We start from the raw sequence: 144,179 nt of genomic DNA on the forward strand, positions 1-144,179 counted from the left end.
CTGCCCTGTTAAGCAGCCATTTTTTCAGGGGAACTGATATTGATCACCTGGAGATTAGTTGTAATTTCAGGAGATCTCTGGACCCTACCTGGAGGCTGGCAGCTCTTGTGGGCCACACACTATGGCCTCCTTGAGCAGCCCTGTGCCTTTTCTGGTAGAGGCTCCAGGGGTTCCTTGAGAGGCTGGCTGATCCTCCAAATGCCCACCCAAAACAATCAAAATTGCCACTTTCAAGATTTGCAGCCTGTTGACTTCTTGCCCAGTTTTGAGCAGCCTTTATGGGGAGGTTCCCCTTCATACTTTACTTGAGGAATTCTAGGGGATGGTTCACTGTCAGAGGGTCAGAAGACTGAATCACAAAGTATGCTGATGAGTCAGGACTAGTTCATCAAGATCTGAAAGAGTTTCAAGTCCAGAGCTGAAGAAAGGCAGGTGGTTAAATCAGCCCATAGATAAAATGGTTGCAGAAAAGAGTGGACCAAAGATAAAAAGTAGAAATATGGGCATATCTAAAGTACTCATAGAACAAGAATGCCAGTATGAGAGCCAGCATAGTGCAGTGGTTAAAGAGAAGAAGAAAACTGGGTTTGATTCCCCATTCCTCCACATGCAGCCAGCCCTGGGCTAGTCACAGTTCTCTCAGAACTGTTCACTTAGGGATCTCTCAGCTTCACCTACCTCACAGGGTGTCTATACTGGGTAGAGGAAGAGAAGGCAATTGTCAGCCACTTTGAGACTCCTGTGGGAAGTGAAAAGCAGATTATAAAAACCAGCTTTGGACTCACTTTTCTTCAGGGGGATTTGTGTTTTACAAAGCACACTGTGGCTTGACAATTCTGGCAAGGATATAGAATGTTCACGCTTCACTGTTTTTCCTCTGTCCAGGTGGTGGACAGAGGAAAACCAGGGCACACTTTATGGAAGAGAGGGAAAACACCAAACATAGTTTGGGTGAACACACCATTTTACGAACTGCCTAGCCAGGAAAAAAAAAAGCCCTAAATTAAATAACGAGGAGTGTCAGACGCAACTGCATTGAGGAAGGCTCCTGGTTTCCCTGTGGGAGTTCAGGAGGTTGCTGTGCCTTGGATGGTCAGGAAGGAAGCAAATGGGCCACTTTGATCCAAGGGCTTGTGCTCACTTTGGAGCATATCGATTGATATTTCGGAGGAATTCAGCCTCCCTTTGGCAAGCTAACTGTAATTTATTTCCCTGCCTCTGAAGTGCCATAAAACCTGCTGCAGCACTCTGAAATTTTCTGCAGCAGCTACTAGAATTGCAATATTTAGTCAGGCTACTAAATGCTGATCAAAAAGCCCTCCCTTTTGATCAGTTAAAATGGGCCCCTGGTTCCATGGCCAGGAGAGTCCCCCCCATTTAAATAATTTAAATGCAAATTCCAAAAGAGAAAAAAAAAAGTGAGTGGCACAGACAAGAGGGAATATCTATTTCAAAGTGGTGTTTACTGTGAGCTGCATGTATATCAACAACAACAATAGCAAACCCATATGCTTATTTGATTGATTAATTCCATAAGGGCCAGTGGGGTATAGTGGTTAGAATCCTACACCCCTTTTGAAACTGACACAGCTAGTTTGAAACTAACAACATTGTTTCCAGGGCTGGAAAATTCTACTCCCTCCATTGCTTTGATGTTTGGTAAACATTTTGTTTGAGTGGAGACAATCTGTCTGGAAATGTATCCATTCATCAACTGGCAAGAATATCCATGAACTGCTTGAAAATTTGTGGAAAGTTTGTTCCAGTTTGACCTGCCACAAACTTCAGTTCATGAACCATGAACCAGTGAAACCAAGACCTTTAACTCGCGAGCAGATTAATGGCCATCCCTGTTTGGAACATCTACAAATATCTGGGAAATCAAAGGGGGTTTTGAATTAATCTTGTTGATTTGGATATTTAAAGATGTTCTAATTTTGGTTTTCTTGGAAGGGGGATGGTATAATCTAAGCATGAAATTGGGGTCACTGTGGGTGGGTAGGTAGTTGTGAGTGTCCATCATTGTGCAGGGGGTTGGACTAGATGACCCTGGGGACCTCTTCCATGATTCTATGATTCTATAAGCTTAAGATGACTTGGAAGGCATCTAGGCTGGTTGGGGAGAATCACTGAAGTTAACTACCTGGACACTACTGGTGATATCCTGATAGACACTGATGGTTCTGTCAGCGGCTTATGTCAGCTTGTCAGTCAAAAGGCAACTAACCACAAGAACAAGTAGACGGCTCATCCCGTTTCACTCTGTCCTTTCCTGTAGCCCGCAGTGGTGCAAAAGAATCTCTCGCCAGCCAGAAACAATTTCGGTGTAGAAACAGCTATAGAGGCAGCTGTCTTTCTCAGTTCCTTGACTGGGGAGATTCACAGGATGTAAAGCCAGGAATACAATGTGCAAAATCCAGCCACTGCAGAGTGCCTGGCAGCTGTGAAAAGGTTAATTTGGAACCTAAAGATGTTGCTTGAAACGATAATGTGCCCTTGGCATCCGTTGACGATATTTTGTTCCAATGAAATTTGATGATGCTTGTAGATTCAGAGATTGAACATGTTGCTTAATAAACCTCTGGCTCATTGAATCTTAATAAACCATAGCCAAGCTTTGGGGGTGGAGTTGTGTGAGTCCTTAAAGTACTTTCTCTCCCCCACATGGTGACATTTCTCTAAATCCATATTAATCTGTACTACTGCTTCACTAACTCTCCTCTCAACCCTCCCTAACTTGTTTGACTCTTTGAAATGCAGGTCATTCACTGCCTTTTTAGAAAGCATGATTTTTGGCATTTCTATGGCACAGTAAAACATGGCTTGATTACACTGAGTTTTAGGGTGATGTCTGAATGGAGGCTGTCCAACAAAATTTGGTTGGTTGCTCAATTAGCTTGCATTTCGACTTCAGTCTTAAACTGGAGTTTAATCACAAATGCAAACTCTGGTTTGTTGGAAGGGGCTAAACTGGGATTCTAAACTACGGATTGTACCTGGCTAACTCTGAGGGGCATTTCCCACGGCTTAAAAATAGCACAATGGTTGCCGATTGAAAACGCTACTAATTTGCCATAACGCACGACGTCGTCAACAATCTGCAACAATCCTGAAACCGATCAGCAATAAGCGCTTCGTTGTGGCGCTTTCAGGGGAATCCAGAAAACTGGATTCACCCTCTGGATAGCGATACACTCCTGCAACCAATCTGCAACACTAGCGCTAAAGACCTGTGCGTTACCATTGTAGCTGGTTCTTCAAAGTCCCTCCCCCTGGATCTCTCCTCCAAACTTCCGGCGAAGCGATCGCCATTTTTTTTTCTCGGAGCGAGCGGGGATAAACGCACCGGCGAGCCTCTTTCTGTTTAGAGGCTTCCCTGGCTTCAGTCCTTCACCTTTAGTCACTAAGCACAAACCACTTAAAAGCCCGTTTGCTGAAATAAAGTCCCTTTATTTTTTACACATAAATTCAGCCGAAAATCGAGCCCGTGAGAAGGGGGGGGGGGGAATTTTTTTTTATCACTCGAGGCAGCGTGCAAACGATCATACAATCAAACGATAGCTCACAATAGGCAGCTGGATGGGTCTCTCCGTAGCAACGAATCTACACAGATTCGTTGCTATGGGTCTGTTTTTTTTTTTTAAAAACCTTCCTTAAAGGGAAAGCGGCTGTTTGGGAGCATGCTAACGGCTGCCCATTGGCTGCTTGACGGCCAGGGGCGGGACGAGCTTGGCAATAGCGCTTCCTTTCTAGCGATTTCTGCCGAGACCGGAAGCCTGTGGGAAACGCTAAAAAACGCAACTGATTCCACTACAAAGCCAGGTGTGCAAAACGACGAATTCCACTATTTTAAATGGCGATTTTTCATTCCGCAAACAATTTGCAACAAAGATCCCCGTGCGAAATGGCCCTGATTGTAGGGATGTTTGACAACTCACTGGGTCAACTCATGTTCTGTTTGCCCATCTTGTGGGTTGGTCCATGCTCTGGTTGATGGTGGGGTGAAATTGTCGAAGCCCTGGAGGATTTCTCTGGGCCCTAAACTGGATAGCTCAGGCTACCCTGGTCTCATCAGATCTTGGAAGTTAATAAGGGTGGTTCTGGCCCTTATTTGGATGGGAGATCACCAAGGAAGTTCTGGGCTGCTATGCAGGGGCAGGCAATGGCAACCCCCACTGAGCATCTCTTGCCTTGGAAGCCCCATGGATTGCCATGTCAGATTTAGTGGAAAAAACCTGGGGAAGTATTGCTGCTAGAGCCAAAACACATTACTTTGGGGGAAAAGTTGCATCTGGAGAACCTCGAACCAGCCTAGTTTCCCCTCAGTTGTATAACCAATATGTTGAAATGCACGTGAGGTGCTGCACTGTCACCCGGATCAGATTTGGGTTCCTGCGGGTATTAGAAATGCCTTTTCTCCTCAGTTGCTGGGTGGCTGTGAGCTGGATCTAAGGACCCAGGCCATCAAAAATGAAGAATGACCCTAAACATACCATGGCAATGTTTACATGCGGTGGTTGTTATCGGTGCCTGTAGCTGAAATCACTGTGAATGGAATGATGTATCTTTGATTGGCCACTCTTTCAAGCTGGCCCCTCTTTGTAACATCTTCCTGTTCTGTCTTCCTGTTGCTTGTAATTTCACCAGAATGCAGCTGATGAAGAAGGGCTGCCAACCTCCAGGTGGAGCCTGGAGATTGCCATGAATCCAGACAACAGAGATTCTCTGGAGAAAATGGCTGCTTTGGAGGGTGGACCTTATTTAATTACACCCCAATGTAATTCCTATCCTTTCCAAATGCCACCCCCCCCCCAGAAATCTCCAGGGATTCTCCCAGGAATCTTCAGGGATTTCTCAACCCAGAGCTTGCAATCCTATGATGAAGCGAGATCTGAGTCACTAAGACTTATGCTGGCATTAATTTTGTTAGTTTTTAGAGTGCTGCTAGACTTCAAATTGTGCAACAAAACTTGAGTCCAATGGCACCTTTAAGGCCAACAAAAATTTATTCAAGGCCTGAGCTTCCATGTGCCGGCACACTTCCTCAGACAAAGCACATGCACACAAAAGCTCAGGCCTTGAATAAATCTTTGTTGGTCTTAAAAATGCCATTGGACTCAAGTTTTGTTGTACTACTTCAGACCAATACAGCCATCCACATGAATCTACTGTAATTTTGCAGAAACATATGGATACAGAAGAAGAAGAAGAAGAAGAAGAAGAAGAAGAAGAAGAAGAAGAAGAAGAAGAAGAGTTGGTTCTTATATGCCACTTTTCTCTACCCGAAGGAGTCAAAGTGGCTTACAGTTGCCTTCCCTTTCCTCTCCCCACAACAGACACCCTGTAAGGTGGATGAGGCTGAGAGAGCCCTGATATCACTGCCCGGTCAGAACAGCTTCATCATTGTCATTGCGAGCCCAAGGTCAGCTGACTGCGTGTGGGGGGGTGCAGAATTGAACCCGGCATGCCAGATTAGAAGTCTGCACTCCTAACCACTACACCAAACTGGCTCTGGATCCATACTTTAAAAGGACAACGCAAGAGGAGGAACAAGGTATTCATGCTCACTGCCCTCCCTCATTGTTTTCTGCAACACAATCTGTTTTAGTTCAAGGAAGACTGTCTACCCCCATGTTTGTACTGCAGGGTGTGGAAGTGCATTTCCTCACACCCCAAAACATCTTCAAGATCTCACTGTGCCAACAAATCTTACGGATGATGCCCCCATTCAGCAAAGCCATTGAGCAGACAGACTTTCCAGGACCTTAACACTTTAGATTCCAAAGGAACGGGGAGAAAGCGCATTTTGAAAACCTCCCTGCATGAAGAAAGCTAGGAAAGCAGGGAAAGGGCCAGAATACAATCTTTTCCTCTCATGCTCTAATTTCTACATGCAGGGTGTTTATGCCAGAGGGTATTCAGACATATGCAGTCCAAGCCAATCAGTTCAGTCCAGGAATGACTCTAACTCCTAACTGTCGTCAATCATGTTGCTCAGTTCCTAGCATCAGGAAGGGCAGTCGAAGTTACAGATGTGGGTCCAGCAGTGTTTGTACTGAAAAGAAAGGGAAATGACATGTATTCTCCCTGTTGCATTTTGCCATTTAACCCTTGGGGATCAGGGAGCTGCTGCTGGTGGACTTACCCTTCTGAATGCATCTCTAGCTCTGTCACTGTGGCTGGCTGGCTGGCTGGCTGGCTAGCTGCAGGTGTTCTGCTGTTGTTTCACAATGCATAATCAGTTTGCAAAAAGTGGGTCAGGAGGGAAATGCTGAAGCCAGTTCACGGAATTATTCCTGGGGAGTTTTGGAAGCCTCAGCCTCATTCCGATGCAGAACAGAGCCTGTCAAACCATATTCGGCGAATACATTATCAGACGAGTGAGGCTCAGATTTGTCAAATAATTTATCTGAGGAGGAGAGGAGGTAGGGAAATGTTTGCAGCGTTTGAGCTGCTTGTAAAACTGATCAAACTCTATTCATCTGGCATGTTCCTTGAGACATAATGACAACGCTTCATTGAATTATTTATTGGCGAGATTTCCGCCCCTCCCCAAGTATTCAACAGGATTGAACGTGTAATGAAACCCAGGTTTAAATGAAGTCTCTGGAATGCCAAATATCTCGAGGACTAGCAGCGTGGGGAGTGTGTTAAAGTTTATAGTTTACATTTTGAAATCAAGTACTTTGGCCCAGTCTGAATACCTCTCTAAGGAGACAGAGCCATGTGCAATTGAAGACAGGAGACGCTCCATGCACCGAAAGCGTTGAGGTTTTATTCCCAAGAGTTTTCTGGGAGAGAAACCTAATTCCTTGCGGGATATGCCCAGATGGGAAATATTGCAACCTGGACAGAAGGGCAAAGGGCGAGATTGACACAGGGGAGGTGGGAATGAGCAGACGCAGTTATCTCCATGGTCCACACACGTTGCCACACGTTAATCCATTGTAATATTGGATGAACCCTACCTTGCGGGGATTACCTGCATCGCTTCATTTAAAGCAGGCTTAACAGAACGCGACGGTAACTTTAAATTGCATTGGAAAAGCAGTGCCCAAAGGTGAGTGCTGCAGATGGTCTCCCCTGAATCTTTTGAAAAGTTGGTGGAGAGAAACAGACACACTTATTTTGCAGCTCCCCTGCATGGAGATGTGATTAACGCCGAACTTAAAAAAAACACAACAACCCCTGGGAAGAGGGCATCCCTGTTGGGTTGCCAACTAACCAGGGGAAACATGCTTTGTTTTTGTTTTTTCCTTTAGGGCCAGCTGGTGTGTGTGTGTGTGGGGGGGAGGAATAAGAGCATCTCCTTCTCCCACTTTAGCTAGATTTTAAAATACTGTATATCTCAGGCAAATGGGCAACATTTGAAATTAGCTCCACCCCAAATTCCATCCCAGCCACTGAGATTCCTTCCTAGATAGTGAAAACCACTTAGATCCTCCCCTGAACCTGGTCTGGTCAGTTTCAGGTATCAGGTGCACCAGTTTCTTCTTTGTTCCATACAAGCCATCATATTCGGATGGGGCCTGTGACCTATGGAGAGAAGAGATTTAGGCCTTTACCACTCCTGCTGCAACTTCTTGGACCTGAAGCAGCCCCAGGGAGGTAGTCATTGATCTGCTGGAGAATTTTGAATGTACCCTTGGCTACACATAAGTTTCTCAATGGGGATTGTAGTTGGTATCAACGGCCACTTCAGGTCTCAAAAACAACGTGGCTTCTAGTCCACACAGGTTCTAGTTGACTCTCCAGACACTGCAGTCAAGATAAGTGGAAGTCCTGGGGGAACAGGAATGCTGGGGAAATCCATGTCTGTTAGTTTCTTCTGCTTGTGGTTTGTTTAAGGTGACCAGATTTTAACATTGGTAAAGCAGGACACCATTGACCGGGCGGGGGGGGGGGTTCTTGATTAAAATTTTGGTCTATATGGAGCAACAAAAAGTTTCATAGAATGCATAGAACGCAAAAATAGTATTTTAATATATATATTCTTTCATTTCAACATAAGTACAATTTTCCAGGTACCCCCAGATGTCCCTCCAAAAGTGGGACAATCTGGTCACCTTAGGTTTGTTGGATACAAGATACTATCACTTGTACTATCACCATGACATTCCTTAGCACTTTACATTACAGATCTCTGTCTGTCTGTCTGTCTGTCTGTCTGTTTGGATCACTGGCTCTCTGTTGAAATAGCTATAAATTGACCCATCTCCAAACATCCTTCAATCTGGAAATGAATACATGGAGGAAGAACAAAGACCTGCTCTGACCTCCATTCATTCAGGGGCTTCATTTTCACAAAGTCTATGTGCACACATGCCAAAGTGCTTGTTCTACTGTATGGGAGACCAGTACCCTGTCACAGATAGCGCATGTGGAAATCTACTGAGATGTGGTTCTGGGGCCCCTGAATTCTGTGCAAAAATGACTCTTGAGCTCATGGGACTATGGATGAGGTGTAGGTAGAATCCCTATTCTCTCTCCGTGCTTTCAATTCCTGAATGAACACTTGAACAGGACATCAATGAATTTGTTCCTCAAAATTCTGGTCTGGAGCAAATGACTAAAGGTCGGTACGCTAAAATCTAATATGCCGACAGACTCTGCCCATGTCCTGCAAAGAAACCCGAGTCAGTAGAACACGTTCTCCTCTTTTGTAAGCAACATAACAATTTCAGAGTATGGTTCATATTCCCTCTCGTGGAGGTGAGCAAGATTCACAGTCCTGCAACAACGGTGCACTTTCTTTTACTGGATCATAACCCTCAAGTAACCGAAGGCATTGCAAAATTCCTCCACGGGATTTTCTCCAAGTGATATGAATCACTTTGCCTTTAAATAGATGTTTTGTTATGATTATGCCAATAAAGGTATTTGATTGATTGATTGACTGATTGATTGAAGTTCTGGTCCGGAGCTAGTTAAGGCCAGATTCTTCCTACCGTTCCAATGTTTCCCTCTAGGTGGCAGCAAGAATCAAACCAACACAGACCATCCTCCCTTCCTGCCTATTCAAGTACAGCAACAGTGATCCCGTTAGCAGTTTGCAGTGCTGAAAGAAAAGTCATGTGGTGGTGCCAGGTATGTGGACAGTGTAAGAGTTGAATACCGTACCGCGACCTGTCTAAAGAAAGTGAATAGGGCCTTTCTGGCCACTCAGCATGTGGTTGGGAGTCAGCAAAGGTTTTTGACATCTTGGTGCAAATGACCAGATTTGCTTTATGATCATGACATTTGATGGAATGTTTTTTATTATATGTGCAAGTGATACCCAAAAGTACTGTGGCAAACCAACAATTATAACACATCAAAATTATGATATTCATGATTGAGTTCTATCCTATTTGGAGAACATCTCTATGTGTTGTGGGTGCGTGGGGGTACACCCTGATTCCCCAAACATGGCCGGACTGCTTTAATTGACTCTGGGCCAAATGACATTGGGATTCTCTGGCTGGAACTTCAAATATATAATTGGACCTTTAAAATGCAGCTGTGGGGTTAGGGTTGCTCTTTGAAGGTATCTTGGGCCAAGTTTGGGGAGGGAGTCCAGTGGGGATGGGATGCTATATTATTTATCATTTTTATTTACAAAATTTGTATCCTACCTTTCTACCCTTCCTGCAACACAAGGCGGCTAATGATTTAAAACATTCATGATGAAATTGCATTATTCGGCAATTAAAACACCTCTCTCCCAGATGTAACTGATTAAAAAAAACTGTACAAAGAGTTTAAAAAGCCGATTTATAATGTACATAAAACAGTTTAAATACATACAAAATATAAAACATTTGTAAGGAAAGAGGATTGTTGATTGAATGCCAAACAGAATACTAAAGTCTTCACCTGATGGGGGAAGATGGTGGAAGAGGGGGCAGACACATCTTCCTGGGGAGGGAATTCCAGAGCGTTGGTGCCGTGACTGAGAAGACCCTCTCCTGAGCTGCCACTCTCCTAATCACAGGACGTGAGAGCACCCAAAGCAGAGCCTCTGAGAACGTCCATAACAGTTGGCCAGGTTCATAAGGGAATAGGTGCTACCTTAGTGGAGAAAAGGACATTTAAGGCTGCAGCCCACTACAGACGTTTGTGGAAAGGAGTGCGATTGGCTTTGGGACTTACTTTTAAGTAAATCCCTTGCGCATGGTTGGGCTCCGCAGCAACCAAGAACAGGTGCAGGGAGTCACAAAGAGCTCATCTGTTGTCCCAAATCACCCCCTCGAAGCGTGAAGCAAATAGACAGAGGGAATTAAAACTGAGTGAACCATTCCCACTGAATAATTTACTCTGCTGTTTATGAATTAGCTGGTCACAGGTATTCTGCGATCTTTCGCAGCTGAGTTTTACATCAAAATAATCACTGAACACATTAAAAAAACCAGATTGTATGAATTCCTTTGCACAGCTTCCCCAGAAGTCACATACACTATTTGTCTTGTGGTCCGCAGGGCAATTTTAGAACCCCATTAATTAGGGAAGCCAACCTCCAGTGGAACCTGGGGGCCCCCTGGAACTAGACTGCATCTCCAGACTACAGGGGTCAGTTCCCCTGGGGAGAATGGCTGTTTTGGACGATGGACTTCATGCCCTGTATCCCCCTGAGGTCCCTCCCCTCCCCAGGCTCCATCCCTGAATCTCTGGGAATCTCCCAACCTGGATCTGGCACCCCTCATATCCCACCCTTTAGACAGGCATCCTTAAGAAAAAATGAAAATACTCTTAGTATACTATGATCAGCCATTAGTATTACAGAGAGGGCAGATATGAGTTTCCATCTCCCATCATTTGTGGAGCTGCTCTCAACTTAGAGTGTGTTACTTTGTTGGGCAGAACTCAATAGCCAAAAGGAGAAGCAAACCATGGCCCATTTATCTGCATGCAATCGATTCAATTCATTGGTCACTGCAGAGTGTGACAAACAGAAGGAACCCGGGAACTGGCATTATAGTATTATCTTGCCATTTGTCCCAGGGGGGAGTCAAACAGGGATTCCACATTAAACAACACAATTGATTCACTTTTGGAACGGTGCTCTCTCTATAGGTTTGCTATCTTGTCAGTGATGTACATAGTCTATTGGGCACCTGGAGAGGGCGGTGGGTGGGGCTTGGTGATGCAAGGGTGGGGGGCGGGCAGGGGGTATGCCACAGGTCCAGCTGCATGGTGCCGTGGTCATCACCATAATCACTGGCTTGGAGCCCCTGATGATGGGAGTTGAATGGATTAACTGAGCACACTCCGATACTGACTGCTAGCCTTGCATACATGAGCGAAACACTGGCGTCTGCAGGGATTAAGATATGGCAATAGCTCTGGTCAGTGTGTACTTTTCCGGGCAAACACAGAGGTCAGAGTCTGGCTCTGACAAGAGTGTGGAATGAAGGCTAATGTGTAAACAAAATGTACCGAATAAAGCCTGGGGTCTGGAGAAGCACCAGAAAGAGAAAGAAGAGAGAGACAGGCAGAAGATTCCTTTTCCTCCAGATACTTGTGTTGTGTGTGTCCTTTCATCCCTACACCTGAGCTGACCCCAGAGAATTCATGTGAGTGCTGTAAGTGCTGCTCCTGCAGGTGAACAGGACAGGTGACTTTGCTCTGGGCTCCATTGGAGGGTGGACGCCACAGGGGCACATGGCAGCTGCAGAATGCTATGGCAGTAGCTACTCAGGGCCTCCTCCAGGTTGGTGGGGTTTACACACAGAGGCATGGCGCAGCTGGTCCCCCTCCCCCTTCCTCCCTGGTGAGGGTCCATGGCTGGGTGACCAAATGAGCCATCATGTCCTCCTCCCACAGATTGGCTATGACCAGACCACTGCAGGACAGGAGTCATGCTGAGCCAATTGCTGCTGTACCTGGGAACCCAAGCTTTACTCTAAGCCAGAGAGGGGCCCAGAACAAAGCTCTCAGCCATGTGTCATGGTTGCATCTTGATGACTTGAATGGCACTTCCTTTTAAGTATGTCTAGGGCTGCAGCCTCCATCCACTTTGTTCTGTCTGTTGTCTTTGAGGATGGCAAGAAGAAAAAAGAGCTAAACTATTTTTTTTCCATGCAGGCATTGAACTGTAATTTGAAACAAGACCATTCTGAGTGTGGTTTCAAAGAACCACAGTAATTTTTTAGACCTCTAGGTTTGCTGATGCTTACCAAACATCCAACCCTGTATATGTTTAGGAGGGATTTAGCATGATAGAAGCCCCAGCTTATGCTTCAGGTTATGCTAGACACATAAAATATATATCTATGTTCTTGGTTAACGTGCAATGAACCTGGTAGAGCACCCATTGCCTCCAGTAAATGCCACCATTTCTGAAGCTTTCGATCAGAATGCACACCTTGTCTTCCCCCAAACAGCGTGTCTTCATTTACCTCTCCAGGCTTTGATGCACCTTGGCCTCGACATTGCATGGAAGCATTTCCTACTCGTACCGCTCAGCCGCAGCTCCCATTAGTGTTTCCAGGGAGCAGTAAAACCCCACTGCTTGCAAGAAAATTGCTGGTTTGAAGAATTAAATGAAAGAAGACCATGTCTTTGCTTTACTCCCCCCTCCCTTTCATCCCAGCAAGGAGATTCATGAGGCAGGCAGGTGAGTAGATGGGTGCTCGCAGACTTTTTATCACATTGATGGCTTGAATGGATTTTGTTTCTTGGAGTATCTTTTAAGACTTTAATTAAATCAGGAGAAGCTTACTCCACCCAGCTGCCTGCTGCTTATCTGCCTCTTAAGGCCTTGATTCACAGCATGGTACTTAAAAAAAAATCCAGCATGATCTTTGGAGTTCGGAGATGGAAAAGGCTAAATATTTACAGAACCAGGAAATAAGTGGGTGCAATTTACTTCTTGCAGAGATGTTGCCAGCTGTGATGTTGTGCAAATATGTATTGCAGTTGCTGGCTCTTTTCTCAATCCATGTTAAGAGGCTTCTTCACTTTGGCCACAAGGATCAAGGTCTCCAGGTCACAAGGTCACAAGGATCAAGACCTCTTTCCACACAAACTATTTCGTGGTACAACCTGATAATGGAGGATGTTACTTCGATTCTCCACGTGCTGTCCTATACAGAGTGACATGCTTCTGAAGTCATTGACTTCACTGGGCTTAGAAAGGGCAACTCTTCTTAAGAGGCCATTATGGAAGTCTAAAGTAGCCCAATAGGCAGGACGGACTGTTGTGTGCTCTCTGCAGGGTGAAAATAAGTGCTTGGAATAGCTTTCCTGCCTTGTAAAATGAAATCACTGTTGTTGGGAATTTCTTAACTGTGTGGTAAGCGAGAGGGCGATTCGGGTCTGCACCTGGAAGGGTGGGTTTTAATGCGGAAACAGGTGGAAAAACTGGTCCTTTAAAAATGCAAATCTGAGCGATAATGCTAGTGCGGAAATGGTCCTTGATAGATCGAAATTCTGATTCAGTGTAAGGCAGCATCAAGTGATCATGTGATAGATCAATAGCCCTATAGGAAAGGGCGGCATTTAACTAACAAATAAATAAATACAAAAATATATTTAGTGTAAGGCAGTTTCCTTTATGTGTTCAGGAAGCTGTGCAAGTCAATGGGCTGCACTGAGGAGGGACAAGAGGCAGAATCGTTCCCTCCTTCCTCTTCTGTCTGCTGCCTCATTCCACTGCTGAAAGAGGTAGAGATGATGATTCCCCCCTCCCTTTCCTCCCTCCTCATTGTAACCCACCACCTTGAATAGCTACCGTTCCTCATGGATCTGGCCAGTTGGGAAACAACTTTTCTGGGGTCAGAAATGGCTGCTGGGACTAAGGGAACATTGTGAAGATCCATGACAAAATTATTTTGCTGACAGATTTCTGGATCTAACCTTGTGTTTTCTAGGGAGAGGAACTTCCTATAGAAAAATAGATGCAGAATTTGAAAAAAATATATATAGGTTAAAATGTTGAGGTAGGACCTACCATTAAGGAGCAGAAATATGTCCCTGTGGTCTATCCTCTGGTCTAGGCCATAGCCTGTGCCCTGGGTGCAATTCTGTTTCCCCTTCTTTATAGGAATGGGCACCTGCAAGCATATTCTTCATTCTTTTCCTTCTAACAAGCAGTTCTGTTTTTTGCATGGCAAGTTATGGGTGGTGGTTTTGGGGGGAGAAGATAAAAGGAAACAAGAAAAGATATAAAGAACCAATGCAACTACTGCATTGATCAAACTAACCATTCATCTCTGGTGGCCTCTTCATGGTGGCCTGTCTTCATGGTGGCCTGCATGTTTAGATGACAATAAATACATGTTGGGATGCCACTGGACTTAGTGGCAACGAATGCTCACTCCAAACCTTCAGGTTAAAAATTATTTCTCCAAACATAGGAAGAAACTGAGACTATTCTTTCCTCCCGTCCACAGCCGAAGGGAAGAGGGTGCCTCCCCCACACCGTGTCTGTATGCAGACAAGAACTGTTATGCTGATTAAAGTAGAGTTATACCAAGTTGATCAATTAAATAACTTAGTTGATAAAACCTAAGCAAAAGAAAAGAAAAAGGAAACAATTCATTTTATCCTGCACCCTCGCCTTAAGTTTCCTGGGTAACTCACAACAATACAGAAGAACATAATCTAAACTACATTAAAAACATTTAAAACACAACTCTCCCTCATACCCTGGCAGGATAACACACAAAGGAAACTAGATATCAAAGGCCTGGGTTAAGGAGTGGTTTTATTTTTACTAGGCACTGAAAGCCATGCAACCAAGACACATGTAGAATCACTAGAGGGAGGCTGTTCTACAGTCTGGGGGTCACCGCAGAAAAGGCCCACTGTTCCCTGTGGCTCTGAGAGAGGCAGAAGTTCAAGAAAGCTCCTTCCTTGAGATCTCAGTGCTCAGGCAGGTCTGTATGGGAGAAGGTGCTTGCTCAAATATCTGTATTCAAATACACGTATTCATTCCAGATGAGAGGAGACACTCAGCTGGTGATCATAAAGAATCCGCTAAGTTCAGGCTAATTCAGGGGATGACTCAGAAACAAGTGAAGCGGAACAGCCCTGATGATGTTCCTAGCCAGCACTGCAGGGTTCATTGAGGTAAAACCCTGTCAGCAACACCAGCAATAGGCTCCTCCTAAAACATGAAAGGAAGCAACTGGTAAGCAGGTGCTGCTCATTGCTGCCAGGGTTCAAACCATGAGGCTGATAGAGCTGCTGGTGCTTGGTCCTGCTGGCCGCCAGCAGACTCCCAGGAAGAAAATTTCCCCAGTAAGCTAAATGGCAAGTCCACCCCTGTACTTGGTACTGCACAATGGAATTTAAGTACAAACTAGCTGGTGAGTGCTCCAAGGTGAGGCGGGGGGGGGGAATGGCCTGGTCAAGGCACAGGTTACAGAGCATCGGCATCTCATCAGAGAGGTGGTGCAGTGTGGAGTAGTGAGGACAGATCTCCTCTAAGATGCCTCTGCCTCAGACACGTGATGGAATTGTACATTAGACAAGCAGAATTGTGCCTGGTCCTTTTGCGTGGTGCATCTTCTTATCCTCCCTCCCCGCCTGTCTTCCCTCTCCCCCCCCAAGGTATTCAGTCCACCTTCTCTGTATTTAAGTCTCTTTCTCGGTTCTCTATTCACTTATTTATAGGCAGTAGATTTGTGATCTATAAATTGTAAGTACATCCCTAAGCCATCCGATCATGCTTCATCACTGAAGAGAAATCTCTGGCTGCTTGCTGGGGCATTGCCGAGCCCTGGAGAGTTCCATTCCACAAACAAAAAAAGGAAAAGAAAGAAGAAGTGCTAAACAGGAATGACCTTTTGTTTTCCTGCCTCTATCCCCCTCTGTGTCCCTCTAGCTTGCCACCCCATAAATTCCTAGCAGGGGAAAGGAAGGAGTATCCAATCTTTCTGTTCGCTAGATTTAGTTAAGCCATTAGCTGGATCCTTCGCATAAAACTAATTTTATAATTTGTAAATGTAGTCCAGTGGTTTTTATAGAGGACTGTTGGGAAATGATAAAATACCACCAACAGATTTATGAAATTTCAGAGCTGGCAGACACCCCCCCGCCCCACCGCCGCCGCCGCCCTGTTCCCCACCAGCTACATAGTGAGTTGTACACAGCTGAAAACATGTCCAGAGGAAGAGTTTCATAGCTGGCACTTGGGCCTTTAATTTTGCTTTTACAAGACAGCTTTACAATGGCAAGAAAAATGTGCGAGAGATGCAAGTTCCATCCGCTCCACTCAGGCCCCTGTTCTTCTGGGGAACGTTGGAACGCACCCAAATGACAACTGGTGGCGAAGAATGATGAAGGCCCTTTAAAAAAAAGTCTCCCACAGACAGACCATCCTTTAAATTTAGGACTTGTGTAGAACAGTTGTCTGTAAAAACTCTGGATACAGCAGTTCTAGGCCAGCACCATAATTCCATCCTGGATAATGAGAATAGTTTTACAGGAAGTTCATGAAGATCGATCAGGCTCTACAGTTACATTAATGAATACAAACTCTCCATCTCTGTAATTAAACAAAGTCCGAGGGCTTCACAATGGCAGGACTCTCCTCTCTAGGAAACAATTTCCTTTGAGCAGCATGGGACGGTCAATTCCAAATGATATCTGGAGCAACCAGGCTTCTTCCACCCAGGGCAGGACACGGATAAGCTGGTCTCCCTAACACAAGCGGTGAACATCTTTATGCCATCCAGTATTTTAACAATAATGCCCTTCACCTCCCTATCTTTCCTACCGAAGAGAAGATGGTGAGTTTCCCTGATTATTTTTTTAATGTAAATCAAATTGTTTTAACAATATAAAATGTTTTAAATTATTATTTTATTTGTGATATGCTGTAAGCCTTCCTGAGCCCTCAGGGAAAGCTAGCATACACATTTGAAAATAAATTTAAAAAACACTGAAAATGGCCTCTTCAGGTTGACTCCTCCCACCACCTTGTAATAGTTTGGAAGATTTATCCTGTGGAGCAGTGTCATCAAGGCCCTCTCTTTTACCACTGGCTGGTAGTAAAACCAGTATCCACCCAAATGGGAAGTTCTTTTTGACCCTCAATAAGTGTTATGACAAAGAGAGAGAAAGAACTAAAGACAGGAATGTTATTTTGAATGGTTTTCTTCCAGGAATGCAGTAAATCATTGAATACCAGTGTTAAGAAGTAACACTGGGTGAAGGCCTTGATTTCTATGCCCTGTTTCTTGGCCCTACAGCTTCATTGATATAGGATACTGGACTGGGTAGACACTGATCTGGTTCCACATGGCACCTGTAAAGTATTGGGGTCTGACATTGGTCAGACTCCACCTGGAGTACTGTGTGAAGTTCTGGAGGCCTCACTTCAAAAAGGATGTGGACAGAATTGAGAGGGTGCAGAAGAAAGTGATGAGGATGATCTGGGGCTTGGGGACCAACCCGTATGAGGAAAGGATGAAGAACTTGGGAATGTTCAGCCTGGAAAAGAGGGGGTTGAGAGGGGACATGATGGGTCTTTTTAAATATCTGAAAAGTTGTCACTTGTGGCCAGGGAGCAGTTCCTGTTGGCAGCGGAAGATAGAACCTGCAGTAATGGGTTTAAACTATGTGTGGAATAGTACTGGCTAGATATCAAGAATTTTCTTTTTTTTTCCAGTCAGAGTAGTTCAAGCAGTGGAATTGGCTGCTAATAGCGAGCTCCCCCTCACTAACGGTCTTCAAACAGCAGCTGGGCAGACACTTTTCCTGGATGCTTTGGGCTGATCCTACATTGAGCAGGGGGTTGGATTAGATGGCTTGCATGGACTCTTCCAACTCTATGATTTTATGATTCTCAGGTCTTATACTTTTCTTATACTATTTCTTTCATTATCTAACAGAGGTAAAATTTTTCCAAATGGCACGCTAAGCGAATGGAAATGACCAGAGCCTTTGTTAATAACCTCTACATGTACCTGTTTAATAGCCATCATTTCTGTTCTCTCACTCTGCATGCACTGAAATAATGGTAACCAATACTAGCATTGACTTCCTAACTCTGCCTCCTAGGATTGGCTCATCTATCTGCCTTGGGAGAAGAAGCATCAAGTGAAGCGCAATCAATAGTGACTGGCGCAGATGCATTTAAATGTTTAACTTTCCCCTCAATAAACATGGCAGCAGCTCTCAAGAAAGGGCTGGACCTAGACTTCCTGGTTTATTGAGAAACCAGCTACATCTATCATTATTATTGTTATTATTATTGTTGTTGTTAATCATATGATATAATTACACACAAGAAACATATAATAACTATTATTTTGAAAATGATCTTGTTACAATGCAAATGTGTAATAACAATAGTGTCTGCTTTCTGGGAACACTCCAGAAAGTTAACCTTGAGCCAAAAAACTAGGACTCCACATTCCTTCCCCTGCTTCCCCATCTCCCCTTTACCTACCTGAAGGCTTTCAATCACTTACTTTTCTTCTCCCCACAACAGAAACCTTGTGAGGTAGGTGAAGCAGAGAGGGCTCTGTGGTCACATGGCTGCATGTGGAGGAAGAGCGGGGAATCAAACCTGGTTCTCCAGTTTAGAGTCTGCTGCTCTTAATCACTACACCAAACTGGTCCTCAAGAGGAAGGCCTGACAGCGCTGAAAGTCCACAATGGCCATTGCCCTGTCTTTTGGACCCAGGTGAAGCTGTAGTCCAGCTGACACAGACAGTTCCAGGGTCATTGAAGCCAGGTTGATCTCCTCACGATTACCGCCGGGTGTTCACCATTCCACCCAAATTGTTCTCTTGGATCTGCCGCTTATTAATGGGGAAAAGTCACTGTCTCAGGAATGAGCTTCCAAAAGAATTCTCCAGAGCAATGGCTGCACAACTTTAAGAAAACCTTTCTTGTCGGGGATTTGCTTAATAATTGGCCAGTTTCTAAAGCAACACCTGTAGAAGCTGTGCCCTCAAAGCCACACAAGTGGTAAACCCAGAGAGGAAGGGCAAGACGTTTATTGACTGCTTTTATTGTGTGAACAGCATTTGTTCCTGGGCCCTAAAAAAGCTGGTGTTGACCTACATACACACCCAATTACAAACACGAATCACTTTACAGGCTGGAGACCAGTGGACTGGGGTAATATGCCAAGATGAAAAATAGCCAGCCGAGTGTTTTTCCATGAGAATGTCAGACCCTGGAGGCTTCCAGCAGATGTGGAGAAGGCTAGCTGGAGGTTCGCAGGAGAACTGCTGTCATATTAAGTCAAGTGCCTATTTATTCACCATCAAAGTGAAGAATGTTACTGATCTGGCGGCAAAGCAAATGCAACCGGTTCTATATATTGAAGAGACCCAACTTCGATATATTGCAAGACTCCAAGGCTTTTACAAGCTGTTTAAAACTCTCTGCCAAGGAGGGAAGTGGGGTTATTGGCTATAGGATTTCGAAAGCGTTCTCGTTTAAACTTGGTATCTGTTCTGCCCCGTCCCAAGTCTCTACTGGTAGATGCTGCTACAGAGATTATTCCTTAAAAAATAATTAGGAGTTTTCTGGATAACACAAAGACCAAAAATGAAGACATATGAACAAACACGATGAGATGTCTTCAGAGGAAAGTGCCCCTCTCAGTCTTCCTAGGTCAAGTAAGAGCAGAGCTGATGTCATTCCTGTGATAGCCAGGCTCTTCTTTCAACAAAGCATATCCTGTCATTGCTCCTGATGTCCACCTCTAGATCCTTCATGTCTAACTGGCAAACTTTGTTTTATTTATTTCAAACATTTATATCCCATGTCTCTCCTGCACTGTGGAGTTGAAAGAATCATACCCCATCAAAAACATTTAGATTGAAACAACAGATAAAAGATATATAAAAAGCAGCCTAATTACCTGCTAACCGACTCTCGATCAAAGACAATTGAATGCGCGATTGAACAACTCAGATACATTAGAATGTCTGTAACTTTTGCAAGTGCATGCTTTTCTCACTCCTGGAGGTGAGGGGCTGTTCCAACAATGCTCAAGCCTCAGCTAAAGTGGTCAATGGAGCAAGCATGGTGTAGTGGTTAAGGCTTCTAATCTGGTGAGCTGGATTTGATTCCCCGTTCCTCCAAATGGAGCCATCTGGGTGACCAGGCAGACTGACTGGGCAGTAATATCAGGGCTTTCTCAGCCCCACCTACCTCACAGGGTGTCTGTGGTAGGGAGAGGAGAGGGAAGGTGATTGTAAGCCACTGAGACTCCTTTTGGTGGAGAAAAGTGGCATATAAAAACAATTCTCCTTCTTCTCCTTCTCCTTCTCGGTGTTGGGGGCAAGTAACAGACCCTGGGATCAAGGCTAGAGCTGTCTCTCAGATAGGAAGTACCTGGGTCATTAAGAGTTTTAATACCAGGATCTTGTATTTAATGTTGAAGTAAATTGACAGCTAATGTAAAAAAATATTAGCGTTGGGGGCAATATAAGCCAAGGCTGTTTGTCGCTTCACACACAAGGTGAAACTGCACTAAGCTACCTCTGGTAGCCTTGCTCATTTCAACTAACCCCCCCCCCTCCACTTTCTCCCTGCCCCTCCCCCTACTTTCACTCTGCAGCCCACTTAAGCACTCATGCTAATTAGCTAAATCAATCACCCAGAAAACCATCCCTCCCACTCCCTCTCCCACTCCAGGCAGGTCATCCATCTTGGCTCCCCTCATCAGTGGAGCTTTACAGAGCCAGCGGGAGGCTCTGATTGAATTTAGGCTATACCTCCTTAGAGATCATGGAGATGCAGGTGCTAGAAGGAACCTTGTTGAGCAGATACTGCATGCTTACATCAGTCAATTCAACCAGGGCATTTATGGGTCAATCCCTTTCCTCTTGGCCTGCAGTACAGGGATATTTCCTTGCCTGGTGGAAGTGAATGAAATAGAACAGGCAGGAGAAGAAGAGGATCCCCTGCCCAAGTGAAATGCTAGACATCCCTCAAAAAACTGCAGCCTCATTGCTCTCTGTGCCTACTGATGTATGAGCTTTTTTAGCGATGACGTCCCTCTCCCCGAATCATCTTCCTTTTCAACTCCAGGAGGAAGCCCATCATGTCCACGTTTTTATTTGTCAATTCCAAATATGATATTATCCGTTTGACACAAACTTAGGAAGTGCAAGAAAAAAAAAACTGCAAGGCATTGAAGTTCTGTTCAAATGGTCTCGTCAATCCCCCCCACCCACCCATTAATAGCCATTCTCTGTAAATGACAACTCCTCAGATGGCTTCAAAATAACAATCTCTGGCCATATTCTTTTGACAAATACATCTCGTTTGGCTGGATGTGCTTCTAACAGGTTTTGAATTTGCCCGGGGTTTTCATTTATTTTATTATATACCTAGTTGACTGGAAACTCTAGAGGAAGGGGTAAGCAGTAACTCGGCATGGGAGTCTTTCCAGCAGTCTTCGGATCTCTTGAAAACGCTGATGGGTAGGCTTGCATTCAGAGCCCAGAGTCTTCTCCCTGTGATGAATCACTCTACTGCCTACAGGTTGCTTGATTTCTTTGTCTGTCAGCTACAGCTGGAAAACCACTTATGAACTAGAGTGCCTGGAAAGATGTCCCCTCTTGGATCTGGCCACCAATGAAAGGCATGTTGAAACAGGATTACCCACCATGATAGTTTCATTGGCAGAGCTTCAATATGCAGAGGGAGCAGAGCAACCGACTGCCTAAAGAACAAAAAGTTTTTTTATTCAGAAGAGAAGTAACCATGTACAGAAAGAGGAGAGAATAGGCCTAATTAACTGCTAACTGTTGTCTTTGTTCATTTTCCTGTTCACCTGTTCTGGAGGCAAGCAGGGAGGAAGTGTGCTCAAAAAGCAGGAAGTCTCCCGTTGCGCCAATCTGGATGCTAGAGGACATAATTTGAAAATCATTGGGAAGTTCCTATCTAGGCTAAATATATATCTCCTTTGACTCCACCTGCAGGATACCCTTTACATTCTGCTCAATTAGATGCACTGCAGATCTTGCATATTCCAACAAGATTTAAGTCATTCTACCCTTTATGAGTGCTGTAGTAAACACGGCTCCTACACTGATGCTTCCTCCTGGTCAACACAGGATATGTGGTCATCAGATAGGGTGTGCACATGTCGTTTAAGTGACCAGCATACATATATCTGGGAGACTCAGCCCAGGCTTCTAACTCAATCAGGGATAGACAGAAGCTACTTGTGCAGCTATGAAAGGCTCCAGTCAATATTGGCTATACCAGATTTTTAAAAGTTTATCAATAAATCTGAAGGAACTGGAATCAGGAACAGCTGAAGGCTTGGTAGACCTCAAGATGTAGAAGTCCACTACAATTTGCATATGTAAAACTAGGTCAATCTGCTTATTTATAATTGCCTCCGCATCAATACTTGCTAGTCTGTTGCTTTACATCTGAAAGGGGTAATATTCAGATCTTCAGCACGATCTCTTAAAGAACTTAGTTAACTCATTTCCCCGTTGCTGCAACTTTAGATGAATTCTTATCACAGTGAAACAAAGTGAAAAAAAAAGGGAGCGATCTGATTGAAGGGGGTGGGTGGGCTGAGTTATAAAAAGACACGTGCAGCCCTTTCATTCCCTTGAAGCCTATCGTTTTGATTGAGCTCCAGGTAAAGTTGGGTGAATTGTTTTTATAAGAATAAGAATGAAACTCTCAACAGAATTGAAGGTTTGGGTGGAATATACTAATCTTCAGGATCTGAATGCTTTGCAAGTTTTCTTCTGCAGTGAAAGCAACCATTTGCTGACTGCCAAAGATGTTTTGATGCATCGTACAGTTACAGGCTCGCTGCTCTGTTATGCAAAGAAAATCTCTCTCCGGAGTTCTGCAGAGTTGGATGAATCATAAATGTTCCATAGTGACCCATTATTACCCTGTTACACCAGCCTTTATCTAAATTCAGCGGTGGGAGGTACTGCCTCCAGAATGAAGGCTGAAAGAATGGGTTTTGGCTGGCTGGATCTCACCAGAGACAGCCATGGGAGGAGGGTTGGAGATTGGGGTGTGTGTATCCTCAAATCTTATTGCTTTTAGAAGCTGATGATGCCTTGGAACTATAGCTGCCTGTTCATAGATTTGATAAGGCTTTTTTTAAAGTTGTATTTTTCACATGAGGACTCAGCATCTTCTAGGGATGCCAGCCTCCAGGTGGGACCTGAAGAAAAGGGATGCCTGGACTCTGTGGCATTTTACCCACTGAGGTCCTTTGTCCTCCCCAGACGTCATTTCCAAATCTCCAAGAGTTCTCCAACCTGAAGCTGACAACATGATCCCCCAATGGTGTTCAGGGGGGACCTGACAACCCTATCTTTGCCCAGCAACCTTTGGGGTCCAGGGACTATGGGAGGGCCCTCTGCCAACCTGTGACCTACCATGGCTCAACAGCCATTGCTGCCGCCGACAAACAAATTTCCCTTCCTCTTCCCATAGCAGACATCCTGTGAGGTAGGTGGGCTGGAGAGAGCCCTGAGAGAACTGCTCTGTGAGAACATCTCTAAGGTTCCAGTCTTGGAATTACTGTTCAAAATTAAGGAAGACTGGAGGACAGAGCAGGGTCACTGTCAACTCTGAGACTAGAAAAGCATGGAACTAGATTAGTCAGTTCATGCCTATACCCTGGGTGTGAAGGACTGGGAGTGGGGAAGAGCTTAATAGAAACAGCAAGATATTCTCAGAGCTAGTTTAGATATTGCAACATAAGCCTTCCACATCAGCACCATTGGGGGAAAAAACGACATGACCATTACACATGCACAAGTAGAAATTTACATATGAATGTCTGGGGGGAAATACTTGACTGTTAAACATGCACAAACAGCAATTGACAATGCCTGATTTTAAACACAGAAATGCACAAGATCCAGAAGGAATAATGACTGGCACTTGGACAGTGGTCAGAAGCCCTCTAATTTTCTGGTGCCTTGCTTCCTAGCTGCATTTTCCCTGCCAGAGGTAGATGAGAGGGACTGGAACAGGACATGGAGAGAATGCCTTGGCATCGTCGGGTGTGATGGAGACATCATCTTTTGAACGGGTTCCCAGTGGCCAGTCCTGGCTGGCGCTTTTGTCCATTGCTCCATCTCAGGGAAGGCTTTGCAGACTGAATTTGTAAAAGCTGGAATGGCCACACATGGCCCTCATAACTGTAGATTTTCCCTTGCTGGATGCTGTGTGTTCTGGATTTGGGAGCTTGCTTTGCTTAGCACAACTTCGGGTGCATCTCTGCAGTGGGAGAATGGTGGTGAGGTTTCCTTTCCCATCCACATCTCTCCACCCTGTTCTGCTAATGCTATATTATGGCATCAGAAGCCCAATGAGTTCTTCTCACAGTGACTGCGGTGTGGACATTCATGAACATATCGTCTCTGTTTCTCTCTTGTGTCTGCCATTCTCTCTTGTGTCTGCCATTGTGTCTCCACACACAACTACATTGATTTTTCAGTTCAGCCCAAGCACTCCAGCATTTGTTCTGTGCTTACCCTTTCTGAACAATGAATGAAACACAGAGGATGTACCAAATTTGAGAAGGCAACAGCCCTTCTTTCCATCTGTCTTCCAGGGTACAATCAGCAACATATCTGCACTGTCTTTCATGTTGCATTGCATTAGAGATCTCATGTGAAAGCTCTGTTCTGTTTTCTGTAGGGCTGCCTGTCTCTTCTGGGGGAAGAAGGAAAACTTTTGCCTTGTAAGTGTGGCTTGGGGTTCCAGATCTTCAGCTCTGCCATGTTGGCCAGTCTGGCACTGTCAAACCTCTCCCATATCCATTCTGCAACCGAAAATACAACCCCAGCAAGGGGCTTTCAAGCTAAGTGAGAAGCAGAGGTGGTCTGCCTTTGTCTTTCCCTGCAGAATCTTCCTTGGTGGTCTAACTACTAACCAGGGCCCATTCTGCACACATAGGATAATGCACTTGCAATGTGCTTTGGCAGCTGGATTTTCCTGTGCAGAACAGGAAAATCTACTTCTAAAGTGCAGTGAAAGTGCATTATCTATTGTGCGCAGAATAGGCCCAGGGCTGACCCTGCTTAGCTTCTGAGAACCGGTGAGTTTGAACTGTAATATGCTACCTTCCCTCCAGTTGAGAATGTGACTGTAAAATTGTGAAATAGGGGGTGTTTTTTGTTACACATTTAGAATCTGGCAGGAAGCCTAGCTTGATAGGTACAATCCCTAAGAATTTCACCCCAGTAGGAAGGGAAACAAATAAAAAGTTACAGCAGGGAACATTTTTCCTTTTGAAACCAAGTGGAATGAATTTGAAATTCAGGGAAGGGAAATCCAAATGCAGCAATAACAAAAGCAACCTATAACTCACTCCTTTTTTTACACCCCAAGCGCAAACGGGTGTTGTGCGCCTCTCTCACCAAGTTACCGAGCTGATTGCTGGAGCCAAGATGCGTTTTTCATTCTTCCCCAGTGGCACAGAGGAGACGCCAAAGCCAACCTTCTCTGTTGTTCACAATTTTTGGTCCTAGACACACTCACTCCCGTCTAAGCCCAGTGACCTCAACGGATTTAGAAGGACGTAACTCTGCTTAGGACAGCGCTGAGAGAAGCCAAGCCTTACCTCATCCTGTCATCTCCTTTATCAAGCCACTCTGCTCTGCCGTCACCTCTGCCCTTTCTATCTTCCAAGGCTTCAAATCATGGCTAAATATAAATTTGACCGTGTGAAGGGGAGACTGGCAGAGGAAAAGTCACAGTTTGGAGCCTTTTTCCTGTCAGAAAATGTTTTGTAAACTCGCCCTGGGGACTCTGAGCTGGGAATCACAGCCTTTCTGTCCCCTCCCATGGGAAAGGCACGAGAGGGAGTTTTGTCGGGAGGACGGCATATATAAATATATAAATGCTCCTGGCTCCTCCAGAAGCACACTCGCTCCTCTGAACTGTAACATTTTCAATCCAAATTAGCTCAGAACAAGGATGAATTCCTGGCCTACTGTCAGATGGAGCTGAAGGCCACTTTCCCTTGCTTTGCTCCTCAATGCCCCCTTTTCTGTTCATAGATGTAGCTCGAAGGGGGGGGGGAATGTCATGTTAATTTTTGCTGTAAACTTTGTCAAGAAGCTAACCCCTTTGGATCTCTCCTCGTTGCTTACAGCAACTAGAGATACGCTGGGCTAATTCTGGTGAAGAAGAGGCTGGTGTTTGGGTGGTCGTATTTTAGAAACAAGATGTCAATCAAATTGGAGGCTTCCAGTGGAGTGTCTGAGCACAACGCATCTCTCCTATGGAAATAACGGTGATATGGTAACATGCTGGTAAGGGTGTCATCTGGGACATATTTGCCACATACCCCTTGCCCTGGACGCTATAACTAACTCCCTAGCATACAACGCAATACTGTATCTGTGTAATAGGAATCTCCTATTCTTCAGCGGTGGAAATCGAGGCAAAGGAAGATGGATAAGAAAACAGGAATGGCTACTCCATTTGTTGATGATGTCATCCCACAGCATTGGCCAAATAAAGCAAGATTAATAATTATATTGAACATTCTTATATGTGACAGACAGGGGCACTGAGTCCTCCTTGTTGGAGGAAGAAACCAAAGGTTTTGAGGTGGAGGTAGGGGTCCCAAGTCTCCTGGTATGGTGGGAAATGCCCTGCTGGTAACCTCTGCTGCCCACTGCTGCTCCATTGGCTGGTGGGAGAAAAATGGATTAAAAAAAATCATTGATGGCATAACAGTGTGATGTCACTTCCAGGGAAAACCCGGAAGTGACATCACACCATGCTTCAGTGTTCTGCAGTAGCCGCAGCTTTTGAACACTCTCTGGCATTATACCATGCTGAGGTTCCTCCCCCTCCCTCTCCAGGCTCTACCCCCAAAAAACCTCTAGGTCAGGAGTGGCCAAGCACAGACTGGCAGGGGCTCATGGGAATTGTAGTCCATGGACCTCTGGAGAGCCACAGGTTGGCCACCCCTGCTGTAGGTACTTCCCATCCCAGAGTTGACAAGCGTAGCAAAGCTAGTTCATTAGAGATATATGCATTCTCCTCTTGCTCCCTGCTAAACTGCTTCCTTGTTTGTCCCAGAACCCAACTCTCCTCTCAGCCTTGCTCCCTGCTGCTTCTCCATCACCTTTCCCTGCCTGCCACCTAGCCAAAAGCTTAGAACTCTGCATCCAGTAAAGTCACTTCCTGATTAAATCTCACTGGCCACCCCTCCTTGCATGACTCTTCGCGAACAAAAACACACTCTGCTCACAGTTACAACATGTCTTCTCTGCATGTAACTTTTAATTTTAAATTATGTCCTAACACGAAAGCAAACTGATTACTATTTGCTCAAGCAAGGCGAGAATTAGAAATAATCACTGTTTTGTGCAGTGTGCAAAAAATTTAAAAAACACCCCACCTTTCCCTGTTAAAACTGATGCCAAGGTGTTCTATTCCAGTGAAGGTGATGTGACTGGCAGGGCAGAACTCAGAAGTGCAGAGGCTACAGAGGCAGGCATGAAGGATGGCCAACTGGAATGCTGGGTTCTGATGGGTGCCTCTTCTCCAGGTCCACCACAGAAATGATCTCAACTTCTTGTGAGGGAACTTGTCATGTTTATTGGCATGCTGCACAACCTGAGCCTACGGGCCCTCATTGGGACCACTCCAGCAGCTAGGGTTGCCAAATGTGCATTGGAAAATTCCTAGGGATTTGAGGGCAGAGCCTGGGGAGGGCAGGGTTTGGTGAAGGGAAGGATCTCGATGAGGCACAATGCCTTAGAGCTCATCCTCTAAAGCTGCCATTTCCCCCCAGGATAACTCGGCTCTGTCATGTGGAGATCAGTTGTCAATCTGGGAAATCTCCAGCTGCTACCTAAAGGGGGTGTAACCCTTTCAGCAGCCATTTTATATCATTACTAGTAATAAAACCTGTTGTACAGAAAATTCACTGGGATCTAGAAAAGGCACAACAGTAAAGGTGGGAGTGAACCCATTGGCTTGCTCTCTGCAAGCAGCCTCTAGCCTCCCCCCCCCTCCCCCAGCTGGCTCACTTGCCCATCTGAAAGGCCACCAGCCTCTCCTTCTCTCACCTCAACAGCCTGGAGACCTCACTAAGTAGCTGATCTGAGGTCTTAAACTGCTTCCCCCATGCCCGCTTCCCACGCCTCAGAGGCAGGGAAGAAAGATGCTGCCAACGATCAGCTGTTTGGCAGGCTCTCATCCATCAGACCCTAAGGTGCAAAGGGTCTGGAGGGAGACATGTAAAGGGACTGCCAAACAGCTGATCCTTTGGTGGACTCCCTCCCCCTATCCCTTCCCAGGCAGCAGATCATGATTGGCCCTGAGTGGGGGATATTCCACCAATAGGAAAAGGGCAATCCAGTTTCATCAGTGGTTGCTGGGCAGATCCCTCAGACTGCCCTTTTCCTATTGGTGGAATTTTACGGGCTTCCCAAACCGGGAATAATTATATCCAGCAATATGTTCTGCTTCTTTTCCTGCCTTTTGCTTTATCTCTGGCAATTTTCCCTTTTCCTATTGGTGGAATTTCCCTCACCCAGAGCCATTGACCTCTTTCTTTAAGAAGAGAGTTGTTGCCCCACCACAGCTTGTGCTTTTTATATATATGGAGTTATGATATTCCTGGTTCCTCCTCCCAGACTCCACCAGTAGCAAGATGGCATCCTCTTCAAGCAGTAATTCTTTATTAACTGTATAATCCTTTTATATACTCTTTACCACACTTTGGCTGGGAAACTCCAGCTTCCAAACGTTTTAACCTCTGCACTGCAGTCCTTTCCTGCTGAGAGCATTTTTTAAAATCAACATCCGTTTTTAAACCACATTACTATTAATTCCTGTAAATACACAAATCCAAATTAAAGAAGCAGCTGGTGAACATCATAGTCAGGCATTCTTCTGTTTACAATCCCCCCTAAAGTTATTTTATTGCCTTAGACATTTGTACAATTGGACCCACCTTTGTCACTCATCTATCAAGAATGAGGAGTATTATATTCTCCTTGCTTCCCTGCATCTAGTCCCCCCCCATCTTTCTCTTACCCTTCCTGCAATAATCTTAAGGCAGCACCCATATTTTCACTTCCTCCATTTTTATCCTGAAACCAGCAGCATCCAATGCCAGGAGACATAGTCAGGGGAACAATCTTGGCCTCTAATTACCTGTTTGTTGCCTCTGCAGGGCATCTGTTGCTGGACTAAATGGACCACTGGTCTGATTTAGCAGGACTCTTCTTGTTCTTAACCCTGTGGGGCATGTTGGGCTCAGAGAGAGAAACTGGTCCAAGGTGACCCAATAAATTTCATGGAAAATCCTCTAGCCTCTGCACTGCAACCATCATGATCAGCTATGGAAACATAGTACAAATTCTCCCCATCACAGTGAACGATGATTTCATGAGCCAATCTTCCTATGACAATCAATATGTCAACTAAATTTCCTGAGTATCAGATTGACAGCTGTAGGTAACCTTACTATTGAGCATTATTGAGTACTACTGGGAGCTTCTGTGGAGTAGGGCCCTGGTCCTGGACTAGGACTAGACCTAGGAGCTAGAAGACCCAGGTTCAAATCCCTACTCTGCCTTGAAGCTTACTGGGTAGGTCTTGGATTCAGGTAGGTGTTCATGATAGTCTGTATCTGACCAAGTGTGCATACACATGAAAACTTATACGGTGAATACAACTTTGTTGGTCTTAAGGGTAGTCTTGGGTTAGTCTCCCTGCTCTCCCTCCCTCTCTCTTTCTGTCAGTGAGGATAAAACAAGTAAGGGAGGCATATATGCTGATTTGTTGGAAGGGAAAAGTGAAAATATACTAGAAAGATAGCAAAGCTTCTACAGTTTGCTTCTCTGAACAAATTTCCAAGATCAATTTTTCAAAAAAGAACACTAGAGGGTGGGGATGGAGGAGAGACTCACGCAATTATTGTTTTATGGTCTTTAGCATTTGCTTATTTACATCTGCCCCAAAGTTCTTACAATAGTGTCCTTCTTTTCTTTGAAGTTAGAGGCCTCTGTGAGAGTATTGATCAGTCCTAAACCATCTTCCAGTTCCAAGTTCTCCCTTTCTTAGGAAAACAAAAACTTCTTTTCTAGCACTTTTTCTTTCTTCCGCTGTACACATTTTTCCAGGGCTTCTGCGAAGAAACAGTTTGAGTTCACCAAGAGGCCACAGTTACCATCAGGCTGTGGGAGATTGTGGTGCTAATCTCTGGCTAAATGGCTTTAAAAAAAAGGTCTTTTAGCAGTGTTTGCTAGAGGGTGCCAAAAGCTTCTGGATTTGAAGGAAGTTCAACCCCCCATTCCCCGCCAACATTATGCAAAATGAGACTTTTTTTAGAACCTCTAGTGTCTGTCTATTTCTTTTCAGTGAGAACAGCTAGGTGGGATTTATTTTACGGGCTTCCCAAACCAGAAATAATTCTATTCAGCAATATGTTCTGCTTCTCTTCCTGCCCTTTGCTTTATCTTTGGCATTCTTGAGGACAGTTAGCATTCACATAGAAAATGTAAGCTTTGACCATGGAGAGGGATTCCCTCCCCCCAGCTCCCAGTTTGGTTTGGTGGGCACGACTGAAATCACTTGGAGGGTTGCTTTTAAATTTCTCTTAGGAGGATGATGTTGTGGAAAAAGCACTCCATTCTCCCCCTCCCCAGGCCAATTTCTGCCAGCCCCTTGTCCCTCTTTGCATCCCATAATGCGTACTTTCTTCTCTTTGTGCAACACTATGGGTCTGTCTGTACTGGATTCTCTCTTAAACATTTGTCACTCTCACTCTTGATCCTGTCTGGTTTTCTCTGCACCTCTGTCCATGTATTTCTTTCACTGTGTACCAACCCTCTCTCTCTCCCTCTCCCTCTGACTTATGGTGACCCTGCTGGTTTTTCCAGACAAGGAACAGTTAGAGTTGGTTTTCCATTGCCTGCCTCTGCATCGTGACCCTGGCGTTCCTTTGTAGTCTCCCTTCCAAATACTGACCAGGACTGATCCTGCTTAGTTTTCAAGATCTAACAAGATCTGGCTAGCCTGGACTATCCAGGTAAGGACTCTTCTAATACTCCATTTTTCAGTAACTGCCTTATTTTCTTCTGAACTCTATAGCATTTTCTTTTCCCTCTCTGTGCCACCACAGATCTTTCTGTAGTCTTAATACTTACAGATTCCCTTTTCCATTTCCCATCCTGTAGGTTTCTTTTTTTGACCCCCACAAGTCTTTCTGCCACCACCTTGCTTTCATTTCCCCATCTCTTTTGAGATACTGTCTCTGGGGTTAAATTTTTTTTATCTGAACCACAACCTATGTAATTGTGCACTCTGGAATAAGAAAACTACCCTAATCATTAAAAATCAATTGGTTTATCTGTATGTAATACCCTAGTTGCCTTTTTACGGGCAGGGTGGACCTGCAAGCACTAAGCTGGGTGTATTTTAAGTAGGGGTGCCGGCTACGGGTTGGGAAATACTAGGAGATTTCAGGGGTGGAGGGACCTGAGCAGGATGCAATGCTATAGAGCCCCCAAAGCAGCCAGTTTCTCCAGGGAAGTGATCTCTATTGTCTGGAAATCAGTTGTAATAGTAGATCTTCAAGCCCCACCTGGGAGTCACAGTGTCCTCAAAGGGAAATCTGGTAGTGACACTTCTCTGTGCATCATGCCAAAATGGGCAACTGGGGAGGACTTTCACCCCCTGCCCCTGCCCCTGCCCCTGCCCCTGCCCCTGCCCCTGCCCCTGCCCCTGCCCCTGCCCCTGCCCCTGCCCCTGCCCCTGCCCCTGCCCCTGCCCCTGCCCCTGCCCCTGCCCCTGCCCCTGCCCCTGCCCCTGCCCCTGCCCCTGCCCCTGCCCCTGCCCCTGCCCCTGCCCCTGCCCCTGGAATGTTGGTACGTGGTTTAAATGCTGAGAGACTCCTCTTTGTTTTTGAAGCAACAGACTAATAGACTCCCCCGCTGGAGCAGACTGGATGTCATTATTTTTAGCAAGCGGATTAGTTATGTAAGAGTAGAAGGGAATTGCTGCAGATTTGATCAGATGACTGTCCGATGCATGTCCTTTTTGAAATGTGCCTCTGACTACTGGAATCAGAGGCACTCCCCAGGAAGCTCATTTCCAGAGGTCCCATCCCATAATTGCATATGGCTGAAATCCCTTTCCAGCTCCTTCATGCGACAGGCGTTTGCTCTTTGCAATAACTTGTCCTTCCCTGATTTAAAATCCCAGAGAGGGTTTGTTTATGTTTGTTAAGGATATGCTGGGAAAATGTAATTGGACTATAATACATACTCAGCAGCTCACCACAAGACTCCACCGCTGCAGCACATGAAAAAACAAAGCTGGACTCTTCAAAGGTCTTCTTAGGGGTGCTTATGCATGTGGAAACAAGAATAGAGCCACAGCCACTTTGAGCAGGTATCTGCTCAGCTGGAATAGGGACACCCCTGGGGAGTCCTGTGGCCTTGGCCAATATTATGTTACGCGTAAATACACACGACACTGCCTTATATTGCATCAGGGCATTGATCCATCAATGTCAGTGTTGTCTTCTCAGACTGGCAGTGGCCCTCCAGGGTCTCAGGCAGAGGTCTCTCTCATCACCGGCCACCTGAGCTTTTTAAGTGGAGGTGCTGGGGATTGAACCCTGGGGCCTTCTGCACGCCAGGCAGAGGCTCTTTCGCTAACACTCAGTCCTTCTTTTCTTAGGAAAATGGTTTGATTCAAGCCCTGCATGTTTTAAAAGGCAGAACAAACAAAAACAAGGATGGTGGTTAACTCAGGAGAGGCATCGGCAAATCAGAAATGTCATTGGGAATGGGCAGCATTGTAGTCTATGGCTTGCTAGGGTCTCAGTTTATGCACGGGTGTTCTGCTCAGACCCTGCAAGAGCAACAATGGCCTTTGTAAGCTCGCCAGCAGCTTCCTCCTGCCCTGTTGCTGGTTTTCAGGAGAAGGCAAAGAATGAGGGCAATGTCTCTTGTTGGTTAGAGGGTTGCCAACTCTGGTGGTGCTTGGAGAGGGGTTTGAGAAGGGGAAGGAGTTCAGCAGGGATGGGATGCCACAGAGCTCACCCTCTGAAGTTGCTATTTCCTCCACGGGAACTGATCTTTCTAGTCTGAAGGTCAACTGGAATTCCAGGAGAACTCCAGGCAGCACCTGGAGGTTAAGCAGACCAAAGAATCTGACAAATCGGCTATAAGAGTAGAACAAATAGAAGGAATCTTCTTTCATTGAAATGTTATTGAAAATGAAATTTGCCAGAATGCAGACTGGCTATTAAGTGTTTTTAAATGTGTTTTCTTTAGTGGCAAAACCAAACAAATATTCTACAAAGCAATATGTCAAATTTCTTTCTGGACCGGTATTAGAAACCACCTGAACACCATAGTTCAAAAGATGATTCTCGAAAACCTATTATTACAATAGAATCTTATTCAAATAGAGACTCTTATTCCAAAGAAATAAAGAATCTTATTTGGGGGGGGGGGGGAAGCTGGCATGGCCACCGCCTACTATTTGCTTATGTCTCAGTAAAAAAGTTTTCCTTCTATTTGTTTTACTCTTGTAGCTGGCTTGTCAGCCTCTTCGGTTTGTTTGCTCTCTGCAAGTCTGATGAGTCATTCTCTCTGTCGCTTCCCACCTGGAAGTTGGCAACTATAGTGGGCACTGCAGTGATGTTATGTAGCACAGCATGAACCACTCAGATAGGCTTGATCCAGGGCCATAGTCCACTTCCTGGTCCACCCCTGAATCCATATGTTACTATTACACCATGAAAACCAGGGCTACGTTATACTCCAGCAACCTTTGAGTAACGGGGCTGTGGTGTCACCAATATGCAGATGACACCAGTATGCGGTGTCACCAGCTTTTCCTTTCTTTCCCACCTAATCCCAAGGATGTGTTGATCCTCTGAACCAGAGCTTGGAGTCGGATATGGGCTGGATGAAGAACAAGTTGAAATTTATTTCTGATAAGATAGAGGTTCTCTGGGTTAGCAGGAAGGCAGACCGGGGACTGGAGACCTCTCCTGTCTTGGATGGAGTTATACTCTCCTTGGAAAGCCAGGTTTGCACCTTGGGATAACTGCTTAATGCAGTGGTCATCTTTAAAAACTAGGCGGCTGCTGTGATTTGGAAAGCTTTTGCCTGGTGCATCAGGTGTGTCCCTCCCTAGTCCAGCCAAATCTAGCCACAGTCTTCCCTGTGTTAATTACATCTAGACTGGACTGTTGCAATGCTGGGCATTTGGGGCTACCCTTAAAGAGTGTTTGGAAGTTGCAACTAGTGCAGAATGCTGGTCAGGACCAGCTATTTGGGAGCATGTGACCATCTTTGTCACTTGACCTTGCTCAGTTACTCAAATGTTCGCCATAGCTCAAATGTTCGCCATGTGGCTTTTATGTGGACTGTGCAGTGAATTATGGGTATTTATTTATTCCTTCATCATATGGCATGTGTGTTACATAGCCAGGAGATCCTAGAGATGTTCAGAGATGGCTTGCCATTGCCTGCCTCTGCGTCATGATCCTAATGTTCCTTGCAGGTCTCCCAATCAAATACTAGCCAGAGCTGAACTTGCTTCGCTTTTGAGATCTGAAAGGAACTGGCTTGCCTGGTCTATCCAGATTGGGTTGAATTATAGGTGATCATAGTCTTTCAGTGACTGAAAGGGTCTCCTCCACTCCTTGGCACCAGCAGAAAAATGGGCAGCATCCAACCAGTGTAGTAAGTAGGCTGATGTCCGGTGAGTCGTATGAAACAGGTGCAGGTTGAGAAATGAGCTAATCTTCGCCGTAAAATTTCCTCACCCTTCTTATTGGTCTTTCATTCTACGAGCACGTTCACCCTGCTTTCCTCCCGACAACTTTATCACCCAGAACAAGCACAAGACAACAGAATTCGCAGCTCATCATTTAAAAAAATAAAACACCCTTTCGGTGTCACTTATGATTGCTGAGGAAGTCCTTCAATTGAATCTTTGGTAGACAGAGATTTCCTGAACAGGCCACTGTGTATTAATGAATCGGCCCAGCCGTGTGCCGGGATACGTTCCCTACAGAGGGGCTGTCACCAAAGAAAGATGCGTTCATTATTTTCCACAGGAAAAACGCACAATCTCACCTCATGCACTAAATTAGTTTAATTAAATAGCTAGGAAGAGGGGAGGGGGGAGGGAGAACCCTGGACAATAATATCCATTTGTCTGTGCATTTGGATATGAAGTGAACAAACTGTTTCTAAGGTTGTTCAGTGCATAGCGGGTCACGGGATAGTGTGCTTTCTGCTGAGGGGACCATATTAGAAAAGCATAGCTCTGCTGCCTAGTTCGTAATTACAAATATAAGATTTATGACTCCAAATAATTTTTAAATTAATAGAATGGCCACATGTAAATAAATCGGAAAAGATTTTTTTTTTGGGGGGGGGGAGGTACGAGGGACTAACTGCTTAATAGATTATGATGCTGTGCATGCCAAAATTCCACTGGAGTTTTATGGCTTAATTCTTGGCCGCTCTGCATAAGATGCATGGTAAATAACCCTGGGAAACAGGCCCACTTTAGTCCTGTCTTTAGCAGACTTTCCCCTTCCCCACAAATGAAGTCAGAAAGATTAAATGTGTGCGTTTTTTAAATGGCACAACTTTTTGAATAGCCCTCACATATCACACAAGTGACACAAGCACCCTGTTTTTGACCCCATGTAAGTCACAATCCACCAAGAGGCTTCCGTCGCCATGCTGCAGGAAGCGATCTATTCATGAAGCAATGTCGGCCACTCCAGAAATGGTAGTCTTAAGCAGGGCAAACTATTTGGATAACGCAAGACATTGCAGCTGAGTTTTGAAAGGCGCACTACATTAACAATCCATGGTTGGGGAGTAATCAAATTCTCCCCCAGCCCTTGCTAGGGTGATGCAGGTGACAGATGGACCTCCAAGAGTGTGTAATTACATGGCGGTCAGTTGCCATTATTGATTGACTTCATCTATACGCCTCCCTTTTCTTGCCAGTGCAGATTCAAAAGTGGCTTGCAGCATTGTCCTCTCCTCCATTTTAGAAATTGGCTGTCTGTATTCACACCCTGCATAGACAATCTTCTGCCAAGGTAGGAGCAGGCATTATTTAAAAAGCCATAAGCCAGTATTTTGATTTCTGAACTATTTGTGTGATGCCCTCTGGAGTCAAAGAGCCCCATGGATACCCCCAAGCCATTCCCTACATAAACATGGTTTTCATGAAAACATAGAGCTGGAAGGGGCCATATCTAGTCCAACTCCCTGCTTAATGCAGGATCTGCATAAAGCATCCATGATAGGTATCTGTCCATCCATTGCTTAAAGACTGCCAGGGAGGGGGAGCTCACCACCTCCTTAGAAAGCCTATTCTGCTGCTGGACTACTCTGACAGTGAAATTTTTGTTCCTGATATCAATTTGGTACTGATCCACATGCAGTTTAAATCCATTACTGCAGGCCCTACCCTCTGCTGGCAACAGGAACTGCTCCCTGTCCTCCTTCAAGTGACAACCTTTCAAATACTTGAAGAGAGTCATCATATCTCTTCTCAATTTCCTCTTCTTCAGGCTGAGCACTCCCAAGTCTCTCAACCTTTCCTCATAGACCTTTGTCCCCAGGCCCCAGATCATCACTCTCCTCTGCACTCTCCCACGTTTCCTGTCCCAACCATTGTTCCTTGGGCAACATCATAAAGCTTCCCATTTTACCAGAGACAAGGGGAGGCAGTCTCAAGCATCCCCTGGAAATGACATCACAGCCTACCCAAACTCTATCCTCTCCAGGCACCACCCTGCAAATCTCTCAGCATTTGCTGAAGTGGTGTTGGGAGCCATATATGCCATAGGAGGTCATGTACAGAGGTACTTTCTCTTTTAGGTGGACCAATGGGCATTGGAAAGGAGCCCTAGTAGCTCCACTGTGAAGACAGAAATAGTTTGCAACGGCCTTTGGGGACCAACAACTGAGTCTAAATAAACTTTGAGCTGTCCTCTGCGATTTCTGAGAGCTCGCTTGTTGCCCTTTGACACATGGCCTTTTCAAGATATTGATTAAATTTAGTAATGGTATGTTTGGGGAATGCCGCTATTTCAAGTATCATAGGAGACATCATTCTAATGGGATAGTTTCCATTATGGTTGTAATAACATTATTTAACTGTGATTTCACTGTGTTACCAATAAACGGTAACCATGCAGGCCTCCTATTGTGCTACTACACACTGTAGAGGCATAATTAATAATAGTTCCCAATATGAATGGCTGCTTTGCCTTCTCTCTCTCTCTCTCTCTCTCTCATTCATTCATCCTCTTAAATTGGGTAGCATAACTGCTTTTCTTTGGAGGAAGTGGAGGAGTCTTGCTGTCACCCTCCTTTGCTATCATGAGCAGAGTCTGATAAAGATACTACCTTGAGAAACAACAAAATCAGCTCTTTTCAAATTCTCTACATTCAAGGCATACTCTGCTCACTGCATGGTTGACTGTGAAGTGTCAGGAGAATGAGCCAGATCCCCTCATGGGAGATGGGGCATAGGGCTGTCATATCCAGGTCAAGAAACTCCTGGAGATCTGGAGATGGAGCCTGGGGAGGGCAGGGACCTCAGTGGAGTAAAATGCCACAGAGTTCACCCTCCAAAGTATCCATTTTCTCAAGGGGAGCTGTTTGTACACTGGGAGATTCCTAGGTTCAATCTGGAGGTTGGCATCCTTAAGGGTCAACTATGCAAATGTTACACATTTCAGTGGATTGTAGGTCATGTTCTTAGACTCAAAGTCTATTCTCACAGAATTCTGGCCAGGAAATTGGTGGGAATGGCCTAGTGAAATTGCCCCATCCATTTTTAACTTCTCACAGAGGTTGATTTTCCCCTGCAAGAGGATGGGGTTCTCTTATGGGTGGGTATGACTGGGGCCTTCCTTATAAAAGAAGAGTTGATTGTTATACCCTGCTTTTCACGACTTGAAGGTGTCTCAAAGTGGATTACAATCACCTCTTTTTCTCCCCATAACAGGCACCCTGTGAGGTGGGGTGGGGTGGGGGGCTGAGAGACGTCTGAGAGAACTGTGGGCCATTCCGCACTGGGATCCATGTTGCAAATTGTTTGTGGAATGAAAAATCGCCATTTTAAATAATGGAATTCGTCGTTATGTATACCTGCCTTTGTAGTGGAATCCAGTTGCGTTTCTATTGTTTCCCACAGGGTTCCGGTCTCGGCAAAAATCGCTAGCCAGGAAGTGCTATTGCTGAGCTGTGTCCCGCCCCTGGCCATCAAGCAGCCAATGGGCGGCCGTTATCATGCTCCCAAACAGCCCCTTTCCCTTTAAGGAAGGTTAAAAAAAAACCCGTTGCAACGAATATGCGTTGATTCGTTGCAACGGAGAGACCCATCCAGCTAGCAGGTGGTGTTTGAGCTGCCGTTTCATCGTTGCCACGCTCCCCCCAAGTGAAAAAAAAAATCCCCCCCCCCACGGGCGCGATTTTCGGCCGAAAACAGTGTGAAAAATAAAGGGAAAACAAACCAGCAAACGGGCCTCTGTGTTGCTTGTGCTTGGTGACTTTAAACAGAGGGACTGCAGTCGGAGAAGCCTCGCTGGGTAAACGAAGGCTTGCCAGTGCGTTGATCTCCGCTCGCTCGGAGAAAAAAAAATGGCGATCGCTTCGTCGGAAGATCAGAGGAGAGAGCCAGGGGGAGGGACAGAACTTTCCCGCTAGTGTTGCAGATTGGTTGCAGGAGTGTAGCACTTTCCGGAGGGTGAATCCACTTTTGGGGATTTCCCTGAAAGCGCTACAATGAAGCACTTTTTGCGGATCGGTTTCAGGAGTGTTGCAGATTGTCAACGACGTTGTGCATAACGGCAAAACTGTAGCGATTTCAATTAGTAACCATTGTGCTATTCTGGACGAATGCGGAACGGCCCACATGTGACTGGCCCAAGGTCACCCAGCTGGCTGCATGTGGAGGAGTGGGGAAATCAAACCCAGTTATCCAGATTAGAGAGCACCACTCTTGACCACCACACCAAGCTGGGTCTCTAAATGGCTTGAGACCAGGATACTTGAGGGACTGCCTCCTCAAGATTTTCCTCACAAGCCCTATTCTCTGTACTTTTCCAGAAGAGATGAGACAGGAGGTGGCCAAAATGAAGCAGGGCTCACAGGCTATCTGATCCATTAATCAGAAATTAGAATCCTCTTTGAGCAAAGACATATAACCTGAAAATATATTAGAAAAGGAGTCCATTTGTCTGATATTTTAGACTCAGCACTATACTTTCAACAGTATGAGAGGAAAAGGCAATATTGTTGGAATATGTAAAATCAACTATGCATATATAGAAAGAAGTGACTGGAAAATCTCGCAGGGGCAGTAAAGGGCTAGAATAGCTAGAACAGCAAGGCTAGGAACCTCCCCCAATTTCAAATAGTCACTTTTCTTGCCTCTGATTTGCTCCTTCAGGTTTTTCCCTGTTCTTCTGAGAACAGTTCGTTGGTTCTTGTCCTCTCTCCAGCACTGACAGACAAGCCTCCAGCTTTCCTCTTTCCTATACAGTCTGGTTTCTCATTCAATAAATCTGTTTTTTTCTTAATCAGCATGTCCTCAGCTTCTATGCACATTTAGATGCTATGGACAAATAACAAATAACTGACTCAGATAATTCCTCCACCACTCTGGAACTCCATGGCTATGCTCACAGAGGAGGAATCAGAGAATACCTGGATTGCTGAGAATATCTAGAATTGTGGAATAAGAAGGAACCTGGACAGAGAGGGTTTACAGTGTATTCCTAGCCAATTAGAGAATTACCAGAGAGTTACCTGGGCCTCCAAATCCTACTATAACAGACATTGTTTGCATTTGTAACACTTTCCAGATAGTCATTCAGAATTATTTTAATCCAGGTGCTCACTAGTTAAAGAGCAGTTTTAAAGCATAAGTGTGCCAATAAGCTACAGTTTCTTCCTATTCACCTGGGAGCCAGTATTGTGTAGTGGTTAAAGAGCAGTGACCTCTAATCTAGAGAGCCAGATTTGATTCCCCACACCTCCATATGCAGCCAACTGGTTGACCTTGGGCCAGTCACAGTTTTCTTAGAGTTATTCTCAGAGCTGTTCTCCCAAAGCTCTTTCAACCCCACCTACCTCACAGGGTGTCTCTTGTGGAGAGAAAGGGCAAGGTTTGTGGCTGATTCCACACAGACAGAAAAGTCTGTCTGCCACCATTGTGTTTCTCGGCAGGACCAACAAAGCTCCACAGCACCGCTTGTCGCCATGCGGAATTATCCCGAAAGATGCTTTGGAAAACTCCTCCTCCTCCTTCTTAAGCAGTACTGATCTTGTGTTGCATCTCGGTTTAGATTCCAAAATGGTTCATTTTCCATCATAATACTTACACTGTAATGCTACATTTTTTGGAGAACCGCATGGAACAGAATATGGGAGGGGGGGGGGAGAAACCATGAATCTCCTGGAATGGTGGCCCAACCACTGAGACTTCTGAGGGAGGGGTGTATGTGTGTGTGCGTAAAGGTGGCTGCTTGCTCTGGCTTCATGGTTCACAGGGCCTCCTTTTCTATTTTTCAGGTTGGCGTTCTCCTTACTAATCTGACAGAAAGAAGATCAGCCCGGGCAAGGAAAACCTGGGCGCCAAGCCTGGCTTCTTCACCTGGCTGCAGGCTAATGGCCGAGAACAAGCTCCCTTTCCTCTGAAGTCTCAGGTCAGTGCTCCAGGCACAACATTTTGCCAACTCTTGACAGGAACACCAATTATTTCAGGGACACACCCTACTGTATCCCCTCCTCAGTCAGCAACAAAACAAAGAAACAAGCTGAAGAGCAGCTCCATAAAAAATAAAAACAGGGCTTGCTAAGGTGGGCTCCTCTTGTTTCGTTCTCACAGAGCAGAGCAGAAGGCAGGTGCTTAGATTTTAATTGCGCAGTTTGGTCTTAAAGTTTAACTAGCTGGGCTGTGGGCTTTATTCTTTGTTTTGGTTTGTTTGTCTGAGGTTGGAGAAAGGTACATTAACACTAATGGGTCTTGCTGAGATTGCCTCCAGTTCTCTCGCCGCTAAAACAGGTCAATACCCGAATATACTGCAAGCCTTACAAGTTTTTAGAGTTACTGAGAAGAAGGACAAGGGAGCAGGGAACCCTACTTTGTCATGGAAGCCATGCCCTCTCATTTCTGTATGTAGGGATGCCCACCTCCAGGAAGGGCCTGGGGATCCCCCAAAATGACAGCTCATCTCCAGACTGCAGAGATCAGTTCCCTTGGAGAAAATGAGTGTTTTGGGCGGTGAACTCCATAGTATTATACTTCACTTCCCTGCCCACCTCAGGCTCCATCCCCAAAACTCCAGGTGTTACCCAGTCTGGATCTAGCCCTAGTCCTGTGTCTCTACTGGTGGCCTGAGTGGACCCGGTAACCCTATCTGTATGAGTGTGAAAAGTTACTAAAAATGATAGTCCTAAATCGAATCCTGCAAGTAACCAACTATTTCCTTTTCCGGGAGAAAAAGAAATATTCTCTTCCCAGTAGCTATTCCTTCCTTGTTACCAGAATGCAGAGGGGAATATGCACCCCATATAGACCATCTATAAAAAAGGTACTTCCAGTTTCTATGCCAGTTTCTATCCTTCTTAACCACGGGCTTGCTGATGATACCATCTACCTCCCCCTAAAGAAAAGAAAGATAATCTGTGGATACATTTATATTGCCAAGTGTCATTCCAATGGAAATTTCTCCCCAAGAAAAACTTCTTGCAGGATAGCATTAGCTCTTACGCCCAGGTGTGGGCGTATTCCTCCCTCTGCCCCACCTTCTTTGAACTGATACCCTCAACATTCCATGCCTCCTGAAGGGCAATAAACACATCCGGTCCTCATCCAACTAGGGTTTCATAGCCTGTCTGAGGAATGACCAAGGTATGCAGAAACTCATATAAGTCTGTGAGTGTCCCTGTTTTACTGCCCTGCAGTAGCCAAAGGAACGTCAAGTTTGCTGTTAGAAGGAGAGATTGACACGATCACAAATACAATGCAGCCCTGGGAAGTGAAGAAATCTCATCCCATCTAATTCATTGTGCCACAAAGGGAAAAGAACTACAAAGGAGGCGTATCACAGAAAGGAACTGTCAAGGCATCCCCAGAGGTGCACAAGAGCTTTGTGGATAATGTAAGCAGGAAAAGGAATATGTGTGTGCAGAGGACTGGGGTTGCAGTGCCGAACCCGGTCCCCAACCTGCATATGTCCATGTACCTATAGGACCATAGATGGCTCTGTCTGTGTAACTGGGAAGTTGTGCCTGCATAGTTAGCATCTCTTAGAGATGCTTCATCACCCACTGCTTTGGCTCATGGCCAGCTTGCCAGCTGCAAGCAGGGAGTCAGCCACTTGACAAACTGTTTGGAGGCATCCAGGTGAATTTGGATGGGATCCTATTTACACAATTGCACCCTATTCTTGCATGATTAGGCTGTTTTCTCACAACAGCCACCTACCCCCATCACTCACCCGGCAATACCTTCTCCCATTTTAAAAGGCGCCTACTGAAAGGGAGGGGAAAGGTTGCATTTTTTTAGTGGACACTTTGACCTCTCTGTCTCTTCAGCATCGGCCCAGCTAACCTAGGGATCAGTCCTGTGATCATGATGAGGTAGTGGGATCACTTCTGAAACAGTTGCTGCTGACTGGAGCAGACCCTGGTCAACGGGATGGTTTAGTTCTTGGAAGGGGGAGGGGAGAGCAGCTACAACCTACAATAACTCAATGGCTACCATGCCAGCCCAAAGTTTCTCGGCACAGTGTTGTGCATGATACGAGCGTCACCAGGGAACAACAATGTGGTCTGACCAGGAGTCCACTTCACATGGAATTGCTTAGAACAACTTTGTAAACAATGTTGTAAAGATGAGAGGAGAGAGCACAACCTAGCTGACAACTTGTTCTGAAGGGAATCAGGGAGGAAGTGTGCTTGAAGGAGCGCCCATCAGGACACAGGAGGGAATTTCATTGCAAAATACCAGATACTCCCTGATATAAATATGCTAACCATACATCTCTTCTAATGCCCCCTGCAGGATATTCTTCAAATACTGTTGAATCATGCACACTGCAGATCTTGCATTTTCCAGTGTTTAGAACATCTGTGAAGAGCTGCAATCCTCCCTGAATCCATGATTGTTTATTTCTATCACTTATACCCCACTTTTCTCTTCCATGGGGGCCTGAAGTGGCTTACATAATCCCTTCTGTTCCATTTTGTCATTGCAACAGCCCTGTTGAGGTGCGCTAGGTAGAGATTGTATGACTGGTCCAAGGTCACCTAGTGAGCTTCCATGGCAGAGCAAGGATTTACACCTCCATTTCCCAAATCCTAGTCCAGTACTCTAACCTCAACAGCACACTGGCTCTCAAGGCAGTACCGTTAGCATTTGCGAGGTCCAGAAAGGTCTATGTGATAGGCTTTTGTCATGCATGGACTGTCATGAGAAAAGGAGGCCTGACTATTGCCTCCAATCTAAAATTGAGGGATTGGACAGAAAACGAATGGGAAATGGGCAAGCCTTTCCCACAGACCCCAAGATCAGCTTCCAAAGGAGGTTCATTAAATTCTAGTGGTAACTTAGTGGTAATTCGTCCAGGCCGAATTAATTACGAAAGGCACGATTCGGTTGCAGTAAAGCGTTGTGTTTTTCTCCTATTGTATACTGTTAAATGTGCTGAGTTTGGGATGGAGTTGTGTCCTAATTTACTAGCATGGGAGTCTGGAGGGAGCCGTGCACTAATGTTAAACTTTCTTAAAGCAATTTGTAAGTGGCAGAACTTGCCAGCTGCAGATGCTGCCAATGCCTCATTTATTTCATCCCCCTGCTCATCTGCCTTGGATGGCATGACTCAGAAAGGCTTTTACTTTTTAAAAGAAAAGGCAAAATTGATTAGTTTTTAAAGGGACTTCGATTTAAAATCAATTTCCCAATTAGAAAAACCTTAAGGTTTATAGTCAACATAGAGTTTAAACTTGGTCCATTTGTTTATTCCCTCCCCCCCCCCCCCAATCGATGCCCATTCAAAAGTGCTTTCATGGCCATTATTGCAGATCCATTTAATTTTGATGGGACTTCGTAGTTAACTTTTAAAGACCCTCTCTTTAAGTCGGCTTAAAGAAGGACGGGTCAAGGGTGTGAACCCCCCCTCGTTTCAATAGGCCATGAGAAGCCTTTTCGCAAGCACAGAGCTCTTGATCTGAGACAAGAAACAGGCTTATGAACAAATGCCACCAAGTCAGTGGTGCTTCATGTCTTGCTGTTCTTGTCATGGCTCAAAGCTAAGGACGTTGGCACACTGAGGGGCTTTACGCACCGGGATCTTTGTGGCAAATTGGTCACTGAATGAAAAATCGCCATTTAAAATTCGTCGTTATGCATACCTGCCTTTGTAGTGGAATCCAGTTGCGTTTTGTAGCGTTTCCCACAGGCTTCCGGTCTCGGCAGAAATCGCTAGAAAGGAAGCGCTATTGCCAAGCTCGTCCTGCCCCTGGCCGTCAAGCAGCCAATGGGCAGCCGTTAGCATGCTCCCAAACAGCCCCTTTCCCTTTAAGAAAGGTTTTTTAAAAAAAAAAACAGACCCATTGTAACGAATCTGTGTAGATTCGTTGCAACGGAGAGACCCATCCAGCTGCCTAATGTGTTTGAGCTGTCGTTTGATCGTTTGATCGTTGCCACGCTTCCTCCGAGTGGAAAAAAAAAATCCCCCCCCCCTCACGGGCCCGATTTTCGGCTGAATGAATGTGTAAAAATTAAAGGGAAAATACATCAGCAAACGGGCTTTTCTGTGGTTTGTGCTTAGTGACTAAAGGGGAGGGACTGAAGCCAGGGAAGCCTCTAAACTGAAAGAGGCTCGCTGGTGCGTTTATCCCCGCTCGCTCGGAGAAAAAAAAATGGCGATCGCTTCGCCGGAAGATCAGAGAAGAGAGCCAGGGGGAGGGACTTTGTAGAAACCGCAACAATGTTAACACACAGGTCTTTTTCGCTAGTGTTGCAGATTGGTTGCAGGAGTGTATCGCTTTCCGGAGGGTGAATCCACTTTTGGGGATTTCCCTGAAAGCGCTACAAGGAAGCGCTTTTTGCAGATTGGTTTCAGATGTGTGGCAGATTGTCGACGACGTTGTGCAAAACAGCAAATCAGTAGCGTTTTCAATTGGCAACCATTGTGCTATTTTGAAGGCGTGCAAAAAGCCCCTGAGTGTTTTTTACCGACAAGTGTATTCTCGCCCATTATGTGGGAACACATTCCACATGATGAGCGTGGTGGTGGCTGGCCAGGGCAGGCACAGAGCCCTGCTCAGTCTGCCGCCACCCATCTTCAGTGCCTGGCCCTGCCCACGGCCCACAGTTTACATTTCCTTGTATACCACTAGGATAGAAGGATAAACTCTGAGGCCCAGCCTTGGATTGTTTATTTCCCTGCCAATATCTTAGGAACCTTGAAGGGAGACTCACTTGAGATAGAATTAGTTTTGTGAAGATGTCAAATTCTTGTCAGAACTGAAGACCTGAGAAGGGCCAAAAACCTTCCCTACAGAGTCTATGATCTACAGTGTCAACATTACTCTTAGTCCAGTGACAAGAGTAGCTTGCTGCATTGGAACAGCATCTTCCCTAGCCGGTCATAGCACGGGGCCTGTTCAATATTCTCTCATCAATTGCAAACTTTATAAAAAGCCTTTTACCTTGGAAGGTATTCCCAAAGTTTCAAGGGTTCTTTGTGATGGTAACTCTGGGAAAAATGTGTCAGTAAGAAGGCAGAGAGTGTATTTCCGTGTATGTAAGAACTGCAGGATGTCATCTTGTCTATTTAGTGAGAAGAATTTCTGTATATAGGTGTACCTGGTCAGAAAATCAGAGGAAAACAGGGGAATACCCAAATTCTTACACACAAGGTCCTTACAAGGTCATGTCTTGGCAAGCAGTATGTTCTTATTTGGTAAGCAGTGCTATTGTCAGAAATGTGAGGGCAAGGGCTTTGGGATACATATTTCTTCAGCTCATAGTGCTTGATTATACAAACTCATCCCCATTCATTGTCTGTCTCTTTGGTGCCTGGAGCATTGGCACATTAGTATCCCAGGTGGCCAAGGACTCCCAGTTCTTCTGAGGCCATATGCTTTGGGTGTCCTGAGAAAACTACATTTCCAAGGGTCTCTATTGCCTGGAATGCTGCAACAAGTATGCCAGGCATCAAAAGACTGGAAAGAGGGATTTCAGAGACGTGTTTCCTACTGCTGATATAGTTACCATGAAAGCAGAACAGGGTGTAAACTGCACGGAGCTTTTATTCCAATCCCAGGTCGATTCAGTCCCTGCCCTCTACACAGAATGCGATTTCTGTTATGATTTTGGGCGATTTAAATTTTCCTTCTGCAGCAAGAAGGATTGATCCGGAGTGACCCTACCTTTATGGTGTGATAGCTTAGAGTGCTTTTAATGCTCAATATTTATAACATCCAGATTGAGAAAGCAGGCTGTTTTGAATCTGGGCTTTGCTGCGTGTTAGAGAACCCCTGATTGGCCAAAGCTGGTGATGTGACAAGCTTGCCTTAAAGGAGAAGGCCCTAATTTCTCTCAACTTCTGTTGGTCTTGGATTTTTTCTCACTCCTCTGCCTTCTTTGATCCTCTCCCCCCCCCTCCAAGAAAAGAAAGAGGCTCCCTGCTTGGCTCCTCTCCCTCGCTTCAAGAAAAGAAAGAAACGGGCTTGGCTCCCCCCCTTCTGAACTACCCTAACCACGTGCAGAACACTTTCCTGTTTCATTGGGGGGGGGGAAGAGGAAGACTCGAGTTCAAATCGATCTGAATTCAACAGGATTGACAATGGAATAAACAAAGTAAGTGCAGACTCTGCCCAGGTCAGCTAGCTGTGGAGGAGTTGGCAAAGCAGAGTTTTGGATGTGTCAAATTAGGGCTCATAGGGTTGTGCTTTGCAAAACACCATCATGCTCCACAAGATAAGTCATAAGTGTGATAGGGTTTCCTCATTTTGGAGGGTCTTGCCCATCATTAATGGTAAATGGCTGCTGATATTTTCTCTATGGGCACACACTCCCTGTGCAAAATACCCAGTGTTAATTGAGGTCTGTCAATTGTGATGAGAAAAATAAAGCTCCCTTTGTTATTAGAATAAACACCCAGAAGAAAGCAATTCTTTGGTACCTGTAACCTGTGAAAGTTTAATTTCCCCCCTGTAACATTGTTTTAGAATTGTGTTCTCTCTACTGAACTGACAGATAAAGTCTTCATTTAGCCCATGAGCTATGTGGTTTGTCTACAAAGAATGCCCCTTAGGCTGTTAACTTAATTCCCATAAATCTTTCAGAACCTTGAGGAAGTAATGGCTTTCATTTTCCATTGGCTTTTGGCAGTTTCAGCTAGATCTTCAAACGGGCAACAGCCTCAGAGGTTTACACTGACGGTGATAATGGGGAAGCTGATACAGTGTTGGTCACCCTGTCTCAACAAAACTATTGTAGAGGTGGAAAGGATGCAGAAAAGGCAGCCAAAAAGATAAACAGAATGTAGTATTTCTCTCTGTGGGATCTTTAATTCAGGTGAGAATAAGTAAGGGACCCGAGATTAAGCGTATAACCTTATGCATAGGATGAAGAAAGAAAGTGGTTTCCCAACTCTGGAATTCAGGGTCACCCAATCCTTCTCCTCCTCCTCCTTCTCCTTCTTCTAAGTTTCCTTGTGGGCTTCTTGGGGGACATTTGGCAGAAGGAGGTTGATGGTTGGTCTTATTCATTACTGAATAATGCAACCTCTCCAGAAAACCTGTTCAAGGGGGGACTTACAGAATGAAACACAATGCATCATTAAAGATAACAATTAAAAACCCTGGTATTAAAGAAAACCTGTCCAAGAGCAGAAAAACAGACTAGAACAGCTTGAGCAGTCTCATAAAACAGGCTAGAAGCAAATGGTAAAAACAATATGAAAGGATTAACCCTTTAACTGAAAGCCTGGGCAAAAGGAAATATTTTGTCCTGGTGCCTACAGGAAACTAGGGTAAGCCTTTAGGAGAGGTAAGAAGGCCATGCCACAGGCCAGTAATAGGGTTGCCAGCTCTGGGTTGGGAAATACCTGGAGACTTTGGGAGTGGACCTGGGAGTGGGTGGAATTTGGGGCAGGGAGGGACCTCAGTGGTGTATAAAGCTATGGAGACCACCCTCCAAAGCAGCCATTTTCTCCAGGGAAACTGGTCTCTGTTGCCTGGAGATGAGCTGTAAAATCGAGGCTTCCCAGGTGCCACTTGGGGATTGGCATCCCTAAAAAAGCAATGACTTGATATGTCCCATTATCCATTGCCTTCAGCCCTTGATTCTGATTCCTCCTAATGAGAAGAACGTATCTGTGAGCTCATGCCCATCACTGCTGCATGCCCAAAGGCCATGTCCCCTGCCTGTCCTCCTCTTGGTGGCTCCCAGCCTGCGACAAACAGATTGTCAGAACAGTTTGCCATGTTGTGGAGCGCCTTCCAAATGTGGGTTATGTGACGAGGAGGAAAATAGCAGCTTCTGCTTGTTGGGAACGCTTCATGTGCCTGTTTGCCACAAGCAGGGAGGGAGCTGCCATGAGGAGGAGAGGGGAAAGCTCCTGCCACAGGGTCTGACTGTTCATCACCCCTGAGTTCCCCCAGCCAAAAACCCACCGCTGATTTCCATGAGACAATGCTTGCCAAGCTAGAAGAACCTTAAGCTTGACAGAGTATTCAGTCACCCTCAAATTGTGAAGATGACATATCAGCTGCATAAAATTAATTTATTTAGTTAAGGGAGGTGTTAATTAAGAGATCTCATTTATTGTGCCTTTGCAGAGAGCTCTCGAGGGCCTTTGAACTGTCATCTCTTGTGACAGCAGAAGCTAATGGTGTCACAAGTTAATAATAGGATGATTCATGTTGGAGAACAAAGTGGAAGAAGAGTCTGTATAAAAGGTTGGAAGGAAACGGAGAAGGGGTGGAGAGCAGACACGGCGGAGTGATGCGGAATTGCCCTGTACTGAATATGCTGCATTAAAGAGAGCATGTCTTGGGATTCCATTAAGAAAGAGAGCTGGGTTTTTTTTTTGGGGGGGGGGTGGACCCTGCTTTTACTACCCAAAGTAGTTTCAAAGCAGCATACAATTGCCTACCTTTCCTCTCTCCACAACAGACATCCTGTGAGGTAGGTGGGCCTGAGAGAGCTCTGAAAGAACTGTGTCTGGCCCAAGGTCAGTCAGCTGGCTGCATGTGGAGGAGCAAGGGATTAAACCCTGTTCTCCAGATTGGAGGCTGCTGCTCTTAACCACTACACCCAGCTGGCTGTCAGGAAAGAGGATCCAAATGGAACGCTAGGGAACTGCTGCTTCAGATGACAAGGAACTCCCATTAAGTATATTTACAGAAGCAAAAGACGTAGGAATAGGTAAGGATAAATGGGCTAATAGTATATTCTGTCCACAGAGAACCACAGAGTGCTGGAAGTGACTGCCAAGGGCCATCTAGTCCAGCCTCCCACCTTCTCAGAGACTTAAAAATCATATCCTCCGGACGGGTGCTCATCCATCCCTCCTAAAAACTTCCAATGAGGGAGACTCCACCACCCTCCGAGGCAACATATTCCATCTACAGAGAGCCCTCAATATCAGGAAATGATTTCTGATATTTAAATGGAACCGACCTTCCAATAATTTGAATCCATTGCTCCCAGTCCTTGTCTCTAAAGCTGCTGTAAACAAGTTGCCCTCCTCTTCAACATGTCTACCTTTTACATAGTTAAACACAGCTATCAGATCACCCCTTACCCTCCTCTTCTCCAAGTAACACATACCCATCAATCTCAATCTCTCCTCACAAGGCCTGGATTCCAACCCCTCAACCATCCTAGTCGCCCTTCTCTGAACAAGTTCCAACTGGTCAATATCCTCCATCATCCAGGTCTGCCTCTGCCCAGTCAAGTCATTCTGCAGTTGCAATAGGTTCAAAATTGAGAAGAGCAAGAACAGCCCCATAGAAAGTATCCAGTATGCAGAAGTACATCGTCTCGTAAATATGTGGAAGTGTCACAGTGAATACTAGATCTACCCTGATGGCCATACCTGTGTCTTTTTGGCAGTGGATCAGATAAGACATATTTGTATGTAATGGCAAATACTGGCCCTGCAGAAGCCTCGCAGCAATTTAAAACTGTATGTATAAATTTAATGCTGAAGCCAAAAGCCATAACCATAAAAACAAAACAAAACAAATATCCCAAAAAACAGAAGAAAACATGAACCGGCCTGAAATTGTGATTCAGGTTCATTTTAGAAATTCTGAAATTATTCAAGTCCATTATTCTCTATGGGGAATGTTTCCAGGAGTTGGAGTGGCTGTTTTTTCAAGCAAATGAAGCTATATTTGCAGGAAACTTAGTTCTGCTTGTCTATTAAAGATCCACCAAGCTTCACATAGATTGGATCAAGAGGTCTATTTCTATGGTCCCCAGAACAAGATGCTACCAGCCATGGTCTGTTGTTTCTCAGGGGGCGGAGGACTCTGTGCTTTCTTCAGGGCAAAGGAGCCAATAGCCAAACACACAAGAGCAGTTAATCACTGGCCAATAGCCTCCCACAATACAAACAAAACCAATAAGCCCAACAGTTCCAGTGTGTTACCAGGGAGTCCCAGCAGAACCACAGGCCTATGTCAAGCCAAAGACAACCAATGTCAACCAAGGTAATTTAAGCCAAACCTACCTAACCAAGGAACACAAAGCCAGCAGAAGCATGTTGAATCACAGAAGCCAAGCAGAACCCAGGGTCAAGGTGGTAGCAGAAGTCCAACAGAACCAATGTCAAACCAGAGAATTCTAGCAGAATCCACCAGAGCTGCCTCCCTCAAGCCCTCTTGCTTGGAAAAGCTGCAAAAGGCAAAAACAAGCTGACATCCCACCCTGAAGTTGTGATCTTTAACAAAGTGGCCCCAAATATTCCTGAACTATTTCTAGAAATATTTGGGATTGAGATCCTGATGTAGTGAATCCTGAATGTTGATCCTAATCTATATTTAAAAAAAATTCAGATAGAAGTATTTTTTGAGTATATATGAGGGCAGCATATATTTGAGTGCACATCTCTAGTTCTTTTGGCTGGAGATGAATTCAGGCACGATGGAAGGGAGTCAGGCTGCTGCCACTCATCCAGCAATGGCAGTCAGTAGCTAAGGGGAAGGCAGGGCTCAGTAGGATCTACTCCAGGAGTCCCTGAAAGATGCCTGGGTGCCGTCTCTTTCCTTTCCGAGCTTTGCAAAGAAGGCTGCCCTTTTGTTTTGTTCGGAACCAGCCACAAATCAATTCCATTGGACAACCCTGAGTTGTAGCCTTACAAAAGATGGGGATGATGGAGGACCCCAGAGACTGCTGCTGCCCCACTCGTCTTTATCTATTCCTCTTTGGCTCTTACAGATATAACAAATGGGAGTGTTGTGTCACCTGAGGGAAACATTTCTCTCCCTCCGCACCAGTCATAATTTTACGATCCCCCTCCGTCATCTCCATTCCTCAGTGGGAAAAGCCTCAGCCTTCCCATCAGAAGGAAGGGGTTCCGACTCCTTTATCATTTTAATCACCTCATTTCCTGAGCAAGATCCAGCTCTGTGACACCCTCAATGGAGAGAGGGACTTCCTCTTCTTCCTCCTGGCTCACTGAAGAGGATTTGCCAGGAAAAAGAAGCAACTGGAGGGTGGTAAGGACGGCTGTGAATGGGAGGGAGGCAGACTAGGTGTAGGAGATGGGGTGCATGGAGAAAGGCAGAGAGATAAAGTTGAGGGCATAGTTTAGCCCTGGCCCAAGGGTCCTTGCTCAGTGTGAGTTACCTAAAAGCATGCCCGACTGGAAAACCTTTTAATTTTTGTTCTAAATTTTAGCTGCATTGAAAACAAAGTCACAGGAGACTCCTATTCATTGAAAACTGTGCGCAGAAGATTTCCTGCATCTACCGTATAGGGTTGGTCTAGATGCCTGGACCAATGCAGTAATGCTGCTCCTTCAGGGTCACCTCCAGGAACACCACCAAAGTCTCCAGGCCAGCCCTGACTGCAGACCTCTGATGTGGCAGAGTCACTTATCTTTCAAGCTTACACTAACCAGAGCATATGTCTAAACCAGAGGTAGTCAACCTGTGGTCCTCCAGATGTTCATGGACTACAATTCCCATGAGCCCCTGACAGCAAATGCTGGCAGGAGCTCATGGGAACTGTAGTCCAGGAACATCTGGAGGACAACAGGTTGACTACCCCTGGTCTAAACAACCACCGTTGGCGTCTGCTTGTACCAAGCTATTAGAAATAAGCATTAAAGTGTTCCTTTATTCTAATCCAAACATCATTCCTTATCAGATCTGGAAAGCTCTCTATAAGCCGTTTCCCCCCGAGTTCCATTGGAGGCAAAAGCAATGCCAAACAGCATTTCTTAATACAGAGAAGGAAGAGAGATCAGATCTTTGGTCTCCAGTATGGAACTAAAGCCAATTTCCAATAACTCTATGCTCAGTTAGCAGGTTGTAAGCATGCCTTTGGTCACCACTCCATCAGCATGATGCTGACCAGGACCACTCTTGTCTCCATGTCATACCATGTAGACACTTCCACATCTGTCCTGCCATAAACTCCCTAGACAGTTGCCAGGCCTTGTTAGGGAGATTATTCTGTTTCAGCAGAGCTGCAGTAAAGGTTTCAAGAGGAACAGCTTCTCACTGCCAGCATATTTCTTTGCCAGGCCCTCTGCCAATCATCGCTCTGCGGTTCCACCACAATTCTATGTGATTGAACAAGAAAGGGGGGGGGCAGCAGAACCGTAAGAATCTGAGTGGGAAAAACTAAGGCAACTTTTTTTTTGCTGCTGTGGAAAACCAAAGCCTCATCTGGATAGTTGGGAACTTTAGTCAATTATAATGTTTTAAACTTTTTGTTTGTTTTATATAATGTTGTTACCTGCTCTGAGTGGTGCGGAAGGCCAAGCTAAAAATAAATAATAATAATAATCGTTGTTGCTGTTGTTGTTATATAATGTCACAATAGAATTAGGGCTTGGATCATTGGAATCCCAGGAGACATCAGAACAGAACAGAAAGAACAGGAGAAGATCACAAAATACCAATACCTTTGAAAAGAGTTAGAACTCTTCTGGGAGAAGAAGACTGCCATTGTGCCAGTTGTCACTGGAGCTCTTGGAACTGTGCTTAGAAATCCCAGGAAAAACCTGGACATCGAACTAATAACACCAGCTCAGCTCCAAAAAACACTGCAGCTTGGAACAGCAAGAATTCTGCATTTCCCCAATACTTGGCTACATCTCAAATTGCAGAACCCCATCTACAAAATCATCTGACTGTGGCAATTCACCACCATCATCATTCTAACATCCTGGTTCATTGGAGTAGGGATAGAACAACAATATGATTATTGGTATTATTACATTTATTGTTAAAGACATATACATATGTGCCCTCCCCCCCGATTTCCTATGCAATGTGCTCCCAAATCTCCCCACTGTTCCAACATTTGCATTTTGCAGTCAAGAACAGGGATTGCAGATGAGGGGAAGCCGGCTTAAAGCTGACACAGGCCTCTGAGTGGCTCTGCCTCTGTTAGCAAGCAAGATTGATGTCCAGGGAGGAGGTGCCACCTTGGCATTGTTCCCATGCATGACAGGCCAGTCCCACCTTCACGCCCGAGGAACCCCAGTTGCAGGAGAGGGAGAAGGGCAGCATGAAAAGAGACTGTGCACAATAGACTGATAAAACTTTCGAAAAAGAGGCCAAAAGGCCATTGAGGAGGAGGGTTTGGAAAATAGGCCGGCAGCAACGCAGGAAGACACCCTGCTGCCCTGCCTGCTTGAACATGGCCATGCACTTCTCACTGTTGTCTGGTCATTTGCGTTTGTCCCTTTGTTTGATGGAGGGGGGGCTGTTCTATTTCAGTCACTGGAATTATAGAGTAGAAGCCACTACGACTTCACTCCGTCTAGGACACAGACGTGGCTGTGTGTGTGTGTGTGTGAGGTTGCAGCAAGTTCAGCAAACCCCTTTGAGAGCGAGGGATGCTTTTTAAATAAATAAAATAAAATTGCACTGGAGAGGAACACGTGATTTGGATCTGCAACGGAGGGCTCGGTGAGCAAGCAGGCGTGCTCTGCTCCCCTGCTCTCAGAAGGTCACCTCTGTGCATTCTAATCCCCCAGAGTGGCACTTGCTCCAAGAGCAGGATGAAAAGATTTTCCTTTCCCCCCCCTTCAAGCTGGTCTGTGACCAAAGTCAGCTTGTCCTTGCTTTTGATGGCACCTGCAGGTTGCCTTTCGTGGCTGTTGATCTGTGTCTGACAGAGGCTTCGTCAAAGAGGACCTGCTCTGCCTCGAAAGGGGGCGGGAGGGACGAGAGAGACAAAGGCAAGCAGGAGCAGCCCCCAAAGTAAGAACCAAAGCCCCTCGTGGTCTCCATCACAGCCATTGTAGCTGCTGACTGGAGAAAATGTTCAGCACAAAACGGGAGCTAGGAGCCCAAATAGTCCCCAGCTGACTCCTCAAAGCTTAGGGCTTTTGCGACTCTCTACCCGCTGCCTCTCTTCAGGGCCTTCACTGCCGGTTTTGGCCTTCTCCTGGGGCTCCTTTCTCTTCACACTATGGCCCCAGCCCACAGGAACATGATATCACAGAAGCAAAAAGCCCGTCAGTGATGAGGCCCCAGAGGGGAACGGGAGCCAGGTGCCCCTGGATCTTCTATCACATGGTCCTTGACGGAAAATGATTAGGGGCTGCAGACGAAGGGAAATGGGGATACCGTTGTGGCTGCTGCCTGCTGCCACCTCATGGATAAGGTGGGCAAAAAGCTGACAGCACTGCTCACAGCTCCTGCCCATTATCTGAGCTGACATGGAGGTTTCTTTTCGTTACCTGTGGACACGGCTGGGAAGTCTAGGAATCAGGCCTTGTTTAAATGTATGTCTACCAAACAAAATGGGCAGATTCTGTGATGAAACTATGGTCACAATATTAATATTCCAAGAGTGGTTCAACTTGTGGGACAGTCGACTGAATGAGGGACTTGGTCTGGGTCACAACCCTCTCCTGTGTTGGCAGAAGGCACTTCCAGCGGGGAACAAGAGGACAAATCCTCTCCCATAACAGATGCCCACTTGGTTTCCATGCTATTCTCTGGGGTCTTCTGACATGACTGGGGGAAGCACAGCCCGCTTCTGTAGGAAAGTGGCTGGGTGGGAAAGCAGGTCTCCATTAAGTGCAACTCTGCTCATGCTGCAGAAGAGCCACCCATTAGGGCAGGGGTAGTCAAACTGCGGCCTTCCAGATGTCCATGTACTACAATTCCCATGAGCCCCTGCCATGGGAATTGTAGTCCATGGACATCTGGAGGGCGGCGGTTTGACTACCCCTGCATTAGAGCCACAAGAATGGCATTGTTATCTTTGCTGATATTGAGCCATCATTTGGATGTATTTAACTGCAACCCGTTTTAGAATCAGTGTTGGAAGGGGCCATACAGGTCATCTACTCCAACCCCCCACTCAACACAGGATCTGCCTTAAGCATCCATGGTAAGTATGTCTAGCCACTGCTTGAAGTCTGCTAATTTACAAACCAGCTGTCTCCCCCTGATCAACCATGATTCTTGGATAGGGGGCTTAATGCTTTCCCCTCCTGAACCTGGCTTCCGAACTGCTACTTTGAACACAAAGCTGGGCACTTTGGCCATACTACTGTCTCTTGGCATAGCCCACCTCTCAGGGCTTTTGCAAAGAGAAAACCCAAGAAACTGCAAGACATGATAAAGTACCTCATTTCCCCTCCACCTTTCTCTCCCATGGAGCCCCAGGGCAGCTCACATTGTTCTCCTCTCCTCCATCGTATCCCCATAACAACTCAGGGAGGTGTGGCTGGCTCAAGGTCACCAGCCAAGTTAAGATGGTGGATCGGGGACTGGAACTTGGGTCTCTTAGGTCCTAGTCCAAAACTCTAGCCACTCCACCATGTCAGACGGAGCGCTAAGCCAGGAAGAAGCAATATTGCTTGAACAATAGTTTCTCCTTCCAGCACTGAAAGGAGACAAGGAGAATGAGAGAGAGAGAGAGAGAGAGAAGGAGAGAGAGCAAAATGGCAGGGATTTTTTTTTTTAAGGCTAGATGACTGATTTCATTAACATATGTAACATTCTCTGCATGTTCCTTAGTTCCAGAGTTGACATTTCTTTGGCAAATAATATTAGGTCAGACCCAGCATGTCATCAGTAGGCTCATTTGGAAGATAAATAAATTCTCAAGTGAAAGAAATGATGGATGGCGAATAGGATGAAAGGCAACCTCGAAGGCACATGTTCTGCCCCCTGAGCACCAGCAGGGGGTGCTATTGAGCAAAGAATGGGAACATCATGGAGGCAAATGGAAGGGCTCTGTAAGGGAGAGGCCCCGATCATTTGGGATTCATTTAAACTACAACGTCAGAGCCTATAAATCTGAGGATTTTGCATATTTCCATATTTATATATGAAAATCTCTTGAAGTGGCTTAAAGGCAATTGAAATAAAAACAGGGCTGCCGGAGCCTGGAAAGTGCCTTCCAATCTGTAACAGACCATTTAATAAAAATGTATGGCTCTGGAAAGGCTCTGAATGGGCAGAAGGATCCTGCATGCAGCTTCCAATGAGGCCAGTCTTTCTTGCTTTTGAAAGAATCAGCACCCTGCATTTATGTGTGTGCTTGTGGATATATGCACATGGGAAAGAAACACCAAGCTAATAGATTTCCTGAGCTGGCTTCATAGAATCATAGAGACAGGCCATCTAGTCAAACCGCTTGCTCAATGCAGTATCTGCCTAAAGCATCCACGATAAGTATCTGTCCAGCCACTGCTTGAAGGGGGAGCTCACCACCTCCTTAGGTAACTGATTCTACTGGTCAGCTACTCTGTTTGAATTTCCCCCCTGATATCTAGCTGGCACCATTCTACATGGAGCCATTACTGTGGGTCCTATCCTTTGCCCTCAACAGGTACTGCTCCCTGCCCTCCTTCAAGTGACAACCTTTCAAATATTTAAAGAGATCGATCATGGGCCCTCTCAACCTCCTCTTCTCCAGGCTGAACTTTCCTAAGTCCCTCAGCCTTTTGCCATAGGGCTTGGTCCCAGGTCATTCTCATTGTTCTCCTCTGTACTCTAATCATAGAATAATGGAAGGGGCCATACAGACCATTTAGACCAACCCCCTGCTCAATGCAGCCTGAAGCACCCATGCTAAGTATCTGTCCAGCCTCTGCTTGAAGACCGCCAGTGAGGGGGAGTTCACCACCTCTCTAGGCAGCCAATTCCATGATTGAACTACTCTGTCAAATTTTTTCCTGATAACTAGCTGATATAGTTCCCCATAAAGTTTAAACTCAGTACTGCAGATGCTATCCTCTGCTGCCAACAGGAACCTTTCCCTACCCTCCTCTGACAATCTTTGAAATACTTAAAGACAGCCATCCTGTCCCCTCTCAACCTCCTCTCCTCCAGGCTGAACATTCCAAAGTCCCTCAACCTATCTTCATAGGGCTTGGTCCCCATTCCCTGGATCATTTTTGTCGCTCTCCTCTGAACCCTCTCGGTTTTGTGGTCCAGGCGTAGTCTACGCAGTATACAGGGGGACTATGACACCTTGCAGTTTTGATGTGGTGCCTCTGTTGATGTAACCCAAGACCACATTCGCCTTCTTTAATGCCGCATCACACGGTTTGCTTCAAGCCCATGTTAAGCTCACAGGGCGGAGGAATTTATGTGCCTGACTTTTTAATGGCCATGAAGAACTTTAATTCAAAGTAATTTGACTCATTAGGGGTGGGCAGACCCTCCTGAGAAATGTTGCTAGTCTTGCGGAAACTGTTTAAAAGCTTTTATTGTTTAATCAGTCAATGGGGTAGATTAATCAATTAGAACACTTACAAAAATTAATGTTGTGTTTTATCAACTTTGTCCAATGCTTGAAGAGTCTATTCACTGGAGACAGGCTGCCAACAGGACATTTAGTGCTGGTGAGTGGCAGATGTCACTATTGTAGCATAGAGCAACGGGCTTAATCAATATTTTCTATGGGCCCCACTTGCGATTCTTGTATTATTTACGAAAGACATTTTGACCAGTGCAAGTTGCAAAACAAATGAAAAGCAAAAGTCAAGAACAATGACCAGGAAAACAAATTAATAAAACAGGACAGGAATGCAAACCAATTTGATTGAGGTTCTAAAAATTAATTTAAAAGATGCCAGGCAGGCAGAGTTGCCAACCTCCAGGAGCCTCCCAGGTGGGGTCTGAAGATCTCCCAGAATTACAGCTGATCCCCAGATTACAGAGACCTTTTCCCTGGGAGGAAATGGCTTCTCTGTGTTGGAATCTGCAAGATCTGCAGTGTGCAGGATTCAAAAGGATATGAAAAATATCCTTCAGGGGGCATCAGAGGAGATATGTAAGTAGCATATCTAAATAGGAACTTCCAGGCATTTTTCAAATAATCCCTTCCTGTGTCCTCATTGGCTCCACTGGAGACTTCCTGCTCCTTTGAGCACACTTCCTCCCTGCTTGCCTGTCCAACAAATAGACTGAATGAATGCGGAATAGAACATTTCTCTTCTAAATAAGACTGTTGTATTCCTCTAAGCGGTGTACTGCTGCGCCCTCTTTCATATTTAAACTCTGCCAACATTTTGGAGGGTGATCTCTGTGACATTGTACCCAGTTGAAGTAGTCCCCCCCCCGACCCAACCCTGCTCTTCCCAAACTTCACAAAGTACCCAGGGAGTGCATATAAGGAATTTTTTTTGACATTTTTCATTGGTTTCCCCCCAAGCCGTGTTCTCTGCCTTCACGTAAAAACTTAGGTTTGGGCAACGTCCAGCGGCAATTCCTTTTCTTTGTTTTTTTAGTCACGTTGCCTTTGTGCCTGCCCAAAGACCTCAACACAAGTCTCCAGTTGATGAAGTAGCAAAAATGAAGTGGAGTTTTGGAATTGTTCCTCTGTCAGTTGCTCATTCTGCTGCTGCGTTCGGAGGGAATTTAAGTGCTAATTTGGCCAAGGGGGCAGCCACCCAACTGCTGCTTCTTCTTCAGGGCAAATCAACTGAAACACAGTCTGGAGATGATTCCCATCTTTGCATCTACGAAAGGTTGCATGAAGAAGTGATGAAGAAGCATTGGGCTGAAAAAGAACTCTGCAAACGCCCAGCCGGTGAAGTCAATACCTCTTTTGTTCATCTTGCAAAACCCCATAATGTTCTCCTTTACAATCCTTTAGACCAGGGGTAGTCAAACTGCGGCCCTCCAGATGTCCAGCGTTTTCTGGCAGGGGCTCATGGGAATTGTAGTCCATGGACATCTGGAGGGCTGCAGTTTGACTACCCCTGTGCTGAACAAGTCCCACCAAAGTCAATGTGGCTTAATACTGAAGAATATGCATTGGATGAACAGCAGTTATGGGCTCTTTAAATATCTAGCAGAGTTTGTCCAAGAATAATAGACAGGCGAAAATGTGGGGCAAAGGACCCTCTCCAGTGTATGCCTGGTAGTTAGAAGATAGTATCAGCAATGCTAGGGGGAGGGGGAAACCCACCTCCTGCATGACATTTCCCTCTTAATTGACACCTTTGAATCTGTCTCCATTTGTCACATCAGGCAACTTATTATGAGAGGCGACACATTATAAATATTACAGAGATTCATTTTGCATCTGGGCATGCTGATAATTGAAGATATCAAAATCACTACCTTCCGAGCAATTACAGCCCAAAGGGCCTTTCTCCCTCCAGCGAGGGGGATTCAGACCGAAATGGCCCCCTGCTCCAGACTGAGCTTTTTTAGCACATGCTTGAAAATAGCACATTTAGAAGAAGGCCACGGCAAGCCAGGCTGTAGCGCTTTTTCTTTGTGCATCCTAGGAAATTGTTCTCCACCCCCTTGTTCAGATGAAGATCTGGCAAATAAACTCTTTTGCCAAAGGAGCAAATGGCCATCCTATTGCATGCAAAGTCTTATCGTGACTTTGTGTGCGTGTTTTTAAAGTCTGCCTTTTTGCAAGGAGTGGCAAGGTGCTGATAAAATGCCACGAACACGGGGGACTGGATGCTGCTGGTGCTCTTTGTCATTTTTGCATTCTATTCAGTACTTTGACTCTGAGAAGTAACAGGTCTGCCAGCTGAACATAAAGGGAGGGAGGTAAAGAAAGCAACACAGAGAAAAAGGGATTAAATAGGATTCTGAAAACTTCCCAGAAGTCCTGTGTGTACATTTTCTATACAGCAGCACAAATGCCTTCTTAATTGTTTTGAACCTTTAGGAAAACTGACTGTGAAACAATAGCAGGCCTGTTATGTGTGATTTCCCAGGGTCATTTCACACACTACTCAAGGTTTTTAATTGTATGCTTACAAAATATTAAGCGTGAACGTGTTTGCATGTGTTTGCAAACACAAGTAACTTTGAGGAAAATTTGTCTACATTTCCTTATCGAGTTCAGCAGGGCTCCCTTCTTGCCAGAGGTTATCCAATGTGCTTCTGTCATTCCTTCTGTCTTTAAAACAGATGATAAGTAGAATAAATATATAAGAGCAAAGTGCCTGTAAACATATGAATGATTTCCATGGAAAAAGTGAGATTTCTGTTTCTATCCTCTTGATTACCCTGGCAGAAATGTTTGGAGCAATTGAACATTTGGTGCAGTTTGAAAAGGCATCATGCAGCAGAACATGTTTTAATTAAAAGGCAAGTAGTTAAAATATTGCCATAAAACAACAAAAAAACAAGCAGCAAGCTAGTATAAACGAGTCAACTAAATTTGGATTTTGGCCAACTGAAGGATGGGAACGTCAAAGGGATCCTAAAAGACTAGAGAATCCCCCACCCCAAAAGAACCAGTATTTAAATTTTTTATTCCCCCCCCCCAAAAAAAACAACAAAACAAAACAAAACAAAACTAATGTAAAGAGGAAAAGGTATGAAAGGTATTGGGATATGAAATATGCACTGAATGAATTCAGCATTCCCAGGCAAATAAATTTTATGAATATTCAGACTCTAATAATGTCCCACGGATGTTTGAGGAAGATGCAGATTCTGTGTCCCCCCCCCCCCCAATTTTATTCAGTTCATTTTCTCAGTTTTATGCTGCTCACTCATCCAACTGGATGCTGAAACACTGTTTCCCTGTGCAGGGCTATAGACTCCTGCATTCTGCCGGATGGGGCCAGGAGGCCAAATCCAGGTCAGGCTCCTATTTAGTAATCTACATTAAACTGTTTTCAATATGAAATGATTTATATTTCCAAAAACCAGATGGCATCAACAATCGTGTGCCTTTAAATATATAATTCCTTTACACAGTCTGAATCTCAGTCAAAGAAAGAGGACTTTATAAGAAGAGTGGGAAAATGTCATGGGCTCCTTCTCTGAGACAATTAGAGGGAATATTTCAGTTGTGCGTGGAAGGAAATACTTACTTCCCCTGTCTTTTCCTCACAACAACCCTGTGAGGTAGGTTAGGCTGAGAGAATGTGACTGGTCCAAGGTAACAGAATTTGTTGCATGGAATTGGAACTCTGGCCTCTTCAGTCAAATAACCCCGCCATTCAAATACGGGATTCTCTGTATGAACATCCCAATGCATCTCACATACTGGCCTGAAAATAGGGGAGTTTTATTTGGTGGAAGTAGGGTCCATGATAGCAGAATCTTTCTCCATTTGGGGTTACCCCCCAATGTACAAGACGGAGCTTTTCTGCCAACCCTGGGGTTGAGGCCAGCAGAAATACAGTTGGTTCATTTGACCTATGGCTCCCACATCATTAGGTCCCCCTCCTCCTTTTCCTCTCCCATAGGGCCAGGGCTGTAAAACTGTTTTAAATGTTTGACGTTTTAATTGTGTGTTTTTGAAACTGAATATTCCTGCATTCTGATTTTATACCAATGTGCTGTGCACCACCCCAAGATGACTTTGTCATGAGGGGCGGTACAGAAACGTTAAAATACATAAATAAATAGATACATAAATAAAATAAAAATATTTAAACCAATGGATGCCCTAAACAACGCTGCCCCTCAGCCCTTCCACTGCTTAACTGACAAGATGTTAAGACTCAATAAGTGCTGAAAGTGAAGCAAGAGATTAAAAATTCAGTTTTCTTCCAGGATATCCTCCAGGCTAGATCCCACAGCTATATTAAATACAAACTTCTTTTTTTTATTTATTCTTATTTATTTAACACTAAATAGCAGTATACAATCTAAGAAAGAAACTCTCTGTGGTGCCCCCTGCCAGCTTGGTGTAGTGCTTAAAAGCAGTGGCTCCTCATCTGGTGAGCTGGGTTCGATTCCCCGCTCCCCCACATGCAGCCAGCTGGGTGACCTTGGGCTCACCACAGCACTGATAGAGCTGTTCTGACCGAGCAGTAATGTCAGGGCTCTCTCAGCCTCACCCCCCTCACAGGGTGTCTATTGTGGGGAGAGGAAAGGGAAGGCGATTGTAAGCCGCTTTGAGCCTCCTTCAGGTAGAGAAAAGCGGCATATAACAGCCACCTCCTCCTTTCCCCAAGGACCTGCTGATTTTGCTTTATGGTTAATCTGGGGCTAGATGGCTGGGTGGAGTTTTTCTCCATGTCTGGGGCAAGGCTGCCAAGGCTGTGACACATTCAGGGCAAGATCAGCTCACCTAGCTGAGTGGTAGGAACTGGATCTTACACCCAGGAAGACTTGCATATGCTGATATTACTTTAAAATACAAAATGGAGTGCACAGGGTATAACAGTTACACAGAAGAACAAAATCTACTGTGTAAAGGCAAAACAATAAGAATTTGTACAATGCAGAGAAAAGTTTTATCCAGTGCTTTGAAAGCACAGACCAAACATAGTAATAAGACACAAAGAAGCTGTAGGAGTGCCACTGGATATTCCAAATCCAAACGAGGAACCGAAAAATCCTGCATTTCTCTCATGAATGCTTCCTCAGTGGACCCCAACAAAAACTTTACTGCACAAGTGCCTAGAGACCCCTAGATAATAGTCATATCCTAAAGAGTTTCTTCCTAGTTTAATTGCAGAGGAACAACTCCTAAACACATAAAAGGTGTAAGGAAGGTTTTGTTTTGGTTTATTGTACTCTCCAAAATTTTGGTATTTCTGAATACTGGTAAGGTATATGGGATCTGGAAGCAAAAATAAAAATACCAGCCTGACCCTGGGGCTGGTTTGGCTTCTTTTAAACTCTGCCACAGGAGAAGTTGTCCCAAGGATCTTTGTGGGGTGGGGAGGTCTCTCCTCACCCCCTGAAGACCTGCTTCTGAGGCTTCTGCTGCCTGGTGGCTTTAAAGCTGCCAGAGCGGAAGTGGGAGTGGGGAAAGCAAAACAGCAAACTGATTGGTATAGCTGATATTACTAAAGAAAAGCTGGGAAAAATCAGAGTCAGCTATACTGGTAGACAAAATAGATCAGAGAATCTCTATTTGGCTTAGAAAATATTGAAAAATAGGCATATTTTTTTCAGTTTGGGTGAACTGAATGTACACACCTACTAATTAGTACAGGCTGAGGAAAGCCTTGACTTCATCTTCTCCAGTGCAAGTGCCTTGGCAGCTCTTGACATGGCTTCCCAGGCAAACATGGCTTCCCTCCAGTAGGCATTTGCCTGAGACCAACCACAGGCCCCCCTAAGACATCCCCTCCATGGCCTGAACCACTCTGACCTCTCTAAGGGCCTTAGCTGAGTTCCTGTTCCTGTTATATTGTTGTTTAAAATCACTGAAATTGTGTTATTTAGATTATTGTTGTTGTATCGGTTTATGGTACGTATTAATTCGTTCCATATATCCCCCCATGTTGTATGTAAACTGCCCTGAGCCATATGGAAGGGCAGTATAGAAATCAAATAAATAAATAAAAAATAAAAATAAATTTAGCCCAGATGGAATCAAGGCACACAGCACACATCTAGGTTGAAAGTGGGCCCTTGGTAATACCCCCTCGCATGATAGCTAAAGATGAAGTGCAGATGGGACTATTTCTTTCTCTAAGGCAGAGCCCACCAGGACACAGTAACAATGCAATTCTTAGGATTCCATCCATGATGGGAAACCGTAATTCTTTTAAACAGACCTTAACCAGTTCCAGGGGGCAGAGGTTGAGGCCGGGAAATTAACCCCGAAACAACACTGGCCTCCCTGCTCAGAAAACAATGCTCCATCCCAGAATGCTCCATCCATCACCCAACAGAAATGGCTTCCCTCTATATGGCTTTTAAGAGGGTAGTTTAACAGTATCATCATTTAATATATTTTAATTGATATACTTGAATGTTAAACATTCAAAACCTGCTTATCAATGTAAAAATTAATTGTATATATCTTGTTGTTACCACCCTGAGCCAATCGGGAAAGGTGGGCAAAACAAATAATAATTAGTATTATTACTAATCCATAATTTACCTCAGAGTTTGCCTTCCAAGCAACAGCGAAAACATTCTTCATCCCAACCACTGAGGCCTTCTGATAGACTGGTCTTTCCCTTCCTCCCTTCTAGGCATGCTCTCTCTCTCTTGTTCACTGAAAGCCCCCACAAACCAGCCAGCCTCCTAGGAAGTTGTTAAGCTACGAAGATGAAACAGGACTGAATGACCTTGAGAAGCTGAGCAGGTGTTTGTGATGCGACCTGGCCGCCTTGGGGTGCTTCAGTCCCACTGCCCTGCCTCTGACAAACAGTAGACAGATGCATAAACTAATCTATGTAGATGCTGCACATTGTCAAATCCAACTGCTGGAAACTTGTACAAAACTCCTGTAAGACAGTAATGCTTGGCTGTAATTCAGTTCTGGTGGGGGGAAAAAAGGACCAGAGTTTATAGAATTTCCGCCTTCCAAGTTGTGCCTGGAATTTGGCCAGAATTATAATTGATCTTCAGTCTACAAGGATCTATTCTTCACATCCCTATAGAGCTCCCTCCCCTCCCTGAATTCTGCCCTCCCCAGGTTCCACTCCCAAATAATGCTGCCAGGTATTGGGGAATACCTGGAGATTTTGGGCTTGGAGCCTGATGAGGGTCAGGGCTGGGACTTAAAGAGACATAAAGAGCTGGTGTTTATACGCCCCACTTTTCACTATGTGAAAAAGTCCAAAAGTGGTTTACAAACATCATTCCCTTCCTCTCCCCACAACAGACACCCTGTGTGGTTGATGGAGCTGAGAGAGCTCTAAGAAACCTGCTCTGAGAGAACATCTCTAACCCAAGGTCACACCTTCAAGTGATGAAGTCAACCCAAATTAGAGTCCACTGCTCTTAATCACTACACGATGCCAGCCATCAGTGGTGTATAATACCACAGAGTCCCTCTCCCAAAGCAGCCATTTTTTCCAGGTGAATTCATTTAGGCAACCTGGAGATCAGTTGTCATGTCAGAGCCAGCCACCACCTGGAGATTGGCCATCCTACTCCCAAATCACCAGGAATATCCCAAGGCAAAGTTGTCAACTCTAATTGTTTACTTTATTGTTTCATGGAATGGGCAAAAAAGAGTTGTCCGGGAGGAAATTCTTCGAAAGAGAACGGAACTGCAGGATATTAGATCAACTCAGGAGGTTGCTTCTATAATATATTGCAATGTTTAGGAGGAGGAAGAGAAGTGTTGATTTTTATACCCCACTTTTCACTGCCCGAAGGAGTCTCGAAGTGATCTACAATCACCTTTGCTTCCTCCCACCACAACAGACACCCTGTGAGGTAGGTGAGGCGGAGAGATCCCTGACAGGACTGCCTGGTCAGAACAGCACTATCTGTGCTGTGACTTGCCCAAGGTCACCCAGCTGGCTCCATGTGGAGGAGCAGGGAATCAAACCCGGCTTGCCAGATTAGAAGCTTCCGCTCTTAACCACGATACCACGCTGGCATTATTGCATGTATCACCTCTATTTTACTGCAGCTCTGTGTCTTTTGGAACCCTTTCTTCAAGATGGCACGTCGAACTTCAGAGTTTTATTGCCTTCAGCAATTCTTTGTTTTCTTGCATCGTTTCCCAGTTCTTCAATCCTAACTCCACAACATTGTCTTGTTTATCAGAAAATCCATCTGGAGTCTAACTGAGAAAGGCAGGCTATAAATAATAATACAAACTAAAAGATTAATACAATAGTGCTCTCTGGCTACAGGTACTTCTTACATGCTCACTATAGATGTTTCTGGATCTTGCTTCCCTTTCACGCCATCTACGCCTGCCAATAAACCTCACCACGAGTTTCCAAGCCAGTGGCAGTTCTGGCGTGTTCTCTTGCTTTAGTTGTTGATAAAATCTCTAATGTTGATTAGATTTTGGATATACATGCACTTCTCATATTAAGATGGTGCTGTAGAGACAATTCAATTAGATGAGAAAGGATCCATTACACAGAAAATCTTTAATTCTTACTGGAATGTAAATTGAAGCCAAGGCCTTCCTTACTTTCTCCAAATATTGGAGGAATTCCAGAAACTGTCTTACTTGTTGTGACAATCTATAAAGACAAAAGCACAAGCTGTGAGGAATGGGGGTGGATGCTGGGAGATTTCCTGCTCTAGTGGAAGAGCCTTTCCCTCCTAGGTGCCACCAACTCTCCCATCTCACAGTTCTAAGTCAACTCCAGAAAACCCCACCAACATTCCAAACAGGTTCCATGACCAGTTTTAGATTGTTAGCTTCTCAGGATGGTTAGCTCCTCACTTTAAGGTTCGTGTTAATAAATAAGTAATTGGGGTTGTAAAATCCAATATCTAACCTGCTTTGTTTGAAAAGGGTAACATTCCATGATCTTTGAAGAATACGTTTCCTTTATCCTGCTTTCTGTTTCATGACCTGTCTGCCTTCAAAACATGGAACATCTCCATTATCTAGGAAGGCATTTGATCAATGTAATAAGGTGTCAGATGCTGTTTTTCGTTACTGTCTTGGAATATGGCTGCAGGGAAGAGAGAAAGCCCTATAGGAATAAATGGGAAAGAGCTCTGTTTACACGTTGCCAGTGAAAGTTGGCTTACAGTTATCAGCAGCAGGGTAATTTTTGGCCCTTGAAGAAGGACCCAACAAAATTAGTACTGTCTAGTCTGTACTGTTATTTTTCCAGTTTCCATAGCAAGTCATTCCCATCTCCTGCCCCCAACAGAAAATCAGCGCTTAGTTTTGCATGCATATTTGGTGTAGTGGTTAGGAGTGCAGACTTCTAACCTGGCAAGCCAGGTTTGATTCCCTGCTCCCCCACATGCAGCCAGCTGGGTGACCTTAGGCTCGCCACGGCACTGTTCTGACTGAGCAGTAATATCAGGGCTCTCTCAGCCTCACCCACCTCACAGGGTGTCTGTTATGGGGAGAGGAAAGGGAAGGCGACTGTAAGCCGCTTTGAGCCTCCTTCGGGTAGAGAGAAGTGGCATATAAGAACCAACACTACTTCTTCTATTTCTGGTTCATTCTCTCTTTCTCTGTCTCAACAGGTGGCTTTCAAGATTAACTTAATCTAGTGATGCTTTCTTCACCCTTCTTTCTTTGGAGACAGTTACAAACGACTTCAGGAGCGGAAACAGGTGTTTCGGCATGGTCCATCCGGCAGGAGGAAAAAAGCAGTGCCCTCTCCAATGTCAGTGTCTTGTGACATATTCAATCATTGTAGCTTTCTGATGAGGAGAGCAGTCAGCCTTGTATGTTTGGGGGAGGGGAGCTGTTTGCATAAAATGGCCTTTCAGAAGACAACTTGAAATCTAGGCTTCATAAGCTTCTAGCAAGGGGGGGGGGTGAAATAGGTGCCCAAAGCCCATTGTCCCTTGGAGATTCATCAACCGGAATTCTGCCTCAAAGGTTGCATTGCATAGAAGCCACAATTCTGACAAATGCAGGGGTTGGTGGAGTACAGCATTTGGGTTTTGGGTGAAGCATCCTGAGCACCTTAATGTCCTTTTGTTTCTGTTGTTTAAAAGCAACTTTCTAGCATACAAGGTTTTAAGTACCTGTGTGACGTCTCTGTCCATTTATCCACTGGAGGTTTCATGCCAGGCTGCAGTTTTATTAATGGCAGGTTGCCCCACCTCTTCCTGCACCCACACAGGGGAGCATTTGGCCTGGTGTGCCTCATCCGCCCCCAATTTGTGCTCCTGCATGGGAGCTGGGGCAGTGAAGTTCCCACTGCATAAACGGTCCCTGGCAAGATCTCAGAAACAAGAAATGGAATCTCAATAGAATTAAGCTTCCAAGAACAGACATTTAAAGCCTACATGGCTGGGGACCAGTGGACTTTATGGACTGCTTGGGAACCTACCCAACTATTATGTCCTCTTCTGGAGCCCTGCTGCCCATGAACAGTGTTAAGTCTGTGAGTTCAGCAGACACAGAGGCAGATTTCTTCGAAAACAATCAGCTCTTTATTAAGAAACAAATCTACCTAGAAATATTGAACAAGAAACACAGCAACTCATGAACTTATATACATTTGAGGGGGCCTTCCAAGAACTCTAGCTGGCTCTTAATGGAGCTATCTGATTGGCCCATAAGAATGTCCTGATAATGTCTACATACACAACAGGCAAAAGCTAGGCCTGCCAAACTCCAGGTGGGGCCCATAGTTCTCCGAGAATTACAGCTGATCTCCAGACTACAGAAATCAGTTTTGGTGAAGAGAATGGCTGCCTTGGAAGATTGTCTCTATGGCAATATGCCCTTGTGAGTGTTGGAAAGGCAATGTCTGGCATACAAAGAAGAAGGCCCTGGAAAGGAGGCAGCCATAAGACCATTAGTTGTCCCCTTGTCTGTCTCCAGATTGTTACTCTTAAGTGCTACATGCAGTCTCTCTCCCTCCCTCCCTCCCATCTAGAGACCAGGGGTGAGTCTGCACTGGGCTTTTTACCCCTGGTGACCCCAAATTAAAAAATGTCATCTACACGTTATTCAATTTCCATTCTGATTTTTAGAGTTTTAAATGTTCCCTCTGAATGTCTTATTCTCCTCAGATTGTTCTATCAGCCTTACAAAACTGGTATACAGAGTGATGGCATTTCATACGTGGAGCCTACAGCTGCTCTGCGGAATGCTTCTAAGGAGGAGAAAACGGAGGGAAGAATTGCAGTCACCTCTGCTCAAATGGCCCGGTTGCAAGAGGAAAGGGCTCCGAATCTCCCCTGAATGTCTGTTTCAAAGTTCTTGTACATGGCTCAGCAAATATAGGGACTTTGTCAAGAAGCCCTCCGAGAGAGCAAGTAGCAGTCCAGAGCAGTCCTCTCCAATTCCAGTGCGAAATCAACTGAATTTCTTCAGTTCTGAATCTGGCATAGCACTCGAATCCTATGTGGCGTCTAAGCCAGAACAGCTGCAAACAATTTGAGGAGAATAAGAAGAGCTTTTTACTATTCAAAGGAGCACTAAGGTGGTTGACAATCATCTACCCTTCATCTTCCCACAACAGACACTCTGTGAGGTAGGTGGGGCTGGGAGCTCTGAGAGAACAGACTGGCCAAAGGTCACCCAGCAAGCTGTACATACAGGAGGAGTGGAGAATCAAACCCAGGTCTCCAGATTAGAGACTGCTGCTCTTTACTGCTACACCAAGCTGGCTCTTGAGAAGGGAGTCAGTGGGACTGTAAGCTATGCTGCAAGATTCTGTAGTTCTCGCTTCCTCCCTTTTCTTTTGATATCCTCTTCCCTCTGCTGAGAACCAGAGTGAGATCTGACAAACAAACCATCTGTGTTCATTTCGCCTCAGAGGGGCTCGAACACACCATCAGATGCCAGCGAGAGTGGCAAGGAGACACCGCTGGTGAAAAGCTTCTTGTCTTCATTAGTCACAGAGTACCACAGGGAAGTTATAACACTCCCTGTCAGCCAGTGGAGAGAGTAACATCATTGGTGTACCTGTGGTAATGATTGGTTGAAGGCATCCCGGATATTTTCACACACAACACCGCAAATATTGCTGTGCCTCTCTTGGAGTGTTTTTGCATATACAGCAAATTTAATTATTGTGGGATACAGTTCAGGTGCATTCCAGCATATTGTGAACCACCTGTTAAATCCATGCGTTCCAAGATGGACACGGCCACCAGTAGTGATGTGAGCTATTTAGTAAGACACTCGCATGGTACCAGAAATACCGGACTGAGCTGAAGAATGAACCAAGAACCCTGCAGAAAACCCCAATTCATTTACATGAGCAAACAATGGATCTTCCTTCCAGTGCATTCTATTGGTCAGGTTCAATTTAAACTGACTGGATCCAGCAGACAGGATCTAGCCACACGTTTGTCAATTGCAGAGTAAGTTTACAATCCTGCCTCAAACCTTAAGCTTGGTCCTCGGCAGAACTATAGCCACAACACCCATCCTGGTGTTTTCTGCATTCCTATGACAGAGAACTTTGAAGACACTGGAGGGTGCATAATTACTACTACACCATAACCACTACACCAAACTGGAGAGCCAGTTTGGTGTAGTGGTTAGGAGTGCAGACTTCTAATCTGGCATGCCGGGTTCAATTCTTCACTCCCCCACATGCAGCCAGCTGGGTGGCCTTGGGCTCGCCACAGCACTGATAAAGCTGTTCTGACCGAGCAGTGATATAAGGGCTCCCTCAGCCTCACCCACCTCACAGGGTGTCTGTTGTGGGGACAGGAAAGGGAAGGTGACTGTAAGCTGCTTTGAGCCTCCTTCGGGTAGGGAAAAGTGGCATATAAGAACCAACTCTTCTTCTTCTTCTTCTTCTTCTTCTACTACACTGATTCTTTCTCCCTCCCAGAAAGACAGATGTCGCTTTTCTCCCAGCAAAAACCCTTCAGAAGGAGGTAATTCTAGCCTGAAGTGGTTTTAAATTCATGGAAAGAGTCATCATTGAAGCACCCCAATTGAACTATCCAGGACTCTGAGTCATTTCAGGAGTTTAGGTAGCTTAATAACTAGATGAATTATTGCTTTGTAATTAGGGAGTGGAGGTGGCACAGTATAACTTGATCTCACCAGCTCTTGGAAGCTAAACGGGATTGTTACAAGGATAGGGGACTGCCAAGGAAGTCTCTGTAGAGGAAAGCAATGGTAAACCACCTTCCGCTTCTCACTTGCCTTGAAAACCCCTTGCCGGGGTTGCCATAAGCCACCCGTGACTTTACACATTCTCAGACACACAGAGTTAGACAAAGTCAGGGCAGTATATAAACCTCAAAATAGATGAATAAATAAGCAAATTGTTGGTCTTTAAAATGCCAATAAGGTGCCTGATTTCTACATCTATTTTTATTGATACTTGACAAATAAGGTAAAGGTAAAGGTATCCCCTGTGCAAGCACCGGGTCATGTCTGACCCTTGGGGTGACGCCCTCTAGCGTTTTCATGGCAGACTCAATACGGGGTGGTTTGCCAGTGCCTTCCCCAGTCATTACCGTTTACCCCCCAGCAAGCTGGGTACTCATTTTACCGACCTCGGAAGGATGGAAGGCTGAGTCAACCCTGAACTGGCTGCTGGGATTGAACTCCCAGCCTCAGAGCTTCAGACAGCATGTCGGTTGCCTTACCACCCTGCACCACAAGAGGCTCACAAGAGGCTCAAATTACTTGACAAATAAAACTAACTTAACATATGCCTTCAGCTGGATAGCTCAGGCTAGCCTGAACTCATCAGATCTCAGAAAATAAGCAGGATTAGCCCTGATCAGGGTTTGGGTGAGAGACTTCCAAAGAATACCAGGGTTGTGATGCACAGCCAGGCAATGGAGAACCACCTCTGAACATCTCTTGCTTTGAAGGCCCTACCGTGGGGCTCCCCAACAATGTTATCATGGTACTGCAAGAGCACTGCAGCATAGGGATTTCTAAGATGGAAACCACTAACTTCACAATAGTGATGTCATGGATGCGCACAGAGCTGGCAGTCTACAGGTTGCCATAAGTCAGCTGTGATCAGACAGCACTTTCTACCAACACTGAGATGCAAGATTGCCAGAGAGGCCTTTCCAATCTGTTCTGATTTTCATGAACACGGAGGACATTTGTGTAGGACATTTTTACATTACCTCTCCAGAGTCCTGCTTGAGGCAGCCTTCCAGGAAAGGAACCATCAAATATCACAAGTTACCAGTATAAAGATAAAACAAGCCATTAAAAAGGGTGAAAAAGAGCATAAGCCTAATAAATACACTGAAAATCAGATTTAAATGTCATACATGATCTGTTTTTCCTGGTCTTCCTTCAAAGAGTTCAGGAGTTTACGTCTAGGGTTGCCAGCTGTGGGTTGGGAAATCCCTGGAGACTTTGGGGATAGAGCTGGAAGGAGGTGAAATTTGGGACAGGGGGGGACTTCTGTGGATTATGATGCTATGGAGTCCACCCTCCAAAGCAGCCATTCGCTCCCAGGAAACTGATCTCTGTCACCTGGAGATGAGCTATAATTCCACGGGATCCCAAGGCCCCACCTGGAGACTGGCACCCTTGTTTAAATCTTATTTTCATAACGACCTAGTAAAGGCCGTTGAATAGGCCGAAGCATCCTGTAGGCCTCTAGGGTGATACGAGTGCAACCTTGCCTCTCCTTTTTTCCCTGAGTCCGAGCCGAAAAGGCCAGAGAACAAAGAGCCTAGAAGATTAATTAGTGATAAATAATGTATTTTGTTCACACCTAAGGCAGCCCGGCCTCCAAACGTGCTCATTTCTCTGGTGACAAGCAACTATACGTTAATAGCTATTTGTCACCCATTGTGGCGCTTAAACAGCATGAACAGAACAGTATTCAGCTAATATGTCTGTGCCAGAGGCGGCCTTTCCCCCCCTGTTATTATGTCTCCAGAAAGCATTTCTCTCCCGTAGTGACTGTTCACAGCAATTATAAGAAGTGAAACAATTAGCAGGCTTTAAATGTTCTCATTCCAGCAGACCCTAAAAAACACAATGCTCACAGAAAGGCTTATCCAGAATATGCTTGTACACGTACACACACACACGCACAAAGAGAGAGAAATTGTATGCTGTTTTTTGTAATGAATCTCTCAGCAATCTTGTCCCCTTCTAGGATAAGTAGAATTGCAAGAGATAGTTAAATGTCATAACTTGTAAATGGGAGTTCATCATTACAGGCCATTTGGATTTTAATATCGCCAACTGCACAGTATATGAGCAGCCATGGAAGTACCTGAGCAGCCATGGAAGTTTGTTGCTTGTCTTCTGTTGTTGCAAAGGAGTTGCATACGGATTCCATCCTGCATGTCTTTCCTGGACAAAGAGCAGCAAACTGTTTTGCCTTGTCCCAGGATGCATCTCTCTCTCTCTTTTCGCATTGGCGAGCTCTGATTTAGGCCATGTTAGACCCCGCTTCAAGAAATGAAAAACGGATTTCTAGGGATTCCTTTGCTGTAGGGCAAGTGAGGGGGCAATTTGGGTCTGCGCCCAAAAAGGCAAACTTAAGTGCGGAAATGGAAGAAAAACACAACCCTTTCAAGATGCAAATCCGAATGGTATCCCTTGTGTGGAAGGGGTCTCTGAGCTTAGCTTAGTGTAGAACTGCGTGATGCTTGACATGGGGTTGTCATGGAAAACGGTGGCCTTGTGTACTCCACCCTCACCTCATGACATTTAGGCAGACTTACCAAGCAAGCAGGCGTACTTTAAGCCAGTAGTCCCCAACAGGACACTGATCCAAACCAACTATCATTACTTGGTGATATTCACTGAGCTGGGCGTCATCATGCAGCTGCAGTAATAAAAGCATCCACATGTCCTTAGGTCTGTCCATTTGTGGCAAGTATAAACTCATTAGAAAATAAAACTAGGAATCTCAAAAATGGTCCCCAGTTTCAGGATGATTGTGTAAGTCCCAGGATCAAATATGAAAGGAACCGGAATACCTGGTCCAGGTTATTTCCAGATCCCCCCCCCCCCCGGTTCTTACAATGGAAGATCAGGGGACCGGGTATATCCAGAATGGCCCAGAACAGGCATTAAACAAACAGGAATACCGCCTGGGAGATGCTCAATCCAGATCCATGTGGTTGGACAAGAGGGAGGATGGGAGGTTATTGGAAGCAAAACAACAAGCGAAGTTTTGTCCCAGATTAAAATACAGATGCATCTGGCAGTGTCTGATGTTTCAGTTCTCTGGAACGACTGCTTCTCCAGACTGTACTAAGAATGAATGTGATGTGAAAATCTGTGTGAAGAGTGGGCTTGTATCAAAATAATTTATTGGTTGAACCTGGTTAGTCAAGAAGAAAATGCAGAACAATTGCTTTGGAAAGAGTGTGGCTGGTGCCAGGTGTATGGGCTGGGATGACAAAAAAAAAAGGATGGCGGGAAGAGGAGCAGGTTATCCTGTCCTTTCTGTTTCAAGGTCCTTTCACCTCTCTGATGCACCTCTTAATAAAAAGAAGTCTCAGGCCCAAGCACAGGCTTGCAATATACTTTGAAAAGCATATTATGCAGAAGAGACAAAATGCTAGGGCATGTAAAGAAAACCCATCAAATTCAGTCAGGCAAAAACAAACAAAAACAAAAAAGAGACTGCTTCTCCGCTGCAACAAAAAGAGAACCTACTCATTCCAACATGGAGCAGGGACACTGGCAGGCTGCATGCCTGACTTCCATGGAGACAGCCTTGAGTCTGCTGCATTCTGGGAGGCTAACACTGCTGGGGAAGATGGAGTCTCAATGCTATGGAAAGGGCTTCCTTTTCTAACACCCTCCTAAATAGGCATCAGGTGCAGGTGCTGACCTTCCTCTCCTTCACTGTCAGAAGGTTTTCTTTACAGGTGCCATCAATCAGCCTGAAAAAGCCCATCTCAATAGGGAGGGAATTTTTACACAACTTTCAGACTCCACGGTGCCCACTGCAGCTATGGTCAAGCCCCAAAGGATGCTGTCGGCTTCCTTACACCAGATCTGTAAACTTTTAATGAAAGTTGATGCCTATCACTTTAACTGTATTTATTTATGTGTTTGTTTATTTATTTCCACGCATTACTGACATTATGAGTTGTGTAATGTTCGGAATGTCATTTATTGCATTCTTTGTAAATGCCAGCTTGTATATGTACGTATTTCTACCAGACCCCAAAAATACCAGTTATGGGGGTTTGAGTTCCATTATGGATCCAACATTCTTTCTGCAAATGTTCCTTTAAGAATGATTTGGTAACTTCATGCATTTCTGCATTTAACTGCTGCTTCACTGTTGTTAATTTGGTGAACATATGGGAATAGTAGGTTGCAGTCATGTTTACTTGGTCGCTGAGTCCACTACATTTAATATTGAGGAAGATTCTATTGAATAAGTATGTTAAGACTAACAAAGATTTATTCAAGGAATGAGCTTTTGAGTGCAAGCACTCTTTGTCAGACTAAGAACTGACCATCATCCTACTGTTATGATGGTCAGTTCTTAGTCTGATGAAGAGTGCTTGCACTCAAATCTCACACCTTGAATAAATGTTTGTTGTTCTTAAAGGTGCTACTAGACTCTGATTTTATTATGTTAATAACAAAATACTTTTGCTTCTGTACTTGTTCTGATTCCTTGTAACTAGCTATCTTTATTTATTATAGATTGTATCAAATATTGGTCCACCTTGAAAATAAGGATATTTTTGTTCAAAATCTATTTTTTCTTATATTTTTATATTCAAAAAGTTGTATTATTTGTACATGTATTATTTATGTATTTTTATTATTTATATATTTGCAAAACTTACAAAACTGTTAAACACAAAATAAAAATTATAATAAAACTTACTCTCAATCTATTTCTGCAATGTAATACATATTAATATAATTTTGAAGCTGTTTCTCATTCTAGGTTTATCTCCAGCTTGCATAATAATAAACACTCCAACTCTCCTTGAATTTCAAAATCGATTTATTTTGCAAATAAGTTGTTAATTTTGATATTACTGCATACTCAGCAAGTTCCCCCCCATTCTTCTCAACATGGACAGACATCTGATTTTTTCTGCACTGATTATTATAGCCACTCTCACTAATACCATATACTTCATGGCCTCTTCATTTGCTTTCTAATTTAAAAAAATGGCTCTGCAATATTTCATTTATTATGACTAAGCAAAGAAGAAAGAGTTTCCAGGATGTAGGGGGATGACTGATCAATTGCTGACTTAATATAATGCATTTCTTCAGCCACGGTCCATTGGTGATTTGAGGGCCACTTCTGTTTTGAAACCACCAGGAAAGGATCTGGTCCCAGAATATATGTGTAAGTTTTGTTCTGAGTCCTTTTTCAGAGTTGTGATATACTTGACTATGTGTTAAAACAAGTCGGTCAAAACTATGCTTAGTGATATTTAACATTTTGATATCAATTTCAAGTCCTGGCCCCCACCTGGTGGAATGAGCTCCCCAAAGAGTTCAGGGCCCTGCCAGAACTTCCACAATTCTGCAGGGCCTGCAAAAGGGAGCTCTTCCACCAGGCATTTGCTTGAGGCCGACTGACCCATAACATCTACAAGTCCCTGCCCCTCCGCCAGACTGAGAGGTCAAACCTACCAAGGGAGTGTCAAAGTTATTGTTGTTGAAATGCAGTTCTAGTTGTTCTAGTTGGTATGTTATTGTTGTTATATTGTTAAATTGATATTGATACTGTTCTATGTAAATGTTCCAAAATGTTTTATGTGAACTGCCCAGAGCCGTAGGGAAGGGCGGTATATAAAAAAAATCTAAACAAACAAACAAATAAATACATTTATTTTTCAAAAAAAAATTGTAAGTGGAATACAGAAACAAACGATTAGAGACAATGGGAGTGAAACATAACTAATATCCTAAAAATGAAGTTAGAGCCTCCGCACACTTGTGTAATGAGACACATAAATACTGAATAATGTGAATGAAATATCTTATGTTCAGAATCCAGTATATTAGAAATTTAAATAATAAAGGCTTCCTGTATGTCTATGTGAGCATGGCTGTCGAGCAGAGTGCCTGTGGGATTTGCAACTAATGATGAAGATATCCTTTAACTATTGCAACCGTAGTGAGTTATTCATACAATGGTTTTCAAACAAATAACCGGAGGAAAACAAAAGCCATCTATATTATACTTTTTGGCTTGGTACCATACTTTAAAAAAATCTTCTGTCGAAACAACTGAAATAGTGCCAAATGTTTTTTATGTGCTTTGACGAAGCTTTGATTCAAGCAGAACATATGCAGAAACTTGGTAAACAAAACAAACATAAAGTACAGAGCTCTTTTTATGGAATGTTAATGAGTAAGCATCTGTACAGATGTATCATATGAACGCTTGGTTAAAATACTGTTTTCACATGAACATTCCCATAATGACAGAAAACACTGTAGAAGGAAGTCTATGCAGTGAAATACTCATATGTTAAAATAACTGTATGGCTTTCAGTAACCCATGGTCAAATGCAGCTTACTTGCTACTTTCCCAACATCTATCTGTCTGTCTGTCTGTCTGTCATATTGGTTTTGTCACTGCTCACCCAAAGGGTCTCATGACAACTTACAACACTGAAACCAATGAGGCAAAACCACATAAACTAATATAAAATATTAACATTAAAATATAAAATGATTAAAATATATGGCTAGCACCATACCACTATTAAAACAGCCCAGACATGTGGTTATTCCCTGCAAGGCCTGCAGAAACTAAACAAGTTCATCCAGGCACAGGTGTCATCCAAGAGTGCATTCCACAGAGTAGGGGCCACAAGTGAGAAGGCCCTTCCCCTGGTGACAGCTAACTGAGCAATCCTGTGGCCAGGCAACTGCAAGAGGGCCAAAATGACTCTAGAACATCCCTGAATGGGAATTATACGAACAAGATTACTGCAAAAATCAGGGGAATGCATTGCAGACACTCAAGGACAATATTCTAGAAATAAATAATAATAAAAAAGAAACTCCCATGCTTTTACAACACTTTACAGGGCAAAACACCCCAGAACAGGCATTAAACCAATAATAGTACTGCAAAAAATAGTGGGGCATATTAAAGGCACTTCAGAACAAAAAGCAATTTCATGTGGTACCTACAGCATTCAGGGGCCTCCAGCTAGTGATGCCAGCCTCCAGGTGGGACCTGGGGATCCCCTGGAATTATTACTCATCTCCAGGCAAAAGAGATCAGTTCCCCTGGAGAAAATGGCTGCTTTGGAAGGTGAACTCTATAGTACTGTACTCCACTGCGGTCCCACCCCATCCCAAATCCTGCCCACTCCTACTAGCTCCACCCCCATAGTCTCCAGATATTTCCCAAACCAAAGCTAACAACCCTCCCTCCAGCTGACTTGGGCCCAGGGAATTTTGCCCCCCCACCTTCCCCCCTTTTAGCAACCCTAAATAGAAGAGCTTATTCAGTTTTTGTGAGAGGGGAGACTTCTTACAACTCTACAGACAGAATGTAAATGATCCATTTTCTCTGCTATTTTGTTGGAAGGCATTTGTGTCATTCCTCTCTCCCACCTTCCTGCCGAGGCCCCAGTTTGTCATTCAAAATGGTGCCATTGTAAATGAATCAGGCAATTGCACACATGCAGCCTTCATTTAGCCTTCTAAGCTCAATTACATCCAAGGATGTCTTAGGATAATTAAGTAATATTAGAGTCTTGTCTTTTGTCATCTTCTTTTTTTCCCCATGCAGTTTTCAGTATGTTAAGCCTCCTAGGCATATCCAGTTGGACCGAACTCCTTGGAGTTTCTGAATCTCTGCAATGCACTTTTGCCATGAATAAGGACTAATTGCATTTCTGAGAGATGTCATTAGTGGCAAATTTGTGCCAGCTTTCAGGAGAGTTATCACAAGGCAAGAAATGCTCTCCTTTATGCTCCTAGCTGCTTTATTTTTATCAAAGCTTCAGGGATGGCCTGTGTGTGTGTAGAGAAGTCTGACTTTTTGCTTAATAGCCTGCGAAGGAGCTAAGAGCCTGGTGTAATTGTCAGTTAATCATCTGGGAAAGGGGAGTGCATTCATTTGACAACAGGGTAAAGAGGATGTTATGGCCTGCCTAATCTTTTCCAAGGCACTCTGTGCTTCATTTATACAACTTTCCTCTCATTTATGCAACTTTCATCATTATACTACACAGATGCTAACTTTACTAGGCCTCTAAAATCGCTAAGAGATAGATGAGGCTTACTGTGACCAGAGTGGCAGAGAAATGGCCCTTCTTCTGGCTTTTTCGGGCATTGTTCTCTTAGCTCAGTATCTTCCTCCTCCCATATTTGGGTTTTGGCTAGCAATGGCACTGCCATTGTGAAAGTGAAGCCTGACAGGTTGAGCATTTGCATGACAATCCCAAAACCTGCATATTTAGGATTTGCTGGAGAACTAGTTTAGGATTCTTCAGAACTGGTGTTGCTTTGGGACCAGAGTTGATCATGCAGAGACTTGATGCTACATCCTCAAAACATGTGTGCAGCCTGCATATTTGCAGGCTGGCTCAGGACTGCACTAATCATGATGGGGTATCCCTGATAATTTATTCACGTGTCTTTTCTATTTGCATAACAGGAGGTGGGCACCTGACTATTTTTGCACTGAACAAAGCACAGGAATTATTTGAACCCCATTCCCACCTTTCCTGCTTGCCTCCTGGCACGCTTGACTTCTGGTTACGGTAGCTAGACTGAAACAAAGGGATACAGGCTGGTGGCACTTCTGCCCCCTCTCTGTGCCCTTTTTTGATATAAAAATCAACCCACCCCCTTTTTTTATATGTAGAGATGTAGATGTGCCAGTCTTCACGTCTAGTTTGGGCCTCTTGCATCTAAATCACCATTCTGTTAACTGTTGTTAGCAGGATAACTCATTCAGACTATGGTAAATGCATTTCCATCAGGGTTGCTGGTGGAGGGTGACTGAATGCTTTCTACAATCTTTCTCTGTCCTACTTTAAATAGCAAGATAGAAGTCTTTAATCTGCCTTTCTATTCCAGTATGGAATTCCCTTACAATAAAGAACTTCCATTTCTTTTCTAAGTAACAACCCTAAGGGTGAACCTATTCCACAAGCAGCCAAACAACATAGTTTTGCAGCAGAGAATCAGCTCTGATTTAATCTTCCTCCTTTCTTCAACCTCTCTTCTACCACTAGTATTTCTCACATTTCAGGACATTTTCTTCAACCACCCTAATCCCAAGTTATCCTTCCTGGCACTCTTCCATTGCATACAGCCCCTTCTGACCTTACCAAACTCCTTCCACTATTAGTGCTTTCTTGCCTCAATTCCCCATCCTTCTTTTTTATTAAATACCTCATTGTTCACCTGGATTTCCTTACAGCTCCTCTGCCCTAATTCTTATCTGTCATAGAACTTGTTCTGATTTTAAATATCCAAATCAATGTCTAATTTTCCTGACAGGTGTTGGATAACTAACTGTTCAGTTCCCTCAGCAACAGAATGGCACTTGCTATTATACCAAGTTTAGCGATCCAGTTATCAGAAATTTCATAGCTACAATATAAATTCTCTTCGGCATTTTTATGTTTCTTCCATATCACTATTCTATAATGGTTAGTACTTGTCACCTATCACATTTTAAGGAACTATCAAGAGTTTTACATGCTCATTTTAGTTGCTTGAGCAGTGGGACAATGGACTTCCAGAACTATTTTAGGACAGAAATGGTTCATTCTAGTACTTTGCTGAATTTTCAGTAGGTTCAATTTTGATGCAAAAAACCCTCTTGGTGTTCTCAGCCTCCATATTCTGTTATTTCAGCAGCATTTTATTGGGCTGCATAAAGTGGCTTCTCAAACGCTTGGTACTTGGGGAACTAATTTAAAGAAATATGGGGCATAAATCTTTGAAATTAAATAAATGCTAAATGATCCTTAGCAGTCAGGGATCATGTAATGCATGAGAACACTGTGCCACATGGCCATGGGGTAAACTGTGCAATCCTAGAGTGATTTATATCCGTCAAATCCCATTGACTTCCCAGATGGAGAAGGGGGCAGCTTTGTTTAGGATTGCAATAAAAGTCACTGAAGGCAAACAAAGACTTCCCTTTGTCCACATTTAGAATGAAGGTGGAAGGGTTCCTCATTGGCTCAGATACGAAGTAATATTTCTTATCTTGCTATGCTAGGCAAGAGATTTCCTTGCCCACCTGTGCTGCTGCACATGAAGACTCCCCCTGTCCAGTCTTGCTTTAGTTGTACATATCTGCACATATGTACAGTTGGTGTAGTGGTTAGGAATGCGGACTTCTAATCTGGCATGCCAGGTTCGATTCTGCACTCCTCCACATGCCGCCAGCTGGGTGACCTTGGCCTCGCCCTGGCACTGATAAAACTGTTCTGACTGAGTACACTCATGTTTTGTTTCAGTTCCATAGTCTCTATCATCACTTTGGACTTAGTTCTTATACCCTCTCTGTGTTCCAGGGTGCTCTTAGACAGGTGCTAAGAATCCATTCAACTTCTCTGCAACCTTTTTCTCTTCCTTTAGCAACCCTTTAACATAATAGTTTTTCAGTGGCCCAACTACTTGGCCTGCTTCTCATATTATGAAAAAAACTTACTGTTTGGCCTAATGTATTCAGCAATATTTTCCTCTAATCTAATATGATCAGAGGTCATATAAGAGATAGTGTCATAAGAGAAGGGCCCACAGAATAGAACCCTACAGTGACTCCCCCTAAAAAGTCCCTTTCTTTTCCAGTGCAGTGCCAGACAGAATTGATTGGCTCTAGAGAAAACATGAATTCTCTCTCTTCCCCAATTCTAAAGGTGTATAACTAATATAGTTCAAAGGAGATAAATTAAAATATGTTAATTGGCTAGCATTCTCCACTGGTTCTTATTGGGTGAAAATCAGGACACATTTAGTCACACAGTAATCTTATTTATTTAATTAATTTATTAAAGTAAATGCCATCCCATCCGTCAGCATGCTCCAAGCAGCTAAGAAAATCAAATCAATATAGGGTAGGGGTTTCCAACCACGTCCAACCACGTCGAATATTTTGAGCGGGCAGCACAGCAAAATGGCTGCCATGATGGGAGGGATGAATGTAACAAAAATGGCTGCCATGATGGCAGGGTCCTATCGAATAACAGTGGGAGGTTCTACAAAATGTTATATATTTTAAAGACATGTGTGCTCCTGTGATTCCAAATGTGTGCTTCCTGTCACAAAGGTCTTAGGGTCTTCTAAAGCAGTGGTCCCCAACCTTTTTATCACCGGGGACCGGTCAACGCATGACAATTTTACTGAGGCTCAAGGGGGGGGGGTAGTCTCTTGCTGAGGGACATTGCCACCGCTGCCTGAGTCCCTGCTGCACTTGCTTTCCCGCCGGCTCCCCTGACTTCCCGCCACCCGCTGGGGGTGCTGCCAGCAGCAGCTGTGCAGTGCCCTGCCAAGGGGGAGCCCCAGCCATGGCAGCCGCTGGAGAGCACCAAAGGTGAGTCAGTGGCAGAGTGGCAGGGCAGCCCCTGAGGCAGCAGCCGGGGAGGAGGATGAGGAGGAGCTGCGGCCCGGTACCGACTGATCCACAGACCAGTCCCAGTTCCCAGACCGGGGGTTGGGGACCGCTGTTCTAAAGCATCTCTTACTTCAATGAAGTAGAAGACATTCCCTTTCTTTTACTTTGATTTGGGGAAGAAGCAAGCAGGGATCAAGCAGTATTGTGTGGCTGCAGGAGAGATGGAAATTAGAGGGTCGCCTTTCACCACACAACCTGCTGGGAGCAGGTTCCCCATCTCAGAAACAGGGAATGTCAAATGGTGAGTGGGCTCTCTAGCTAGCTATCCATCAGCTTAGCAAGTATAGAACAATCATGCTTTTTCTCTGACTTGGGATACAGCAATAGCTCTCTCTCTCTCTCTCTCTCTCTCTCTTATCCTGATTCGTATTGTCACCTGAGCACTGAAAACAGCCTAAACTGCCCAGTGTTTTTAATGACAGCTTGAGTGCAAACATTTATCAGGTAATAAACATTATCACTGCTAATACATGCAGCATTAAACTGCTGTTAAAGCCCAAGTACTGTGGCCAGTCGAGCGGTTAGCTACCCTATTCTGAAGTATTTAAAGTGCAGCATGTCCTGCCTCTCTGGGAATATGATTATACAAATGTGTCCTCATAACTTTATTTATTTTTTTGTTGTTGTATGCAAGGCAGTGCAGTGAAAGGGTTCATCTTGGAGACCCAGGTTCAGAATCCCATTTTGCTAGGGCAGCTGGCTGGGTGACCTTGGACCAGTCAATGTCTTTCAGTCTAACCTTCCTTACAGGGAAGGGATGATTAGGATAAAATGGAGGAGCAAAGAATGACATTACAAACCTTTCTGGGTCCCCATTGTGGACAAAGGCCGGAAATAAATATATGTTTGTGGTCACATGTTGTCACTGTGAGCCATTTCAGCCATTTCTCATTACTGGTACAGTTGACTCATTTATTTATTGTATATGCTATTTGACACCCTTTTTGCCCTTTGGCAAAAATCAAGTACCAATTTTAATATAAAAATTTCTATCATGTTTTGTCAATATGATACATAAATGACAGGGTATAGCTTTACCTCAAATGGGAATGAAGAAGAGGTGGTTTTTTTGTACCCTGATTTTACTATCCCAAGTAATCTCCAAGTGGCTTACAATCACCTACCCTTCTTCTCCCCATAACAAACACCCTGTGAGGTAGGTGAATCTTAGAGAGCTCTGAGAGAACTGTGACTGGCCCAACATCACCCAGCTTGTTGCACTTGAATCAAACCTGACTCTTCAGATTAGAGGCTACCACTCTTAACTACTACACCAGACTGGCTCTTGGTGTCAGAAAGTAGAATTTCCAAATCAAAGCAATATGTTCATGAAATTCAATAACATCCTTATGGCATGTATTTATAGTAGATGAAATCAAGGATTTGGAGCCAAGGGACTGCAAAGCAGATTACATTTTAAAATTATAGTGACTGTTATGGGGGAGAAGAACTGCTGTTAGACAGGTAAAGTCTCACCACATTAAATTATGAAAGAAAGAATTTAAAGAAGAAAGGGTAGAGCTTTGAGTATCAGGGACCATAACAATGCACATTCTAATACTGTCCCTCGTGTTCTGAGGGAATCTTTGGCTTGAATTCCCCATTAATGAGCATGAGGCAAGTCTGTACCTCTCAGATTAACCTACCTTCCACATTTATACCTGCGGAGTGGTAAAAATAAAGGAGTAAGGGCTAAAGGGGAGGAGAAAGGGGTGGGCCGAGTCCGTGATAAAAACTCAGAGTGTCACTCCAGGGCCAAGTGGCCAATCGGGAGCTGTGTGTAGCGTGGCTCTCCATTGGCTACTTGGCCCATCCTCGGCTCGGCCGTCTGGAGATTTGCCACGGGAAGAAGAGCCTTCTCTGCAGGTGAGTCGCCCGGCCCTACAGGGTTCGCCGCCAGGAATGGAGCAGGACCGCCACATCAAAGACACAGCTCCAGGCACTGAGGCCTGTCTGAGAGCAAAGAGGCTAGAGACTAGGGACGGAGGGTGGGAGCTGCAGGGGCAGGGCCAATCAGGGCAAAGCTGGCTGCACCCTGATTGGCCCTATTCTACCTTGGACAGCCGGACACGTCCCACCCCCCAGGCCGTTTCACAAATATATAGAGGAACAACAATGGATATGATGACCCATATTACAATGAACATAAATAATGAGAGTATAATTTTTAAAGGCAAAATGAACTAAAAATTAATATATATTTTTCTTGCACACGTGGATCATTCATGCCTCTGATGAAGGTGGAGCCTAGACTATTATAGTTTATACCACAATAAATTGGTCTCGAAGTGCTATAAAAACTCTCTAACTAACATGGCTCCTATTCTTGTATTTGCTAAAGAGGCATTAGTCTAGCTGTTCTAGCAGAATCTATTTTTGTGAAGGAATTGAGATTGCTTTCCTTCTGTCACACGCTTGATCAAAGGTATATTTTTGGAGAAGCAATGTGAAACGGGGCTATTTCTATAAAACTCTTATTCTGGCTACTTTAAATGGAAGATGTAGGAAGCATCCTGCTGGAGGATATTTGTTCCGTACAGATTCTGCTCTGAGGATTTCCAAGTCAGCAACTTTTTAAAACCTGACTGGATCCGGACTGTAACAGTGTTTTGGTTAACTCTACGGGGAAACGGGAATTCTGCATAATTTGGACAGCAATTGGTGCCATCCAGAAATATAGGCAGTGGTTCAGTGTCTTTCTTTCCCTTTGACTGAAGCCAACCACGTTTTATTTAAATATTTCTGGCTCTGATCCTATACCATTTTTTCCCTGTTTGCTCAGCATGTTTCTCTGGCACTAGCTTGCAAGACCAATGTTTTTTGAGGAACTGAAAAACACCAACTATTAGAGGGATGGTCTCTGTACCAGAAGACCATCTCTACAACAGATGCAGAGGAGCATAAGTGGAAAGAAGGTTGGGCCCAGCTGCCATAGGGAAGTGGGGATGGGGACTTGGGGGGGCTGCCACACCACTAGACCTCTCCTGCCTCCATGCTCTAGCACCTCTTGTATTCCTGAATGCAACAGGACTTGCTCCTAGTTTTAATATACAGCTCCACTGTGTTCCAAGGAAATTGGCAGGACTTCAGTTTTTAATTGTTGCCCAGGTGATGTTCAAATTTTCCACTTTCTTGTCAAAAGCTCTTACACAAACAGCTTTGCTATTGGCATGTTTCAGCAAGCCAGATATTTGAAGCTGTTTAAAATCATGAGATCAGGTAGACAGTTAGATCACAGTTCAGTTCCAAACAAGCCCCAAGAGAGGCCTGGTATAATAAATCAGGTATGATTCTCAAGTTATGCATTTCCTCAGGTTTGAACTTCTGACCTCTCTCATCATCCAGCCTGATTTATGATACCAGAACCGATTCTGCACATAGGTATAAAACTCGCACTGCCTCCTGCTTGCAAATGTGCGGTTAGAAACCACATGTTTCCAAGCTACCTGACGTGAGACTTCGCCCACATTTTCCCACTGCCTTGCTGTGGCTTTTTGCCTCCCAACGAGTCAGCAAGGGAAAACCATGCAAACTTCTCCCCCTGCTCCCTGGCTTGTCAATCACTGAAAGCCACCAATCCCTGTACAGCAATCGTATTGGGGACTCAAACTTCCTCCCCCCAAGCCCCCCAATTTTTTAAAAAGTGTGCCTCCACATTGGCAATGGGGATGTGTTTTGGCTGCCTGATCCCATGCACAATGAGGAGAACATTTTATTTTTACACGGGGAATGTAGCTTTGCGTCCCACAGCAATGTGGACTGCACCATTTAAAAAAAAAAATCATGATCAGGAAATGGAGAGGGGAGGGCAGTTGTGAGAGCAGGCAAATGCTGTCGAGACTGTTGCGTGTTTCTCCCTCTACACAGGTTTGCCCATGTTTGCTCCCTGGATTGCTGCATGGCAATCTGTTGCATGGCAAGAAGTGGCAAATCAAGTTTTGGCGATTTCCTTCACCGTAGAGCAAACCTGACTAAAACTTGTGCCAGCCACTTGAGACCTCCAGGTTGCTACCAATATCATGTGGAAGCAGCACTAAAATCTGAGAGCAATGAGAAGCTATCCAAGGGGCAAATTCCTCGTGCAGAATTGGTGCAAGACACTCTTCATGTAATTCCTCCTCCTCTCCCTTACCTAACATGAGGTAAATAATTTTCTTTCTTACTTGTATCTAAGGGAGTGAAATCTGACTCACAAAAGCACACACTCGAATAAATGGTGTTAATCTTTAAGTTGCAATTACACTTTTATTTTGTTCTGCTACAATATATTGGAATGATTACTCCTCTGGAATTACCAAGTGAGCCCTGCCACTCAGACTGAAACCAAGTAATTGTTATATATTTAACCTTTGACATTTAAGGCTTCCATGTAGATATGTCCACATGGCATATCTTCTGCTGCTCCTTCAGGCAGTCGGGGAAACATAAAAAAATAATATCCCTGGTGTTCGATGCAGCATGATGTCACTTCCAGGGAAAACACTGAACTGACTTCATGTGGCCCTAGGAATTGTTGGGAATTCTATGGTTTTCAGTGGTCCCTAGAGCTCCATACTCTCACTTCTGGTTTCCCCTGAAGTGTCACCACGCTGTCCACAACACCAGTTCCCTCATGCCCTCTTATCTCCTGATAGCAACCCTGGGGGGGTGGGGACGGGACACTAAAGGCACCAACAAGCAGCTAGAAAACTAGTCATTTGTCAGCAGCAAAGAAAATGGAGGCAAAGGGTGCTTTCTCTTCTCTCCCAGGCCAGAATACATCGGACTAGAGTTGCAGGGCAAGGGAGTCTTGACGATGAATGATTTTACTATCTGAGAGTAACCCATCAGCAAAACGCAGGCTTGGTAAAGTGGAGATGCACTACGGGACATAATGGATGACACTATGCAAATTATGATTGAGGCAGCAAAGTGGTGTGACTGCATTATCGTCAGGAAGATTTCTCACCATGAGGATTCTCCCAGCCGGCTGGCTCTGGCGCGCTCGGGACGCGGTGGGTGCCAGCAATCAGGGCATGGGTGCCAGCAGTTCCTGCCCAGTGAGTGAGGTAAAGAGCTCCATTAGATTTCCGGCAGGGATTCCAAGCCAATTCCCTAGAGACGGGCTGTGTGGCAGAAAGAACGAGCGCCTCGCTTAACCTAACTTCCAGCGAAGCCTGGGCTCATCTGTCTCCTGTCACTTTAGATTCTGCCTTCATCTCTTCATCATTTTCCAACGTGCCACCAAGGCCGGTAATGAGACGTTAGGGCAGGTCTGACTGAGGCACGGGTGGCTGGGGGAGAGGGGAAAAGTTTCCTCTGAAGGGGGAACGGAGTGCAGGGAGCTTTTCTGGGTGGCTCTGGTGGGGTTTTTTGCTGACGGTTGATAGCAGAGAAAGGAGCCAAAATCTGAACAAAAGGCTACCTTGTTATCATCTGTCATATTTAAATCTTTCCCACGAAGCTCAGGAGAGCATCGATGGCTTTACTCTCTCCCTACCGCATCCTTACACTGACCCTGTGAGATAAGTTAGGGCCGATGAGAGGGTAAAGTCACCCAAGGTCACTGCTAAACTTCATGGCTTCAAGTCCCAGGTTTTCCTGTCTTAAGGTTAGCAGTCTAACCAGTGCATCACACCGTCTTTTCAAAAGACTGCATTCTTCATATGCGTAGTTTTGGGTACAATGAAAGCAATGCAAGTTTGCTTTGAAAAAATAACACATCCCCTCCCTTAGCTATGTGTATCCCTGCAGCTGAGTTGGTATGATGGGATAGGATGGGATGGATCGCCCCATGATTTATTTATTTTAAAATATTTATAGCTCCTCTTTCCTCAAAAGAGCCCAGGGTGGCTAATATATCATTAAAAACACCTTACATAAAATCCATCAGATATCGTATATCACACACACACACACGCAGCAGCTGGGCTCAGAAATATAGGCCCAGAAATGTTACAAAAACATCGTTTTAAGCAGAAAGTTTTAAAGTGCTGTTTCAATTAGGGATGCTCAAACTCCAGTCGGTTTGGCTCACATCATAATCATTGCAAATATGCCTGCGATTTATCAATGGCTCGATCGAGTATTTGCTCAGGCATTAATTGGACTTTGCTGGGCAGCTGCATGGCTGGAAGAAGAGCATGCATGCAACCGCACAAGTACAACCAGCTATTTAACCCATTCATGGTTTTACAAGGATCACGGGAACTATATTTTTCCTCTGCAAGGAGTTATCTCCATCTTTCTCCTTGCCTTGTTTAGTTGTGTGTATTTAGGTATCACCCAGTTGAAATTATACACAAAATTAGCTGTTTCAGGACATCGGGGAGATACATGAAACAACACAAAGCATTCCCCAAATTTTGAGAGTTTCTGGGTTTCAGAGAATGCACAGGAACGGAGAGGTAAACAGTGGGTTCTGTCTTGGGAAACAGCTGTTAGTTGCCATGTCTCTTCCAGTCTAAAGGGAAGAGAGACACAAACAGCAGATGGTTGGTAAACCTGGTACTGACCCTTGGCCCTTTAAATTTTAAATGGGAAAGGACTGAATTAGCTCCAGACTTACCATGCCAGCATCATCTCTCCTGGAGGCTTCTCCCCATCACTGTTTTTGAAAGTAGCAGAGCCCCCCCTCCCACTGGAAAATGGCAGGCAGGCTGGCTGGCTTCTGGACTTCTGTGAGGCTGGGCCATCAGGAGGCAAGTTCTTGCCCTGCCCTGGAAAGCTCTTTATCTTTTGGAAATGTCATCATGTTATATTGATATAGCAGTATAGCAATATTTATATCAGGTTCTGTGAATCCCCAGCTTTCCTTTCCCCCCTTAAAAAGTTAAGTCCCTATTCCCTTTCCTGGTGGTACATCAAGGAAAAGCCTTTCCGATGGGATGTCCAGAGGAAGCTCATTTCATAGCAGTAGTGATAGCTTGGGAAAGGTGTGTGAGTTGGTTGTGGCTAAGCAGGCCATTTCCAAAGAAGGTGCCTCTAGGGCCCATTATGCACGGCCGCCGAAACGGCGATTTCGGGTCACATGGAAAACGCGGAGGGGGAAGACGTGACGCATACCGGTTATACACGGGGCGGGGCGCGACGGCGGCAAAACCCAAAGTAACCGATTATGCACGCGCCGATCCGGGCGCCGCTTCTGGTTGCGCCCCGCTCACCCGGAAGCTGCGCTTTCTTCCGCGTTTCACTGACGCGGCTTTTTCGGCGGCATGCACCGAAGCTGCAGCCGGTTGCAGCCGGCTCCGTGCGTTATCCGTGATTTTAGTCGCCGCCATTCCACCCCGAATGTGCGCTAAAACCCCCGTGCATAATGGGTCTAGCAAATGCCGATTGACATGGCCATCAAGCCAACGGTGATGGAAGTGAATGACATGTTTTGTTGGAACTGACAGGGAGGGTTTCCATTACGCAGTGATGAAAACAGGTGAGATACTCCAAACATTGCTTTGTCAGAGGCTAGTTTGGGGATAGCCAGTGATAGGTGTGTGGGCTCCGTGGGTTTGGGGGAGGACTTTTCTGATGTGCCGAGGATGACATTTAAGTTACTTTTCTCCTTCGGAAGTTATTTTTCTCCTCTTGATATTTGGTTGTGCTTCTTTAAAATGGTGGGGAAGACTAACAAGATGAAGCAAGGCCTATATCGCAATCCATGCGCCTACTTTTGAATTCTGAAACAATTTTAAATAGGTCATATTGCAATAAGTGACAGCCCTCGTTTGCTTCTTGACAAGTAGTGCCCCCTTGGTTGACAGTTCTAAGAATTTAAATGCAAAATCCAGCGTTATTGACCAGTTTCTTTTTTGGCACCACAATAAAAGTACTTGTTTCAAGTGGAAAATCTTACCATTATTTCAACGAAACTACCTTTAATAGCATTAGTCACTAATGTACAAATAATTATGGAACATATTTAGGCAAAATTTGAAGCTTTCCAGCTTCCCTAGACCCAGGCAGCCTTTTTGCTTCTCCAGATTGTAGGTTGGGGAGTAACAAGCAGAGCCCCCTCCCCATATAGCCCCGTGTCTGCTCTGCCCCCCTTCTGCATAGTCTAGGGATTGCCAAATGCCACTCTCTGCTTGTTTTGCAAATGAGAATTTCAATTGTTTCTAAACCCAGATAATTTCTGCTTCCTGTCTGCCATTTGGCAGTCAGGACACCTTGGGTAGGGAGCAGACTCTGAGAATTTCATCCCAATTGAATAGAAAACAGAAACATCAGAGCCAACCTTTAATTGCCTCTAGAATAACCACACTTCCTTTTGTCTGACTTTGGCAGGAGGATCCCATAGAGAGAGGGATACCATTTTCCAAGAACAAGTTCAATGTGAAACAACCCCCTCAAAAGAAAAGAAAAGAAAAGAAGACGGAAACATGTGTTCTAGTGAAGCCAAATGAAACAAACAAACAAAAAATGCAAACAAATGGGCATAATAGGAAACAAAACAAAATGAATGAAATTTGGGGACCCCCCTCCCAACAACAAAGCAATATCTAGGCATTCTTCTACCATTAGTGATTAAAATACACATGTAACTCTACACAGAAAGTAAATTTTCCCTCCTGTGCTCATCTGTGACTCTGATTCAGGGGTAGTCAAACTGCAGCCCTCCAGATGTCCATGGACTATAATTCCCATGAGCCTTGGCAGGGGCTCAAGGGAATTGTAGCCCATGGACATCTGGAGGGCTGCAGTTTGACTACCCCTGCAGCCTCAATGTTATTGCTTAGTCCCACTGCCCCTGCTGAGTGCCTGTATTCCAAGGGTTCCCAAACTTTTGGAGTCTGCAGTATCCTTTGACACAGTGAGGTGCAGTATCCTTTGACACAGTGAACCACAAAATGGCTGCTGTGTGAGGTGGAGCCAGTCACAACATGGCTGTTGCAGCTTGCCTTCAGGGGTATAATGCAGATTCAAGTGCTGTGATGGCAGCTGCTGTCAAAGCAACATTTTTTTTAAAAAATCTGCATAACCCAATCAAATATCCAATGACCAGTTAGAAGCTCTGCTGGGCAAAAGAGCCATCTGGCCCTGCTGACTTTTGAAAAACACTTTGGCTCCAGAAAAAAACATCACAGGGCACCTACAGTCACCAAGCTTGGGGACCCTTTCACTATCCAAACTCTATGGGGCCACTATAAGTCAGTTGTAACGCAGCAGTAAAATAAATAGATATAGCAAATTCACCCCAACATATCAAGCACCTCAAATTAATCTCAGGGTGGAGCACATAATACCATCAAAAGGGAATTGAAATTAACAAACGAGAGAATTGCCGTGTGTGATTTCCAACATGGCTTTGAAAATGGTTGAGTAAACTTCAGAAAAGCAATGATGCTGAAGATAGATATGAATTTGTAGCTGTCTTGACTTATCCACAATTAAGGGGGCTACTGAGTAAGTAGGACCATGATGAAAATGCACTAAAGGGGCCTGCCTTGTCCCACCCTTGTATCCACCTCCCTCTCCCTTGTTCAGAGGGACAGGAATTTCTTTTTTAGAAGGTCTAACTTCCTGGAGCAATGAATAGACGGACAAGCGTGCAGGCAATGCCAGAAATAATTTTCCCCAAAATTGTAACACAAAGCATGCCTCTCTAAAGTCTCCCTCCGTAAATCAGGAATGAGATTAATTTTTAAAAGTATCAAGACTTGTGATTCCATAAGGGGTGGCATTCAAAAAGCACTATGCATCTATGATTAGATTAGATGCATAGGCATTTAAATAGAGAACTATGAATTTTAAAAAATTAGCAGGCATTGTGGGACCTTTAAAACATGGAGAAAGAGGATTGGCTGCCTGGCTTGATTGACAGACAGAAGAGAGTCGCGTATAAAGTGCGTTGCTCTTTTCCGCCATTTCCAGCAGCACTTGTGGAGGATGAGAAACGTGAAAAGGTGGCAAACTAGAGCACGACAGTAAGATGGTGAGGAAGGGCTGGGAGGCACGATAATATTTAGTGCTACGCCATTCAGCTGGCATTACATTATTTGTACAGATGTGCGGAAATGCCCAGAAATTAGCGCTAAAAAGAAATCTAGTGCTAGAGTTCTATAGCCAGCATGCAGGAAGGATAGAAAAAGAATTGCCACCAATTTTTGCTGACTTTGCTTAGATGCTTTTAAAAGCTGACTGACTTCAGGAATTAAGCCAGGAAAGTTTCCCTCTTGGGATACAGTGAAGGGGCAAGCTTCACGGGCTAGTTGGGACACACCAGGCCAAACTCAAAGGGTGAAATAACCTCCCTGTTCTGCTGCAGCCAAAGACTCCTCTGGATAATTGCATCCCTGAGTGGACTGTTGGCACGAAGAACTGACTCCTTCCCCTTTGGGACCTGTGAAATCATTGAACTGGCGTAGAGACTGAACTAATGGTGGCATTCTCAAACGAGGAAGCAAGATGTTCTGGTGCACCGGACAGGTCCCTGTGCACTCAGCTTGGTGCATCTCAAGTTATTCAAGCTTTAGGGTTGCCTGAGGAGGCAGAGTTCCCCTGCTCCCAGGCCCTGCCCCCCAGCCACCAATCAGCTGGATGGAGTGGGGCTTGCTAATAGAAAGATGAAGGCCCAGGCCATGTTGCTGGCATCACATTGGATGTATCATCATCACACCAGTGATTTCCAGGTGATGTACTGGCATTTGGGCGAAAACTCTATGATAGAAACCAGTTTTACTCTAGAGGTTTGCCTAAATACCAGAGTGTCACCCTCCTCCAGTACCTTCAGGTACCATCCCTGCTTACATCTTCCTGGACATATATGACACCAATTTTGCAGCTGGTTGGGGAGGGTGAGAGGGGGTTCTTAATATTATATTGATTTTATTGACTTATGGATTAAATGTTGTAAGCCAGTGGTCCCCAACCCCCGGTCCGGAGACCGGTACCGGTCCATGGATCAGTCGGTACCGGGCCGTGGTCCTCCTCGTCCTCCTCCCTGGATGCTGCCTCGGGAGCTGCCCTGTCACTCTGCCGCTGGCTCACCTTTGGTGCTCTCCGGCGGCCGTCATAGCTGGGGCTTCCCCTCAGCATGGCACTGCGCAGCTGCTGCTGGCAGTGCCCCCCAGCAGGCCGCAGGAAGTCAGGGGCACTGGCAGGAAAGCAAGCAGGTGGCGGTGGCAATGTCCCTTGGCAAAAGACTAACGCCCCAGGCCTCAGTAAAATTGTCAAGCATTGACCGGTCCCCAGTGATAAAAAGGTTGGGGACCACTGTTGTAAGCCACTGCACGCTAGCCGGTCTAAGAGTGGTGGCTTATAAATTAAATAAACAAACAACTAAATAAAGTCACTGGCATGATGACGTCACTTCCTGCATGATGCCAGCAACATGGTCTGGGCCTCTCTCATGGTAAGTCCTCTAACCATCCCCTGCCAATTACAAGGAGAGTCCTGGAAACTCTCAAGCTTGTTATTTATTGAATTGAATTTATATACCCCCTTCCCAAAGAATGCCCAGCCCTCAGGTAACGTCATTTAAGCTGGCAAGATGAAGAGCCTGACCTGGTGCAAGATTCATGTGTATATACGATGTTCAGTACTCCTAATTCATCTGTTTTGATCTCATTGCAACAGTTCCCTAAGAGATCTTTTCCCACATCGTCAATTGATTTTTTAAAAAATCTGCAGTTCAAACCTGGGACCTGTGCTGTCAGAACAGACTGCCGAGCTTCCCTTTTTTGCCACCAGATTATTAGATCCACCCACTCTCCAGTCCAGTGGTCTTTTCCATCACCGTTTTAAATAGATCTTTTTTTTCTAGGAAGGAAGGAGGGGAGAAGCAGCTGTTGCAGATGCAAGGGCAGAATGTTGTGGGGGGAGTGACTGATTGCTGCTGAACAATTTTGAACTATTGTTTTTTTTTCAATGACTGTTTGTGTTCATGCCCAGAACACTGGAGCGGAACAACTTCTGGGGAGCAGCTGAGTGCTGTGGACAGCACCGAGTAAATACTTCACCAAACAGGCATGCGACACGAACAATGTGCTCAAATGCAATGTGTGTCCTACATGATTACAAATACAAAACCTCTTTAGCAGATTTGATTGCCGGTTGCAGCACAACTACTAACTAGGAAGCCCATCTAGCCCCTCAGCATAAGTCCTGGTATGCATAATTTCATATTTATTTGCAGTCATTAGTGCTTCAAGATCTGGAAGCATTCCACACAGAGACACATGGATGCACAAGATGAGCACATAGAACACAACTGGAGAAAAAGGATGGCAGAATTGCCTCTCCCTGAAACAGGTCTGTGTCAGACCCCTGACAACTTTCTCAATTAACATACTTGGTATTAAGAGCAAAAGCAGTTTATTGAGGTAGAGGTATAAAGCTCATGATTATTCTTGCTGAAACTAATTCGATAAGCAGTACACTGATCAACATAAGCCCCCAAACCCACCCCAACTGACAAGAGGCAGCTTTCCCCTGCCTTGCTAGTCTGACTCTAGGCCAGCCTCACTGATAATGAAGATTTTTGTTGGCTTGACTAGAACAGAGAGGAAATGCTTGCATCTCTAGCAAGATAACAATCCTGTGTCTTTATTCAGCCCTGGGAGGGGGAGCCCCATTTTATGAACCTGTGAATTAATTTAAGTCCAGCAATCTTATGATCTCCCCTTGGCCCCTTCTTGGTTTGAGGTTTGTCAGTCCTAGGTCAGCAGTGGACAGATCTGGAAGACGAAAATAGTTTCCCACTAGTTTTTGAGTGTTGTGATTTATAATGCTGGCCCTATATCCGTTTATTCTTTTGCACTGAAAGAAATGCAATCAACAGACACAGAAACAACACAGACAGTGTTATTAAAGAAGCTAACAAATGAGGAGCAGTTGTCATCATGGACAAACTGGACATTATCTAGGGAGCTGAAAGACAACTCTCCGATACCATCTTCTACAAAATGACCACACTCAAACTCCCCTGTAGAATAACAAGAAAGCCTAAACATGATTATGAAAGAACTTACCACACACATACAAGAACAGATCTATACAGACACACCACAAGAACCTGCAATAGCCTTCTTTGGTATTACAATACCCACTTGATGTAGTAAGGAAACTGGTCATAAAAGCAAGAATAATACCAATGGATAGCCTGCAACAAGAGCCAACCAGGGAGGGCAGACTATAAAAATAAAGTTATTGTTGTTGTTGTTAGTCAAACAAAACAACAACAAAACACCTCTGGTGGTCAGTGCTCACACAGAGCTCTCAGCTCAACACATCATTGACCTACAATCTGTGATGGAAAATGATATCCCTTCCTCAAAGGCTTAAAGAATTTCCCAGCCTTAAAGAATTTCTCACTGATACAATAGTAGTAGTAGTAGAAGAAATAATAAAAAATTCCACCCTTCTTGGTTGACTCAGGGTGGGTAACATGCTATAAAAATACTACAATAAACCATATATAGCAAAATTAACATTTAAATCAATTAGGTTTTTCAGTCATTAAAGTGGCATTCAATTAAAACTGACTATTTTACCGTTTCAAATTTTCTGAGGGGGTGGATGATACCTAATATGTTGCTTAATCTTCTTAAAATGTGAGCACAGTGCTTGCCCACTCACTATGTTGGAAAAATCTGTCAGTCCCTATGAGTGTGTGTGTGTGTGGGGGGGTGGTGGATTTCAGTCAGCAAAACACTACAAGTGAAGAGGTTAAACATCCTGTCCCTATTTGAAATTATGGTTTTGCATTGCTGGCATTTTTCTCCAGTAATTCCTGGGAATTCACAGGGCCATTTCGCACGGCTTCAAAATAGCACAATGGTTGCTAATTGAAAATGCTACTAATTTGGAATAACCCACGACGTCGTAGACAATCTGCAACACTCCTGAAACCGACCCGCAAAAAGCGCTTCGTTGTAGCGCTTTCAGGGGAATCCCAAAAAGTGGATTCACCCTCCGGAAAGCGATACACTCCTGCAACCAATCTGCAACAATAGCGATAAAGACCTGTGCGTTAACATTGTTGCGGTTTCTTCAAAGTCCCTCCTCCTGAGCCTGTCCTCCAAACTTCCGGCGAAGCGATCGCCATTTTTTTTTCCCCGAGCGAGTGGAGATCAACGCACCGGCGAGCCTCCGTTTAGCCAGTGAGGCTTCCCAGGCTGCAGTCCCTCCTCAGAGCTGTTTACAGTCACTAAGCACAAGAAGCCCGCAGAAGCCCGTTTGCTGATGTATTTTCCCTTTATTTTTCACACTGTTTCGGCTGAAAATCGCGCCCGTGAGGGGGGGGAGGGGGGATTTTTTTTTCCCACTCGGAGGCAGCGTGGCCACGATCAAATGACAGCTCAAACAGAGGCTTCCCGGCTTCAGTCCCTCCCCTTCAGTCACTAAGCACACACATTTCACACATTCCATTCAGCCGAAAATCGGGCCCGTGAGAGGGGGGGGGATTTTTTTTTTTCACTCTGAGGCAGCGTGTTAACGATCATACGATCAAACGACAGCTCAAACACCCCAGGCAGCTGGATGGGTCTCTCCGTTGCAACGAATCTACCCAGATTCGTTACAATGGGTCTGTTTTTTTTTTTAAAAAAAAAACCTTCCTTAAAGGGAAAGGGGCTGTTTGGGAGCATGCTAACGGCTGCCCATTGGCTGCTTGACGGCCAGGGGCGGGACGAGCTTGGCAATAGCGCTTCCTTTCTAGCGATTTCTGCCGAGACCGGAAGCCTGTGGGAAACGCTAAAAAACGCAACTGATTCCACTACAAAGGCAGGTATGCATAACGACGAATTCCACTATTTTAAATGGCGATTTTTCATTCCGCAAACAATTTGCAACAAAGATCCCCGTGCAAAAAGGCCCACAGGATTCCAGGTGTCCTGTCTGGTTTGGTCCTGCATTGTCCAGAGGAAGTGGTCTGGTGTATCCACAGGAATCTTCAGGCTTGCCTTTGCCAGCCAAGAAGTATGCCCAGAGTTGGTACTCAGACACAGTGGGGTGACCCTGGACCCTTCTGTTGATGTAGAATGGCTGTGGACGATGAAGACAGAATTCTGCCTCAAGGTGTTCATTCTGAAAAGAAGTGTGCTTCTGGTACTAGAACATAAAGAAACCCACTTGTTGCTTTAAGTGGTTATTTAATCCATCCTTTCCTTTATTCTGATTTCTTAACATAAGAAACACTGTCTCCTTTTGTGAAATTGGTCGAGTACTGCAAGTGAAGAGAAGAGGCGTGGGGAATTTAGCTGTGTTATTAGAAGACTGGCACAGGTGCCACAGTGTTTCTGATCAGCGCTTCTGGGGAGCTCTGAGTCCCAAATCCAGGGAAACGTTTCTGACAAGATGGAGTGCTTGGTTTCTTTTTAAAGCACTCACATTCATCTTTTCCTGGAGGCTATGAGAGCAGGCATATTTCTAGAGCAGCATGTATATTTTAAAACAGCTCCGCTGTGGTTAAAATAATGCTGCATATCAGTCAAAGAATCATCTGCATAAATGACAAGGCAGCGATAACTATACATAGCAATGCCGTCCATGGAGTGCCACATCCACCCCCATGGATTGAGGCCTTCGGAGAAGGTGCTATACGGGCTGCAGAGTGCGACCAGGGCTCAGCTGCAGAATCCTCCCCGCTTTCCAGCAGGAGAGAAGGAGTTTTGCGCTAAGGAACACGTTCCTCACTTTGCCACTCAGCAATGTCCAAAGGCTTTTGCCGAAAATTCGTTATCACCTGGGCCAATTAAAAATATCATGACTCTGAAGAGATGGTTGACAGCAGCATAACAAATGAGAGTTACAATGCTTTCTTTTTTCCTTTTCTTGGCAGAAAACGGTTCAGATTCAGACAGAACATCAGCAAGGAAGGAACGCTTGTTATGAATAGTTCGTCAGAGATGCGCATATTCAGACTGAGAGCTGACTCATTTTTTTTCTCAATAGTAATTGCTGAGCCTAGTAGAATGAACACAGCTGAAATGGCATGGAAGCATGGTTTAAGGTTCTTGACTTTCTGGGAACTGGGTTTATGTGTGTACTAGTAGTAGAGCCCGCTGAAACTAAAATTCTTGGGGCCTGGGGAGCTTCCCCCCCCGATCCGGACAAAAGCTCCCCAGGCCCCGGGGAAGCCGATCCGTGGCTCTGCGAACCGCGGATCGCCTTCCCTGGAGCCTGGGGAGCTTTTTTCCTTCCCCCCCGATCCGGAAAAAAGCTCCCCAGGCCCCGAGGAAGGCGATCCATGGCTCTGCGAACCACGGATCGCCTTCCCTGGAGCCTGGGGATCTTTTTTCCTTCCCCCCCGATCCGGAAAAAAGCTCCCCAGGCCCTGGGGAAGGCGAGCCGCGGCTCTGGGGGCTCCGTGGGGCCGCGGCTCCGTCTCGCCTTGGCTCTCTTCTTCTGAGGCGGTGGCGGCGGCAGGTAGGCCCCGGCAGCGGCGCTTTGCGCGACTGCCAGGGGCTCCGTGGGGCGGCGGCTCCATTTCGCGGTGGCTCTCTTCTTCTCCGACGGCGGCGGCGGTGGCAGGTAGGCCTCGGCAGCGGCGCAAAGGAGCAACTGCCAGCCGCGCTGTGCGCGGCTCGCAGTTGCGCGGGGCTGGGAATCGGAGGGACCAATCGGCAGGCGCTTCGCGCCTGCCGATTCGTCCCTCTGATTGTCTGTTCTGAGGAAGGGTCCAATCCGGACCCTTCCTCATCCCGGACACAACCCGCCTCAGAACGCCTTACAGTTTTATTTAGTCCGTGGCACCTGTGGCGCCACGGGCGGTGTTAAGATGGCGCCTGTGGCGCCACGGGCGGTGTTAAGATGGCGCCTGTGGTGCCACGGGCGGTGTTAAGATATGTGCGGCCGATTGTCATCTGCACTATAAACTTCTCCATTTCGTGCCACTTTCCTTAAATAATTCTATGAATTGTGGTCTTATGATAGTGCTGAGGGTTCTTACACCTTCCCAAAAAACTCCAGGTTCCTGAGTTCTTTGGAAGGAGGAAAAGCTTGTTAAATTGGGGCAACTGTGCAGATAAAATGCCCCAAGTGTCAGTTCATGAGCTCCATGACGGTGAGGAGATGCGGTTGTACTCAGACTTTTGCAGATTCCTTTTTGGTGGCGAGGTTCGTATGATGCCTGTGCAGCCAAGTGATTCAGAGCATTGTCCTGTCACTTTAATCCAATAATCAGGTTTTATGGTCTTATATAGGTAATCATGTCTCTGAGCTCATAAAATGCAAAAATGTTGACAAGGTGAGGTTTGCTGGGATCATTGATTCATTTACACATTTATTTCATTCATTTATAGCCCATCATTGTCATTGGAAAGGATTACAAAATATAAAAAACAGTTCTATCAGATGACAAAGTCCTCTAGCACAGGAATAGTCAACCTGTGGTCCTCCAGATGTTCATGGACTACGATTCCCATGATCCCCTGCCAGCGTTTGCTGGCAGGGGCTCATGGGAATTGTAGTCCATGAACATCTGGAGGACCACAGGTTGACTACCCTTGCTCTAGCAAACAATGCAGCAAGACTAGGATCCCAGAGTTGGAGAGCAACGCAAATAAAAAAGGAATGACCTTCGGGGGTGATAAGTGGCCCCAAACAGCAGACAAGAGTCCAAATTGAACTGTGATTCAGAGACATGAGCAAGTATATTGTGTTACGACTTTCTTGGTCCTTGGATATCCTATGCCAAATTTACAAGGAATCAAGGGTATTTAAAATAATCCCCTTCCTCCCAACCCATTTACTTGGGGTTGCTATTCTGGAAGTTGAGCTGCCCCCATTAAGAGAATCCCCTCTTTGTGTTCTCCCTGGCTCTCCAGAAGCTTAAAGGGGTCTTTATTAGGGTGAACCAGGTTTTCTCCCTCCCTGTCTGTCACCTTTGTCTGATTCAGTCTTGATGGAGATGTTTGGAATAAGCAGAGCAGCCTCGCTAAACATGGGTAGGATTCTTAGCTGATCCATTTGGACCCAAAGACTGTGAATAAAATAAACATCAAAAACTTCAAAACCTAACCCCACAAAAACAAAACAAAACAAAAATGGACACCCTTTCAATAGTGACCATAATAAAGACTGGAATGAAAATGCTTGAGAGGGGTCTACCATGATGTAGTGACATGTATCTGTGACTCTGGATAGAAGCATTATCAAAAAACCTGTCTGGAATTCTTGCAAGGTTCTGGTACAACACAATGCATACCATGGAAAGCAGTGAAGCTGCATTCTCTGTACATATCACATACTACTTGGTGCTTTCTGCAAAATGAAAACCCTTTTTGTTCTTACAGTTTTAGGTCACATATTTCGGCTAATTTCCAAATGACTTTAGTGCTCTTATCTTCGCAGTCTTCCTCTAAGGTCTTAATTGCAAAAGGTCATTCTTCTCTTTGCGTTCTAAAGAGGGAGCAGGTCATGTCTGCGGGAAGGGGTACAATTTTTAAGTGGTTTGTGGTTACCGAACGTACAAACGAAGAATTCATGTGATTCAAGGTGACTATGTCAGCCCTTTGAGTCACCCCAGAACCGGCACTGTAATATTCACCCCCTCATTAGTGTGCCTGCATGACAGAGCTCAAATGTCCAACCTGAAGCATCAGTATTTTATGTTTCCAAGGCAACTCTGGCTTTAACAGCCTTGATAATGACATTATTTGGTTGAAATGAGCATTCATGATCTTTTGATTACCAGTGGAAGTATAAATTAGGCTGCTCGTCTTGCTCCCCACCCCTCTTGAAAAATAAATGCATTAGGGGGAAAAATCCCTCACAAGAAGCTAAATGGAAAAATCAATTTCTACATTAATGGAGTCTTCAGTTTGGCATTCTTTCTCTTTTATAGATTTAGACAGCGTGCACTCGTCAGTGATATCTTTATTTCGCAGAGCGGTGAAATTAATTACTCACTAATGGTGTAATTCAGAAATTAATTTGCACTATCATTTCAAATGTGTCGTTGATAATCAATTTAAAAGAAGCACCCTTTGAGCTTGATCCAACCAACCTGACGTGCCAAAGCTGTTTCTTGAAAGCACCGCAAGGCTGGCAATCTGCAGGAAGTAGTAGGTGGAGCTGAGCGCTGGCTGCGGAAGGAAAAGATGGCTCCTGGAAGATCCTCAGTGCAGGAAAAGGAGGGAGTGTCGTTCTTCGTAGGTACATCAGGTCTGGGTATTTGCTTGGCCACAGTCAAATAATGCCCTTGATAGGCATCAATGTGGTTCCTCCTTCTTTCTACATGTTGCCCTCCCATTCTGCCAGCTTCCTTATCCACTTGGAAGTCTTGCATTCTCAAAATGGCTACACTTCTTATTGATTTATTGTTTCTAAATTTATGCCCTTTCCTTCCCCAGAGGCTTGGAGCAGCTTACATGAAATTTTAAAACTAGACAGCATTTGTGAAATAGGTTTTCAAAACTCTAAAATTCATAATTTCAATTAAAACCAACCCCAGCTGTTTATTCATACTTCAGGCCACCGCCTCTTTATGAGGTGCTTTGATCAGTGGCTCTCAACGAACCTGATGGTGCAACCCCCCTTTGGGTCACGGAGGTTGTGGCTGTGGCAGTGGCCTCGGCGACCCAAAGAGGGTCATAGAGTCCTGCGCTCCAGCGCCCTGGTGATCATGGAAGCCCGAAGCGGCCAGCACCAAGGCATGGAGGGGAGGAGTGCTGCCACCGGTGCTGGCGACCCTCCCCCCTGCGCCCCTCCCCTTTGTGCCGCTAGCTGCTTCAGGCTTCTGTGATCGCTGAAGCGACCAGAGCACACTGGCGTGTGCAACCCTCGCACCATTAGGAAGGTGGCCCTCAGAAAAGGGTTGATCGACCCCCGAAGGGGTTGCGACTCCCGGGTTGAGAACCACTGGCTTAGATGATCACAGAAACTGAGGGGCTCAAATAAGTCTTAGAGAGATGATTTAGGGGTGGTCTTTCACCAACGTCTTGGAGAAAAGAATGGTTCTGGCCTTCCTGCAGACCTGGCTCAGTGGTCCATCCAGTGTTGGGGCCTGTCCTACCTGGGCTTGTCTGCCAGTAACTGCATGCCCACTGTTTCCCACAGTGCATACTCATAATCTTTCTTATTAAAAGAAATATACTCTGAATAATGCAATGTTAACTCTTGTTAAGGGACTCTTTGGTCATGATGCATCGTCCAGAGAACTGAAGCACTTGTGCATAATCAATATTATTAGTAAAATGTATGTTAAAAAAGAATTTCAAGTTTTCTGCTTCAGAAGGCATTTTCAGTTTATATCCAGCAGTTCTTTCTGTAAAATAACCCTTTTCTCTTTTCTGAATTTAATCTTGTAATCTCAAGATGATTTCACAGCATATTCCTATCTGTGATGCATTCAAAAGGAAAAGACCTTTAAAAAAAGAATATATCATTGCAGCTTGGCTGTACTCTCATCTTTTTCAGGCCCCCTTATTTAATTGAAATTATTTTAACTAAGTTTCAGAATATTATTCCCATAGTCTCTATGTATCCTCTGTGGGTGCTCCATTATCGTTTCTGCACCAGGAATTTGGCCAGACTCACTGTACACTGTGGAACGGGCCAAATTCCCACTTCCACATGATGTCGCTGCCAGTCCAGGACCATCTCAGGCCTGCCCCAGGGCAAAGGAATGCAGAGATATCTTTCTCTTTTTGGTCCCAGGTATCAACGGGGACTATGTCGGGCCTGGCCCATGCAGCTGTGGAAGAATCGTGCTGGCCTGGCCCGGCCCCTCCCCACCCGTGCCCTAGTACAGCATCCTGGAAGGGACAAAAATGCCACAGGGGGCTCCGCCATGCTGTACAGTACAACACAGCCACCTGGGACATTTAAAATTTTTTAAAGAACATGGTATTGTATGGATATGCAGCAGAACCTCGTCATCTTGGCTGCTGTGCAAGAGCCCAAATCCGAGGCATCAGGCCAATTGCTCCCCTGTGCGGGAATGGGAAGAGGCGGGGTAACCTGCCCTGAACCAAACACCAAGTGGCAGCCCTGTTAAGGTGTGGCAGGGCCCCCTGCCTCACTGACAGGCACACTGTCTTCTACAACCAATGGCACCCTACAATAGTCTAGGCTTGAGCCAAAGCCATGACACTGCTAGGGTCAGCCGAGCCAGGCCAGACTCCATCTTAGAAATCTTGCTCTCTGCCTTAGGTTTGGAATGACAGCCTTTTGCCTGATTCAGGTGCCTCTGGACTCAAGCATCAGCTCACATTGTAACCCCCCCACCCCATAGTAGTTCTAAGCGAGTGGACTGGCTTCCTCCTGTTTGCCTAAGGGCTCCTAGGAAAATCCTTTTTCTTGCAACATTTTTCACACTTGGCCCCTCTGCCATGGGAAATCTCTTCCCCACATCCTGCCAGCTAGACCTGATGGCTCTTTTTCTCAGAGCCATTAAAACCTTTATCCAAATCCATTTATGGCCCCCCCGACCCTCCCACTTGGCCAGGTATTGTCCTAATCTCTGGGAACCCTGGAAACTTCCAGCACATGCTTACTTGAGCCTTGTCACGTAGCCCCCTTCCCAAAACCCCATAAAAACTGTGGCTTCACACAGCCACTCTGTCTTCCAACCCGGGACCTCCCACGCTGGTTCGTGCTTCTTCCTCTGACCCTCCATTCCTCGGACAGGTAACTATCAAGCCTTCCACTCTTCCTCCCCCTTCTCTATGTGTTAGCTATTTGTGTGTCTTTTTGTTATTTTCCTTTCAATAAAGATTATATTACTATTTTACCACTTGAGTTTTTGCCTTGAGTGTTTGCCTTGAGTTCCTACGGGTGTAATCAACCCTGGTATATATAGGCATTTCGATCCATAAATGTTAAGTTACCTCCGTCTCACAGCATTTGGGCTAATCTTCCCCACAAGCTCAAAGATACGTGTTTTAGGACACGTGTTCATGCAATTTGGGTAACAGCCAAGCAGGATGTCCTCTGTGCAGTAAAGGTTCATGTCAGTACATTGTTTATGTATTTGAACTTCTAATTGTCTGAGATTGTACGTCAGCCGTTGCTAAGATTGTTGCAATTCGTATTTTGTTTCCTATCTGATGGCTTCAGAAAGAACCCTAATTCAGTTTTGTATGCTTTTTACATTTTCAGTTAACCTATTTTATTTGCCTCTTTCTACACGGTGTTTTCTTTTTACCTTTATGTTTTATTTACTTCGTTTTACATTTGAGTTTTTCTTTTATCTTTAATCTCAAATGATGCATGTATTTGTTCCTGCACTCCTTATATTGCATCTGAGTTTTACAACTGTGATTTAGGTATTCCAAAAGGTGATATTTTCACTCTTTTCCAGTTCTGTCATGGCCAGTGAACTGTACAAATACACTTAAGAAGATAAGAAGAAACTTGCTGGATCAGTCCAATGATTCATCTAGTCCAGCATCCTGTTCAACACAGCAGCCCATCAGCTTCCCTGGAGGGTCAACATCAGAGCATAAAAAGACCCTCCCTAATGGAACACTGATATTCAGAGGTTTACTGCCTCTGAATACACCAATTCTCTTTATTCCATATGGCTAGTAGCCACTGATGGTTCTATCTTCCACAAATGCATCTAATCATCTTGTAAAGTTATCTACACCTTCTTATAGTGAATCCCATGATTTAATTACTCACTGAGTAAAGAAATACTTCCTTTTCTTTGTCCTGAATCTATTTCCCAAGAACTTCACTGGGTGTCTCTCAAATTCTATTAATCTGAGGGATAGAAAGCAGACTCCCTATCCATTTGCTCCACATTATAATTTCATAACGGTCTATCACATCCCCATTGTGCAGTGAGATCCTAAACTGGTTTACTCAAAAGTAAGTCATGCAAAATTCAATGGGATTGATCGCTATGTAACGTTGTGCAGAATTTCAGTCTTTGTCTTCAATACAGCTATCAAAGGTAACCTTTCATCTCTCTGCTCTAGTAACTCTACATTGATATTGTGAATGAAATTGGTAGTCTGTAAAACTGTTGTCTAGGTCAGGAGGGAGGTCTGGCTCTCTCTAGTGGGAAGGAAGAGAAAAGAAGGAAAGCCTGTGGAAAGGCAGCTAATGGAGGCTGTATATTCAAGACAGACAAAAGGAAATGCTGCTTCACTCAATGGGTAGTTGACTTGTTTAACCTACTGCCATGAATGTGGTGGTGGGTTCAGGCTCAGATAGTTTTAAAAGGGGGTTGGACAGAGCTGTGGAAAACATGTCTATTGTTGTCTATTTGCCCTGCTATCTGTTTGAGACCAGATTCAGAGCCAGAAATATTTGGCACTTCCCCCAAGAGCTGTTTCAGATACCTTAGGCATGGGGAAATGCATCCGGTTTGATATTAAAAACAAGATTTCTTGATCAAAGCCCTCCTAGGTGCTTTCAAGAGAAAGTAACAAAGTGCCTGAATACTACAGAAGAACATCAGTTAGTTTTGGATGTCCAGAGCATTCCAGTTTGCAGGATAAGAACCATCCTATCACAGGATCCTGGGCAGAGTCTGCACTTACTTTGTTTATTCCATTGTCAATCCTGTTGAATTTGGATCACTTTGAACTCAGGTCTTCTTCTCCCCCCCTCCTCCCCATTGAAACAGGAAAGTCTTCTGCACATGGTTAGGGAGGCTCAGAAGGTGGGGGGGGGGGAGCCAAGCCTCTTTCTTTCTTTTCTTGAAGGGGGGGGGAGAGGAGCCAGGCAGGGAACCTCTTTCTTTTCTTGGAAGGGAGGGGGAGAGGATCGAAAAAGGCAGAGGAGGGAGGAAAAATCCAGGACCGACAGAAGTTGAGAGAAATTAGGGGCTTCTCCTTTAAGGCAAGCATGTCACATGACCAGGTGTAGCCTATCAGAAGTTCTCTACCACAGAGCTTTCTTTCCCAAATGGATATTGAGGATTAACAGCACTCTGAGATATCACACAATAAAGGTAGGGTCACTCCGGATCAATCCTTCTTGCTGCAGAAGGAATACTTAAATCGCCCAAAATCCAAACAAAAATCGCATTCTGTGTTGAGGGCAGGGACTGAATCGATCTGGGGTTGGAATAAAAGCTCCGTGCAGTTTACACCCTGGATCCACACCAACTGGAGTACAGCCCCAAATCTACCAGTGAGCAGTCAGATTCCTAAGCTTTGCTCCACTGTCATTACAGATCATTCCACAGCAAATTCGTCAAATAGCAGACTTTTGCTATTGGTACCCAGGTAAATCCAGGTGCATATGGAGGCCACCACCAGCCCTCTTTTTTGTGGTCATTTCCTTTCCAGCTGTGAATATGAAATGACTTGACCGTTCTTCTTCAAGACCTGCCTGCATATGATTTCTTCTCTCCCATTTTGCTTTCCTTCCTAATCTTAGCCCTTCCACAACCTTTTACCTCTTCAGTGTTTATTAGCATCTCTGTTTCCTGTTTGGGACCAATCTGCCCTTCCACCAACTAACCCTTCTCCATTGTATCCTGATTCTAGTTTGTGCCTGAAAATCCTGTCCTGTTTATTCCATTTTTGGACAGCCCCTCAGCTAACTCCATCTTCTGGCATGCTTAACAATTGCTCTCCATCTTTAATTCCAGACTTCATTTTCTACATTCTGGAGAGGGCCACACAAAGCGCTTATCTCATTTCCATTATTTTTCCTTTTCAAAGACTTATGATGCCAAAGCGGGAGTCAAATATATGTCGGAATGAAAGGCCCCTCTTTGCTCTGGGATTCATGTTATCTTTTTTCTCCTGAAAGGGACACTCTGCTAGACAAAGGCCACCTTGAGGTTTAGATTTGGGTAAGAGAATGACTCTGAATGGTAGATGGTCTTGAACAGAGAGCAGATAGGGGCTGTTGGCAGAAGCCCTGCTTGCGCTGGCTTCCCTGTGTCATCTGACAAGCTATGGTTGAGGCAGGATGCTGGACTAGATGCACCATTGGTCTGAATCACCATAGTTATTCTTATAACATTGCTCGTTTGAAGGAATTGTCTGTGTTCTAGTTTTGTCCATCTTCCCCTGCTACTTCTCTGAAGCTGACTTTGCTGGAGAGGAAGGTTGACCCCCAGATTCCCCGAAGAGAAAGGCTGAAGCTTGCAAAGTTGCTTTACATGGACAACATTTTCCTCTTGGTCCAAAAAGAAATTAATATCTAGCTCCCTCATGGGAGTTATGAGTAGAGGCCAAAGACACCTGTGATTTACCTTCATATCTTGACTCTGGGAAGGGCTAATTTTAATCCTATGTAATGTTGTTGTTTACACATCATCCACTGTCAGGGGTGAGGTTGAAGTATTACAGTTATACACAATACATTTTAAACAGCACTAGTATAACACCTTTGGATTAGGACAACCCAAAATTTGACAAAATTGTGAGCACAAATTTGTCAAGTTCTCTAGAACTGTTAATAAGGTTGGATGGAGCATACATGAAAAGGGGGAGGGATCCCTGTAGATTGATAAAGACCAGAAGGTGTCACAGACTTCATTCTGCACATGGTGGATAATGCCCGTTCAACACATTGTTCCTGTTTTGCTCAGGAAAATCCAGTATTGAAAATGCATTATCCAATGTGTGTGGAATGAGCAGGTGTAAATCAGATTTCAGGATTCCCCAAAGGCAGGAATGAAGCAAAAACTGTCTCCCTTTGAAGATGTCATAACCAGCAGTTCAGAACCTTCCATCAGCACCCCCTGGAGCACCCTGGCTCCTGCAAAGGCAAGAGCACCAGAAAAGATGGCCATTCATTTATTTACAAATCTGATTTTAGAAGATGCACTAGGCAAATCAATAGAAGCTGAACTGGGTAGCATTACCTAGTCAGCTGGTGAACATGCAGATCCCAGAAGTAATAGCGGATCTATTTGAAGAAATCTTTTCTTGGACAGCTAGAAGCGAGATTGCCCCAAACAGACAAAATTGTAAGCAGCTATGTCGATCCAGGGATTAAAAAATGCCAAAGCACAAAACTAGTAGCTTAGAATCCAGTTGTGCTACCTAATTTAATTTCTTTACTAAAATTCCTATGGCTCACCATTAGTTCATACGAAAGATGTCACTAAAAGCAGGGGTAGGCCACCTGTGGTCCTCCAGATGTTCATGGACTACAATTCCCACGAGCCCCTGCCAGCATTTGCTGGCAGAGGCTCGTGGGAATTGCAGTCCATGGACATCTGGAGGACCCCAGGTTGACTACCCCTGACTAAAAGGATGATGAAACCCTGCATCTCACATGCCATGTGTAGGCAGGGCACTCAGGAGTCACTCTCCAAGCATTTTAAGGTTGCTCTCTATCCCCTTCCAGTGCAATTGTAAGCAGTGGCTCCCTTATCATTCTCTCCTCTTTTGTGTGAAGAAGGCACATGGACACACATGCATGCACTTTAGCTCTGGATGGAAAACCACCCCAGCATCCCTCCCCAGCCTTCTTTTCCTCCACATGCACATACAGGCACCCTCCCTCTGGATGGGAAAACAGCATGCTGTTGACTCTCCCTTCCCCATCACATCAGAGCTGCCATTTGTCTCTTCTAGGGTAAAGTCCAAGTTCATTATTGCAGTCATTCAGACCAAGTAATATCAACAAGATCATAAGAGAACCAAACAGTATGGTCATTAGGTGTAATACAGTTAAAACCAATCCTAAAAATAAAACTTAAAACTTAAAATTATCTTCCCGCCAAACGTTGTATTTTTATGGCAGTGATGCAAAAGCTGGCAAGCTGAATTGTTACTGGGTGGGGGGATCTCATCGCTTAACAGCCTCTTTGCTCCACCTGCTTTCGGACATTCTGGATGTCTTCTGAATTGTGGGTAGATCTATTTGCCTCGAGTGTCTGCATAAGCAGGGCAGTGGAACAGTTTCAACTTGGCTGCTCCCACAAAAACACTGTCTCGGTGAGAGGGGGATACTCTTATAACAGCCCTCTGTTAGAGCAGAGGGCTTAGCCCAGCAGCCAGCAAAGATAAATGCTCTATTTTGTTTATTACTAAAAAAGACAGATAAGTGGCAGGGGCTAGAACATACTCGTTTTGCTCAAGTTCAGTTGGAGCTTGACACAGACGTACACATGTTTTTCTCCTACAGGCCAAACCTTTTTGGGGACATGGACTTTCAGTGATGTGGGAAATCCCAGAGAGGGAGATTGCCAGGGGGAGGAAGGAGAAAATATGAATGTGTGTGTCTTATTTGGACAAGTCACACAGTGGTACACAGTGATGTTCAGGCAGATAAATTCTGGGAACGCAGAGTATGAGAATTCTCATGTGTCTGGCCATTCTCTCTCTCCCCCCCCCATCTTTTAGGAAGTGCTGTGGGAACCCAGAGTATGAGAATTCTCACGTGTCTGGCCATTCTCTCTCTCCCCCCCCCCATCTTTTAGGAAGTGTTGTTTGTTTGTTTTTTAAAGCTTGTTTTACTTCCCCATTTCTTGGATCTGTGAGTTCAGTGGTGTGGGAGTTCTTATGAAATCGCAGAAGGATTTTGCTGAAAAGTTGCTGCAAATTAATCGAAAAGTTTAATGAGATGGAATATATTCAACTTGGCTGGCGGAATAGATCCAACTTGGTACAATGTTTTAAGCACATTTCAGCAAAGGCAGCTTCTTTATGCTGTTTTGGTTCTGCTTTACATAATCAAAATAAATTGAGGTGGGAATACCCCACATTCTGCCCGCTCTGTTTGTGTGTGTGTTTACATCAAAATGTACATACGTTTGAATGAAATCTGTGAATTGCCAGAGAGAAAACACAAATCATTCTCATTTATTTATAATATAACTTGTCCTGTCCCATGGATGGTTATTAATACATAATAGACGTATCTTGGCTAAGAGAATGCCTAATTTCTCAAAGGATTCCTGCAAAAATAGTTGCATCACATGATTAATTGGTATTTTAGCTCACTTTCTGGATACCAGACTGGGGCAAAATGGCCAGCATCATCTCACTCTGCTATTGCCTGGTTTGCCCAGGCAGGGCATTTTAGGGACCCTCCCCTTAGAAGACACCTCTCCTTATTTTCTATCACCACCTGTTAGAGCTCTTCTCTTCAGCACACTGCACTGTGCTGAATATGCACAATCAGCTTTACCAAAGCTTACAGTGAAGTCCTAGTTTATAGACAAATCATTTCCTACCCCACTAGGTAATAGGCACAAGAACTTTCCGGGATACTTCAAACCAATTCTACTGTTTATCATGGGGGAGGGAGAACAACCATTGGGATTACTCACCAAAAAGGGTCCTTCTCCTCATAGGTCAGGAGGACAGCTCGGTGGCTGTTTCCCATCCCTCTAAGGGAGGCAGGACTAAATTGAACTTCCTGTCTCCCAGCTGGGAATGCCCTCCTTCTCCAGTCAGAACGCTCCAAGAACCTTTATCAACTGCAACTTCAAACATTATAACTCAAACACAAGGTTAGCAGAAAGGAAGGCATAACAGATGACAGGAAGGTCCTATGCCATTGAACTATGTGCACTGGTGAGATAGTGCTCTATGTGTGCACTATGTAGCCTTCAGTTCGTACTTGGACTAGGTTTTAATTCTGTCAACACTTGCCCTAGGGACCCTGACTCTCTTGGCTCTCTGCAGGGATGTATCCTCTTTCTCTCTATTCACCGTAATCTACCCCTATTGCTAGAGTGATGGATCTTGACTTCAAGGGAGGGATGAACTGTCCTACTGACCTATGAGGTCAGTGAGTAATCCCAATGGTCGCTCTCCCTCTAGTTGGAACTTACAAGAGCAATTCCAGAATAATAACTGAAACCTGCTTTGTACTACCTTTAATCAGTAAGATCCTTTTCTCTTTGTGCTCTAGATTTTATTCATTCTTTCCCTTCTATCCTAGGTACTCCATTTCACAATGATTTCTCAAACCCAATGCCTGCTTCTCATTCTCAAAAAGTCTAATATAGATCTTCTTTACTGTGTGCAGGACAAAGTTTATAAACCAATCAATCATCACGTTACAACTCTAGCTAATGGAATTTCTAAATATCTGTTCCACATAATATATTTCTGGTAAAGCCTTAGAGGAGGAGAGTGTCTCATGACTTAAGTGCCACTCAGCTCTTAACACCCTCTAAGGGGCTGTGTGTGCCTCCTCCTCCAACCCGCTTGCCTGTCTGTCCAGCAGCCAGCCAATTGCGTTCTGTCCCCCACCCCTGACCACTCCCTCCTCTTTCCACTTCGAGGCTCAGAGGCTGCAGATCCCTGCTGCATGAGAGCTGCCCCTGCCAGTGAGTTCCCTGCCCAGGGGCCTCTAGCCTGCAGCCCTTCCAGGACCTGGGAGGAGGGAGAGGCCATCCATAGAGTTCTTCCATGCCCCCCCCACCCAATCTAGTGCCTGTTGTATTCCTGAATGCAACAGGCTTGGTCCCAAGTATATACTATAAATTTAATTCTGAATCTGGCCACAGAGTGTGGATAAAAAAATCTACACAGTAGAGCCAGGGACATGTTGGGAACATTTCTTTACAAACCTTAGGGAATCTCTAGGTTTACAAAAGGACTGAGTAAGTCAGTTGCATTGCCATTAATTTTATTCCCAGATTAAAGATATATGTGAGGCCCATAATAGTGAACTATATCAACATAATTCTTAATAGTATTTCAAGAAAAAAACCCAAATATCAATGATACAATTCACATGACTTCTGCTTGTCAGTTTGTAATGTAAGAGCCAGGTTAATGTAGGGGAGATTTTTAAAAAAGGACTTAAATTTTTTTAAAAGTACATGTGGTCTGATCTTGTTGATATAATGTCTTAATTATTTAGATAGAGAAAGTGGGTATTCGCTGCTGGAAAGCAGTCAGTCACACATTTAGTGAGAAAGATCATTTGGTAAATTAAACCTTTCACAATACTACTATGGGATGGAGGATCCCCATCTGAGAAAATTGTTTAAAAACGATCATCAAGTCTGATAGTGTAAATCACTTCCAGATATTCCCTGGAAGTAATGCCATGCCTTTCTAGGAATTGCTGGAAACTCTAACGTAAAACCATAGTTTCCAGTGATTTCTAAAGAAGTGACATCATACTGCTGCTGATGGTTACCCAACATATACCCCACATCTCCCTCTGGTTGCCAAGCTGGCCCTGACAAACCTAGGCAAGGTTCAGCAAAGCATGAACATTCCCTTTTAGATATGTTCACATTTAAAATATGAAAAATTGTTTAAAGTTTGTCTTAATATTTTGAACCCAACTATCATAATGTTAAATGCACAAAGCAAACATGCATCCTGGTTGGGAGCCAAAATTATTATTTTATCCAGCATATTTATAGACCAGCTTTCCCAATAACACTCACCAAAGTAGCATTCAAAGATTTAAAACAATGCAAGTAATATAGACCATTATCAAAACAAACACCCCCCCAGCGAAAAATAAAACAAAAATACAATTAGTACAGCAGCATCAGGTAACAATATAAGTAACCAATTTGGAAAGTCCTTGGAAAACAAAGACATTAAAACCAGGATCTGCTGTTACCATACCCATTGCATAGACCCAATTGTTTCTCGAGGGAAATGCCAGAAAAAAGAAATTAAATTCAGAATGATGCCTGCAGGATCAAATACACAGCCTGGTGTGTTTCAAGAGAACACATCCTGCTCATGAGTGCCAATAAATATCAAAATAAATTTAATAAAACAAAAGTAATCAATAAAAATAATTGGTAATACCAGCTTACTCCAATGAAATTACAAAGTGAGTAAAACAAGGAACTAACACTGTACAACTCGTTATTGCCTTAATGATATAATATTATTATATCACCATGAAATACAGGATCCTTTAAAAATATTAAGCATAATATCTTCCCACTATCATATTTCGTTAAGGGGTAAGTGAGCGGAGAGTGGGTGAGGCCGGTCCGGGTGAGGGGCCAATCGGAAGGTGAGAAGCGCCTTCTGATTGGGCCCTCACCAGGACAGGCCAGAAAGCAGCGGGGAAGCGGTGGAACACCGTGAGTAAAGAAGGAGGCCTTCCCCCCAGCCCCAGAGGCCCGGGGGAAAGGCCATGCCACCACCAGAGGGGAGGGGAGGCGGGAGGCCTTTGAAGAGTCCCTGGGTGTGCTTCTGGGCCTGGGGGAAAGGCCATGCCACCACCGAAGGAGAGGGGGGAGGGAGGCCTACCCTCCTGCCCTAGAAGCACACCTGTGGCTGAGGCCGCGGATTTGCTTCCCAGGCTGGGGGGAAGGCCAGGCCGCCGCGGGAGGGAGCAGGGGGAGAAGGAGCCCATGGGTGTGCTTCCAGGGCCGGGAGGAAGGCTGGGCCATTGCGGGGGGGGAGGCCTTCCTCCTTGGCCTGGGAGCACACCCACGGCCTCGAAGAGACTGTGGGTGTGCTTCTTGCCTGGGGGAAAGGCCAGGCCACTGTGGGGGGAGGGGATCTGGGGGTCTGGGGAGGGGGGCCGGGGATGGCTTCCCCGTGGCCCCAGAGCACACCCACGCCCTCCCTAGTCTGCTGGGTGTCCTCGCCTCCGGGGGGGGGGGCTTTCAAAGCCTGTTCTTACAAATGGGTTTTGAGTCTAGTTAAGCATCAAATTTATAAATGACCATCCTCTTTGGTTGTGCTCTAAAAATGGTATTTACTTATACTTTTTAACACCAGGGTCTGTTTTGGGATGCACATTCTAACATAGAGAGTATTCCTACTATCCACCGAGAGGAGAAAGCCTCTTCTTCAGATAGGTTTGAAGACGATTTGCCTGAAAGATATTAGGATCCCTCCCAGGACATATTGTTTTGCACCATTTTCTGTCCATTCTTGTATACATTCAACTGGTTCCTTCATGGATCACAGAACACATCTTTCCTATTTTGCTTTGTTTATAAATTCATTTATATTTCTTTTTCTTTACTGCTGTAATTCACAGAAAGTCTATCAATATTAAGGCTTTAAAAAAGTTTGGGGAGAGGTTAGTCTTAGGGGTAGAGTATCTGTTTGGCATGCTCTTCCGCCAGGCTTTTGGTTGAGGCCGGGCAGCAAGGAAGATCTGGGCCCCCCTCACAAAGTGGTGGTTGCATGTGTCATCAGCTGCCCTCCGCCTCCCTTTTTAGTGGGGTTGCAGAGATTGGGTTAGTCTACAATGAACCTTGTCGCCATTCTTGTCATAATTAATTCTGTTAAGGATAGGTTCTGTGGGGTACCATGTTTTTACTGTATTGTTTTAGGGAATTGGTTTTATGGGACCCGTCTCGAGCCTCCAGGGGGAGGCGGGATATAAATAAAATGATGATGATGATGATGATGATAATAAAAGAAGGTCCCAGGTTGGTTCTTCAGCATCTGCATAATGAAGGATCAGGGAACTGATGATATCAAAGATTGAATTAACAATCAAAGTAGACAGTAATGACCATGACAGACCAATGGTCTGACTTGGTATACACCAGCTGTGTCGAAGAAGAATAATAAGGTTGGTTTTTATACCCTGCTTTTCATTGCCTGGAGGAGTCTCAAAGCATCTTACAATCGCCTTCCCTTCCTCTCCCCACAAAAAGGAGCCTTCCCTTCCTCTATTCACAAAAGGGAACCTTTTAAGCTGATGGGTTGAGAGAGCTCCAATAGTATTGCTCTGTGAGAACAGCCCTATCAGGGCTGTGGAAAGCCCAAGGTCACCCGGTTGCTTGTATTTGGAAGAGCAGGGACTCAAACTCAGCTCACCAGATTAGAAGCCACTGCTCTTAACCATGTCTGTAACCTGCCACGAGCCTGCTCGGGAGTGGTAGGTAACAAATTAAACAATAACAATAACAATAAACCAAGCTATGTGTGTTGTTACTTACATTTTATCTTATTAAAGAAAGAGATCCTTCAGAGACCAACACCAGCCCAAATGTTTCTTAGAACATTACTTGCCTTCAAAAGACTGGAGTTCACATTTGTTGGGTTCTAATGACAGACTTTGATGCCTCAAATCCACATTAAGTTGCAGTTCACATTGAGTTCCTATGAGAAAGGTGAGCTGTAGATGAAAATAATATCAGTCGTTGCATTTAACAGCAAGAACATGACATTTGAAAGAGACTGAAATGTTCCATATGTCGCTTTTAAATGAAAACAGACCTTAAAACCTCATGTTATTATTGATGTTTTATTTCACACAATGAGAACAGTTTATTCTTCTGTTTCAGCATTTCAAAATCAAGCTGTTGAATCTGAAAATCTATTGTGCCCAATATCTAAGCAACAGAACGTCATGGAATGATTCAGCTGAAAGGCCTTTTTGTTGTATCAATTTTGTTTTGCTTTTACCACTATTTATACATATCCCTCAGGCAGATATTTTGTCAAAATTGTATTGGGCAATGCATTTGAACAAACACATTTTCCCTTTCGATTTTCTGGGCTGTTTTGCTTCTGTCCGTTTTGTTTCCACTTCTGATTGGTGCCAGTCAGTTTGCCGAGTCAGTGAGCTGGCACAAGGCATACATGTTCTTGAGGCGTAAACCTATGAGGTCTGTCGGACAGGGATGAGGAATCGTTCTGTAAAACACACCTTGTTCTTCAGCAAGCCAACATTCTGGAAAGGGTGGGCTGTTGTGTGAGACTGGGAGCTGCTCAGAAGGATCCATTTTGCTTTTGAAAAAAACCTTTGAAGAAGAAGAGTTGGTTCCTATATGCCACTTTTCTCTACCTGAAGGAGTCTCAAAGCGGCTTACAGTCGCCTTCCCTTTCCTCTCCCCACAACAGACACCCTGTGAGGGAGGTGAGGCTGAGAGAGCCCTGATATTACTGAAGAAGAAGAAGAAGAGTTGGTTCTTATATGCCACTTTTCTCTAGGAGGCTGAGAGAGCCCTGATATTACTGCTTGAACAGAACAGCTTTATTAGTGCTGTGGTGAGCCCAAGGTCACCCAGCTGTCTGCATGTGAAGGAGCGAGGGATCAAACCCAGCTCGCCAGATTAGAAGTCTACTACACCACTAACCACTACACCAAGCTGGCTCTCTCAGCCCTGTGCTCCCTTATTGCACTACTTAAAAAACAACAACAACAATCCATATCTGAATGGCCCAGGCCAGCCGGATCTCAACAGATTCCAGAAGCTAAGGAGAGTTGGCCCTCGTTAGTACTTGGATGGGAGACCACCAGGGGAGTTTCTATCAAGGGGCAGACAATCGCAAACCATCTCTGTTCATCTTTTGGCTTGAAAACCTCATAGGGTCACCACCAGTTGGCTGTGACCTGATGGTACATTTCACCACTATCTCTTTTCACTTCCCTTGCTTTTCCCCATGACCCTTGATGTGCTTTGTAGACATTGTCTCCTTAAGTTCCTTCCTACTGTACGTTGCATTGTTGTAAAGGTGAGTAATCTTGTGGGATTGTACTTGAAAGTTGTGTGTAATTTTGTTGTTCAACTGGATGGGGAAAAAATCTGCATTCAATATCAATCAATCAATCAATCAATCACTTTATTTATGGTCATTCAGACCAAAATTCAAATATATGTAATTAAAAATTAAAACAATTTAAAAACAGAAAAAACAACAGTATTAATGTAAAAAATTTAAATCTGCATTCAATATCAAGTGAACCTCACATAAGGATAATCCAATGATGCATGGTGTGGCACAGTAGCCTGGCTTCATGAAGTCTTCTTAATGTCATTGCTCTAGATCACAGAGGAACCCTAAATAGTATGCCCACATGGTGGTAAGCCTCTGTCTGACTGCAGCAGCAATTGGTGTAGTGGTCAAGAGCAGTGTCTGCTAATCTGGAGAGCCAGGTTTGATTCCCCTCTCCTCCACATACAGTCAGCTGGGTGACCTTGGGCTAGTGACAGTTCTCTTTCAGCCCCATCTAACTCACAGGGTGTCTGTTGTGGGGAGAGGATAGTAAACAGCGGGATATAAAAAAACCCCCAACCCAGCTCTTCTTTTCACCACCAAAGAAAGCCCTCTTCCTCTTCTCTTTCATTTCTGCTCATCTGCTTGCTTGCCTACCAACAGCTCACTCAACCTCCATCCAGATTTATTGGGCAACTGTGGTGAACTAAGGACACTGTTGGCGTTCCCCTCATTTTACTCTGCTGTAAAAAAAAACTATTTGCAGATAGAGAGAGGTGGAACCAGTAAACATGTAGTAGTGAGAAGATACTCTCCTTTGTGGCTTACACCTTTGAGAATTTGTACCCTTAGCAGAAGACTACCTGCAAATCTTATTTTGGGTTTCCCATGCTTGGGGCAAGGTCTCAGTTCTTTTTCAGAAATCAGTAAATATAGCGTTTTGGGAAGAGGAAGATATTTCACTGAAATATACAGTGTAGAATCTGTATCTGAACACAATTGAGGCTCTTGCATTAAAGGCAGACAACCAATCCTCTCTCATAATGATATATTATCCCATTAATGTTGATGATACCTCACTGCTAAATAGAAGGATACGAAAGCCCTGTAATTTGTAAGGCTGCTTTAGGTCTTTATCTCTATCTCTGTTTTATATGTAGAGCTTTTTTATTATTATTAAAAATGTTTGCATTTTAGCATCCAGCGGTACTTATAATGCTTCTTTATTATGTTGTACAACTTTCAGCTCTGCGCTGATAGGAAGCTAAAGCTATTTTCCTACTCAAAAAGGTTTCAAATTAGGTCTGTATTCTTCCTGGGTTTTTTCCTTTAGTGTTTTGTTTTGCAGGCCAATTATTTGCCTGCTCCCCACGTCACACAAATTTCATGCTGAAAGTTCTCTTCATCAGGCTAGAGTAATGCACTCTCCTCTAAAAGCTAAGCAGGAAATGAATAGGAGCAAATGAGCTGCAGGTTTCAAAATTAATCAAAAAATAATCCCAAGCCTGAAAATAAATACACATATTGTCTACACATTCTCTTTGTGTCCTCCTTCTCCCTTTCTCCATCCCTCGGGCAAATTGCTGTTGTGATAGATACGGAAACAGCCTAAAATTATCTGACTAGCGACAGAATGTGCTTCCACAGGTAAGAGAGACTGATTTCTATAGAAGGGATTCTAGAGATCAAGCCATCTTGCATGCCCAGCTTCTGATTTGATGTCCTTTCCCTGTAATCTTCGTGATTTGGGGGGTATTTTAGCAGCTTGGTTGCCACTAAGAAGCTGAACCATATGAACGATTGATTTAGAAAATGCGCTAGACAGCAGCTCGAGGAAGCCTCACAAGGAAAACAAGACAATAAAATCATTCAACAACATAAAAAACAAACCATGAAAAACAACAGCATGGAAACATCTGTTATCTGTCAGCACAATAGTTAGCACCATACAGCAGCTCGGGACAAAACCAGAGAAGGAGATTTGACTTCATATCCTGTTTGGAGTTTTCCAAGGTACACCTGGCTGGCCACTCTGGAAATATGGTGTTGGCCTTGATGGACCTATGAGGTTCTCATGATCTCTTTGTACCTCTAAGCAGCTTGTGTGAAGCAGCTTCCACATCATGCAGGCCAGCTCTGCACACATCATGTGAACAGCCCTGAGGATAACAGATAACTCTGGTATGATTACAATCGATACATCCCACATGAGCACCAAACAAGCAGCTACTGTATTGGGCTTTACCTTGGATATTGAGAAACTTTAGTTGGAGCAGTATGCTCCAGGATGTTATTGGAGTGAGTCATTGGGACTGTATCACTCCTATCATGTTCCATCTATAGAGGCTTCCAGTTTGCTTCCAGGTGCAATGGAAAGTGCTGGTCTTGACCTTTGAATCTACCTGCTCACCTCAGTCCTCTTTGGAATCCCCACTTTGGTTGTCTCCTGCCATCTGAAGTTAGACAAATGACAACTTGAAAAGGGCTTTCTGGGTTGTGGCACCAAAATTTGGAATGCCCTCCAAAGGAAGTTCCATCTCTCTCTCTCTCTCTCTCTCTCTCTCTCTCTCTCTCTCTCTGTTTTCTGCCAATGGGTCAAGACATTTTGTGGTATTTTGGCATAATCCCACCAATGGTTACTGGCCTTCCTCCCATTTCTGGCTTTGTACATTCCTGTGCTTCAGTTGAATTATTTCACCATTTTAAATGTTGTTTTTCATTGTTCAAACATTGTTTGAATATTATATCTGCCCCAATTTGGGGGCCTTGATTGAGGGAAAAGGCAGTAGAAAAATGTTTTTAAGTAAATAGCAAGCCAGTATAATATGTGGGGAGTGTAGGCTGTGTTCAAGGAGGACTGGAAGGAAGCTATACAGGTGGTTGCAACAAGGGATGAAACTTCTATTTACTTATTTACTTATTTACTTATTTACTTATTTACTTATTTACTTATTTACTTATTTACTTATTTACTTATTTACTTATTTATTTGATTTGATTTGTATGGTCACCATTCTCGGAAACTGGCTCGCAGCGGTTCACAATAATTTACTACAAATCAATATATTAAAACCATTAAAATTCCCTATTAAAACCCCATAAACAATGACTCAGTCATAATGATGGCGATTAATAACTATTTCCACACAGGCCCACTGGGTGAGTAGAAGGGAGCGGATGGATAATTGGGCATGGGTGGAACAATCTAGGGAACCAGTCCAGTCTAATACTAGCCTTCAACCCCCACCCAGGAAGAGGGGCCCGATCTTAGCCCCTGAGCCATCACCCAGCCTCAGACAAATGCCTGGCGGAAGAGCTCCTTTTTACAAGCACAGATAACAATTGCACCCTGTCCAGGCAGGGAAGATGCACTTCCTGTTCCTGCTCCCTTCGGCCTAGCCAAAGGACCTCCATCTTGGAGGGGTTGAGTTTCAGGCGGCTCCTCCTGATCCATCCAGCCACTGCTTCCAAACAACTGGCAAATCTTTCTGGGGGGAGATCTGGCCGGCCATCCATCAAGAGAGAGAGCTGGGTATCATCAGTATACTGATGACACCCAAGGCCATATCTCCATACCAGCTGGGCCAGATGATGCATACAGATGTTAAATAATGTGGGGGAGAGCACTGCTCCCTGTGGCACCCCACATGGGAGTGCAAAGGAGTTGGATAACTCCTCTCCCACAGCGACCCTCTATGACTTGTTCTCTAGAAAGAAGGTTAGCCGCTTAAGAGCGGCCGAGCATGAACAAAGGCTGCATTTGACGTGGCTGGAGGGAGGGGCAGTAAAGGCAGGATGGCAAGGGAGAACGTCGGCATGCCAGCAAGCATGATGACGGCGGCGGAGGGTGGAACCAGGTGCTAGTTTAAAAGCGCCACGTGGCTCCGGGACACTCTCCCTCACCGTATGAACCAGGAGGACAGACATCCACCCCACCCTCCCTAGTTCCAATGCATTGTCACAGCGGTGGAAGGGCGGCAGGAGGTAGAATAATTAGGCCAGGGTCCAGTTTGTGTACTGGGCCCTGAGGAGGGGATCTCCTTAAGAGATCGGCTAAGAACGAGCGCGGCCTTACCCAGCTGGGAAGGCCAGGGGCTCAAAGCCAGGAGATATGGGATGGTTGGATGTGGTGGACACCCAACAACCATCAACAGTCTCTTCCCAGGTGGGGGGCTACAAGGGACAAGGGATCCTTCCTCCCGGCTGGGAGGAAGGCTGACCCAGGGCGCCCCTTGAGCCCAGTTCAGCAGCTGGACGGCTGCACGGGGTCATTCTACTTCTCGTGCCTGGCCAACCCTGGTTGGATTGTTTAACAAGGCTTTGGCCAGCAATTGAGTTGTGTCTTTTCTGACCCAAATTACTACATGCCAGTCTTCCAATCCCAGTATCAGTAAGGCGGTGAACCAAAAGCTCCTGGTCAACCACATCAAATGCAGCTGACAGTTCTAATAACACGAGAATTGCCGACCCTCCCTGGTCCAGCTGGTGCTGGAGATCATCTGTCAGGGCAGCCAGCACAGTCTCCACCCCATGGCCAGGACAGAAGCCAAACTGGTATGGATCAAGGGCCGAAGTTTCCTCCAAAAATGCTAGGAGCTGGTCCGGTGGTCTAGCTTCTACAGTCACCTGGAAGCTCCTCATCACATTGTAATTTCTTTCTCTCTCTCTCTCTTTCACTCAGAGTTAACAACTAGGCTAGGATTCCAGTTGCCCTACAAAAAGAGTGTTTCTCTGAATTCTGTAACAAATAGCTTCACCTAGTGAGTGGTAAGTAGCTTCGTGGACCATAGAAGGAATATGAGGTCCAATGGATTTTCACAAAAGCAACCTACACCAGTGAGTTTCAATACTGAATTTCCCGACTGCAGAGAAAGCAGTTATCTATACATTATAATCATTGCATCTGAATTGGAACTGTATAAAAGTTTATCTCCCCCACCCCCTGCCCTTCCTAAATCACACAGGATGTGAAATAACCTTGACAGTGACTTCCTGACTGGACTGTGGAAGTTTTGATGCAGCACCGAAGCTTTTATTTATTGCCCAGAAAAGTGTAAAATGTTAAGATGTGAGGCATTCAAAGGGCTTTTGCTTTCTCTGATGCAGAGACTGGGAAGGAAAGATAAAGTCAAGTGAAAACCCTTCAGCTTTTCAGTATTTAGTTTACAGCTAGATTTATATATTAAAAAGGTTTCCCAGAATCCTCCTTTTCTTGGAGGGGGATAAGAAACAGAAGTTTATTGCATAGTTTTGCGCTCCTCTTGCCACATCTCCATTTCTAAAGAAGTCTTTGAGATAGTTATCTGTCTTTTACTGCAAACGAGACTCACTCCATGAACCCTGAATCTGCACACACTGGATAATGCACTTTCAGTGTGCTTCTACAGCTGGATTTTCCTGTGCAGAACAGGAAATCTGCTTCTAAAGGGCACTGAAAGCACATTATCCAATGTGTGCAGAATGGAGGGGCCTTGATCAAACATTTCGCATGAGTGAATAATACAAATGACAATTTGCAAATGCTGACATATTGCCATGCGCATGTCCATCTGGTCAGCAGCAATAACTGAACATCTTGCTGGTTTATAGGGTGCTGTTGGACTCATCTTGTTTGTTTATTTTGAATTTTAAATGTAAACCACCCTGAGCCTCCGGGGAGGGCGGTATATACTAAGATGACCAGATTTTAACATTGGTAAAGCGGGACACCATTGACTGGGGGGGGGGGGTCTTGATTAAAAATTTGGTCTATATGGAGCAACAAAAAGTTTCATAGAATGCAAAAATAGTATTGTAATATATATATACTAGGAGAAAAGCCCATTTATAAAAATGGGCATAAAATGGGCATAGGGCAAGTGCGTCCTACCTGCGAGGTTGGCAGGAAGCTGCTGGGGGCTGACAGTTAAGGCGCGCGGCTTGGAGGGGGGGGCAGGCGTTGGGGAAGGGAAGGACGCATGCTCGGGAGTCCGGGCATGCGTGTTGGAGCGGGGGGGGGGGCGGGGTATTGGGGAGGTGTCGGCATGAGCAATCAGGCATGCACGTGAGTCCACGCATGCCTGGTTCATTGGCAGAGCTTGATTCTTGAAAAGGGGAATAGACACATCCTTCTAAAAGAAATTTGGATGGGTAGCACTATTGGTCTGAAGCAGCAGGACAAAGTTGAAGTCCGGGGCACCTTTAAAACCAACCAAGTTTTATTCAAGGCATAAGCTTGCCTGTGCATGTATCTGAAAGAGTGGGTGTGCACACGAACGTTTACGCCTTGAATAATACTGTGTTGGTCTTAAAGGTGCCCCTGGACTCCAACTTTGTTCCAGGTAGGATTGTTATATTTAGAGGCAGACGACTTTTGAATGCGGGTTTCTGAGGGCAACGCATTGGGGAGGCTTTGGACTCTTCCCCTACAGTGGTTTTCCTTGCCATCTGGCTGGTCACTATGGTTGACTTTTCCCATCCACACGCAGCCATAAATTCTCTGGAGAGTGGCGGGATATGAATCCAAAAATAAATAAATAAATAACAAAAAACTTCAGAGCAAAGCAGATTCAGGACAAATTGGAAAAAAAAAACCCTGGGAAAACCACAAATGCTCCATGATGCTGTGAAAGAGGAGGAGGAGGAGTTGGCTCTTATATGCCGCCTTTTCTCTACCTGAAGTAGGCTCAGAGTGGCTTACAGTCGCCCTCCCTTCCCTCTCCCCACAACAGACACCCTGTGAGGTGGGTGAGGCTGAGAGAGCCCTGATATCACTGCTCAGTCAGAACAGCTTTATCACTGCTGTCTACATGTGGGGGAGCGGGGAATCAAACCCAGCTTGCCAGATTAGAAGCCACCGCTCTTAACCACTACACCAAGCTTGCACCAAGCAGGAGAGGGAGGAAGGACAATCTTCCCAACAGCATTCAGCCTGGGGCACTCCTGTGGAAACACCCTGACCGTTTCCGTACTGGAGGTTTCATACCAGACTGCAGGCTGGAGTTTTAGATGGGGCAGGTTGCCCCACCTCTTCCTGCACCCACACAGGGGAGCATTTGGCCTGGTGCACCTCATCCGCCCCCAATTTGTGATCCTGCATGGGAGCTGGGGCAGTGAAGTTCCCAGTGCATAAACGGTCCCTGAATGAATTGAAGCCGATGCTGTCCCTCTCTGGCTTAATTTCACCAGGTTCCCTGTACCACAATGACCCTCCTCTAACCGAATAACTTCTGGGATGGTCTCAGTGTACCTGGAGATGTGGCAACTGCCAAGGTCTGGAGTTTCTGGTGGGGCCCACTGCTGCCACCCCATCCACTCACCCACCTCCCTTTCTGCCCAGCTCCCTGGTGAGGGTCCTCACACCACGCTCACCCTAAGCTGCATGCAATGCCCAGCATAGTCCCAGAAGGGTGTGCAAGCACTACGAGGACTGGAAAAGGAGCAAGTGGGTGGGGGAAGGATGGATGGGGGGACAGTGGCCAGCAGAGAAGGGGAGGGTTCCCCCAGGCACTGTCTGTCCACTGAAACCTGGAACTGGCCCTGCTGGGCCTTCTTTCAGCAAGGCAAGTTCCCCTTTCCCAAGCCCTTATTAGAAGCAAGGCGATCAGGCTGCAAGCAGAAGATGAACTGGACTTCAAATGCGTAAAGAAAACACTTCCTAAAGGGCACTCAAATATCTGCTTGTACCACCCGGAGATAATCAATCCCCCTCCCTCCTTCCCTAACACCCAAGCAGCAATGTCACCAGGAACGAGAGGGGAGTTCTTCCTAAATCTTTAATACGACTGTTAGTGAGATGCTGTACATGGAAAGCAAATTGTGTCCTCAAAGCCCAATTTTCCACCCCGCAGAAATGATTCCTATTTGTTTCGGTTAAGGCCCGCCGCTCCTTTCCCTGTAGGTACTGGAGTGGAAGACTTTGTGCAAAATGTTTGCACAATTGATTGATTCAGAAGAGAGTGAGGAACATGAGGCTTAATCTCCGGCCGCACACACGGCTGGAGAGGCCAAGTAAACAAACATGGCAGGGACCACGCTCCAGTGGCTCAGCCAGCACACTTCATTCCTCCCGGCTGTCCTTTTGGGTTTTTATTGGGTCTCTACATGTTGTCCAATGCCCCAAGGCTTCCGAGCGACAGTGGACCAAACATCAGAACAGCTAAATAAATGCCTCTATTTTAGAGACCACAACTTGAATGTTCTCGGTGTGAAATGTGGAAGTTTTGAAATGTATTTCCTCTATCATGTCTTTCCTTCCATGAACTCAGAATGGAGTGTGTGTGTGTGTGATACTTTCACTAACATTTCAGCAATCCTTTGTGAGAGAGACTCACCCTGTGAGCTGCTCTGATAGATTATGCAAAGGACTTGTCCACCGGTGATTGCAACCAGTTTCGGTTCTCTGATGAATACACCTGCCGGGCCCTTGTCTTTGCAAACACATTTTTCAGATCCACACTTAGATGAATGCTTCAAAGTCCTAAACCAAATGAAAGGCTCTGGGTGTGCATCTGGCTCTCCAAAGTTGCCCCCGTTACATGACAATATAAGCACAAGGCCCAAAGTAAAGGTGCTTAGTGTTTCCTGATCCGATCTCTGGCAACTTTGTTTTTATTTTTTCGCTTAAAGCGGCAACTGTAGGAGGGAAGGAACCCATTAGATCAGGGTAGTGACGCTGCAGGAGGGATATTTAACCCATTTACCTGGCACTCTTTCCCTGATCGAAACGACTCTCTGCAGGCGGCAGTTTCTTAGCAGGGGGCGACATAAGAAACCACTTTCCTGATACGACACTTTGCATCCACTTACTTTGAATTTAAAAAGTAGGAAATCCAATCACAGAATTGTGTCTAAGTTGCTGAATTTGCCGTACCAATCTAGAAGAGCACATATTTGATTTTCAGGCTGGGATGGGGTCCACGTGATGAACAGTTTTCCCCTCCAGTTTAAGGCCTTCTAGCATCATTAGTACTGCATTTGACTGGATTATTGAACAAACAAGGACAATGTTGGAAAAATAAATTTTAAATGTTGCAGAATACTGGCACCTTTTGGCATTTGGCCTGGGGTTACGTGAGAGATCACCCCTGTGGCATGGCAGCCTCTGACTTCTCTTGCACCTCACCTGGTGACTGCTTTCTGCATCGACCAATGTTTACAAATACATGCACACTTTCAAGGAATAAACACCCCCATGGAGGAGTTCAGAGATTCACGCAAGCCTTCTGTTTCCTGACGCTCATGAAACCCAGGAAGTTCACATTCAAAACCTAGTGGTCTTTCACATGCTTTTTCTGATTTTAAAAATAAACTTGAATTATGGGAGTCTTTTTCAAAAGTGTATTATTTTATGAGAGACAGCAGAGTATGTACATATGACATCATACAGTTAGCGCAGGATAACCAATTTTGCCTGTAGTTACTCTGTCACTTCCTAACTATGACCCACAATGGAAGGATTGTTTGAAATATAATAGAGATGCCATTCCCCAGGTAGGACCTGGGTATCCCCTGGTTTCACAGGTCATCTCCAGGTGACAGAGATCATTCCTCCTGGAGAAAATGGCTGCTTTGGAGGGTAGGCTCCACTGGGGTCTCTCCCTGCCCCAAATCGCACCCACTCCCAGCTCTGCCTCCAAAGTCTCCAGATATTTCCCAACCCAGAGCTAACAACCATACATTAACAGGATATCCAAATTGATTGCTAGTTAGTGCATTATAAGAATGTTGATTTTCCGAGTTTTTTCCTTTAAAAAAGTGAGTTTCTGCAATATAATTAGAAGAAGTTGGTTCTTATATGCCGCTTTCCCCTACCCGAAGGAGGCTCAAAGCGGCTTACAGTCGCCTTCCCTTTCCTCTCCCCACAACAGACACCCTGTGGGGTGGGTGAGGCTGAGAGAGCCCTGATATCACTGCTCGGTCAGAACAGTTTTATCAGTGCCATGGCGAGCCCAAGGCCACCCAGCTGGCTGCATGTGGGGGAGCAGGGAATCAAGCCTGGCTTGCCAGATTAGAAGTCCGCACTCCTAACCACTATGCCAACCTAGTTTAGGGTTGTTGACTGCAAGTTGAGAAATAGAAATAGAGACTGCAAATTGGGGCACAGCTTGCGGAGGGCTGGTTTGGGAAGGGGAAGGAGTTCAGCAGGGCATAATGCCATAGATGTCACCCTCCAATGCCGCTACTTTGTCCAGGGGGACTGATCTCTGCTGTTTGGAAATCAGTTGTAATTTTGGGAGATCTCCAGGCCCCACCCCCACCCCCCATGGCAACCCCATGCTCAGATATATGTACTGTTTCAAGATAATAAAACCTCCTTTCTTGATTACTACAAAATAAACAGTCTCTATTTTCAACTTTGCACCCCCCCAGGAAAATTATCGGGGGGGGGGGTCCATGGTTTCAAAATGCATGAATCTTCTACAACAGGGGTAGTCAAACTGAGCCCCTCCAGATGTCCATGGACTACAATTCCCATGAGCCCCTGCCAGCATTTGCTGACAGGGCCTCATGGGAACTGTAGTCCATGGACATCTGGAGGGCCGCAGTTTGACTACCCCTGTTCTACAATTTCAAAGCTGAAATATTATCTCCGCAGTAATTTGGGAAGAAACACATGGTCCGGATCTTTGCTGGGTCTTCTGCTCGGGCCACTTTGATTAAAGTCCCTGCTTGAGTAATGCCTATGGGCAGGAAGAATTTAGCTGTGTAAATTTACATGCACCCAGTATTTTGCTTGAGCTGAGCTACTACATGAGCAATACTACGACACAGGCAATAGCAGATCACATGCTCTGGGATTGCAGCCTTAGCTCTGGTAAGTACTTGCCTGCATGCTCTGAGATCCCAGTCGAAATAGGGGTACATGTACCAGGGATGATCGCAGCTTACCCTGAGATGGGGCAGCGGCCTGGGTGGTCCCAGGTCTTCTGGCAGGGCCCCCAGTTACAGATCCCCCGGCTCTCCTACCACATATCTGTGTGCCTTTCCCTGCTTGTTTGCTTACAAAGTACTCTGCCACCCATGCTCCTAGCACAGATGGGGGCAGCAACACTCCCAGTGGCCATGGCAGCTGGGGATACAGTGGCTGTGGATGGAGGTAGTGGGAGGGCTTGTGAGAAGGGGAAGACTTCACAGTTCAGTGGGAACACACACAGGTTGATAGTTGACAAGGGAGGCCTGAGGGGAGCCTGGTGCTGGCAGGGGCTCCATCAACCTGGAACTGGCACTGATGTGCACCATCAAACAGGCAAGTTCTTCCCTCCTTTCAGCATCACATTTAAATCAGGCCCAGTTCACACGGTCCCTTCTCATTGAGGCGGTACTTTCAATCTTGGTGGACCCTCATCAGCTTTGCCTCTGAAGCTACCTTCAGACGTTGCTAATAATCTGTATGAAAGTAGGATACGTGGAACGTGATCTAGCTCAGCACTTCTTGCAGCTGTCCCCCTTTCCACTTTCATTAAAGTTCAAACAAAAAAAGAGATGTGAAGAAGGGATAAAGCATTCATTTTTCTAAGCTGCTAAACAGATCTCAGTCCACATCTAAACTCTTTTGGACAGTTATCTAGAAAGAGTTTTTTTTTTAAGGAAGGGGAGATAAATTGCTTGCTATTTGACTTGCAACAGGAGGAGGCTTTGGTAAAGCTACAGCAGACACAGTTTTTTTCCTGCTGTATCTGCTTGGATTTACTCATGGACTTTATAGCAAGAGCAGAATTAAGATCATTTCTTAATAAAAGTTATATTGCTGCCTAATATCTAGAAAAGAAGAAATGTGGCTGTTATTCCTGAAGAACATATTCTGCAATTGTGAGGTCACTACAGAGGAAGTCTGTAGAACTAATGTTCCAAAAGGAGAACACCCAAATAGGGATAAGATCTAGATGCATGAGTATTCTGAAAAGGCAGAGTTCCTTTATGGTTTCTCGGTGCTCTGAATAAGTGGCAGGGACTTACCACGGCCACCACTGATGTGGCAGGATGTGGCCAAAGAAGACGACAGGAAGTGGGAGCTGCTGGAACGTGCACGGCCCCACTGCATGCATGAAAGGCGGGGCTTGGGTGTCTATATAGGTGCCACATGCATCCGCCTCATTCCACTTTGCTGTTTTTCATGTTTTTGTTATTGTCTTAATACGGTTCAGTTTTATTGTCACAGCTGCATTTTAGTCATGGTTGGAGCCTGGCAGGGATTCCAGTTGGGGGTCTCTTAACGAGACTGGCATTGACACAAGCATGGCCTACCCAGCTGGGAGGCCAGGGGCTCGTAGCCAAGTGACCTAAGGATCCCAAAGTGAGGTGGCCACCTGGTGGGCCCCAACATGGACACTTCCCGGTGAGGTAATCCAGATGCAGAAGGCCTGCTCTCCTGGCTGGGATGGAGTGGGCCTCAAGGCATCTATGGACCCTCGGGACAAGCAGCCTGATGGCTGAGGGGGTCACGCTCCTTTTTGTGCTGGGTCAACCCTCCTGGGGGAAGTATATAATAAACGGCTGTGACCGTGTTAATGCCAAAGCGAGTTGAGTCTTTGCTGGCAATCTGCCACCCTGCTGTTCAATGAAATTTCAGTTGTAGTTTTCCCAAACATACTAGTGAAATTGATGTTAAAAGTGTTTTGCATATAAATTCTGTAAAAAAAAAAACAAGGAAAAGGATGAAATCAGAATACTAGTAAAGAAAATTGGTAGGACAGTTAATACAGTCAAAAGCTTTCTTTCTAAAGGGAAAATGGTGCATTCATACTTACCTAACTCAAAGCAGGTTGCATTCAATTATAATGAGGAACAGAGGAAAGGTTAATAGGGATCAAGGTATTCCTGCAGACACGAATTCCTGTTGGTCCACCATACCATCGGTATCTTACCCTGTTCCTTCACATACTCCCTTCACCCTCAAGCATTTCTATCAAGGAGACTTAAATGTTCTTGTGTTCCAGTATACAGAGATCCCTGAGAAGTATCAATAGATAGCAAGTACTTCTATTGCTGGCATGGGTAAAGCAAAAGCTTTTTTGCTGATTGAGTTTTAGGAGTAGATTATACAATTTTGTTATTTAGAGCTCGTTGAGTTTGCTCACCCTATGCTTTAGAGTTTCTCTCCCAAATTCTTTCTTATATTATTATTTAACTACTCCATGCTATTTTAGAGATTTCAGTTTGCAAAATGAAATATTTTCCCCTATATGGTTCTACAAGGAGGGTTTTTGAACAGGATCTATTTGGACAGAATCCACCCCTGCAAGCCTAATTAGATTGCTGAAAGGCTAGTTCTTTTTTTCTTCCGGGGGGGGGGGGATAATAGCAATTGCCATATTAAACCACTTATGGATCAGGTACTACCCTATGCTTTGGAACCTCTGTTTTTTTCTGTTTTTCCACTTTACCCTTAGCAGAAGATTCCAGACAGATTTATCTGTAGTCTTGGTCAGTCCTTCCAAGGATCAAGGAGCTGAACTCTCAAAAACCTCACAACATCCTTCTCTCTTTCCCAGACAATGTCATCCTGTGTGCAGCAAGGTAAGGCAATCTGGCCTTCCCATTGGCGAACCATTTGGCTTGCCATGTCCCCTGAAAAGCTCTGATACAGATGACAGAACTATTTTTTTAAGAGAGAAGAGCTTCACCTTTGTCCTCATAATTCTTGGTGGTTGCTCATGGAGACATGACATTTGCATCCAGCTTTATGCAGATTCCATGTCCTGACAGTTTTCATGCATTGGTGAAATTGGGATTGAATAGTCAAAGTCTTGGGGACAGAAACAGCAGAGCAAAGCAGTATTGACTGCTTTTCAAAACCATGTGCATTTCCTTTGCTGGATTTTGCTTTAAGCTTGATATAACCAGCTCACCCCTCACCTGCCACTCTTGCCTGGAAAGAACATGATCTAAAAGAATCTGCAGAATAAGCCAAAGGCTCCAAATAATTCTGCCGCTTAGCTCTACTGGCTTCTGTTAAAGGGCTGAATTCATTCCAGCTAGTTAAAATACCTCTTTGCTTAGTTGACTCATTTCACTATTCACTTGGCTCTGCTTTCCATGGGAACGTTCTCTTTGCATCCTTTGTCACCCTACATTCAATTCTTACCTGCCTCCCAATTGAACTGCACACCTGCCACAACTTTAGCATAGAAAGAGGCCGCTACGCCTTCCATTTTTAGTCACTGGCATGGAGGGGATGTGTGTGAATCAATTGAGTTACATAAAGGATCGACTCTTCTTTAACAGGTTCTTTTTGAAGTAGGTAGGAAATTAGTTAAGCAGCCGAAAGAAGAAAGGGAAAATTTACAGAACAATGCAAAGTATGAGGAGGATGTCAGAGAATGGATACTAAGAATACACTGTTGAACATTGTGTCTGTGTGTCTACATTGTCTTTTGTATCTTCTGTAGCATTGCGTATCATAGAAAGGGGTGGTGGTGGATGGAACAATAATGTACTTTTTAAATGAAAAAAATCAAAACTCATTTTAAACATTAATAAACAACATATTGCCCTCAGTAGAGTGTCATATCTATTTAAGATGCTACACAGAAGTATAATGCAAGATTTGTTAAACAGGGGTTTGTCAAACCCTGGGGTGTCTTGATTGCCCTGGAAGGGTTTCCCAAATGGGTGGGAGTGAATTCATTTTTTATATATTTTAAACATTTGTTAAACATTTATCAGGTGATATGACCATATATGATCATGTTGACCTTCCTCCCAAAATGGCCAATGATAGGCCTGGAGGGGGTGGTGAGGGGAGGGACCCCAGGTGTGCATGTACACAGCTGTGCTTCCCAACCATATTCTGCCCATCACATCACTTTGGGGGTTTCTCAAAGCTTGAGGAATATTTCAAGGGGGTTTTCAGTTAAAAAGCTGAGAAAGGCTGGTCTAATGCAAAGCAACGTATGGGGTGTTTATGAAACTTTTTGGAGCTCAGTCAATGGAATCTTGGCACCTTTGTGACAAAAAATAGACAACTAGGTGAAATGAGTTTTGGAAAACAAACAGAGAAATGTTATTCCATAATAAAAATAACAAGCACTGAGCGTCTGGAGAAATGTGTGATAATTTCAGTTAAATGACCTTTCCCTCACAGACTGTTTTTTATCCGGTGTATATCACACTTAGAAGTGAAAATGACATTTGTGGTTTCTCTTTCAATTAGCAGACATTTATCTGTATCCTCTTTTAGGAATGAGTCAGCTCTCCCTAGAGAGCCAAGTGTATTTTTGAATTCTGCAGGAATGAGTTTAAAAAATATATGCTATACTTCATCTTCTTTGCTTTTTTTGCCAGTCCTATTCATAACAGTGGCAAAGAGACAGCAACACGTCTCCTAAAGTAAAAAAGAAGTACTTATTCAGCTTGTATTTATTCATGGCTAGTTGTTATTTTATTTCCATCATTTTCACATCAGCCTTGGGAGGATGGTTTGTCATTGTTTCCATTTTGGAGATAGAGGATGGAGGATGGACAACCTGCTCCACCAATCAACAGCTAAAACAACCTGCTCCACCAATCAACAGCTAAAACACTGATTCTCAACCTTCCCAGTGCAGTAACCCTTTAATACAGTTCCTCATATTGTGGTGACCCCCAACCATAAAACTATGCAAGTGTTCTTTCACAGAAATTAAATAGAAACTGACCAATGGCATGAAGATCTATAGTTGATGATTGTATATGAATTGGTTTCCCCCCAGGGTTCCTTAATTCAGTTCTGCCTCTTGTCCCACTATGCCGATCTTGCTCTTTCCTACTGCTCCAGATGAACATTCTATCTTGATCTACCCCACAAGGCTGTTGTGTGGATAGGAAGCTGCATGCCCTGCCACGACCCCTGTAAAAAGGTTGTTCGACCCCCAAAGGGATCCCGACCCCCAGGTTGAGAACCACTGAGCTTCAGGAGAAAAGGAGAAAGAAGAACTATGCATCTCCTCTGATGCCCCCATAGGATATTCTTCATATGTTTTTTAATAATGCATGCTACAGATCTTGCATATTCTAACAGAGAGATTGTAACTGAGTCAGCATGTTACCCCACAAGTTTCCATGGCACAAGTGGGGATTCAAACCTGGATCTTCCAGATACTAGTCTGAGCCTCCTAACCACTACACCACACTGGCAGATTATAGTATGGCCTCTGCAGATTTAGGCTTATGATTGGAACTATGGTGTTATCTTGAAAACATTACTGCGGTAATTGGGGTATGTGGCTTCCCACAGCTGCCTCCATATTTAAGCATATGGAAGGGGGCCAAAATGGATGCGGTCACAAGTGAACATATCAACCTATCTGTGAAGCACCACCAGTGTAAGGAAGACAGTTTGCACCTCAAGGGCCCATTATGCACGGCCACTGAAACGGCGATTTTGGGTCACATAGAAAACACGGAGGGGGAAGATGCGAAGCACACTGGTTATGCACAGGATGGGGCGCGACGGCGGCAAAACCCAGAGTAACCGATTATGCACGCGGTGATCCCGGCGCCGCTTCTGGTTGCGCCCCGGTCACCGGGAAGCTGTGCTTTCTTCCGCGTTTCGCTAACTCGGCTTTTTCGCCGGCATGCACCAAAGCTGTGGCCGGTTGCAGCCGGCTCCGTGCGTTATCCGTGATTTTAGTCACTGCCATTCCACCCCGAATGTGCATTATTCCCTCCGTGCATAATGGGTCAAGGAGTTTACAGTCTACATCCTTGGCTGAGAACTCAACAAATGGGGCCCAACTTCTTTAAACATCAGAGCAGGTTATTTAGGAACTACCAATACTGGGGAGGGGGTAAATATATCAGCTACAATACCTGAGGGATGTGAAGGGGGTGAAAAGTAGGAATGAAGTCTCAGAACTGCTTCTAGGGGAGCACAAGGAAGTGACACTTACCAGCAGAAGCAGGAACCAGAAGCAGGTAGACACTGACCTTCCTGTCTGACCAACTTTCTGTATGTCTTCCCCTTCAGGAAACAGCTTCTTATACAGCTGCCATGGCATATTTTGCCTGTGTTTGGATGCTCCATGCGTAAACATCCTTTCAGAATAGCTGCCCAAATCTACTCTTTATTTGGTATAACAGGAGGGACGTCAGAAGATGTTGTGAAGCTCACAGGAAGAATGGGTGGACCAAAAAGCATGTTCCCTACTTCAAGCATGCTTCTGTTTTACTATTGTAGCTTCTCCAGTCCTTAAAAACAAATAGGACAGAGATGCTGAATCTGGCAGCAAATGGAAAGCTTTTAGTGGAATTCTCTAGTGCTGTCCCTTGACACCAGTAACACCGCTTCCGAAGTGCTTTTAAAGCTTCTCGAGAATAAACTAGTGGGGCGGACCAAGAGGGCAAGAATCAGAGTGTCAACAGGACACATTCTCTACCCACCCACCCACCCCCTTCTTGCAGTGCACATGTAAGCAAAAACTCACTGCACTGTTTTCAGAACCATTTTTAAATGAAAATCTAAGGGAAAGGATAGAGGTTGGAAGGGATTCAGTCCTCCCATTCAGGAAATACACCTTTGCCAAGAGAGCCGAAGAAAAATGGGCACACTTAGGTCGACAGGGCATTAGCATAAGTGCTTCTCAAGTGCTTCCACAGAGTATCAGCTTTGAAAGTTTCCTCTGCCAGCTGTGTATTTCCTTCACTGTTGTGGGAGGAAGTTGGACAGAAGATGGTGGGCTTCACTGAAGGATGCGATCCAAAGTAAAGTAGATGTGGCCATATGCCAATGGCTTGACCAGGATGGGCCAGGCTAGCCTGGTTTTGTCAGATCTTAGAAGGTAACCCTGGTCAACCCTGGTTAGTGCTTGGGTGGGAGACCACCAAGAAGCAGATGAGCTGTTTTTTTTATACCCTACTTTTCACTACCTGGAGGAATCCCAAAGCAGTTTACAAACACCTTTCCTTTCCTGCCCCACAACAGACATCCTGTGAGATAGGTGGGGCTGAAAGAACTCTAAGAGAACTGTGAGTGGTCCAAGGTCGTCCAGTTGGCTGCATGTGGAAGAGTGGGGAATCAAACCCAGTTCTTCAGATTAGAGTCCACCACTCTTTAGACACTTCACCACACTGGCTCTCTTAAGTAGACCCTTAAGTAGCGCCTCTCATGTAGTAGCTGGATCTGGGGTTTGCATAATTTTCTGCATTAGTGCTTCCGTCCTGGACGAGGAGAATTTGAGATAAAAAAGCAGCTCTGCCTCATTAGCAACAGGATAATGGCTCATCTACACAACTATGTGATGACTGATATTTGAATATCAGTGGCGCCACTGAGATGGTTCGCATATCATACACATGGCCAAGCTTGTGGGTAATTATTTACAGTAGCTACAACTAATGTGGTCCAGAGAACCACCAGAGGGTAACACTAATAGAGACAACCGAATACCACAGGGATTATGACAGTTCTGGTATTTGTACTTGTAAGAGAGAATTGTGATAGTCAGGGTCTCTCACTAACACAGAAGATATTCTACTTACTATTGAACTGGTAGAATTTAAACCTCTCCCAAATTTCATTATTTGAAGAAGTTTACAGGAAAATGACCACTAGTGCTTGTTTCTATACCGCCAGAGATATCTGAGTTGGGGCTCCAAGTGGTATTAAACTACCATTTAGCTGTACTATAGAACAGCATAAATCACAGTGGAATACAGTTGTCCTGATAATCTCTTACATATTTAAAAAGCAAATTTTAGATATTAGGGAAGTAGAGATACAATTGGCTTAGTGTAGTCCAGAAACATGAGGGCAGAAGAGCATTTCTCTGGTGCATCTCATTAGTTGTAACTTGCAGTAGCTAGGGAGGTTTGGGCAACACAGCTCAGCATAGCTTTTTCTATCTTTGCATGGCTAACAGAAGGAACATCAATTATGCAAAGTATGAGAATATATATATATATTCATTCAGTCACATAACTGGCAACTTTGGGGGATTCTTTCAGAGCAGACAGTCCATGAATCTGGTATTCTCACTGCAGTCAAACAACCAATACCATTGGTTTGCAGACTATGAGAGCCTGAAGATTGGCGTTTTCTTATCAGCTATTGTCCTCTACACATGGTTGATGCATGCACCCTGATAGAACACTTGTTCAGAGATTGCTTAACATGTAGGTAACTTTGAAAAAAATGTCCCCCCTTTCATGGTAATGGCTAATATATATTTTATCTTCTTTCTTCAGCTGCTGCATCAGGGATACCCCATCAGCCATGAAGATCAACCCCAGGAGATCACTCATGTGATTCCAGCCATGGAATGTCATGTTCAAACTGACTAGCCAGCCAGCCTCCCATTCACTCACTTGATATGTCTCGACATAAAGATGTTTCCTATGTTACTGCTTTCAGATGTCTTTGCTTGATCTTATTTTTGAAGTCTATTTTTCAGTGTGGTAGAAAGCCTTTGATTGTTTCCTTGAGTACTACTGCTACAGACACACTACCAGAGAGTTGTGGTGTAGAGATGGGTGAGAAATATTCAGAAATGATGTGTTTCACACAGAGCCCTCCCTTCCAGTTCATTGTTGGAGTGTGGCCCCATTACAGCTCCCCCTATCCTCTCCCCTTCCTCTTCCCCCCAAACTTTACTTCCAGTAGCAGCAATAGAGATGGTGGTGGTCAGGAATCAGGCATTGACTAGGTTGGGTCCTATGGAAAATTGAATTCATTCTCCCTGAACCCAAGAGCAGCATCTGTGGTAGAGAACTGAGGGCTATAGCAAAAATGAGAAGGCAAAGAAATCCTATTCTGAGATTTACTGTGAGGTCTGAAAAGACTTGTCACTTCCAGGTGGGGCAGGGAATCTCTTAAAAATAGAGTATCTTGTATGTAATGATTGAAAGTGACATGAGTCGTATCTTGAAAAGAGCTGTGACAGCTGTCAAATAGATTGTGCAGATTTAAACCATAGTTTCGACTTCATGATCATGTTCCAATGATATCTTATATGTAAAAATGGTGGCATTACTGCTTGATTTAAACCCACAGTACTGATATTTTTGCTTCAGTAGTTTAACCAACAGCTGTCAAACAGATCATATAGCTCTGGAGTTGACAGCTGTCAGAATAAATCACACTGATCTGGGTTTCTCAGTTGGTTACTGCAGACCATAAGTGATTAACCTGAGTATCAATGAGTATTTGACATCTTTAAGAACCTATAGAAATCACCTACAGACCAGTCTATAGACCTGTTGGGAACCTGAGTCATATGTCGCATGTGTGAGACTTTAAAGGGTTTTATTTAGTTTCAACATGGCAATTTACTTTTTGAAATTCAGTTAAGAAAGTGTATTTAACTTTAACAGGTTATGTTAATTTTCAGAATTCTGAAGGTACTTTGTAACCTGGATTTTGAGTTGTCAATATGAAAAACCATTGGTGAGTCCAACAAATTTGTTTCTCACATATGTGGTCTCAGTGGGGTCTCTATACCAAAATTACATCAATATTGATTTATAGTAAGAAGAATATACTGATGAAGTTCTATTTGAGTAAAAGATTTCAATTTGAATTTTGAGATTCTTCTATCGAAATAAATCTAAGAAGAAACAAAGAAGCAACATCTTTGGGATTTAATTTAGTTGTTTATTGTACCCAGCTGTACACAGTTGTACTTTCCCAGTTGGGACAGGGCATCTCATCCCCTATTAAAATAAATATAAAAATGAAGTTATGGAGGGTAGTTGTAAGAATCACAAGGAACTCTGTCATTTTACCACAGATTTTTCTGGCTAGGTCTAGAACTACCTTATGTTACTTCTGGGTTTTAACAGGAAGTGACATAATGGCACATGCGATACTGCGCTCCCCCGCCATGTACCCATACCCATTAAGCCAATAGGAATGTCCCAGCACAAATTTCCCTTGGAACTATAGTTTTGTCAAAGTTTCTGAACAATTAATAAGGATGCAGAAGCTTTGATAAACTAAAAATCCAAGGGATCTTTGCACTGGTAAGTTTCTTTGGTAAGACATTTTACGGCCTCATAAAGAAGAAATAGCCATCTCTTCTTTGCTTCTTCCTTTGCTCAACTGTTGCTATTGGAAGATAAGCTTTTTTGGGGGGGGGCAAATAAGTCAAGCCAGAAAGACCACCCATCTCACTATATTCCTTATAACGGCAATGGGAGCACAATAAGTTTTGGAACAGTAGAATGAGTTTCGAAACAAACAAATTTGGCCCTGATTCAAACTGAGCCCACATTAGTTTGTTCCATTTAGAGGAGTTCATTCTGAATTAAAGCAGCAGAATGCCACTCATCACCATTATGGTACTCTTCCAAAATCTTCTGATTTAAAAATATCCAAGCTGAGCATGGGACAGTAGGCAGGCACCCAGGCTAACAATGCTAGTGTTTACAGCAGCATAATTTCCCTCGAAAGGAAACAGCATGCATTAACAGCCAGTTGCAAAACCTCAGTATCTGTTACAGGCTGTATCTGGAAACAACAACAACAAAAGCCCCTGTTCTTCATTCCCAGCCCAGGCCACTGGGGAATGTCCACTATTTAGCAACCACGAGTAATCCGCATCTGGCCAAGTCAATGGTATGTATTAATTGGTGCATGGTCATTGTGATCTGCCTTGCGCTGCCTGGAGAAGATAGTTGGTTACATTTTCCTTGACTTCTTCCCAGCCTGCTTTGGAGAAGATGCAACAAACCACACATACTATCTGTATAAGCCCATCCTCTGGCTTTCATGAGACATCAAGAGCTTTCCCAATTGCAGGGGCAGCTGGACTTAACTATTAGCTTAAACCCACCTGCTGACAGGATGCCAGCAGCCTGCTGATTTGACAGCTCTTGAAAGAGGAATGCCACAAGACTGGTCCCTCCATCCCCTCTCACAGCAGCTACTAACTAGGACTGAGGAAACACATTATCCAGGGCACTATGTCTTCACACATAGTGGCAGACCAGACAAAACAATGCCAGAATTTCTTTTTTAAAGTCCTAACATTGTAACTATCCACTATAATGATTCAAAAGAAAGATCGAGCTCAAAATACATTAGATTACTGCCTATATGCAAGGCACTATTTATCTTTACTCGATCAACTTTACTGCATAATTAGGGAGAAATCAAATGTCTGATTACACTAGGTCTCTCCATAATGCTATTCACGACAAAATGTATTTCACTTCCTAAAATAAGGCCCCTTTCTGAAAGTTAATAAGAACACTAGCTAATTCATCAAGCAGTGCATCTGTAAGGTACACTTGACTTGATCTTTAAATTTTACAAGGCTATACCTAGCTACCAGTTCAGTCTGAGCGTATATATTTTATTTCCATCTGTAGGTCATTCAAATATATTGCAACTCCCTTTGATTTAGAGAGAGTTAGGAGCTATATATAATCTTTCTACAGTTTATTTTCTAAAAGGTGTTCATACTATGAATCTCTTGTAACAATACTAAATTGGTCTGCCTTTTGTCATATAATTGTGAAAGCATCTCTTTTGGGGGTCTAAATTAAACCATTAATTTTGATTAATGTATGTTTAATATTACTTGACATTTTTTAATGCAAATTGTTATAATGCACTGAAAATGCAATTTTTATTTAAATACATTTCTATACATCATTACGGACAACTTGTTCCCAGATTTGGGGATCCAATATTGTTTGTACTTATAGATTTTTTGTCAGAAAAGGTCATCTGCTTATTATCTGGCCAAGTAAGAAGATTCTCTCTTTATCTTTAATAGTATGTAATTATCTCTTCCAAGGGTTTTTCTAGAGTATCTAGAAAGAATTGGAACACAAGCAACATGCATACCTGGAATTTTCCATATGGCTTTCATCACTTGGTACTTCCAGGTGCAGTTTCTCAAATATAACTTCAGTACCCCTACAGTGCAGCATCTTCTATTCTGTTTGTGCTGATGGTTTAGGATGTGTCAGAAAACCATTCAAACAACATGGCCCTTTTTCTCAATTGGTGGGCATATTATATTTTCCTTAGCTCTAATATCACGCAGAAAGCCTATTATGGGTTATTAACGAGTTATTAATACATTCCCTCCTCGCAGATAGAAAGTTTTCCAAAAATTCCAGCTTAATAATAATGAAGTGCCATCAGGTTGCAGCCAACTCATGGTGACCTCATGGGGTTTTCAAGGAGAGCCAAGCAGAGGTTTCTTGCCACTGTCTTCTTCTGCCTAGAAGCCCTGGTCTTCCTTGGTGGCTTCTCATCCAAGTTCTAACCATGGTCAAGGCCTAACCAAGTACCAACCAGATGCCAGCTCTGGTGAGCTTGGGCTAGTCTAGGCTATTCAGGATTTTATAAGGTTGTACCTTAGAAGGGGTTGAAATCACTGGAAAGCTTCCTGCCTGGCACACTGCCAGCCATAGAGCAAATGGTCAGACCCTGCTGCAAAAGGATGGAAGCTAAGAAGAGATGACAACAAAGGGGGTGAAGTAAATAATTATAAAAAGTTACACCTGTGCAAATGAATTGCAGAAGTCAATAACTGTCTGCTTTATAGTTAAAAGACTTTCCTCTCTTCATCCTGTCTAGAAGAAGAAGAGATGGTTTTTATGCCATGCTTTTCACTGTCCAAAGGGGTCTCAAAGTGGCTTACATTCTCCTTCCCTTCCTCCCCAACAACAGACTGTGAGGTAGGTGAGGCTGAGAGTGCTTCTGACAGGACTGCTCAGTGAGGACAGCACTATCAGGGCTGTGACTGCTCCAAGGTCACCCAGCTCATTGCATGTGGAAGAGCGGGGATCTCTCCAAATACCTTATCACCATCTTCCATTATGCTGTTCTGGCCACTGCCTCCTTGCCTGTTTTCACCTCTGCATGTCCTTTCAGGGTTCAGTCTCTGTGGGATGGAGGGGATGACATGGAACACTCTTCATGACATGAAGTCAATTAGACTACCAGTCTGCATTGGGATGGATCACAAGAATCCTGTGGCTTTAAAATAATGACGCTGACCTTGGGGCCTTATGGAACAGAAAAGTCAGGGAACTGGAGCCAGCTTCTTTGAAGTTTGGGCTTTGTGAAGATGTCACCTTCTACATAAATCAGCGCCTTGGTTTCCTTGCTTTTCCTATTATTCACAGGGATATTGTCTTTTAGACTCATGTCTAAGTCGGAAGGTAGGCGAAGAGAGAGCCAAACAGCGGAGTGAGAGATTTAATTATGAGCACAGCAGTTATACATCCTGGTGAAATATAGTGCTGTTTGTTTATGTTATTAAAAAATAGTAATGTATTAGGGGCCAGTGCTTAATGCACACGGTGCTTCACATTGCCAAAGCACTGAAGAAATATAAACTAATTAATCCATGCAAGATTCCTGCAAGGCTTGTGGACAAATTTTATTAGTCTGTTTTAAAAATGAGGAGTCAGAAAGAGCAAGGGACAAATTCATCCTTGCGATATGTCCCTTAAAAGAAGTTTAGCTGGAAAGAAATTAAACGATTTGCTAAAGGCCATGGAGGAAGCCTGTTCTGACATGTGGATTATACTTTATGTGCATAATCTGCTGGAATGTTGTGTTGCACAAGTCCAGTACAATAAACAGGAGCTTTGCAAGAGTGCAGGTGCTAGCTCTGTTGAAATTAAAAGGAAGCCCTCATTCATTTCATTGGGGCTTCCATAGGAGAGCTCCCTGCTGAATAGTACTCAGCATCCCAAATGATTCTGTCATTCATATCCTCTGCCAGGAGCCGAATTATAATATGATGTCCTCAAAGAGTTGATAACTCTGGACTGGAAAATTCCTGGTGATTTTTGGGGAGAAGGTGCTTGGGGAGGGAAATATGCTCACTGGGGAAGGAACTCATTTCAAAAATGACATAGACAAAACGGAAAGGGTTCAGAGGAGAGTGACAAGGATGATCTGGGGCCCTATGCAGAAAGATTAGGGGATTTGGGAATGTTGAGCCTGGAGAAGAGGAGGTTGAGAGGGGACATGATATCTCTCTTTAAGTATTTGAAAGGTTGTCACTTGGAGGAGGAAAGAGAATGGTTCCTCTTGGCAGCAGAGGACAGGATCCTCAATAATAGCTTTAAACTACATGTAAAGGGGTACTTTACATGTAGTTTAAGGAGCCTCTTGTGGCGCAGAGTGGTAAGGCAGCAATATGCTGTCTGAAGCTGTCTGCCCATAAGGTTGGGAGTTCAATCCCAGCAGCCGGCTCAAGGTTGACTCAGCCTTCCATCCTTCCGAGGTCGGTAAAATGAGTACCCAGCTCACTGGGGGGTAAACGGTAATGACTGGGGAAGGCACTGGCAAACCACCCCGTATTGAGTCTGCCATGAAAACGCTAGAGGGCGTCACCCCAAGGGTCAGACATGACTCGGTGCTTGCACAGGGGATACCTTTACCTTTACCTTTAAAGGGGTACTGGAAAAGGGGTATCAGGATAATATTTTCACAGTCGGAGTAGTTCGGCAGTGGAATCGACTGCCTAAGGAGGTGGTGAGCTCCCCCTCACTGACAGTCTTCAAGCAGCGGCTGGACAGATAGTTATCCTGGATGCTTTGGGCTCATCCTATATTGAGCAGGGAGTTTAATTAGATGGCCTGTATGGCCCCTTCCAATTCTATGATTAAATGATTCAAAGAAGGGAAGGTTTTATACTCCACTTTTCTGTACCAGAAGAAGTCTCAAAGCAGCTTCCAGTCACCTTCCTTTCCCCACAACAGGCTCCTTGTGAGGTAGGTGGAGATCTGAGAGAGAGAACTGACTGGCCCAAAGTCACCCAGCTGGCTTCATGTGAAAGAAGAGTGGTGAATCAAACCCATTTCTCTAGATTAGAGTCTGCTGCTCATAACCACTAACCACACTGGGGATGTAAAGCTATAATGTCCACCTTCTAAAGCTGCCATTTTCTTCAGGGAAACAGATTTTTGCAGTAAGGTGGTCAGTTATAATTCTGGGAAAGTTCAAGACCTCAGCTGGAGAATGGTAACCCTATTTAAGTGTATTGCAAGCTGTCACAGCTACTTAAACAAAAATGTTAGTAAATTTACCTCCAATTGTACATTGTGTATAGCTCACCCAGGAATAATTCTATGTGGGAAGGCTTCTCTTTTAACAATTTCAAGCCATGCTCCCAGTGGTCCTTCAGTTTTGCTTAAAAAGGTATTCCCCTAGTCCATCTCAGAGAACAATTTTGAACAGTGCATTCCCAAAGCTGTAAGTACATAGCTAGGGAACAAATTGAACAGAGCTCTTCATGCTAACGCTCAGGACCAAAGTGTCAACATGCATTTACCCTTTATTCTAAACAAGGCTCTAAGCACACCATAGAAATGGTGATGGTAACAAGTTCTCTGACAGGCTTAAAGTTACTAATGAGCAGGAGGATCCTCCCTGCATTAAAGTCACTAACTACAGAACTCATAAATGTCAATGAGGGCCCTCAATGGACCTTTCGTCTCATCTGAGGCACTTTCCCTCAATCCTGAAATGGAACTTCTGCACTTCCTCAGACTAAAAGTAAACCATCACTCAGGAGTTCTCTGTGATAGCTTTTTTTGTTCTGCTGCCAAATGCGTGTCGGCGGAATGTTACAAATGAACAACAGGCAAAAGTTCACCATCTCTTTGGGCTTCAACTGGGCTGCTGTGTTCTACATAGCTTCTTAGAGTTGCCTCTTGAGTGTTCCTCAGATAACACATGTATTAGGTGAGGCAGAGTGAGATGAGGTCATGAGAGCTGTGATTGCATGGGAGCTGCTCCTACGTGTATCAATTTCTCCTGCCTAGGAGGGTCTTTTGCCCTGAGCTTCCTAGTCCAGGCTAGCCCTGTCTCATCAGATCTTGGAAGATAAGCAGGGTCAGCCCTGGGTTGTGTCACAGAGACCTTTTCTGCATGATGAAAAAAGGCCAGGCTGGCACTCATCTGACTGGCAGCAGGGCTAATCCCCACTTCCACATGACATCGGCCCTGGCCTGGTCCTGGCCTTATTCAGGCTCTCGTTAGCCTCATGGCTTTCCCTTCCCTGCTGCAGGCATCATAAGGGCCTATGTCAGCCCAGGCCCCCACCCTAGGCAGCTACAGAGCACTGCTTCCTGGACATTTTTTTCCTGTTTAGGAACGTGGTGTTTTCATAAGCAGAAAATAATCCCTCCTGCCTCACATGGTGGAAGCTTTCTGCCCTGGCTGTCTCGTGTGGAGGTAGACATCTCGGGTGGACAGGGTGTGATGCTGAAAATGGTCCCCTATGGGAAACAGGAAGCAGTGGGGTGGACTGACCCATGGTAAAGAACTGATAGCAGCGTGGCCACCACTGTGCAGAATGAGTCAGAGAGAGGCAAAGCACCTCTGAACATCTCTTGTCATGAAAACCCCATAGGGTCTCCATTAGTCGGATATAACATGACGGCACTTTCTGCCACTAAAGGAGGGTCCTTTAGACTAGGTTTAAAAAAAGGCTGAAATAAAAATTCCAAGAAAAGCCCTCTTGCATACATAATGGCAGCAGATTTAGATTGTCTACAGAAGATGAAATAATTCATAAGCTTTCCGTTAACGTTCCCATTTTCCTGCAGCTGCCACCTCCCCACCTTCTGTTGCGGACGCCCAAATTAATTTTCAGGAAGAAAGA

General features: G+C 44.7%; 1 long non-coding RNA gene across 3 annotated transcripts; it reads left to right on the forward strand.

The window, feature by feature from the left end:
• The first annotated feature begins 11,424 nt into the window (after positions 1-11,424).
• On the forward strand, positions 11,425-68,027 carry LOC143842674 (uncharacterized). Of its 3 annotated transcripts, XR_013233273.1 has the most exons (5): positions 11,425-11,561; positions 12,386-12,595; positions 24,592-24,634; positions 26,051-26,210; positions 26,310-26,428. It is a non-coding gene; the product is annotated as an uncharacterized LOC143842674 (long non-coding RNA). The 3 variants fall into 3 exon arrangements; XR_013233275.1 differs by lacking the exons at positions 24,592-24,634; positions 26,051-26,210; positions 26,310-26,428 and adding exons at positions 40,506-40,639; positions 67,467-68,027; XR_013233274.1 differs by lacking the exon at positions 24,592-24,634.
• Positions 68,028-144,179: the final 76,152 nt, after the last annotated feature.

Source organism: Paroedura picta, chromosome 8 (assembly GCF_049243985.1).
Source record: "Paroedura picta isolate Pp20150507F chromosome 8, Ppicta_v3.0, whole genome shotgun sequence".
NCBI classification, from domain to species: domain Eukaryota; kingdom Metazoa; phylum Chordata; class Lepidosauria; order Squamata; family Gekkonidae; genus Paroedura; species Paroedura picta.